The 128,437-nt window shown below is 48.7% G+C and overlaps 3 protein-coding genes across 9 annotated transcripts; 2 read left to right on the top strand and 1 right to left on the bottom strand.

Moving 5' to 3' along the window:
• The first annotated feature begins 113 nt into the window (after positions 1-113).
• Positions 114-4,333, top strand: ccn2b (cellular communication network factor 2b). Its single transcript, XM_066716314.1, has 5 exons — positions 114-168; positions 1,189-1,437; positions 2,071-2,322; positions 2,455-2,666; positions 2,997-4,333. Exons 1-5 carry the CDS (start codon positions 114-116, stop codon positions 3,294-3,296), a joined length of 1,068 nt encoding a protein of 355 aa, XP_066572411.1. The 3' UTR covers positions 3,297-4,333.
• A 4,958-nt stretch (positions 4,334-9,291) lies between these two features.
• epb41a (erythrocyte membrane protein band 4.1a) lies at positions 9,292-86,195 on the top strand. 7 transcript variants are annotated; one of them, XM_066717642.1, is made up of 33 exons: positions 9,292-9,396; positions 13,020-13,125; positions 38,463-38,893; positions 41,550-41,795; positions 42,186-42,290; positions 43,938-43,980; positions 44,618-44,693; positions 45,005-45,223; positions 46,020-46,107; positions 47,510-47,662; positions 47,861-47,958; positions 48,058-48,230; positions 48,786-48,896; positions 50,325-50,420; positions 51,060-51,152; positions 51,936-52,022; positions 53,546-53,638; positions 55,218-55,304; positions 57,204-57,296; positions 58,587-58,676; positions 59,201-59,272; positions 59,676-59,753; positions 60,214-60,461; positions 61,467-61,526; positions 61,661-61,702; positions 63,142-63,204; positions 66,721-66,900; positions 74,467-74,823; positions 76,748-76,876; positions 77,400-77,501; positions 77,701-77,781; positions 79,494-79,609; positions 81,084-86,195. In XM_066717642.1, exons 2-32 carry the CDS (start codon positions 13,023-13,025, stop codon positions 79,590-79,592), a joined length of 3,996 nt encoding a protein of 1,331 aa, XP_066573739.1. In that variant the 5' UTR covers positions 9,292-9,396; positions 13,020-13,022; the 3' UTR covers positions 79,593-79,609; positions 81,084-86,195. The 7 variants fall into 7 exon arrangements, with proteins under 7 accessions (XP_066573739.1, XP_066573740.1, XP_066573745.1 ...); XM_066717643.1 differs by lacking the exon at positions 63,142-63,204; XM_066717648.1 differs by lacking the exon at positions 74,467-74,823.
• A 27,943-nt stretch (positions 86,196-114,138) lies between these two features.
• Positions 114,139-116,691, bottom strand: tmem200b (transmembrane protein 200B). The gene has a single exon (XM_066717641.1). It carries the CDS (start codon positions 116,679-116,681, stop codon positions 115,365-115,367), a length of 1,317 nt encoding a protein of 438 aa, XP_066573738.1. The 5' UTR covers positions 116,682-116,691; the 3' UTR covers positions 114,139-115,364.
• Positions 116,692-128,437: the final 11,746 nt, after the last annotated feature.

Genomic DNA, 128,437 nt, shown 5'->3' with positions numbered 1-128,437 from the left:
CCTTCGCAGGCTATTTAAAGGGGGGACTTTCTCACTTCCCAAGCAAAACGTGAATCTTAAGACGAGAGACTGGAGTCCAGAGCAGCTCGACCTCCGGACACAGACGCCTCACCATGTTCGCGAAAGTCTCCGCCCGCTGCTGGCTGCTGCTGCTGGCCGGGACACATGGTGGGTCCGTCCGCGATCGTTCTGCTGCGCTGTATGGCATCGGGCTCTGTATATGATGTGATATTGTGCGTGTTTTTGTACTCGTTCACTGCTGTCTTAAAATGGTTTGCAATGCACAGAACAGGATTAAAGTAGGCTATAGGCTTCGCTGAAATAGAAATGGCAGTATGTCCGTCCTGTGTGGATGCCCTGTGCCATCACTGTCATCACTGAGGTTTTAACTGAAATGCGTCCGTGTGTCTTATTGTGCAAACGCGCATGTGAGCCGCGGTTTTACTGTCGGGTTGAACTGCGCTATGAAAACTGAAGTACATCCTCCAATGAATGCATATAAAACATGACCGTCTACGTGCAGGGCTGTTGAAATGTGTTGTGAATGCTTGTAGAAGGTGCTTTAATTAGGGGTGGGGTCAATTAAGACAAGGCGGTCAGATCCACAGCAGCGCTGAATTCAACTTCACCACCGTCTCATCTTTATAACCTCCTCAAAAAACAAGCAAACTAGAAAAGTTGATGTGTGTTCACTAGGTCGTCAGTGTAGTATGATGGTTTCTAGTGGAGTACTGTACAGTAATGACACTTAAAAATAGACAATCTAGCCTGGCAACATACAGACCACTTGTGATTGACTGAAGTGCACAGGGCAGCATGGCCTGGACAACAACAAACAAACGCACATTTGCTGCTGTGACGCTTTACTCCCGACCTGTGGCTATAAACGGCAAATACAAGTGTGTGCGCTTCTGTCTGTGTGAACAAGATATTTCATATCATGTGGCCACCAGGAATAGTTCGTGCTTTACATCCTGTGTTTCAGAAAGATTACACTTCCTCTAGATATATAGTGGCAAATATTTTCTGCATCTAGTTGGTGTTTCAGTTCACCCCACTGAGGCAGCCATGCTAATATTACAGGAGGAGCTACAATAACGGCACCTCTGATGGATCTGAGCATCAGTAAGATCACAGCCTGATTCTCATGACAATAACAACATGCATTGTGTACATAATAATCACGCTCTGTGTGGCGTGTGTCTCTTGTCTCTCTGCAGGTCCAAGCAGAGGACTGCTCCCAGTCCTGCAATTGCCCCAGCGACTCCCCTCCTTGCCCCATTGGCACTAGCCTGGTCCTGGACGGCTGCGGCTGCTGTAAGGTGTGTGCCAGGCAGGCGGGCGAGCCCTGCTCTCTCCTGCAGCCCTGCGATCACCACAAGGAGCTGTACTGCGACTACTCGGTGCTCAGTGACACGGAGGCTGGCATCTGCATGGGTGAGCGCTGGCACGGCACACTAGCAAACCCCACCTTACTCGACACTTCTTCATATGAATTCCGGGAGGGGCCAATCTGAACGCAAGGATGATTGCACGCTCTTTGGCACAAGCATTATTAACGGCTGTCTTTCGAGTCAGGCTATTTGAGAAGTGCTGACCGCAGTTTAAATTCATGCGTCCATTCCAGTTAAATTCATGCGACCTGAGACGTTGTGGGAGGAAATGATTGTGAAATGATCTCACAGCCCTTCTTGGCTGCTGCCCTTAAGAGCCCCTTCCACACCTCTCTTAGATCTGCTCACAACTGTTCAGACTGAGCAGCAACATCAGTAAATGTTTGGTGACATTGAGGGTGTCAGTACCCAATTAAAATCTGCTTTTAATGTCCTCGCAATATGCAGCTCTGGTTTGGCTTTGCTGGAGAATTAGTTTTGATGACTTTTAAAAATGTCTTGGTACAGAAACACCAGCACCAACGTGTCCTTCAAATAAAAAGACTGATGTTTACGAACCATTTATCAGGGCTGCAATATGAAATTAATCTCTTTAAAATAATAATAATGATAATAAAATTAAATCTGGGGTTTGATTGTAAAAGTCGCTAACCCTCTGCTCTGTCCTGCCCCGCAGCCCGAGAAGGCATGACCTGCGACCTGGGCGGTGTGATCTACCGCAGCGGGGAGACCTTCCAGCCCAGCTGTAAGCACCAGTGCCTGTGCATGAACGGCGAGATCGGCTGCGTGCCCATGTGCACCAACGACGTGCGGCTGCCCTCGCCCGACTGCCCCTACCCCCGCCGCATCCAGATCCCCGGCAAGTGCTGCGAGGACTGGGTGTGCGACCAGACGCCCCAGGACAACCTCTTCCAGGCAGCCATGGCCGGTACATCCACAAACACACACACACACACTCTGCTTTGTGGTCATTGGTTGGTTTGGGGGCGGGTGGCACTGGTGTGTCAGGAAATGTCTCGGCCTCGTTGTTGAACTCTCCCTTCTCTCTCCCGCCTCTCAGTGTACCGCGAGGTGCCGGCGTACCGCCCCGAGCCCGAGAGCCCGCGGGACAACTGCATCGTCCAGACGACCGAGTGGAGCGAGTGCTCGACCACCTGCGGCATGGGCATCTCCAACCGCGTCACAAACGACAACGAGCGCTGCCAGCTGGAGAAGCAGAGCCGCATCTGCATGGTGCGCCCCTGCCACGTCTCCCAGGAGAGAGGCATCAAGGTACGTGAAGCTTTTGCAGCCTGTATGACCTCAGCACAGGGGAGAAGGTGGCCAGGTTTTAGGGTTAGGCTTAGGAAGGGTTAATCTGGAACAAGAAAAGACTGCATGGGGAGAAATTTCATAGACTCATGTGCATCAGCTTTTCATTACAACAGATCTCAACTATTCTCACACGACAGGAAGGAGAATGCAGGAGATTTACCATTTTAGCATTTCATTCACTGTTCTACAACTTAGACAACGTGTCGGAGACCCACAGTCTGACTCTGCTCTGAGCCCAGGCTGCCCGCAGCTCTGACACGGTCTTTGTCGCTGTCTCTCGTCTCACAGAAGGGGAAGAAGTGCGTCCGCACGCCCAAGACCCAGAGGGCCATGCGCTTCGAGCTGTCCGGCTGCAGCAGCGCCCGGCTCTACAAGCCCAAGTTCTGCGGCGTGTGCACGGACGGCCGCTGCTGCAGCCCCCACGCCACCGCCACGGTGGAGGTGGAGTTCAAGTGCCCCGAGGGGGACAGCTTCCGCAAGAGGATGATGCTCATCAAGAGCTGCTCCTGCCACCACGACTGCCCGCGCGACAACGACATCTTCCTGTCCACGCACCACCGCAGGATGATCGGAGACTACGACATGTGAGGCGCCGGGACGAGTCGCCCCCCCCCGCCCAGTGCCTCCGCCACCCCTCCACACACACACACACACAGCCCCCCACCACCCCACTCTCTCTCTCGTTTTGTTAGAGGGTTGCACTGCACTGACATGTATTCACTGCCCCCCGCACACCGAGACAGACCCAGTACAGAACTGGAGCCGCAGATCATTCCCGCCCTGCTGTTGGCACCGGTGCTGAGGAGACTGGCCCGTGGAGGTCACCGTGTCGAGTGCTGTGTGGCAGACAGTGCCCGAGGGCAGGTGTCCGGACCCCCCGTGCCAGGGCTCTGCTCAGCACCGCGGTGGGCAGTCAGGGTCTCTGTCAGCAGCTGTACGTGAACCGGATCTGAACAGACAGACTGAACCGAGATAAACGTGTCCCAAACCCCTGCGATGGTTATAATCATGTCTGACCCAGAGTGAGACCTGGTGTCCCCGGATCCAGTCCTGCTCGGGCAGCGAAGACAGGCAGTGAAGCCAACTTAGTTTGATTTGCACAACTGCCCTCGTACCCCCCCATAGCACTTAACCTGAGGCACTGTGACGTAGAACCCCGCCGTTGTGAAATGCTGTATTTCTCAATAGACCGATGCCCTGAGAGCATCGCCCTGAGTCTCTTCTGCATCCTGTGATGTGGCAATGTGTCCCATGTGGCCTTCGAGAATGCCTGAGAGGAAAGTATATATATACATATATATATATATTATCCATCTTCAAGAAACGAAACAACGCATTGAAAATGTGGCTTTTTAGAGAATTACTGTTGATGACATTGCTTACTGTATATTTAAAGAAACGATGGAATCTGACTCTTGACAAATGTGCCTTGTGTAAATAATGTAAATAGGTCATGTACAGTTTTGTACTATAATTTATGTTATTGTTTTACTCCAGACTTAGTCGTATTGTACTGTATCCTTACTGTTTCACTGCAATTGCTTGTGTTCCGCTGAGATGCAAGCGAGTAAACATTTATTGCACTTTAGTTGGTTTCCAATAAAATGTTTTCTATTTTTTATATACACTGGCTTGTTTTCGTGTTCAATCTGACGTGTGTGTGTGTGTGTGTGTGTGTGTGTGTGTGTGTGTTTGTGTGTGTGTGTGTGTGAAGGTTTGAGATTAACGCAGAATGGAGGGGTGGCCAGAGACTAGTTAGGTCATGTTTAAGTTGTTGTTTAAATTCTTCCCCTCAAAACACACATTAGATTCACTCTGTTATTTGCTACTGTTGGGCGGCGATAGCCTGAAAATCGCATGCTCACTGCAATGAATTCCCCTGGGAAACTCCTGAGCTTCAAACAAAATCTCCAGTGATTAATCAGGGAAAACAAGGAACCTAAATTAGAATTAATAAATATTTAAACTGCAAACTTTGTGTACATAATCTCTGGTCCAGTGGCGTTTTAATTAATGTCAGAAAAATGCGGATACTGCCAGATCCGCTTTCTCTCTGCAGTCAGTAGGAGAGTCTGTTGTTGCAGTTCATTAATAGTCTCTCGTTAAAAGAAACACGTTAACAGCTTTGATGATTTTGGAGTAATAATATCAGGTCATCCAATGGACAACTTAATTGCAACATTAATAATGACTGACAGATTTTATTAAAACCGAAAATAACTTAATTGTAGAAAACCAGGCCTTAACACTCTGCCATCTGGCTGGAAGGGAGAGGTAATTCTGTGTATTCATAGACTTGTCCACTCATGGAGACGGCTGGACACTGTCCTCTGGATTCTTCTGAAGCGGTCCGTACATTTCTTTCTGGTCTTGCTTAATACACGAAATCTAAATGGTTCCCCATAGACTAGCAGCAGTGTGTGATATAGAAGGATATATGGAATAACGCAAGAGATCAGCGAAGTTGTAAACTGTCCACTGCCCAGCTGTGATGTCTTACAGGTAGAAGGTGTGTTTAGACTGACCTCTGCTGGCGGGGAGTGGAAGTGCACAGAGGCCACAGAAGCCGGAGAGAAAAGCCTCCACACTTTTGCGAAGGGGTGAATCACATGTTTGCGCGGAGGCAGACAGAGTGCTTGACATGCCCGACACGATTGAGACCTAAAGAATGGACTCAAAGGGGTGACACTTGTAGAAATCAACTACACAGGCATACTCTGTGGCAGACAACATGTCCCACATGCCTAGAGGAATGCACAGGCACAGAGAAAAGGTCAATATGCAAATGTGTATTTATATAGATCTATGTATCATACATGTACCAGTGGTGAACACATACATACTAGAGTTATAATTCAGAAATAGCCAGGCTGAATCATAACAGGCTGGGTGTCAATTGTTTCACCTCTTCTGTTGACATTTAAATCAAAGGCTTTTTCCCAGATATGCTCACCAATTGTCCCTTGCAGTCGCGAGAAACAGAAAACGATAAAAGCGCTTAATCAGGGACAGTGGCTTGCAGTTTTTTGGGCGAGGGGACAGGGTTCCTCTGTGCTGAAGGAACACACTGCGCTGCCCCTGTGTGTGTCTCGCGTGCCGACAGCGCACTCCTTTCCTTATCTGTGCGCTGTGGCTTTGTGCACCTCTGTGCCTCTGGGGAAGCTAATCTACACTGGGTGTATCTCTCTGGTTCAAGCACCCTCTCCACAGCCCGATAACCCTCCCTGTCAGGCCCGAGGAGTCCCTCTGAGTGCAGCGGCCCACACTGCGGCTCTGACTCACAGCCTCGATTAATAACTTACTATAATGTCAGTCCACTTGAATACAAAGTGTCACCAAGTCCAAGATGCAGCTGCCAACCTGGCCCTGCCCGTCTGTCAGCAGAGAGGACAAGCTGTCTCCCTTTGACTCAAAAACATTTTTTAATTATGCATTTAATAAATTCAAAAACATGCTGCGGCCAGAGACCAAAACCTCATTTGCAGTGGGGCTGCGCAACACAGTCAGGAAAAACTTAGGCAATACAACACATAATAGACATGTACACAAAACATAAAAACACATAGTCAAGCATAACAAGAACAACTTGTCCATCCGCCCCTGGTGCCGCTGTCTCTCCAGCCCCCACCCCAGACCCCCAGGCTCTGTCCAGCCCAGAAAAGCCCCCAGTGGGCCAGTGGAGGGCCACTCAGGAGACTCTGGCCAGTTCCAGGTGTGTGGAGTCGAATGGGGAGGATGAGGATGATGAACCAAACCCTGTCTACATGTCCCTTGAACTCTGTCTGAGAGCCCTGACATCGTGTCCAACCCCACATGGAGCCACAATACACATCCACACATATATTAATAAAATAAACACAAACCACATCCGTGTGTGTATATAGAGACATGGTCCAGGCTCTGAACATTTCCTCTACTGAAGTCACTGCTGGATACAGACGGTGGGTGACAAGGCTATGTCTGAGGGAGGTGTCTGACTCCCACGCAAAAGTGTAGTGTTCCCCTCTCTTTTTTTATTCTTGTGCTAAAAAATAGAAGCTTTAAAATGCTTGCTTGTTTCTTAATTCTGTGTTTGCTGTTGTTTCTTTTCTCACGTGATGCACAGACAACAGAAAGAGAGGTGGATTATGGACAGAATCGACATGGGCCGGGACTCTCATATATTTTCATAGTTTTGTTACTTGTTTGTTGTTATTTTAGGGTTCAGTTTTATTCTTTTATGGTAACAGTCTTGAAATTAGATTCGTGAAAGGGGACTTTGGTGCTGCAGATATGGTAGGTATCGTCCACGCTCGGATCGAAGCAGAGAGAGACAGGACTGTGTGAAGCACAGTAGCTGCTCAACCCTGCGCTGTGCTGATAAGTGGTGATGGCCGGGGGAATTGCTCAGCTATTGGCGCGTGCTGTGAAATGATGCACATGTGGCATCACAAGCATCTGCTCAGTGGGAATAGCAGTGCCTTCGTCTCTGGGATCTCGACGGGAGGATCTGGCAGCCCGGAGATCCCAGTGCCGATTCGGTGCTGAGCTCCAGAGAGTCCAGTGATATTCAGGAGTAGTGACCCCAAGTTATCGGCCATTTCACTCTCTGTAGAAACCCAGACATGGAGAGACGCAGGAGACACGGCTAAGTCTAAGGCCCGGATGCCTCGAAATATGACTTATCAAAGACCATCTCTGGCTTTTCAGCACCTCTGGGCTTGACGTGCAACAGTTTCTAAGTCAGTGTCACTTCACTCCAGTGTTTCAGGGAACCCTCCTAAAGACACGAGTGCTCTTTTCCTGCAGGAATGGACAGTGACTGTGTGGTTATTAATAGAGAGGAGAGAGGAGGGTTCTGCTTATCCTGCAGAATGTTTTTTTTTCCCCTCCAGCCATTTTACAGAAAATCCTATAATATACACACACACACACACATATATGAGTGGAGCTGAATATATGCCATTAATTATTTCAATGAATCAATTGTCTTGCTGCTTTTTTTCCCTTGACACTTTGGCACAGTATCTTAATATCGCCACTGCAGTGAAATGCAGACTCTCCTGGAATAACCGTTGTCCATTAACATACTGGGTCGAGCACAACACAGCAGAGCCAAAAAGCGGTGCCCTCACACTGCACTACAGCTTTCTGAATGCAAATGACCATTTCCTTCAGTGATGCTGTGTGGAATAAGCTGGCCAGCGGGCCAGGCCATCCATTAATGCATTGCTTCCCCCCCCCCCAGTCAGATCAAGTAAGCTGCCAGTTCACTATTGGCCTCTTGTCCATCTCACACAAGCACAGAGGAAAGAAAACCTTCATTTTTGTGGTGCAGGTTCCTATTAATACACGCTTCATCTGCTTCCGAAGGCAGCATGTAACATGTGTGGGTGTACAGGGGTTTAAAATAGATCTGCGGGGCGCCGATTCAATTCCAGGCACTACACAGACGCTGCTGAAACTCTCCTGAAGGGAGGGCAGGGAAATCTGCATTTTATTTTTGTTGATTGACAGGGAGGGGTCTTCTCCAGCACGGAGACCCTCGAAAGCGTGATGGGATGGGGGAACACAGCACTGACACAACAACCTGTATGGGAAACTGGCATCAATGGGGGGTCGATATCTCATAGGGGAATCAATGCAGCTGTCAGAGGCACATATTCCAGCCTCCCACCCCTTCTCTCAGTCGCACAGCTCCTATTGTGGGGGGGTTTCTTTCCAGTGGGACTGGGGAGGGGAGCTTCCCTGCACTGCATTTCCACAAAGCAAACATTACCATGCATTTCACCTTCTCATATCGAGATGCGGGCGGGCAGGCCATCACAGCTGTACTTGACACAGATACCGAGTCATGCGGCACTGATGGGCCAGATGCATGTACATGTACATCCCTGCGTTTCTGTGCACTGGGTAATGTGCTGCAGCGATTGTGCCGCTGCTGCTTCTGCTGCAGTCTTTTATTTCTGTCATCGCGTCATGGTTTGTTTTCCGGGGGCTGTTTATTCCGCTCAGTGGTGTTTAAATGTGTTGCCATCTTCCCGAGCAGCACATGCGTGCACACGTCTGCAAGTACATTATTTCTACAGAGCAACACAAGGCTACTTATTATGATTAGCACTAATAGTAGTAGTAGTTGTTGCATTCTTAATAGCAGTTGTAGTGGCAACACTGATTAGTATTAGTAATAATAACAGGACAAGAAACAATCTGAGTTACTACATATTTATGCTACCAGGCGAGCAATTCTCCCTGCAGATCCTGCGTGACTTTTCCACGAAACAGGCATGCAATCCGGCGAGGCTGGGCAAGTGGCGTTACATCACGCCGGAGCCAAGGTTTGCAAATAAGGTGCTGACTGATGACTCAGTGGTCAAAGCATCCCAAACAGCCGCACACCTGCACGGCCACGACCAACACGCGTCCAGCCTCCCGGAAGAAAGCCGCAGCCTCCTCAACCGAACTGACAAGCACTCTCACCAATCACGGCCCTGCGATCGAGATCTCTCATCCAATCACCTGCGCACAGGGGCGGGGCGGTGTGTCCTGCCGCCTGATAGGCCGGCGGAGACCACGCCCCCGCAGTGACGCGCTGCGAGACAGCGGGCAGAGTCGGCGGCGCTGCGGGACTGAGGCCCCGCTCTTAAAGGGACACGTACATTAAACTGCAGGCTGCGGGAGCTGGGCACGGCGCGGAGCGGGCGAGCAGGTAAACAAGTGTGCGTGGCAGGGACGGCTCGTCCTGGGGCATGCCGGGGCTGTGCATGCGTTATCGGTGTGGGGGCTGTCTGTCCTCCGCAATGCTTGAACGGTGTGTGAAGTGTCGTTTGCATAGGTCTCTGCATAGGGGGGACGGCTCGGGTAAGGAAGCGCACTTTTTTCCTGGATCCCCCTTTTTCCGGCATCCGCGCACTGTGCCGCCTCTCCGCTGGCCCGTGCCCAAGGCTGTCCTGGGGGTGGGGGGTTCAAGTTGACTTCTGCTTGTTATTCGTGGTCACTGTTGCCCCCCGGAGCGCTGCGATGACGAGGCTCTCCAGGTACAGCACTCGTGGCGGGTGACCTTCCTGCTCACCTGCCGGGTTTCGTACCGTGCGATGCGGGAGACGGCAGTGCGTGCTTTGGGCGGGTGGATCTGACTGCACGCTGCTGCCGGTGCCGGTGCGCGGTGTTATATAATTATATATATGATGATGCCCAGGAGCTGCTGCCGGTGCTGCTGCAGAGATACCGAGGCAGGGCTGCTGCTGTCAGCTGTGCCACACCGCGCCTCCCGGCTCCGGCTCTATCAGTCGGCACTGCCTGTGCGGGGGATTTCCACTAGAGAGCTCCTGTAGTGCTAATTGTCTGCTTCCCCGCCCCATACACCTCGGTCTCATCCCGCACCTCCTCTCCAAGCATCAGGCTCTCCGACCCTTTCCACCCCCTCTCTCTTCTCTCTCTCTCTGCACTTCAGAAGTACAGGGGGCATGGTGGGAGGGTGTTCTTGCTTGGCACAGCTTTACCAAAGTATTGCAGAGGCTGCGCCCTCCCCCCCGTAGGAGTAACAGATTGCTCGAGTCTGCACCGCTTTCTCCATCATTCCCACTTCACAGAAACCTTGTGAACCCCCCCACCCCCCCACTTCACTGCAGTGAAGGCTGACATCAGAGCTCTTTGCGACGCTGGGCAGAATTTCTGAAGCTTGTGCTTAAAAATGAAACCGGATCTGTATTCCCTCCCCTCGCCGGCGCCAGAATTCGGTCCCTTTGCTTTTCGTGTTTCTCGTGGCGGGGAGCTTGTTAACCTCTGACATCCGTCCCGTTGTGGTTCGTTGCACCAGGGTGTGTGGAGCAATGCCTCCTGATTATGTGGCTGGCTGTTGCAGGGTTTAAGGGAGCTTGCACAATGGGTGGCACGGTTTCCAGATTACCTGCCGAAGTATGAACAACAGGAAACTCCCAAGGAAGCTCCCGGCCTACACCCTGGCGTGTGGGTGACTCGGTGTAGGGTGAGCAGGACATGACAAAGCACAACCCAGCCTTTTTAAGTGCAGAGGCCTGGAGATTCAGGACCTTTCATGCCAAAGATAGCACTCAACGGATGAAAGCAGGACTCAGACCTTGGATACGGTGATATTTCCGTTGAATGCTCACCACACAGCTGCCTGGGTTCTTCCACAGAAGCTGTGTGGATGAGGCACTTTCCACTCTCCTGGGCAGCAGCTCACGTGCGAATGAGAGTGATGAAGCAGAAAATCAAATCTATATAATAATATGTGAATCCAGCACCTGGAATTTGTTTACTCCGCTAAGGCCAGCGGCTGGCAAAACCTGCAAGGGCTCAAAGCGCTCCGTCACTGGAGCCCGGCGTCCTTTTCCACGGAGCTCGGGAGGTGAATGGCTCTGTCTGCCACAGCTAATCCACTGTCCTGTATCAAAGCAGCACAGATCCCTATCCGTCGGACATCCGCTGTGTTTATTGGGATGAGCTGAAACCAGAGAAGCTGAACAAATCGACATTATTGGGATGGTGGGGAGGGGGGAGTGTTTGTCTTCTGAAGGTCAGAATTTTCTTAGGACAAAACAAATCTGCTTGTTTTCTTTCTTTTTTTTAATCTGGACTCCCAAATGCACGTCCCCACTGGGGTCCCTAGAGAGACACTTCTCTGTGTCCTCCTCTGATGTGTGTTGTCAGGATCTCCCCCGCGAGGATGGCACAGAAAGTAAGCTCGAGTGACGGCTGAGGGAGAGACTCGGCTGCTCCCCCGCGCACTGCAGGGTAGAGGCCGCGTCACGGGGCTCTGGCACGCCCTCCTCTGTGCCGCCCAGACTGAGCAGCCCCAGACCAGTTCTGTGGCAAGTCCCAGCCTGTCGGCGGCGGAGAGTGGATTAGGATCACCTCTTGACCGTGTTGTAAGACTCTGCCTCCTCTCCTTGCGGAAGCTTTCTCCACAGTAATGACTCTGGAGCCACAGCTGTGTCATTTAATTGCCATCCTAAATCTCTGTGCCTGATGTCAGAAGTACAGCTCCATTAGTTCTTGGAAAAGCGAGTTTTTTTGGATGAGGGGAAATGTGTACAAATAAAACATGACACCTAATGACTTTTGGTCAAACTGTGAAGTCTTTGCTGTGTTGTAAAGCACACCTGCACCACAGCCTGGTCACATGCTGCAAATCCGCACGGCTCTGGTGAAAGTTAGAACTGTATCGGTGTTGCCCACATAGCTCCTCCACTTAACGTCTCAGCATTTTAGTTTAGGGGTTTATGAGCAATGACAGAGTGACACAAAAGACACAGGAAAGTTATAGAGAGCAAGGCACCAAGTTTCATTAAAACACAAATGATACAAAATCTTTCTTCAGAGATCACAAGATATTTGGAGTACTGTGGCATGAGAATTTAGTATCCATCTTTCCCCATCTGTGGTAGATGAGGGTTGTTCTGAAATGGCACTAGTTTACATACAGCATATTTGCAAGGACACTTTACCGGTTCCCAATGAACACTTGTATGTTATAAGACATGTCCGTGTCCGTGAAGCTATGGCAAGATTCAGGCAAGAAGCGACACACAAACGAGAGCAACGGGAAAGTGAAAATCACCTCCTCCTGTGTCACTCAGATGCTCTCGGTGAGACGGGGTCCATTAGTGGAATTTGCTTAAGTCTGGCGAGGAGATCAAGGAAAAAAAAAAGCGAAACCAGGCAGTTTTCTGGCATTGTTTATGAGGAAATGGACTTGGCTGTGCACCAGAAGCTTCCTGTAGAGTCGCCTCCTGAATAAAATATCAATTAGAAGTTCAATCCATACTCGGAGGGGAAGCAAAGCACAGCAAAGCGCTACACCGAGCAAAACTGTGTCTGCCCAGCACTCGCCTTTATTCTCTGTATAATAGCATCGCGTTATTGACCAACAGCCTTAACTGTCCTTTGTGTTCCTCTCGCCGTGAAGCCAGAGGAGAGAAGAAAAGGTTTTCCAAGGGCTGCATAGAAACACTAGAGTCAAGTTTAGAAAGCAGGATGCAGTTACATCTGTATAACACCGTATTTATTAGCTCTAGAAATCCCTTTAGTGTGTTTTTTTTGTTTCTTTTTTTGCTTGCCTCAAACAAGACTTAATCAAACTTCATCACTCGCAGTGTAGATGCCCTGGCAGGTGGGTTGTGATCTGAAAATGGATGAGAAGAAGTGATTAAACCTCGACCGCAGTGTCAAAACAAATGTCTTCTGCTGCTGCAGTTGTAGAGGCTCTACAAACACTTTATATTTTTAGCTGTTCTATTTTGGGTACAGACATTAGTTTTGAAATCGCTGTTTTGTCCTCTTTGACGTCTTTTTCTTTTCACTCTGCAGTTGATGGTGAAGTTAAACACATCCTTGCGAATCTCACACTCTTCTTCCATCGCTGCAGAAGGGGAATATCTTTTGTCTTTGTATTTCAGGAGGCAAAGGATTAAAGGTGGGTGAATATGGCCTGAGTTCTCTGTCTTTATCCCCTTTGAACTGGACTTGTCTGAAAAGCCCTTACAGTGAGACACTCAAACATTCACCCTTTGAAATGTGAAAAAGTTAAAAAATAAACACAGTGTAAGATGCTTTGACACAGCCACCTGCAAATCAGACTGAAAATGACTTCCAATCTTCAGATTGATTTCAGACAGGCGTGTTTGGCGGAACTGCATGTTGAAATATAACCCCGATCGGATAGAAATCAAGGTGTTCAGCTCGAAACTCATCCGTCTGTGTTTTGCTGACTATGATGTCTCTCCTTCTCTCCCCCATGCCCGGCACTGTCCTGTCCGCTGCGCTCCTGTCCCCTGCGTTGGTGAGTACATGATCTTTTCAAGCAGGGGGGGGGGGGCATCTGGTGTTTTTGGAGCGAGCGCTCAGGCGAGTGGCTGGCGACGGGATTGGGAGCGATGCCTGGCACGAGAGGAGGAGAGGAGCGCTGCCTCCTAAATTCCACCTGTGTTTGTGTTTTTAATTGGCTGAGGAGCAGGGTTTCTGTGGGCCGGTCCAGGATGGGCTGAACTGGGGCATCACTCCAACATCTGGGTGGTGCAGGAGTGATGTTTGTCCTATACATCCCTGTCTAAACCCCGGTGTGAGAGAGTACTGCGACTGAACTCCCCCGGCCGGCTCCAGAGATGGTTTAGCGCTGCAGCACAGGCCTGAGTGCCTTAACGATAATTGAATGTTATTTACATCCTGGCAAGCGGTCAGAACAGTATTTTCTTGGGTTACAAAATGGAATTGAACGAATGCTTCCAGAATCCAAAGAGCAGCTCTGTCTCCGGGTGTCTCTCGGCCTGTCTGACGCGCTCAGATTGTGTTCGTTTCTGGGGCGGATGTCGTCCACGTTCTTAAATGCACAGAATTGAGTTGGCACATTGTGCTGGAGCTCGAAGGTAACTGTCATCGGATTTGTCAGAGACCGTGTTGACATCCTGGTAAATAAGTCATAGTTATAAGACTTGGTTTAGCTGGGTTTAAACCAAAATCAACACATCCAACACATGAAGTATCCAAATCCGAAGTTGTTAAATGAATACGGTATTAACCACAACTCTTTAAAGTGGTCATCCGCCTTAGAAGCAGTCGTGACGTCTCCCCCCACTGTCGTGACCAACACAGAAAGCACCCTTTGCACGCGTCTCCTCACCCCGCTGTGTGTACAGTCACCGTATTTCGCTGCTTCTTGCCTTTTTCTTCCACTTCAGCCGACTTCACCAAGCATGCGCACGCTTTCCAATGAACCTTTCAGACTCGGACTAAGCGGCACAGCATTTCGAAATCTGATAGTGTGGCATTTGCAGGGCTGGTGATGAATTATGGGTTGTGTGTTTTTAGGCTAAATGCTCAGCCTGGAACATATTTGTCTCCATTTTCCCCTCAGAGCCATAGAATGCTGTTCTTACTGGTAATTAAAGCCGGACTGTATAACGGACACATTTTTGCAGCCCTCAGCGCTTCCCGGTGTCTCGGGATACACGGCGGGAACAGACATTCGAGATCCGTCATCCTACACATCAGTCACGTGATTGGCTATTCGTTTACATTTTTTTTTTTTTTTTTTGTCTCATTAGTCTTAACCACGACAAGCTGCTGCCCCGATTGCTTACGCCCCAGATCTGAGGAAACGTAAAGTGCGGTCGAGTGCCAGTCGAGTGTTGGCAGCACTGAGTCAGCTAATGTTCTTTGTTGCCAACCAAAGTTTTTGTTTGGTTTGCGAGGAACTGCATCTCTCCGCCCCCACCGTTATCCGCAGAAAAACATCGAATCGTTCTGGTTCAGCGGCTGCCAACGACGGGGGAGTTGATGAGTCGACCTCTTTGTTGCCAGCCGTGACTCCTGCCACTGGATTTGCATATTTGGCTCATCCCGAAAGGTCGTGGGGAGGTCGTGACTGCATCCCCCAGTATTAAGGGAGAGGGTTGGGGGAGTCAGTTTAACACCAGCTCCTCTTTGGCCGGCCCTGCGAGTGGCCTGCTGGGTTACTGATGCACAGTCTCGTTCCATGTTTCGTTTTTTTTCTTGCTTTGGTTGTCTCTGATCACAGCGTGTATCCTAGTGTGATGCGTTTCATTCTCTGTTTTGTAGTCATTGTACTGGGCGGGGTGAGTCTCCCCCCTCGGCGTTAATTGGACTGTCGGCTTCACCTCTGTAGGAGGGTGTGATGGCTCATGGGCTGGAGAGAAGTGTGTGAGATGGCCGTGTGAACTGTGCTGAGCCGGTGTGTGTGAGTGAGCGGGGAATGGAAGAGTGTGGAGCCGAGGGACCGTCCAGTGACGTCCGCCCCGAGGGGGTCAGGTGACCGGTGACGCCGCGGCCTAATTGCGCTGACGGCCTGCCCCGAGGTGACTGTCGCTGCGTGTTACATGAACATGCTTACAGTGAGCGTGTTTACGACATGGGTGATTGGCATGTTTGGCCTCTGTGCCACTTGCTGCCGGGGCGAGTCGCTCTGCCAGTGACCCGGGAGTAAGTGCTAATGTCGGAATCACTTCTCCCAGACCTTTCAAACCGAATCGGGTGGCATGGGTTGGTACAGTTAGCGCTGCACTCTGCCAGCTGTGAGGGGAGATGGGTGGTGGTATGGGCAGAGTAAAGACAATTGTGCCCCCCCAGCACTGCTTTCTTACCCCGTCTCTAGTCTGTGATACACGAGGAATTGCTGCCGCTACCCGATGCTCTGGAAGCAGATGGCATGTTGGCTGTGGCGCTGGGCTGGTCTGTGGGTTAAGCTGGTGCCCCCAAGAGCCTGCGCGTTTCTTCCAGTCCAGATACAGTTGCACCAACCCCCCCCCCGGAACAGGTCAGCACATCCACACAAGTGAGCAGCGCTGCCAGTGTGGGCTGTGGAGGGAGAGCAGGATGGGCACACAAACTCTCTTTCTCTCTGGTTCCTCCCCCATGTGAGCGGTGAACCTGGAGATTTGTGAAAGTGGCCTTTTTGGTGGCTACAGCGAGGCCTAGCGCTCCAGGGAATGCCAGTGTTGTGGGTGGTTGCGTTTTCATTTTCTTTCAGCCTCTGGTTTTATTTTCCATTCCAGAGACCGCTTGACTCGCGGTTCTTGCCAACACGTATGTGATGTCGGGGGCAGTAATAGCCGGCTCACGAGGAATTATCGGAGATTAGAGAGACCGCTTTAAAACGGGCCACAGATGAGGGCTTTCGGGCCCGAAATCAGATCGGGAATTAATCTCCCGTCATTTCTCCATCTTAACTACCCTTCTGTAGCCAGGCCTGCTTTCTCTTCCTTGTTCACCCTCGGTGTTGGGGGGTAAAGGTGAGCGGGGCAGTCTGTGTGCCGCTGCTTATTCACAGATATACCCGTGTGTCTTCAACACGGTGAGCGCTCTTCAGATTTCTGTGTACTCTTTGTATACCATTAATAATGTTCGTACTCGTTCTACTTCTACCACTAATTATAATCACAATCATAAGAGTTATTATTAGCCTTTTGTTTTTGTAAATGTTTTTCACGTGCTCCTCCCACAATGGCACACACAGCTGCAGCTCATGAAGATGGCAAACACATTTCTCAGACCCTGAGCAGGAATAAACCGCCTCGGGAAAACAAAACAACAGCAATCATTATCATTATAATTCCATATCGAATATTGTTTATAATTATTTCATATTGTTTCATAACAGATATCCTGAAGTCTTTAAAAAAGCAAAAAAACAGTGAAAGATAATTTCAGAAAAACACGTTACTGATGCATCTGTAGTGCGCTCTGTCTCTGGAGGCCCGAGAGAGAGTTGTGAGTTCTCTGGCTGTGCTCCGGGGGGGCGGCTGCTGTACGGCACCGTGTTGGTCTTTATCTCGCCGCCGCATACGGGGCCCCTCGGCACATCACTGCCCCGCAGCAGGGCGGGTCTCCAAAGGAATCCCCCCCGCCCTCCCCAACGCACCGCACAGCTCCCCAGCTAACACCCCCCCCGCGCTGACGCTCACGGCAGAGAAACGGTTGTAACTTCAGAGGCCATGAACCCGTGTCAAGCTTCGGTGTTTCTGTGACGTATTTGGGGTCCCTGTGAGAGATAAGCCCTTTCTGCCTGCGTTGTGAATTGTGAATTCGATACATGTGCAGACGTGACCTCAGCATGAGAGGAAGTGCCCCCCCCACCCACAACCACCAAAAAATAAGACTTAAAGATTGATTCAGATTCAGTTCAGTATTCAGTATCTCTCTATACAGGACCGTTACACTGACCTTAATTACACTCCACTATTTCTCACAATATTAGATCACACTCTTAAAATAAATTATATTTGGCGACGTGTGAAAGCTGATATGCATGCGATCTGCGAGATGAGATGTGTTGGCCGCTGCATGAGCTGTGTTGTGTTGTGACAAGATTATCAGCAGAATCGCACATTTTCTTTGCTTCAAAAGTGTTTGGCTTCTCAGCAATATTCAGATCAGACCCCCCCCCAAAAAACACTCCTGGCTCTGTCTGGCTTTTGCATTTGGAATTTGGAAAACTGAGCTTTTTTTAACTAGACTGTAGAGTATAGAGCACTTTCACACCTTTATTTGGCTGTAGATGCAGGAAAATTGTAGTTCTGCAAACCTGGAGTCGCTCTTTTCCTGTTGCCCACCGGGTGGCAGCAAAGAGTTGTTAATCTGTGGCCGGCGAACAGGTGGCCGTGGCCGGGGGATTAACCGGGACGAGATACGCAAACAGTCGACAGTGCAGCCGCCTGATAAACACTGCAGTCTGATAGGACTGACAGGAAAGAGGTGGCTTACTGTCCTCACTACTGGACAGAGAGCAAGTCCATTGGATTCAGTGGTCTCTACTGTACAAACAAAGAAAAACATTCTTCCCCCCACATTGGTGACCATCTGCAGATCCAGACAACGAAGATGAGAGAACGCACCGGTCAGGGTGGAAGGTCATCAGGAAAGAACCCTGCCCTGTGACCTTTGCCCTGTGGTGACCTGTGCAGCACCTGACCCGAGTACCGCACTGTGATTGGCCCTCTGCTCTCCAGGGTACTCCAGACCGTGTGTGGTGAACAGTCGGTCTGCACGGTGCCTCTTCACATCGCCACACAGACTCAAATTCCCCTCGAGCCAAGAGAGTCCTGACTGTCCTTGAATAACCCCCGCCTTCATTCGAGAAGGAAACGCACTCTATAATACAGCTACTGATTCCGGGGCCAGTGAGATCCTCAAATGTGCCAAACGATAACGGGTCTTTGTTCTTCTTTTCTCTCTCTGAGGAGCAGTTTGACTATACTGTACATCAGCATACGGCTCCATAGCATTCATAGATTAGAGTCAAGGCTAATAGTCTTGCGTCGTTAATTTAGGTCCAGATTAAATCAAACCTTTGAACCACCTGCTCATAGAAAACTGTACACCTTTGCTCAGTGGCAGGGGGAGAGAGAGAGGAAGGGAGGGAGCGAGAGAGAGAGATCTGAAGAGGCTCCAATAGTAAAGATAGGGCTGTTCAAGTCATACTGTTAGTCATTTGCACTGACGGCGGGGAGATTCCCTCTCCAACGCAGAGCTGCGCGGCTGTGACTGCGATCCCCGCCGCTGCGGCTGCCCAGATTATGAAACGCGTTTCAGAGAGAGCGTCACGGCGCGGCACAGAAAGTAGAACACGGGAACCCAAAATAAACGCAGCATCATAAATTGTTTATTTCGTAATTGCGTCTATAAATATTTATTATATCCCTCAGGATGCTGTGGGGATTGGAGCAGGAGGACTTGTGCTAAGTGTGGAGCTGCAGCCTTCTGGATTACATTTATAAATCTGTGGATAAAAGAACAGTTACCCCTTCACCACGGCAGTGCTATAAACTAAACTCCCGGTGATTTCCAGTGTGTAAATGCCAGCTGATGATAAACTAGACTCCGTCCACTCTGTCCTGGGTGGTCTCTGTGACATGCGCTCCCTAAAGCCATCAGTTCTTGATCCGGTGTGCCGTTCGGCGTCCGTCAGACAGGCAGGCAAATACCCGTCTACATCTTCACTAGCTTGCCCTGGCTTCCCCGTGCTCTCCTCACCCTCCCTCGCTGCCGCAGTCGCACACACGGCTGAACCAGAGATCTCGAGGCCACGACAACGCCGTGATCTGGCCCCAGTGGGAGCCTCCTTCCAACTTCACAATCTCAGCCCTTATCCTAAACCGCCGGCGACTGGTCCTCCTCGGACATAGGATCGGCGTCCTTGAGGTCCTGGGCAGTGCCGTCACAGCCACGGCCAGTTCCCAGCATGCACTCGCTTCATCCCACGGAAGGAGCGTCTGACGTCCGCTGAAGGAGGCGGCCCTCGTTCCCCTCCTCTGCTCCACTCAACGCTTACACTTCACTCTAATTCTATTATGACTCTCACATTAATGTGGAGGCATCTGAGTCTAATCTGCTCAGCGCCCGCATGGCTGACCCATGTGGCAGCTTAGAGAGCCGCTCCTCTCCGAGCCGCTTCCCCCGGTCTCCTCCCGACGGGCCTCCCACACAGCCAGGCTACTGCCGGCCGAGGGCCACGAGTCCCCCTCCTGTTGAGAGGGTATCCTCCGGTCTTCATGATCGCCGCTTGCTGTTCTCCTGTAATGCCTCTTCCTTGGAACCAATTGATCAATCAGTCGGTTTAAAGCAAAGAAAGGCCGTCTTACCACGATAAAGGTTGTGTCAGACTCAAGCATGTACAATAAGTATTCATTATAGGTTTTCACATATTTGTAATCTATTTAGAATACAGTATAAATAAATAAACGTGTGAGTTTTAATACGGAGCAGCTGAGGAGTAGGCAGTAACCATTCACACGCATGCACATAAAATAAGGTTTCAAATGTAGCCAATAGCACGGTGTTCAGGGGTCTCCAGGTGGCGGCCTGTCATTGGTCGGTGGGAGGGGGCAGGGCGGGAGCTCGGGCACCTGCAGGGTCCAGGTGTTCGCCGATCGGTCTGCTGCCTGTCCTCCCGGCGGGGCGAAGGAGGGACTGGAGGCCGTCCGGGACAGCGAGCGTGTGGGGGGTCACGCCAATCCCTCCAAACTGAGGAGAAGGGGGGATGAATGGAGATAAATAAGGAATACAAATCTAAATAAATAAAACCCCAAAAGAAGATGTAGTTGGTACTTTCTGTATAGATGTTTTGAGCAGCATAACAAGGTGTTTATTCCGTCTGAAATAAAGGCAGGCTCTGATCTCTGCTCCTTTGTCTATTAAAACAGAACTAAGTTAAGTCCGATATATAAAGACCCAATTTGATTAATTTAAAAACTGTTATTTATTTGATGTTCTGCGTGAAGCATTTATCAAACTCTTTGGAGGTAACTGCATGTTCAGGATCATTTCAAAAAGGAGTTCACGTATAAGGGCCCTAATAAAACAAACGAGAGAGAAAAGAAAACCCTGCGTTCACAACAGCAGTGATTTATGTCAGCCTGCACAGGGAATTGGAGGCGAAAGATGGAAGACGCGAGAAACAGGAGCCCTGTGCTCAGCTGGCGCGCAGACCCGCAGGAAAACAGACCGACACCGAGAGCGAGGGAGAGGGGGAGGCGGCTCCGGTGTCTGTGCCCCTCTGTCACTCCCGGGACGCTGCGTCTGCGAGGTGCAGCCTATTAATTTCACTGGGGCTGCGGCTGAACACCTGCTCCCGGCGTTGGAGCGTGGCGCTGTCTCTCCGCACTCAGCTGCCTGGTTAACTGGCTGCCAGGACAGGGGCGCTCCAACTCCCCCGGCGCCGGGGCTCCCTCTGCCACACAGACACGCTCTCCCCCGCCGGCCCGCCTGTCTGCCAGGAGCTGCCGGCTTGTTTTTGTTCTCGTGTGTCTGTTTTCTCCCCTGAACGGCCGGCTCCGGTTAGGAAACCCCGTCTCGGATGCTGGGCTGATGGAAACGTCGGGGCTCTTTTGTTTTGCGTTTTGCTTCGTATTCCCCTGACCTTTCGTTTTCAGGTGTCTGTCTGGTTGCTTTTAAACATATATATTTGTATATCCTCCCCTCTCCTCCACCAGACAGAATATGATTCTGGCGTCCACTTCTTAGCTTCTGTATGTGCGAGGGTTTTGGTTTAGACTTATCTAGAGTAAATGACTCTTGATGTATTTAGTGTTAATGTGGTTTGAGTTGTACAGTCATTATTTATGTTTTTACACATCTATTAATTGAACACACATGCAAAATGAATTGGTAAAACATGCGTATATTCTTGAAGAATTGTGACAAAACTGCGTGTCTCTGTGGGTTTGCCCCGTGTTGTGAAGAGGCATGTTCTGTACCCAGGCTGTGTTAACTTGATCACAAGAGACGCGCTTTGCTTAATTAGCTGTACATCCATGATGGGAAAATGAAGATGGTATTACAAAAACCATAGTATGAAAGAAAAAACAGGGGACTCGCACGGGAGCGTTTTTCAAAATACAGATTTGTTTATAAAAGTATGAATGAAAACTGTGCATTAAAGAAAAAAACCTCCTGAGCAAGACGTGAAGCTCAAATGGGTCCGGACAGCTTCGCAAGGCACCACTGCGCCGTATTGACTGATGCGTGTTTAATATCCGCCCGCGTTGAGGGGAGAGACGGCTGGGATGATCCCAACTGAACCCAGAGCATTAGACTTTCAAATGGACGCTCTCCAGAGGAATGGCTGGCTTTAATGTGCCAATTACGGCCCCGCTGGCCCCTGGGGAGCCGCGTCTCGGGCTGTTCGGGCCTCCTAGCCCGGCTGGCTCTCTCTGGCCCTTCACTTTGTCTCATGTCACAAGCAGTCTCTCCTTAAATTATTGATGGATGCATCTCGCCGATCAGCACAGGAGGGGAGAGCATTGTTAACGAGAGACTGCTGCTTATTTTTTTAATTCATTCATTTAACTCCTTAGGCCCCCTAAGGAGTCCTGCATTTTCTGTTTTCTTAAATAAAAATGCCCTTAATTCAAGCTGGATTTGTTTTTGTTTCAAAATCAGTGATTTCAAAAATATATAAAAGCAGTCTAATGATCGATACTAATTCTCACGGCGAAATAAATAAAAAGGACTTCATCCGTCTCAAAAAGATGATGTCACACAATATATGAACTGGTTTGTGTTTCGTCCGAAGGAACGCAGGTGTCGAGTGATTATTCAATTCCCTGAACGCCAGCCCCCCTACGCCCACCTGCACCCCCCGCCCGAGGCTGCGGCTCCAGTCTGTTCCTTTTGCAGAGGATGTTATTTATTATTGATCAAAGTTTTCCTGATGGACGCTTGGGGGGTTGGGGGGCACACCGAGGGTTTTCCTGCCAGAATATGTTCAGAGATTGAATCCTAGACACACGATTAGTGTGTGAGAGAGAAAGAGCGTCTGCCTGTTGTCTGTGGAGACTGTCTTGCTTGTGTTTCCAGTCGAGATTTTGAACTCTAGTCACCATCTCTACTAATATCCTGGTTATTGGGGCGGGTAGTTAATCAACACCAATTCTATTCGCCAGGCATGTCTGTACGAGACACAAACTATATCCCCCTAGATGAAAATCAGCCTTTGTGCCAAAGACGCGCCATTTCTCTTCTCCCGTGTGTGTTATCTATGGCGGGAATCTGTGATGGAAAGAGAATAAACCGCGGTAGAACCCTGATCGCTGATATTGATCTACACGCCTGTCCTAGCCTGGACTTAGGGGCATTGTTTTCAGCATGTTGATCTTTGGTAATAAGATACTTACCAGACACCCAAACTATATTGGTCCACCACAGACCCAACTGCAGACTTGGCCTGTGTCCAGCTGCTGGCATTGGACCGGTGTCTTTTTACACCTAGGGCCGTAATTGGGCCAAATGCAGCCACCATCTTGCAGGCATATGAAGCATATTCGGTCCACGTATGGTCCATATTCTGGGACGCACGGGCTACAGCTGATCCTGTCACTGGTCCAAATGTGTCACAATGTGATCGGGTCCAAAGCTGAGTCCTTGTCAGTAGGTCGAATCACATCAGCTTCCATTAATGCTAAGCAAAACATGTTTCTTATTATATTAAAAGGACACATTATGTTGCATGCCTCTACAGCTGTACAGGACTCTCGCTGATACTATCCCAGATTTCCGCACTGCTGAACGCCTGTGCTTCCTATAGCTCTGCAATATAGATGATGTGGAGGAGGAACATGGCCAGGAGCGCGGATGGCGCACATGTAAAATTCATGAGTGGTGTGCAAAGTGCTCTGACTGCTCCTGTCTGTTGTATGCTTGGCTGCCATTCCATTACTGAAAGTGAAACTGGATTAAAAACCACAAGACCTGGGGGGGGATTCAGCAGATTGACATGTTTAAACACATCCTATTAATAACCTGTGACGCGTTAGTATTGGTATTGTTATGAATTAGTATGATAGGATAGCAGTGCCACTTTAAATATATACATGACATTTATCTCAGGGAAGGGTGCAGTTGAGCTCGATAGGGTTGGCTCAGACACTGCAACACAGTAGAAAAGACCTGTTCGTTTTGACAATTTAAACGCAACTCAATCCAGGTATACAAAGAGATATTTTGGCGGCAAAGTCCTGCAGGTATCGGGACACCTTTCGCGGGAAACAGCCCCGACTCGCAGCGGCTACCTTGGCGCGTTCCATTGTACACCCGCCCCCTCTCCTGTGATTGGCCGAGAGCCGAGTTCGGAGCCTCCCCATTGGCCCGTTCTAGAAACAAAGTTGCTTCTTTGCATAGGGAGCCCCGCCCCTTTACTAGAATCATGAAACGCCAGTAAAAAAAAAAAAGGAAAGGGCAGCGCCGCACACGTGTGTTGTGTGATCAGTGATCAGTGATCGCAGCCCTGGCGTGTGGATGGACTGCCGGCCTCTGACACGGCCCCCACTCAGGATTTATCTTCCCCACAGCCCGGCTGCAGATTCGCGACGGTGAGTGACAATGCCGCGCACCTCGTCCATCCCCCGGGCGCACCGTGCGAGCCGGGGCCGGGAGGAGGGGTTTTGTTGTTTTTGTTTGGTATCTTTTTTTCCCTACACAAGGCGCCATTTTCATGCATGCATCATTGACATACCTGCCTAGCATGAAGTGTAGCCTGGAAGAAAATATGCAAAATGCATAAATACATAAACTGCGTGAGATTGGGCGGTCTAAATATAGAGAGGGCTGTACGGGTTAATCTGGGGGAAGAGCTGCTTCCCCTGATAAACACGAACCGTGCAAACGAGCCACTCCTCGGACAAAACATGCGTATTGCACGGGTGGACATGTAGCACGCCGGTGCAGATAGTTCACATCGTGATAGTGTGTTGTTGTAGCCTTCCTGGAATAAGACCAGTGCGTTTTCTGTGTGTACCAGTGCAAAGGCGATGCGTGTCTCAATGCATCACCACTAATGGATCCCTCCATTTCCACACGCATTGTACACAGACGTGCACAACTCGCGCATTGCATCTTCATTTCGCTCTCACTACTTTGGCATTTGCAAACATGTGGGTGTCTCTTTTGCCGATATATCATAATGTTACAAAAATAAAATGATAATCCGGAAGACTCTTATTGGAAATGTATTGGGTTTATGGGTGTATTTGTCCAGTAAAAGGTGAGCGCATCGCCCTGGCGCTGGTGCGTTTGGCGCATTTCGACTCGCATCCTCTGGGTCTGTGCCTTTACTTCCCGACTGCAGGCGACTGCTTTCTGGTTGTGTTGCGGTATATATTGCAAGTGGGGGAAGTGTCTGTGTGATTAATGCATTTGAAAGCGCGATGTGAAACAAGTTGCGGCTCTTTTGTCCGGTGTGAAGCCCCGCTGTCGTCCGGGGCCGCCGGTGGCCGCAGGGAGGTGCGAGCGTCTTTGTCCCTCTTTATCGGCGTCCATCTGCGGGACGAGCTCCTCTGCCACAGCCCGGGGCCTCTCACCCGAGCCTTATTTATGATGCACTTTACATGTTGTATTGAATGACAATCTTGTTTCAATGTGTAAAGCTCTGTGTGGCGACTTTGCAAAGGACGCTTTAATAAATAAAACGCACAGACAGACATGAAACAGTGGGATGGCTGGCAAAGACGCAGAAACCTTGTCTAGGGCTGATGATGCAGATTGTGAATACAAGTTTCAGTGTCTTGAACTGAGCTGGACAGAGCCAGTGCTTTCCTCTCGATGCATTTACTGATTTTAACCATCATTGTGCGCGTTGTGCTTTCTATATAAGTTTGCATTATTTTCAGTCATAGTTTGGGTGCAATTTGTATGAAAAGTGACTGACGTGGCCTGCCTCGCAGTGTGCTCTGGTTGTTGTTTCCACACATTCCAGTGCTTTCTGTGCAGGGTGGACTGCTGCCGGACTGGGAAATGCAAAAAGCGTGAAGTTGTGGTGTTTGGAGAAGAGGGTGCTGACCTTGCTCTAACCCCAGCTGTGAACCTTTTTATTGCGCTTTGTTTTTTAAATACCCAGCCCCCCACATGAGCAATTCTCCCAAGTGGATTCCATGTTCAGAGTATTGTAATGAGATTGGGAGTGGGCAGGGCTCAGGAGGAGCAGGGGCCAGAGAATGAGGGGTTAACCCAGTAGTGTTGTGCCAGATGTGCCGGGGGGGGAGGCGGGGAGCGTGCCTTAAGGGACAGCCTGGGTCTGGTCCATCTGTCTGAGGGCAAGGCCAGGGGCCCGCAGCCTTGTGATGCTGTAAAAAAGGGGCGGATCCACGAAATTAGAAAGAGGGATGTCCCCCAATTGTTTACTCTGTCCTACCTAATGTACAGATCTATTGTCTGTGAGCCCCCCAGCCCTAACTGGCCCCAGGACGCCTTTGCAAATCGAAACTTGGCGGCTGCTTCGGCTTCTCCTTCGGGAATTGGTTTGTGCTCGAGTGCATCTCGGGTGTCAGCTGATATATTCTTCACGTCTTAATGTGGTGCTGAAAGCCTCTGACTGTACTCTGCTGGAGTAACGACAACTAGGCGGTGCACAATGCCCCCCCCCCCCCGCACAACTGGAGGTCCTGTCCTCTGCAGCCTAGTGAAGCCGGCTCTGAAGAAGAGAGCCAGGTGTGTCAGTCGGAGGAGGTGTGATGGCTGGAGCCGTGCCTTCGGACTTGTCACCATTAGGCGTGGGAAGGACCCCAGTGGGCGAATCGGTTCCTTTTGTGCGGGTGATCTGCACTGACGGTGTGTCGGCATGTTTGTTGGCCACACTGCTTTGTGTCAGTGCTGATGCCCGCTCCGTTGTGTGAGGGGCAGCGAAGAAGCGGACTTGGGAGGCCAGGTTTCACCGAGCTGCCTGGCAAACCCTGTGCGGCTGACAGCAGAGGTGGGGAGAGGCGGCGGTGATGGGAGCAGCTGTAGATGCTGCGCAGCCGGGGGGGTGCAGAGCTGCTGTTCGCTGCCAGGGCAGGTGCAGACGCGGGATTTTTAGTAGCTGGGGGTCAGGAGGTGCCCCAATGTGATCGGCTGGTTTTGCTTTCGCACCGGGGCTTCGGCAAGTTGGTAACACCTCCTGCACTTTGAGTTTTACGTACCTATGCTTCCAGAGAGTGAGTCTGCAGGCCGTTGGTCAGGAACGGATACAGGGCCACCAGCGAAGATTCTCCATCTGTTTGTTTATATTCTAGTCAGTTGTTGGTGAGGATTTGACTGCCTTTTTTAATATTGTTTATTTGTTTTTTAACGCCGCATCCCTCATTGCTGACACCTCTTTCCCGTGCCTGGTGCTGTAATAGACGCACACGTTTTGATTGAGCACGTCTGTTGAACGGAGATTGTCTGACGGCTTTTGCCAGCATAGCTTGTAAAGACCTAGCAGCTCTGCAACATCAACCTCTGAAGGTAAAATGCCCCCCACCCCAGAAATAAGAGCACTCTTTCTTTAACTGAAAGGGTATCCAGGCAACCCCCTGCAGCGAACACAAAGGGTGTCAAATTCGTGAAGAGTGTACGACGGTGAAACGGTTACTGGCTCTCCACAGCACTCGGGGTTAATAAGTCGATTGATCTCCACTAATTAGGTTAGAAAGAAAGCTGCTACCAAAACGTAAACAAAGCGCTGTTCAGAAAGCAGATTGTGCGCATGTATCATGTTGTGTACTGATTAGACAACTCCAGGTTTCCAGTGTGTTTGGGCCTCTGTGGACCGTGCGTTCAGTGGTGATTTGTAATAGTGTTTGAACTGGGTTGTATGTGATTTATCAATGTTGCACTTGGGCGCCCAGGGAAGTCCAGACATCTGTTCTTATAAACCACGTGTCCTCTGAGTTCTGACCGCAGGGATTGGAGTATCTAAAGTTCGTGTAGATGCTATGTAGGTGCCAGCTTTACAATATGCTCACACCGATACTATAGTGTTATGGACGTGGCATTCGGCTTCCCGGTGACCCAAATGCTTCCCAACCGAGCATCCATCCCTCGCAGACCTGTCTGAGTCCTGCTCTGTCTCCCTGTGTTGAGTCAGCCCCTTGAGCAGAGAGGAGCAGGCAGTGGAGGCAAACGTGGCACAAGGAAAATCGAATTAGCCTCTCTCCGGTGTATTTATAGAGACTTCGATCTGTGCAGAAGGATTCCTAAACATCTTTAATTTCCTTTTCAAAGAGACATGAAAGGGGGGTGCTTCCTGAAAAAGTGCTCCTGCCCAGCTGAATCTTGTTGCGGGGGCGAGGGGACGGGGTCTCTAGAGTTTCCGACTTCAGCAAGAACTGTGTTGGCGTTTCTGTGTTAACATTTGGTTCGGGCCAGTGTGTTGGAGAGAGACATTCATACAGAGCCTTTTCTAGCTTTGATTTATAAAGGTAAACTGCTTTTTTGGGGTGTAATCGTTAATACTATAATTAGGCTAGACTTTGTCCCTTTTGTTTGGGTCCTTGCCCTATAAATAATTTCTGAATGGGTGGCAGTACTACAACCACAAGACCCTGCTTCATTTTATTTGGCCGCTTTGCTGACCATTGCGTTTATCTTCGTGCTCGCCCGACCGCAGAGGGGAAACTTTCTCGCCCAGTGACGAACAATAAGCAAAGGCCAGGAAGTCAGTGTGTCTGTATTGCATTGCTTCGTAAACAAAGAGCTTAATTCACCCCCTGTGGCATTCAGCTGTACATTGTCCAGCCCTTCAATGGGCAGACGGCGCTGGAGTCGTTTAATAAACTTCCTTCAGATCAAAAATAAATACAAATAAATCTCCCTGCTGTGTAGGAGCCTGCCAGTGTTTATTTTACCTGGATCTGTGGAGCCTGCAAAGAAAAACAATGTGCTCACACGGGAAACGGCATCCCTGACGATAAACAGGCCAGGGCTCTCCACAGACGAACCCGAGAGGCTGTTTCTGGGCTCCCTGTGTTGTCTACGGGAGGCAGACTCGGAGCAGTCCATTTCCTTAGAGATGTTTGGCTGGCAGGGGTGAAGCGAGAGCCCTGTTTAACCCCACGCCAGTTCGCTGCCAGGAAGCAGCTGAAATGTGCATGTGGACGACAGCAGGGAGACGCACCCGGCGCCCATTAGACCGCTGCATGGTCCAGATCAGGTTTTACAAGCTATGGGCTTTTGTACTCTTTGTACCAGCGAAGCAGAGAAGCCAGACGTTACGAATGACTGTCTGTTTGGCGATTCTGTATCCTGCACCTGTGCCCTCGCTGCAGGTTGGCTGGTTTGCTCTGCCTACAGCGTGTGCAGCCTGAAACGAGTCACACTGATGCCGTGGGGGTCGTGTGCCGCGGTGACACTTAACGCACGTGGTCCGAGATCATGCCACGCCTGTGAGAGATGTGTGTCCAGCTTTTGCTTCGTTTCTTGACCGTTCTCCTTCTGCTTTTCCGTCTCTTCAGCTGGTAAATTTCCATCTGGAAGCCGAGGCTTTGTTTCCCCCCGGTTAATAAATAAATAATATGTCCATGTTTGCACAGAGTGACATCACGCTTCATATGAAGCACTTAGGGGACTGATCCTGTAAGTGTGAACCCTATTGATACCACTGGCTATATATAGACACTTAATCCCTTATGAAAGGCTGAAAACCTGATGTGGGAAGTATGACCAGAGTGGAGATGGGTGGGTGGGCATGTGTGTTTTGTCGGGGTGAATCAATTTTCCCGTCCTGGTAAACGCTCCTCCCTATTGCCTGTTGGTCGCCCATCTCTCTGGAGCCCAGGGTGTGAGGGGGTGGTTGAGGGTGCCAGGCCAGTGGGTCCTTGCATCCGTTTTTCCTCTAATCTTGCCAGTGAGACCATGGCTTTAATACGGAGGCAGAAACACAAAGCATCAGCAGCACAATCTAGCTCCGAGCAGGACCGGCTGGTGGGAGACATTTGGTCATGTGATCGAATCTGAGAAACATCTGTACGCGTCTTGGATCACTCTTTCCACATGACACTGGATCACAACCTCTCGGAGATGGTCTGCTAGGGCCCTGCTGTCAGAGACCGCCGGGGGCACGAGCAGCCATTTTTCAAATTGACTTGTTCACACAGCGTAGACAACAACATCAACAACCTGCTTTTACAGGCCTGGTCATGTGCTCTTCTGTGACATGACTAACCACACACCAGCCTGCGCACATCCCCCACCTTCTCTCATTAGCTAATGGAAACCCATATTCATTGGCAGGACATTTATTATCTGGTACTATTGTGGCGCATATAATAGACCAGGGATATAGGGTTTTATGTGTCCATCGTTCACATGAAGCCAGGCTGGTGCTTCTCTTGTGCGGTCTCTGTGGGTGCGGGTCACTCTGATTCAGGAGAGCCAGTCTTTTTAAATTGCCCCGGTAGCTTGTGTGTTGGGTGGGGGTCACTGGAGACTCCTTGTATGAAACCCTTTGTGGTTTAGTCCACTTCACGGTGAAAATTATGGCTGTCTGGCTGACTGTCTGGGCTTTGATTGACTTCACGATGTGTTGGAAGCCGTGTCATTAATATGTAATGAGACTAATCTCAGAGAGCGCATACTTAATTAGGGGATTTTCCCTGGTGATGTGTGCTGGAGAAGGAGATTCCCTCCTGTGTCCTAAATGAACATGCATGAGTTGTTTCTGTGTAAACACTCCTCTGCCCAAGTTTAAATTATGACTGATGATTTTTTGGTGAATTTGATCTGGTTGTAGTTGCAAACTACAATGTTCCCTCTTAAAATGTTGTGAATAAGCTAGCCGTGGTACGAGTCTGCGTCAGTGAGAGAGGATTGTGAAGGAGCATGTTTAAAACAAAAGTTAATGTTGCATGGCACTCTGGGAAAAACACTGGTGAGGCATTGTGACTTCAGCCTATGTGACGGTGGCAGTTGTTGTGTGGTGGCAAAAATGACCGTAGAGGTAGTGGTGGTAGGCCTGGGTCATAATTATGTTCTGGTTTAACTGTATTCATTTAACTACTCCTGCTTTGTTTTGTCTTGTTCAACATAAGACCATGAGACAGTGTCCAATCGAGAGGAGGTCATTCACCCCATCGTGCTCGTTTGGTGTCCATTAATAATTAAGTGATCAAGGATCCTATCCAGTCTGTTTTTGAATGTTCCCACATTGTCTCTTCAGCCACATCGCTGGGGAGTTTGTTCAGATTGTGACACCTCTCTGTGTGAAGAAGTGTCTCCCTGCATGACCCAGAACTATTCCCAACAGACACCAGACAGAACCATGTTAATATCCATCAAAGCCCACAGAGTTAAGGGAGAACATGCAAAAAGGGAAGGAAACAAATCCGTACGCCGAGTTACATAAACTGCCCTCTTAGGTCATGTTTGGGTAACTCTGCAAGGAGAAGTTAGCTGTAATTGCGAAAAACAGTTGTTTATCAGTGCAACCGGGTTTGCAAAGTCAACAGGGAGTCTGGGGGCTCAGTACTAGGTTGCAGGTGTTTGTGTGTCCATTGGGGTCTGTGGCTGCAGACAGAGCTCTCCTCTCCATTTTTCCTGTCTGTGCGGTGGCCGGGGAGGCGGTGATGTCATCCCTGATGAGTGTGTGTCCAGCTGCTGTCCTCCACGTCGGCACCGAGCGCTGTAATCCTGCGCTGATTAACTTTAAAGCCCTTCTAAATCCTTAAGCTCACTTTCAGTGCCCCCCCCGGCTACAAGAAAGCATTTGGTTTGCGTGTGTTTTTATGATTTGATTTGTTTATCTGTTTCTTCTGTTGTCGTTTTTGTTTTGTTTCCTTCTAACCTGTGGTTTTGTTGTGATCCGTGTGTGTTGGCTGTTCGGGTGCGGGGTTGGTGGTGGTGTGGCGGTGCGGGATGATGAGTGGGATAACAGAGCTGTGATGAAATGAGTGCAGTGTTCATTCTGGGGCTGGGCGGTCTGGGTGAGGGACTCTGCACTTTTCCGCGGCGCTCAGAGATGCGATCATGTTTTGTGCGCAGCAAGAACTGTGTGAAAGCCCCGCGTTGTGGTCATTGCGTTTTTGCATCTGAAAGAGTTTAAATGAAACCTGGAGTGAGTATTGTTTATACTGAGGTTTATGTATGAGTTTTTTAACCTTGTCATTTCCTTTAGTAAAGCCAATGGGAATGGTCCCTTAATGATTGTAAACTTTAAGGTGTCTTATTTACTTGTTTAAATACCCCTTTCCCCACCTCTATCACTCACATACTTACACATGCACACACATACACACTCCATCTCTCACACACAGGTTTCACAGAGTCTGACCCTGGCACTAAATAATGAAGAGCTTGTTTGCTCTGGATCTGTGCTAGAGAGCCACTGTTCAGACGGCGTCCCACAGGAGCGCTCCCTCGTTGGGACTCTATTATGGCTCTTCACATGAAACAAAGGGTCCTCTGTCAGCTGATGAGCAGCACTAATGAGAGAGGGAGCATCTCCAGCCTCAATCTGACCAGCACACAGCTTTTGAAAGTGAAGTGGAGAGAAGAGCGTATCGAGTTGTTTTTGTTCGTCTGCTTGTTTGTTTACTTTAAAAGAAAACATTGTAGAGACATTTTGCTTCCTGGAACGCCACAGCTGTGTTTTTGTGTTAAATAGTCAAGTGGATGTTAATAGTTTTCTTCAAGCAAGCAGTTTGTACAGATTGGTCGTTTTCAGAATTTAGCCGCGTTGAAAACCATGACTCGAGTGCCTGCCTCCTCTATGGTTTAATTCCACCTGGTCTTTTGACATTGCTCGGTACCTGACCCCTCTCCTCAGTCTTGGGTTGTTAGCTCGGCCCCTGCATGGCCCGTTAATGCACTCGTCCACCGGAGCCCTCGACACACATGCAGTCTGTTACGTGCCCCGTTTCCTGGCTGTAGCCCGGCGCTCTGTCTCAACATCAGAGGCCTGTCACTGTACCTGGGAAACCATATGTCAGAACATATGGCGAAAGTCACCTTGGGATTACTTGGCGCTTCAATTAGTCTCCTCCATAGGCATAACTTAAACCCAGGGTGCTATAATCTACAGAATAGCCTCCTGCGTGCGTCTCCAGGATGGTGGCAGCGTCCTGTGGGCTTTCCTGGGAAACCCATGTTGTCAATTATAGACCCATATCCTGTAGGTTGACAGTGAAGCAAAGCCTAAAGCCTTAGAATCCATTAAAAGGCATTTTTGGCAGAAAGATGCCCTGCTGTAAGCATGAGGTTAATGCCTTGCCCGTGCGTTTGCCCACAGAGATGCCAGCTGACAAAGGGAGTATTTTGGGAACCCTACGCAGCTGAGCCGGTGACAGCAGGACATTTAAATAAAGGAGGGATGCTTTGCTTCATCTTTCCCTCCGTGATCAGAATTATTGCAGCCATTAAAGCTATGCGGTGACGGTGACACTCGTCCCTGTGTCAAGATGCCACGAGTGGCCACTGCAGTTCACTTTGATTGAGTTTGCGGCGTTGTGCGGCACATTTTAACACACCCTAAATTATCCAATTTAACCTGGCCACCATTCCACTTGGCTTTAGCCTAAAACAACTTGACAGGATACAGCCCCGGTCTTTGGTTTGTCAGGTTGCTGTCTGAATGGTCTCCCCAGCCTTGAGCCTGTTCCCTGTGCCCTGCTCGGCTCGCACCGGAGAGATAAGTCTGGGTAGCATGAGGCTGCACTGATATTTTCGCATGGGGGGGGGCGAGAAAAAAGACCTCAGTCCCCAGCTACAGCAGGAGATAGGGGAGGTTAGCAGTGGATAAGGCTGGGTAGCTCAAGGTTTCTGGTCCCATCGGATATCTCACTGACTGAATTTAGGAGCTATTTGGGCAGTTGGTCCAGACAGCAGATTTATCCCTTGATGTGTTTAAGCATGGACACTGAAGAGAGACCTCCGTCACCTCTAGCACAGTGTGCAGGATTGTGGCGTCTTCTGGTTCTCGTTTAAAGACTAGTTTTGCCATTTCTACGGGGACAGGTACCTGGGTGAATTGTGATATAGGCCTGAGCCAGCAAACACGGCTGGGAATCACCCAGAACACACACAGGGTGGAAACACAGATGTTGTGGAGATAGGCCCTACTTTATTGGCTTGATCCACTTCCCACAACAGGATCCTACCAACTCTGGGGATTCCTGTGAATTTTTTTTGCCCAACGCCCAAAGCTCAACGACCACTCGGCTCATATTGTGTTGTCACAACTGGTCCTGCTGATCAGACGGAGACCTCTGAGCGATGGGAGACTTTATTCTCTTATCAAGATCCTTGAAAACTGTCCACAGGGTGACACGCCATGTTGGCCAAGGTGTCCCAGCTCCCTTTAATGCCGTGGATCTGAAAGGAGCGCTGCGTTGGCATCCGTTTCCCAGCATGCTGCGATAGCTGGAGGACTGAGACAGTGGGAGAGCCAGATCCGTACCCAGACAGTAACTGAGCCCTAGGACCTGGTGTCCAGCCTACAGTCCGCGCCACGACTAACCAGAGGCCATGTGCCAAGCTGGCAAGCTGAGCCCTGGTCTCGGGGGATGGTCTACTTGGTCACACCTGCTCGTGTCTTCATCGGAGAGCAGCCATCTGTGCAGCGTGGCCTGCTGGTTGACTTCTGGCAGCAGGGTTGGGGGCCGTGGTGGCTTTTCAGCCTGGTTAATTAGGAGAGACTACGCCCATGCAAGCGTGTGGGTCCCTGTGTGACGAATCCAGGGCTGTGTCGCCCCCGAGCAGCTGCACTCGCTCTTGCTTTGATCTGGGGCCGGTGTGTGTGTGTGTGTGGGGGGGTGTGTGTGTGTGGGAGGGTGTGTGTGGGGGCTGTCTGGCTGTGGTTGGTTTTGTATTGCAGGAAAATAAACCCCCACCCTGCCACCCCTCTCAGGATGTAAATGTTAGCCCTGCCCGAGCCTGCTAGCTGGGGAGACGACTAGTGTGCCTAAAGAGGGTTATTGATTATTGGGCAGCAACAATAAGGAGTCATAATGATGATTGATTTATGTGTGTATATGAGAGATAGAGAGAGAGCAAACGGAAAGCACTAAGTTCTCTGTGATGTCTGTGTGAGCGTGAGTGTGTGATGAGGACCGAGATTCCCACCCGAGATTCCCACCCGAGACCCCCCCGCCAGCCACACCAGCCCCTCAGTCTCAGCTCTGTAGCTGTAGCCGCTGGTGTGTGGGAGAGCTGTCGACTCGTATTACCTCCCCCTGCCGAAGCCCTGTCCCGACGCTCCTCTGAAGTCTCTGAGTGCCCCGTTGCTCCACACCGCAGACGTCTCTCTTGACTCATGTGAGCCGTTCTGAAGTGGAAACGGCGATCGGGCGCCAGTGTGATGGGTAACGTTAGGCACCGCTGTTCTTCAAAGTGACGAGCTTTCTCTGGGTAATGCACGTTAGAGGAGAGCAACTTGAAGAATGTGCTTCACTTCATTTTGTACTTCAAATGCTTGAACACACCGCACAATTTTTTGACATCCTCTACAAACCCCTCTCAGTTTGCATTACCTACCTGTCCCACAAAGTAAATAAAAAGATAAGACACGCTCAGGATTTTTAAATATGATGACAAACGTTGCATATGGCCTGTAACACCCCAAATCACATGATATATTTTCAGAAGCGTGTTGCCCGCTCCGACCCTGAGGGCAGTAGTGACACAGGCAGTGTACTTGCCTGTCCTGGGACCTCACCCCCTGGCTCAGGTTGTGCGTTTTCTCCTCTGGATTGGACCCAGCAATCCCCGGATTAGAGGAATCGCTGGGCCTGCCAGGAGAGTCTTTTCCTCGGCTAAACCAATGCATTAGCACATCAGGGAGGGACCCGAGGTTGTGCTGGCAGGGTGTGACTCTCGAAGACAGCGATACTGTAAACCCTGGGTTCCTGGCAATTACTCTGCAAGGAATTACACTGTCTAGAATGTAGAAGAAGCAGTAAAAATTGGGGGTTGTACGGTCAGAAAGCCCCCTTTATTGTCCACTGGGGATGCTCTTGACCGAAGTGCGGTGTGGCGGGAGGCGTTTCTGGAGGTCTTTGATAAAAAAATGTCAGTGTGCGTCCCTCTGTGGCGGTGGCCGCTGACCCACATTTTGGGCCGTGATTTGGTGGCGGAGATTAAGAGAGCGCGCCTCTCTCTCTCATTTGTTTTCCGTCTTGCTTGAGTGCACGAGCACAAGCGCGACCCACGCCTCGCCGAGTGGCCTAAATAGATGTGTGCCCACTGGAGGCAAATGGGAGAGAGAAACAAACAAACAAACAAATAAATAAATACAATTCCTGTAATGGCCAGTAAAAGCATGCGTCACTGAACTGACCTCTAGGGGGCTGTAAGGAGTGTGTGTATTCAGAGTGGATTATGCTGTAAAGCCTTCGACTGGCGGGGGGAGTGCGAGGTGAGGCTGACGGGTTCGCCTGCACTCGGCTGCACATGGCTGTGTGTCCTGATTGTGAGTGTCGGCCGTTCGGCAGGGTTGGGGAATAGCCGACCTCTGATCCTGATGCTGGTGTATTTTTGGTGCAAATGGCTTCCAGAGTGTGACTCCCTTGTCATCCGGGCCTGGTAGTCCTCTAGAAACCCCAGGAAACTGTGCAACAGGAGTGGGGCTGTTGGGGGGCTTCGTTGATGCCTCCCTCACCAATACATTTACAATCTGGACTATAGGGTATCTGTGAGTGCTGCTCGGGCAATTACTTTGCACATGAGATGCTACTTTGTGGTTTGTTGTGGTTCTCCATAGAGTGGCCAAGTCTGAGCGTCTTGAGGGTCTGTGCCGTGGAAATGCGATTTAAGCATGCCATGCACATGTTCAATGCTCTGTTGCTGGTCCCAGTCTAGAAGTGGTGGCTGTTTTAATTTTGTGTTTTTGAGGAGCGATTGCAAAGATCAGGTTTAACACAGAGCCCCCCTGTGTGTGTGTGTGTGTGTGTGTGTATATTCCTCTGTTCCTTCTTGTATGTGTACCCTGCTCAATTTCCCACAGAAGTTTTGCACTTTTATCATGGTTTTACTGTGGTTTAGCGTGCTTTTCACAATGAGTTTCACTGTGCTTTACTACACTTTACCACAAATAAACTGTGGTCTACCGTAGTAACCATGTCTTACACTAGACCACAAGATACCATGATCAATATTTGTATCAGAGCACGCTGAAGCCACAGGCAAGCACTGTAAAACTGTTGAAATTGCAAAGAGCGTCTGGTAACCAGTTACCTGTGAAAATCAACAAGGCCCTTCACACTCATACTAAAAAGCATAGATCCTCAAGGAGACGGTGCCAAACTGAGATAGGACAGCAAGCCCTGCGGACGTCTCCTAGTTCGGTGTGATTCTGTCCGGCGTGTCTGCTCTGAGGAAAATGCAGGGCTGTGCTTGTGGAAGGATATTGTAAAATGTTGACATTAGTGCCACTGACTCCTCATTATCTTGCGGCCTTAATGAGCTCGTGATCACACCGGCCAAGAGACAGGACACTCGGAGACCGACGAACAAGAGGGGCATTGTTTGGGAGAGCCCCTTTGTGTGTGTGTATACAGCTGTGGACGGAGTCCAGATAAGTTTCCTGCTAATGAGGCTGCCGTCGCATTGAGGGAGGGAGGGCAGGCAGGCCGGCCGATGGACACACAAGCACTGAGGACTGCTCACCCCCAGGTGCCTTTCATGGTGCTAAAGGGAAGACCCTAAACATGCCGATAATTTCTCATGCCACCGGAAATCTTAATTCACTGAACCCACAACCACGGCTGCCTCCCTTCATCTCGTATCAGGGCTTTGAGGGCTACATTCACACCTATACAGATGTGCAAACCGCTGTTCTGCAGATGTTCAAAATGGTTCCCGGGCTCACTCGCTCTTTTCTCCTTTCCTTTCCTTTTTTTTAATGGAAGAAAGCATAAGCGTGCTGCTATGAGGAAGGTGATCAATCTTAAACCACTTCCCACGTTCTCCAAAATCTGTCACCTGAGCTGGTAGGAAAATGCCCATTACCATGATAGACCCCACTGGGATAACGTTTTGTGCGTGTCTTTGCTGAGGTCAATCCGATCGCCTACCGTCTCTGTTGAAGAAGAAGATAGAGGAAATAAAATAAATCGATGCCATTAGCATAATGGGCTGCGTTCGCTCTCGGCCCAGCGGCGTTAATTGCGCAGTCGGGCTCGGCGCGTGACGCAGACTTTGAAAAGTATATTTTTAATTTCAGCGCCTAAGTGCCCGGGTTAGAAAATGAGTCGAGATTGTCCTAGAAAAACCATTCCCGGTGGAGTCTGAGGGCTGTAATACGTTTCCGTGTAATGATGTGGTGTGATGTGTCCGTAGGCGACATCCCATAATAAGAGATTTCAGCCGTGTGTAAATCTTTGTCTTTGAAAGTGCTGCGAGTTCTCCCTGCAGAGCCTTCACCACTGACGAAAGGTACTGCTTTGAGTTTTATCTATTATTATTTCATATTGTTTTCCCAGAAATTATAATTGACTGAAGTCGAGTCGGTTCTCTTTTTAGTTTAAAACGCAGAAGCTTTTTTCAAGCAAACCGGGGAATACCACAAGAATATCTCTGCTCTTTGTGTCGATGGGCAAACCTGGAAATTAGACGTGAAATAGTAACCTTCATACCCATCTCAGTGCCACGTCTATTAATTTGAACAATATTAAAATATTTGTGTTCGGCCTTCAACTTTGCTGCATCGGTGTCCTTTCTCTCTTGCTGTAGAGAAGGCTGGTAGAAGATTGCTTTCCCTTTTTGGAAGTTGTTCAAAGTGAAAGTCCTCACTCCCTCTGAACACGTTAGTTTAGAAGTGTAGAAAGTGTAATCTAGCTTCACCTGCTCTTCAGCACAATTTAGGTGAGGCCTGCGTGCGGCTGGAGCGATCGGTCCCAGTCCCCGGAAGAGAAGGACAAAAGAGATGTCTTAGAGTAGTTTTCAGTCCAGAACCTTCCAGTCTAGCGCAGGTGTGTCCTGATGTTCAGCTTCACTTCCAAATGCACCTTTTTGTGAAGGCATCTGACTGACGTTCTGGTTTCTTCTCCCCATCTCCAGTTAACACCATGACGACAGAAGCCAGTGCCGTGGGCGAAGCGGAGAGCCAGCAGAAGCCCCGGGACCCCGAGGCAGATAAGCGTCCCACCCCCGCGGAACAGGACCCCGGCCCTTCGGAGCCCCAGGACGGCCCCCGGGAGGAGCCCTCCACCCAGCCTCCCGGCTCGCCTCACGAGGAGCCCCTGAAGCCGCGCAGTCGGTCGTCGGCGGGCCGTGGACTCTCGCGCCTCTTCTCGTCCTTCCTGAAGCGCCGCTCGCAGTGCTCCGAGGGCGAAGGCGCCGAGGTGGAGAAGGGCGACAAAGAGAAGGAGAAGGAAAAGGAGGGCGGCCTGCTGGGGTTGGAAGACGAGGTCCTCCTCAAAGCCCCCATTGCCGACCCTGAGCCCGAGCTGAGGAACGAGGGCGACGCGGCGCTCGACCTGCACTCACTGAGCAGCGCGGAGACGCAGGTGAGGCCTCGGACGGATGCGCACACTCTCACACTCATGCTCGCACACTTCTTATGTGCTTCTTATGAAAATGAAGTGTTCAGGCGCTGGGATTAAACTTGGGATCTTGTAGGCAACGGGACAGGGCTGATGATTCCAATGATTACACGCCGACGTCCCACAGAGCGGTAAAGTGCATGGCAGCTTTAAACCGATTACGCTGAATCCATGGCAATAAATATGTACCACAGGATACGCATTTTGTCATTGTCACTCATGAGCGGTGTTCACGGGCGTGTTTCTGCCCCAGTGGGGTGTTTTTAAGAGCTGTATCACACAACACAATTGAGGCGGGTTCTATTGCTGAGCCCACAGGACAAAAATCGCAGGGACTCGTCTGTGTAGTATTACTGCTCAAATTCACATGTTCACTGAAAGCCCTACACTTGGGGTGCCTGGGAGTTGCCTATAAACAGCCTTTATTAAGGCAGGGACCTATTGTGCGCATAAAGGAGGCAATCAGCCTATTTTTATCGTCTGGAGGGAGTGTGCTTTGGTTGGGGAACAACAGTGAAGTAATCTGGCTGGTGCAACGAGTTTCCTGGATCTTATTTAATTGTATTTGAAGTTATTATAACGATCAGTGCGACTGTTTTTCCCCTTATCAAGTGGCGCGCATTGTGTTCGTTTTGAATAGTAAGGAGCGAGTAGGAAGTGAGAAACTCTGACGGAGCATTCAACTGCAGTTTGTTTACATCCCTTCGCCTCCCTGCTTTCTGCTGTGAGGAATAAATCAGTGGTGCCCTGCACAACTCAGAACAATGTCCTGTTCACTTTCTGTGTATGTCTGCACGGCATATTTCGGCCAATCTAGCACCGTTACTCCTATTTCTTTGTATTTATAATAATAATAATCCTAATACTAATAATATTGGTCGGTTATTACAGGGGGCTGCGCTCTGGGACACAAACGCAGTGCGCTGCAGATGAGTCATCAGCGTTCTGCTCCAATGAGAGTGTGGCGCTTGAAGCCCCCGTCAGGCCCCAGAGATGCACTTCTGCTCCTGGGATTTAATTTTTGATCTCCCGTTTCGCCATTACGATCACAGTGGCCTTGTCCCCGAGCCACAACTGTGAGCTGCTTCGTACGGGCCGCTGTCCTTGAACACGTGACTTTATTGAGTTCTCCTCCCAGCTGGTGGAAATTGATTGTAAGGGTAGTCTAGTTGCAATAACCATTTTGGGAAAACTCGGGGCATTTCCCAGTAGTCTGAGACACACCCTACTTATGGCCACAGACAGATGGATGAATACATATCTTTCTCTCTCTCTGTCCTTCTAGCTATGGTCTAGGAGTCATAGTATTTTATAGCAGTGGCCTGTGTCTCCGCAGCAAAGCACTGGAATATGTCTCTGCTTCTCTCGTGCGGTTTTGCACAGTCGGCAGATGTGTCCGGCCTGTGATTGTGGCTCCTGCCTGCCTTGACGTCAGAAAAGACGCTTTCCTCTGAGAAGCGGGTGATGCTGGATCCATCCAAAACCCTTTTCACCGTCCTTCGTATATAAGGCCCCTGCTTTCCGGTCAGACTGCTGATTTTTGAATATCTTCCTGGACTGTGGGCTTATCCCGGGGGTTCAGCCACACTATGGAGGACTTACTCATTCCTGTGTACGGGCTACAGAGCTTTAGGACATTCACCAACACTCAGAGCAGAGACGTGCCTGTCTTTCTCTTCCCTGCACTTTCACCAAACCCCTGCCCTGTTCAGTGGGTGCTGTGAGGTAATGGTACTGAGAGGGCAGACCGTGAAATGATGAGCCGGGCAAAATTAAGCGTCTTTCCACGTGACTTAACAGAACTACGCTGAACAGCTGCGCTTCAGAAATTAAGTGAGAAGAATCTCGATCCCGGCTTTGTTGAGTTAATCTCCAGGGACTCGCTGGGAACGGCAGAGCGATCCACCGCACACAGACCGACGCTTTGTTTCTGGGAGTTCTGTTCTTCTCCTTTACCGGTTTGTCAGTGAGTTTATTTTTAGAAAGCATCGCTCTGGGTCTGACACTTATTTGTGTTATTTATTGATCCATATATTATTTATTAATGTATTTTTACTTTGGCTGTTGCCAGGTATAAACCATTCATTTCCCACCAGTACTCTCCCAGTTTCTCCAGGAATACAGTTCTCCTGTTTTCAAAGCTGCTCTATGATATTGTCAAGTGTGAGCCGTACAGAAGCCCGATCGATCGATCAGTCGGCCAATCTGTGTTTACTGGGTACAGTGCCCCTTCACAAGTGTCACGTTTTGTGGTTTTGAAACAGACAGTCACAGTTACTTTGACCATAAAAGTCGAGGGAACCATTAGGACCAGAGGAGGGCAAAACGTATAACACGATGAGAGGGGTTTGGGGGAGTGGGGCCGGATGGGGCAAATGCCACATTAGATCCATGACTTCTATAATAGTCTCATTAAAGCACTTTATTAGAAACAGAAGTACAGTTTTGGATAACATTATGATGGTATGAGTTCAGTTGTTCCAGGTGTTTGTCTTATACACAGCATGCAAGAGTGCCGCTCCAAGGACCGATGCAGGAAACCCAATTCTGTGTTGAGTTCCCGACTGCTTTCTGGTCCTCATAGTTGTCCTATTGACCTGCTCTCATCCGTCTCCGACAGCCAGCGCAGGAGGACCACAAAGAGGACCCCGACACCGAGAAAGACTCCGAGGAGGAGGAAGGGAAAGGAGACCAGAAGGAGGGAGAGAGTGAGGGAGAGGAGCCCGCCAAAGAGGAGAAGGAGGAAGGAGAGGCGGAGAGCAAGGCGGCGGACGAGCCCAAAGCCCCCAAAGCCCCCCGGAAGCCCAGAACGATGCGCTGCAAAGTCACCCTGCTGGACGACACTCTGTATGAGTGCGAACTGGAGGTAAGAGGACCCCCAGTTGCAGTCATTTGTGCGGTGGTTTGCGTCTTGTTTCACTTCCCTCCCTTCCTCCCAGCCGTAAGGTTTCCTGACACCCAGAGCGTGAGAACCGTCCGGCAGGGGCCCTGTCTGTGCCCCTCTGTCAGGGAGATAATCCCATTGAGTGGTGGCACACGGCAACCGCATACAACCAGTTATAAGACGATAAGCACTTTTATCTGTATTTTACTGAGATTTCCTTCCGAGTAGACCACACCCTTCGACTCCGGAGACCCTGCTGTCAGATCTGAGGGCAAAAATCCCTTCCTGTCGTGTCTTGTTGCCAAATCAGTGTTTGATATTCCCGTGTGGGGGGGAGGTCTTGTGAGTCTGACAGGTCTGTCCCTCTTGCAGAAACATGCCAAGGGCCAGGATCTGTTTGCCAAGGTGTGTGACCACCTCAACCTGCTGGAGAAGGACTACTACGCCCTGGCCATATGGGAAACCCCCACACAGAAGGTAGGCAGGGCCATACTAAGGGAGGGGTGGAGAGTTACAGGTAGTGCTGATCACCAGACATAACCAATGGGGCCACTTTGATCTCTAAGTAAGGGCCCGGACTGTGATTGGCTGTAGTGTAGAGGTGAGGAGGACACAAGCCAAAGGATTGGGACAAAGTGTTTGTTCTTCAGTTGTGTTGCTCCCTCACCCTACAGTTGAGTGTGTGTTTTTCCAGAATATAAGGCTTTGAAACGCACTTCAGAGTGTCTTCTCTCCTGACCCGGCCGAGCGTTGGGTGTCGAGGGCAGTTGAGCAGCAAAGTCTATCAAATGATCTTGGAGAATAAATGAAATGTAAAACTCCTGTGTTCAGCCCCACACGCTGGGAATGGTTTTAAATAGTCTTGTTCTCTGAAGACTTCAAATAACTAATGAGTTTTTCTTTTTATAAGTGAATCTGCTAAAGTAGCTCTGAAATGAGGGAAAGTAATTTAGACACGTGAGTTTCCTTCGCAGCTCGGTTAAATATGGACTGTGAAACTTTTACAGAAACTAAGTTTGACAGTTTAATATAACAACGTGCGAGTCAAACTTCATGATTGTTAGAGCCGCTTCGAGAAGGTGTGTGTGAATGGTGGCAGAATGGCAGCGTGCCACAGTCCCAGTGGAGAGGAAACTGTCTCGCCTTGGGGAAAAAAAAGTGTCGCTATGATGCGAGTTGCCTTTTGATATGCGATTTTGTTGCCCGTTCTGTAATCCTCTTAGCGGAGGTGTGAGTGGGGGGACGGCCGGCCCCTCAGACAGTGCGCTCTGGCAGCTGGTTCTCACACGGGACCCGGGCAGGGTGAGGGTCTGTGTCAACAGGCCCCAGAGCGCCGGCTGTTCAGCTGTCCGCCCGCCCGACACTGGGACGGGGAGGTTTTATTCAAGGGCCTGATCCCGGTCTTTGTTGAAGGGATTGTGAACAGGAAGCCGCGGAGCACGGCCGGCTGCACCGCAGATCAGACTGGCGGATAATGCGTGACCTCTGACCTCTGCTCGCCACGGGGGATCTGTATGAGCCAGACTGCCCTGATGAGTGGGGGGGGCAGGCGAGATGAGATCACTCCCAGCATGCAGTGCGTCTGCCAGCACTGGTTGGCCCATGCGGATCCTGTTTTTAAGGGTCGCTGAACACGTTCATCGGGAGACTTGACAGATCTGGTGGGACGGGCTGAGTCAGTGGTGCTGAAACCAGATAGTGTGCCGGGCCGTATCTGGCTCTCCTGTGAGCTGCAGCTGCAGGCGGACTTGAATGATATCGATCTTTCTTTTTATTCGGCCATATCGAGGCACTGTCGGTTTCTTGATACAAGTAGATAACAAGTTATTTCACAGCCAGCCCCTTGGCCCCTGGCCTTCGTATCACACATCTCAGAGATGTGCAGGCCGTGAGGGGCCCGGCAGCCTGGCCATTTGGGCCCCGAGAGGCCCATAGGCACCACTTACAGGAACACAGATCTAAACCCATTGTAGTGCAAGCAAGGTGTGAGTGTGACTGAGATACGACACAGGGGTGTGAGTGTTGTATGAATACATAAGAAGGCGTTGTGGGATAGTCTGTGGCACATTGGGGGTTTGTGTGTGTCATGTCTGACTCTTGGTTTTCTTGCCCTTGTGCCCACAGACCTGGATGGACCTCGCCAAGGAGATCAGGAGGCAGGTGCCAGGTAAGTGCGACTCACTGGCAGCTGCCGTGACAGATACCCGCCCCACAGACCCCCGCCAGAGCTGCTGCGAAGAACATGGTGCTCTGTGTTGGCCCAGTCCAGAGCCAGGGGACTCATTCCATAGGAATAAACGGTTTTATTTTCATGACTTCACAGCAGCCCTTTTGAGCGAAGGACACAGTGTTCCTGCCCCTGTCGAACCTTCGGTGATCTTGAGAGAACGCTTGAAGTTAAATTAAGCTGTCAAGTATCGCATAGACAGGATGTACAGTTCTAAGCCTTTCATCTGTGGCTGGACCTTTGAGAAAGCAGTCCTATATCTTTCTTTGCTCGTTGCTGTTTCAGTGGGTTCATTTGCCAATCGTACAGAGTTTTATTAGTAAGGAAGGCGAACTGTTGAATTCTCTGTGTGCCATCTCTGTTCTCCATGTTTTGAAGTCCTCCAGTCACTCACTGCTTTCCTGTTTCTTAATTGTATGAATCCTGAACTGGAGATTCAAGCCCTTCGCAGAGGAATAGTTATTAAGAAGTTAGTGTGCTTCTGTAGACGGGTTTGGGTGTCCAGTGTGTGTCTCGATCTGGGTTGCTGAAGACCCTGCTCTCCACTTTCTGACTCCCAGTCTCCGTTCTGTTCCAGGTACCACCTATGACTTCACCTTCAATGTCAAGTTCTACCCTCCTGACCCGGCCCAGCTCACCGAGGACATCACCAGGTACAGACCACACCCCTCTGCTGACCCTAACCCCCCCCAGCCAGTGTTTCTTCCTTCTCCTCTCGCTCTCTCTCTCTCTCTCTCTCTCTCGCTCTCTCTCTCTCCCTCTCTCTCTCGCTCTCTGTATAAAGTGTCACTATGTTTATCTCCTATAAGCACAACTAACAAACAAAAAACCACAATAACTATACAGCCGTCCCTATCGGAGGCTGTTTGGTTCTGATCCAGGCAAATCGTCGGGCCTGAAAGGCACAGGCCGGCCCAGGCCCCGTGGAACAGGACACTGAAGTGCGTTCCCTCCCCCTCCCCAGGTACTACCTGTGCCTGCAGCTGCGCAAGGACATCATGAGCGGCTGCCTGCCCTGCTCCTTTGTGACGCTGGCCGTGCTCGGCTCCTACGCCCTGCAGTCCGAGCTGGGCGAGTACGACCCGGACCTGCACGGCACCGGCTATGCCAGCGAGGTGCGCCTGGCGCCCAACCAGACCAAGGAGCTGGAGGAGAAGGTGATGGAGCTGCACCGCACCTACAGGTGAGCAGGATGCCTTTCGAAAACATTCCCACCTGACATTTCCCCTCCCAGCATGCACTGCAGATAACAGGTTATATAGGATGTCCACTGTATCGAACTGGAGATTAAATGTAAATGTGTGTTTATCTGCCTCCCTCCTCCTTTTAGATGGAGTAATGGGATTACGGGGGAGCAGATTAGTGGAATCTGTGCCGGGCACCACTGGTAATTGATGTAAAGTGTATTAGAGGCATTGATAAACGCCGTTCGTCAAATAGCGAGCCGCACAGAGCAGGCTGGTTATCGAGAGCTCCTTACTGCGCTGCGGCTATTTATACCGATCTGGAGGAGCCCCTCTCTGCCTGGCACTGCGCCCTGCTCTCCCTCGACGCAGTTAGTGACAGAGAAGGAACGTGTGTGACGATTGTTTTACTGCAGCCAATCGGGCCATTCCTTTGAAGTGAAGTTTGCAGACGTATTTAACTTGCATTTATGCAACATTGCCTTGTTTTTGGGCCTCTGCGTTATGGATTTAGTTTATTGTGTAGTCTGTGCATCTTAAAGCTGAGGGTCAGGAACTTTAGGAGGGACTAGCGTCAAACCTTAATTATTTTTATTTTTTTCACATACACTGGGAAGTCATTCCGTCTCCTTTCTCTCGGATGCTGTTTGTGTTGGCATAGTAGTGCAGCGTGTCAGATAAGCTATGCAGTGACAGAAAGTCATGCCTGCAGAAAGGGAAATAAACAAAAGGAAACGTTCGGTTTGCCCGGTACCCCAGTTGACATTCCTGACTGTCCCGCTCATCTGGCCGCAGGTCCATGAGTCCGGCCCAGGCCGACATGATGTTCCTGGAGAATGCCAAGAAGCTGTCGATGTACGGAGTGGACCTGCACCAAGCCAAGGTCAGTGGAGGGTCAGAGGGTGCATTTCAGGTGGGGGTGAAGGCCATGTCTCTGTTAGGGGGCACTTGCACACAATGTCTGTTGTATCACAGTGAAAACAAGAAATATGATCAAAAAGGAAAAAGATTAACTTCTGTTTCTCATCACTGACGTTGTTGGAGGAAATGGAGTTTGCGTGGTCATGTGACTGGCCTCACAGGACACGGATTAAGACCAGGCCCTCTCTCGGCATGCTGGGAGATGGGACCCCAATAACTGCTAATAGGCAAACAAAGAAGTGGCACATTCCCTCGTTTTGCCCCCTGGCACTGCCACCGAGCTCAGCCTGTGAGAGCTGGGCTGCGTTTACGACCTTGGTCTTGAATTTGAGCTGCCGTATTGTGCTCCGAGATCAGCGGCGAGATTTTCCTTTGTGAAGGCTCTGGCAGGACACTGATGGGAGAAGAGGAGGGGAAGCTTCTAGCAAAGGACTGTTGATCTACTCTGAGGGTGGGGGGGGATAAAATTTACAACATGAAAGCGGTTCGATGTTTTGCATTGCAGGGTGAATGTCATCCATTTTGTAATTGGATTTCGTGACAGATTTTCCTTTGTGGCGGCAGCCAGTACAGGAGTGCCGTTAGACTATGCTGTTCTTGAAAAATGTACCCGTTGCGAGGGAGGGGAGGGGAGGGTTAATGTCTGGAGAAAGTCTGTATTTTTAACCCCCCCCTTTCACGTCAAAGCTTGGGCTCCTAGCGCAACAAATAAACAAACCAACAAATCCATCCCACTGGTGCTGTTGTGACTCCAGAAACTGCATTGCTGTCCTGGATGGGCAGTAACTGGAAAGCTTTTTTTTCCTCTCCTGAAGCAAAACAATGATGTTCTTGTAACAGCAGCAGCAAATGCCTTACCAGGACACAGATTTAATAAAAAAAAAATGAGGTCAATCTGTTTGTATCAGACCCGGGATTTGACAAATAATGCAATTTCTCTGCCACCGAAAGCAGACACTGCAGTGCTCCCTTGTGGTGGGCCATTGAAACTGCAGGCACAGCAGGCTGAACGTTTTATTCTGAACCTGATGCAGAAATATAAACATGATTATCAATAGAAATAGAGAAAAAGAAATGGAAAGACGAGGTGTCCCTCGTCTTGTGGAGCTTCAGCCCTGTCCTGGTGAAGCCAAATGGGGTACATTTGGTGTATTTACTACAGCCTGTAGTGTGATTTTCAAACAGAAACTTCACCAGTGAAGCAAGACACAGAGGAAGGGTAGGATACAGCCATGATCTCCGAAAACTCTCATGATAGAAGCAAACAACTTCATTATCAATTAAAAGTTCTCATGTTATTTAATGCCGGTGCTTGTCTGTCTCTGTCCATCTCTGTCCCTGTCCCTGTGTGTGTTGTCCTGCAGGATCTCGAGGGTGTGGACATCATGCTTGGCGTTTGCTCCAGTGGCCTGATGGTCTACAAGGATAAACTGCGGATCAACCGCTTCCCCTGGCCCAAGGTCCTCAAGATCTCCTACAAGCGCAGCAGCTTCTTCATCAAGATCCGGCCCTCAGAGGTACCGAGATGCTTTACATCTAATGAGCCAACGTTTCAGAATACATCTAACCTTGTTCTTATTCAGTCTCTTTAAGCGGACGTGGAGATGTGCATTTCCAGAGAGTTCCTTACGCAGGGCAATACGGTTTAAAGGACTATAATAGGCCGAGATGGTCCTGCTCATTGTCCTGGTCTCTGCTTTGTCTTTGTGTCGCAGCAAGAACAGTACGAGAGCACCATCGGCTTCAAGCTGCCAAACTACAGAGCTGCCAAGAAGCTGTGGAAGGTCTGTGTGGAGCATCACACCTTCTTCAGGTGAGAGCAGCGCCCTGTACCTCCTACACGGTTGTGTCCCAGGTCTCGTTAGGCTTCAGAGGACAGAACGCTGACCTGCCCTCTGTCTCTGCTCCTCAGGCTGTCCTCCACCGAAGCCACCACCCCGCGGAGGTTCCTGGCGCTGGGCTCCAAGTTCCGCTACAGCGGGCGGACCCAGGCGCAGACCCGCCAGGCCAGCTCCATGATCGACAGGCCCGCCCCCCTGTTCCAGCGCTCGGCCAGCAAGAGGGCGTCACGCAGTCTGGATGGAGGTGTGTGCCACGTTGTCACCGCCAGGGGCGGGGGAAGCCCCTCGGCACTGTGGGTGGGGCTTCTCCTTGTCTGGTCAGGAGGATACGTTGTCCCTAAGGCTGAAATATAGATGTCTCTAGAGTGAGACAATAAGCCCCGGCGCAGTGTCCAAATTTTGAGATTTAACGTGCTTGTGCTGATTTAAGGTGGATTGAGGATGGGGTGGACGGAGGACATAAAGGTACCAAGAGGCAAAAGTCAGGGTTGTTCTTGTCCTCTCCAGCAAAGCCCACATGCCTGCAGTTGTAACGCATTATTTCTCAGTATTTAGAAGTTGCTTATCGATTATCAAAGTGGGGTTTTGATGCACTTAGTAGCTATAAAGATTGTAAAGATGTCAAGGCGTTGTGTTCTCTGGGGCGGGGGAGAAGGCGTAGAGGCGTCCCTGCTCCTGGTCCCTGTGTGGTAGAGCTCCCCACGTCTCTAACAAGCTGCAGAGATCTCTTGGTTTCTGACACCAGTGCCCACACCGTTCCCAGTTGCCCGGCGGTTCTAACGTGTTCCCATCTCTCCAGCTGGAGGTAAGTCTCCCGTGGAGGCGCTGAAGCCAGTGGAAGAGCACAATGAGGACGGGGATTGGTTTTTTCTGATGGAGCGCACCCAGTCGCTCACCCCTGCGTCCCAAGGTACCCACCCAGGCTTCAATGAGCACAGTCTGCCCCCTGCACCACGCCCTTTCCCCGTGCTGCTGCCTCGCTCCAGTGCTGTGACACCAATGCTACGCACCACAGCTCCCCAAACCCCTCACCCACGGCAGCCCCTGCCCCTGTCCATGACTCCCTCTGACACGGCTGTCCTGCCCGGCGTTTTGGTTTCTGGCTGTATTTTTTTATTGCATTTGGCTTGTCAATTGTCGCCTGGAGGAATCCGAGCGGCTCTGATCTACTGGGCTTCAGATCTGCATCCCTGGCGCGACCGCAGCCTCTCCACGAAAACACCATAACGCCGAGTGGACGCTGGTCAGTGGGAATAGATAGCTAGTCTTGGTATAATGACTGAGGCCCGGCGGCAGTGTGGAATCCCCATCCCTCAGCCGAACGATGCGGTGTGGCAGAACTGTGCCATGACCTGAGCCGGCGTATATTGATGGGGATCTTGCACTATCACTACCCCGGCCCTCCCCACACCCACGCCTTTGCCCCGGTGCTGCTCTGCTGGCTTTGTGAACTGCGGTGCCACTGAGAGAACATCCCCACCTGCCTGTCTCTGTGTGGCCGATTTGTCCACGTCTCTTGCCTTGCTGAGTGCAGCCCAGCTGGTGTGTGTGCTGTACGCCCCTGTGCCTTTCCTCCTCTTGTTTTCCTCATGTGGCCGAGGGGCCTCTCTGCGGCCTGTTGTTCTCACACCCTGGATTCGCAGCTGCTGTCTCTTCTGCCACCCGCTTGCTTTTAATATAGTCGTGCCCCCGATATGAGGTGCAGATGTCTGAGCTGTGAGATCGCTCTGGGGACATGGTGTCGTTGTGTCACTGGATGCCGAAGAAGAATTGCAAATAAGGCTGTGAAGGCAGGAATGCAGGGAACTACAGGAGAGTGTAGTTTATATACAGGCCATTGTCTCTCACTCCCTGTCGTGGGAGTGTATTTATAGCCGTAGGGAGGCGAGGTGTTTACCGCAGATTATCACAGAAAGGAATTCAGAGTTTGTTCACTGTCTGCTGTTGGTTTGAAATTGATTCTCTTTGCTTCCTGTTCTCTGGGGCTCAGCTTTCATTGACTGCCAAGTGTTGCCACACCTTTATACTGACTGTGACTCTCGTGTATATATCTGCTGCTTTTGTGTTTGTTTATGAAAGTATTTTGTGAGGAAAAAAGTAGAAATAGGCATAAGAATGGAGGAGCCAAAGACGGAGCCCGCTGAGGTCTTTCAGACTCGACCCACCTTCTGTCCTTGGATGAAAGCTGACGTGGGGGGTGTGGTTGGGCTGTGACTGCGCCTCAGTCCGCACAGCCCTCCTCTGTCACCATCCAGGAGAAATGGGAGAGAGTGCTGTTCTGTGTCTGGGGCCCCGTGGCTCTACAGTCCCATGTTCTAATGTTTTCCCTTCTCCCCAGCTGGAGGGGCCTCTGCCCGGGCCCAGCTGGCACCAGCAGAAGAGGATGATTGGTCTATTCTGTTCGATCGCAACCAATCTTGGCGCAAGGCCCCAGGTACCCAGGCTTTGCAGAGCACCCCCCCCAAAACTCACAGCTCCCAGTAACAAGCCGTCTGTGACAGGCCGGTACTGCCACAAAAACACAACAGCTTCTGCGTGTGAATCCAAACTCTATTTTTAAGTTGATTTAAGCATTAAGTAGATTTGTTGTCTGAGACAGATTTCAAGGTTTGACTGAGTGACTGACTGGCCTTTTAACCCAAATCTGGCAAAAACTGGAATGGCTTTTTTCTATCAAAATCTATTATTAAAGACAAACCTGTGAACAGTTTGAGATGATTTTGCTCATTTTGCTTATTCATTTCATCTGGCATTTTAAAGTAGTCCAGCAGGTTGTTCTAGGTTGTGGTGAAGGTTCGCTCTTCATTCCCATCCCGCCTCCTCTCTCTGTCCGCTCGGCCCGTGGAGGCGTCGCAGTGAGAGCTGGTGACTAGTCTGGCCAACGCACATCTAACACGTTACAGCTTCAGCGTTGGTTCAGGAGTTGATGGGCGACTCCATGTCTGTGTGAATGAGAGCCGTGTGGTGAGGGACCGGGCCGTCCCTGGAGCCGAGACGGGAGTGAATGCAGTGCTGTGTGTCACGAGCCACAGTCCCCGCTGCTGTAATGTGTTCCTGTCTCTCCCCGGACCAGAACTGGCACCAGACGTTGAGGAGAAGGTGGAGAAGGACGATTGGTTTATTTTGTTGAGTCGTCCTGAACCACCGCCCACTGTTGAGGCCCCAGGTACCTGCAGGCTTTGCAGAGCCCCCCCCAACTCACAGCTCCCAGTAACAAGCGTCTGTGTGCGACTCGCACAGGCCGGTACTGCCACTAAAACACAACCGCTTCTGCGTGTGAAACTAAACTGATTTTTTCCCATTTTTAAAGTTGTGCATTAAGTGCATTTGTGTTTTGAGAGATTGCAAGACTGAGTGACTGACCAAAGCCTTTTAACCCACATCTGAAAAAATATCAAATAGCTTTTTTCTAACAATCTTTTGTTAAATTAAAGATAAACCTGTGAACAGCTTGACATTATTTATTCTGCTTATTTGTGATATCTGGCATTTTAAAGAGCGCAGTTATATTGTTCGCAAAGATGCCCTGTTCTTCAGTCAGAAGGATGCAGGTAATGTGGTCTGTCTTTGAGCTCTGCTTTTTTATTGGAAATATCTTCACGTGTCGCCTGACATGCGGGGAACAAATGACATCGACTTCATCAGACTGTCAGTTTCCTTTTGAATCTCATCTGAAGACTCGTTTGGCCGATGCCAGATGTCTTCCTCTCCAGCAAAACTCTCCGCTAAACTGCAGCTCTTGTGTCTTTGCGCTCTTGTTGACCTCGTCCCTGAGAGAGTGCGCTCGGCTTCACGTCGCAGCGACGGTCCGCCCGTGTCTGTGTGAATGAGAGCCGTGTGGTGAGGGACCGGGCCGTCCCTGGAGCCGAGACGGGAGTGAATGCAGTGCTGTGTGTCACGAGCCACAGTCCCCGCTGCTGTAATGTGTTTCTGTCTCTCCCCGGACCAGAACTGATCCCTGCCATAAAGAAGAAGAAGGACGATTGGTTTATTTTGTTGAGTCGTCCTGAACCACCGCCCACTGTTGAGGCCCCAGGTACCCGCAGGCTTTGCAGAGCCCCCCCCCCCCCCCAACTCACAGCTCCCAGTAACGAGCGTCTGTGTGCGACTCGCACAGGCCGGTACTGCCACTAAAACACAACCGCTTCTGCGTGTGAAACTAAACTGATTTTTTCCCATTTTTAAAGTTAAGTGCATGTGTTTTGAGAGATTGCAAGATTTGACTGATTTGATTTGAATTTATTTTATTTAGATGACACGCTGTAAGTGTGTTAGAGCTGAAATAAGCATCCGTGTATAGTCCTAAAATTGAAAGTAATGGAGTATGTTTATTATCTTTATTTCACTTGTTAAACTAGACCAATTGTGAGAGTATCAGGCGGTCTGAATAACTGTTCAGAGAAGCACAAGTTTCTGTTGAACATGGTTTCTTAAGTTCTTAACCTGTATCTGACACCACTATGACTTGTCACTTTCAGATACAGATGATAAAATTACAATCATGAAATGTGTTTAAACACGAGTAGCACCTACAGGCTATATGGCCGTGTGGACATACCATTCGTTATTCAGTATGTTTCAAATAAAACAGAATCTAATGATGTAAATCATACCACAAAACGGAATACATATAAGTGCCAAATGGATTTTTGCCAAATCAACCCCCCCGAAACGACTTTGGACCGAACTGACCCGTTCCCAAGTCACACCCGTGGCACGTGCTGATCATACCATTTGCATCGTGCTGACTGGTGTCATGCTTGTGATGTTACAGTGGGTAGACAAATATCGTGCTACTGATTTGAATCAGTCAGAAAAAAAAAAATCTGATATTCGTATTTGCTAAAAATGTGTGAAGTTCAACGTCTGCGAATTCGAACTTCGTCACAACGGTAGTTTTAAAGTTTTATAAATTACCAATGTTATATTTTTCACAAAGATTCACAGTTTTTCAGTCTGCAGGATGCTGGCAATGCTGTAATTTTTTACTGGAAATGTTTTCACGTGTCGCTTCTGACACGCGGGGAACAAAAGACATCGACTTCATCTGATTTTCAGAGGGGTGAAAATCAATAATTGCCAGTTGCCCTCAGTTCAGGTTTTGTCAGCATTATTGCTGCGCCAGTAAAGAAATAAACACACAGAGATGTCTGCGTCGTGACCCGAGAGAGGAACAGCTTGGAATGGTTATTGGAGCTTTGTTTGGCTTTTTTACGTGTTTAATCGTCCAGCTGCAGCCTTGCATTAGATTAATGTGCTGCATGAAGACAGGTGAAACTCACACACACAAGCTCTTGTGTCTTTGTGCTCTTGTTGATCTCGTCCCTGAGAGAGTGCGCTTGGCTTCACGTCACAGCGGTGGGCCGCCCCCATCTCTCGCACGTTACAGCTTCAGCGTTGGTTCAGGAGTTGATGGGCGACTCCATGTCTGTGTGAATGAGAGCCGTGTGGTGAGGGACCGGGCCGTCCCTGGAGCCGAGACGGGAGTGAATGCAGTGCTGTGTGTCACGAGCCACAGTCCCCGCTGCTGTAATGTGTTCCTGTCTCTCCCCGGACCAGAACTGGCACCAGACGTTGAGGAGAAGGTGGAGAAGGACGATTGGTTTATTTTGTTGAGTCGTCCTGAACCACCGCCCACTGTTGAGGCCCCAGGTACCTGCAGGCTTTGCAGAGCCCCCCCCAACTCACAGCTCCCAGTAACAAGCGTCTGTGTGCGACTCGCACAGGCCGGTACTGCCACTAAAACACAACCGCTTCTGCGTGTGAAACTAAACTGATTTTTTCAGTTTAAGTTGTGCATTTGTATTTTGAGAGATGGCAATGTTTGACTGAGTGACTGACCAAAGCCTTTTAACCCACATCTGGGAAAAACTAAAATGTCTTGTTTTTAACAACATTTTTAGTTAATTACATCTGACAAACCTGTGAACAGCTTGACATTATTTGCTCGGCCTATTCAGGTCATGTGGTATTTAAATAGTCGTGTGACGGAGCTGACAGAAATCCACATCCGTCGAATGCGGATTTTTAAGCATTACATCCATATAGTGTTGTAGGTTGTGGATTGTTTTTTAATTGGCAGTAGTACTGTGAAATCATTTTGCTACAGTTTTTATAACGAATTGAAATATTCAACAATTTATTTTATTTAGATGACACGCTGTAAGTGTGTTAGAGCTGAAATAAGCATCCGTGTATAGTCCTAAAATTGAAAGTAATGGAGTATGTTTATTATCTTTATTTCACTTGTTAAACTAGACCAATTGTGAGAGTATCAGGCGGTCTGAATAACTGTTCAGAGAAGCACAAGTTTCTGTTGAACATGGTTTCTTAAGTTCTTAACCTGTATCTGGCACCACTATGACTTGTCACTTTCAGATACAAATGATAAAATTACAATCATGAAATGTGTTTAAACACGAGTAGCACCTACAGGCTATATGGCCGTGTGGACATACCATTCGTTATTCAGTATGTTTCAAATAAAACGGAATCTAATGATGTAAATCATACCACAAAACGGAATACATATAAGTGCCAAATGGATTTTTGCCAAATCAACCCCCCCGAAACGACTTTGGACCGAACTGACCCGTTCCCAAGTCACACCCGTGGCACGTGCTGATCATACCATTTGCATCGTGCTGACTGGTGTCATGCTTGTGATGTTACAGTGGGTAGACAAATATCGTGCTACTGATTTGAATCAGTCAGAAAAAAATTTAGTATTCGCCAGAAATCGGATTAGCTAAAAATGTGCGACGTATGACATCCGCGAATGTGAATCCGAACTTTTTTTTTAAATGACCAGTGTTATATTCTTCACAAAGATTCTCTGATTTGTAGTCTGAAGGATGCTGGTAATGCTGTCTTTTTATAAGCTCTGCTTTTTTTTTTATGGGAAATGTTTTCATGTGTCCCTTCTGACACAAGAGACATCCACTGTGAGGAACAGCTGAAATGGTTATTGGAGCTTTGTTTGGTTTTTTTGCATGCTGGTGAAACCCACACACACAAGCTCTTGTGTCTTTGCGCTCTTGTTGACCTCGTCCCTGAGAGAGTGCGCTCGGCTTCACGTCGCAGCGACGGTCCGCCCGTGTCTGTGTGAATGAGAGCCGTGTGGTGAGGGACCGGGCCGTCCCTGGAACCGAGACGGGAGTGAATGCAGTGCTGTGTGTCGCGAGCCACAGTCCCCGCTGCTGTAATGTGTTCCTGTCTCTCCCCGGACCAGAACTGATCCCTGCCATAAAGAAGAAGAAGGACGATTGGTTTATTTTGTTGAGTCGTCCTGAACCACCGCCCACTGTTGAGGCCCCAGGTACCCGCAGGCTTTGCAGAGTCCCCCCCCCCCCCCAACTCACAGCTCCCAGTAACGAGCGTCTGTGTGCGACTCGCACAGGCCGGTACTGCCACTAAAACACAACCGCTTCTGCGTCTGAAACTAAACTGATTTTTTCCCATTTTTAAAGTTAAGTGCATGTGTTTTGAGAGATTGCAAGATTTGACTGAGTGACCAAAGCCTTTTAACCCACATCTGGAAGAAACTGAAATAGCTTTTTTCTACAAAATCTATTGTAAATTAAAAGACAAACCTGTGAACAGCTTGACATTATTTGCTCGGCCTATTCATGTCATATGGCATTTTAAATTAGTTTAAATGAGCGCTTTTATATTCACCAAGATTCAGTTTTTCAGTCTGCAGGATGCTGGTAATACGGTCTGTCTTTTGAGCTCTGCTTTTTTTATTGGAAATGTTTTCACATGTCGCTTCTGACACGCGGGGAACAAAAGACATCGACTTCATCTGATTTTCAGAAAGTTCTGCTTTGAATCTCATCTGAGAGGCGGAAATCTATAATTGCCAGTTGTCCTCAGTTCAGTCCCAGGACACTCAATATTCCAGAAATAAAACGCTCTGGAAATGCATGACTTGTGCATGATGTCACAAGTTGAAGACGACGGAAGGCGTCTGACCACAAAGGCGACTGTTCCGGAGTTTACATTGTACGCAGTCTGTACAACAGTTTTTTATTTATTTTATTTGAACCGCCAGCAAGAAAAAATGGCCAGGCCAGTGCAGGGATTGCAACGGACATAACAGGTTCGGAGTAAATTATATACTCTGTTCAGAGTATCGCTATCGCTTCTAAATATAATTTAAATTGAAATATGAGCGATCTGTGTCCTGAATGTTGTCGAAGATGTTCTCATCACATCCAGACCCTAATCGCATGTCTGCAGGCAGTGATGCGGTGCGGTGTGTTGACTCCTTAACACAAACATCACTGTGACACCATCTAATGTAATTCTGTCAGATGCATGAGGATGCACATGTATCTGGCAGGTTCTGGTCCAGCGTCCGTTCCGGTTCAGTTCCAGCACTCAACTGATCCAAGTCACTCACGTGTCATCATCTGCTCAATGCGCTGTTGTGTCCTCGTGGTTCTGCAAGAACTATAAATTGAACATTTGAGATTGTTAAACGATTGGTATGTATTATTATTACTGTTACAATGTATCCAAGGTGATGTACAGAATTAATAATATAATCTTTATTTTATATAGCGCCTTTCAAATACATCCCTAATCGCTGCACGTCTTTAATTTAGATTTAAAAGTAAATTGATTTAAATAGTTATGCTAAATTAATGAATACTAATATATATACACACCACATCCGTTTATAGTTATAAATACAATTTAAAAATAACATACTTTAGTGATTTCCTGTTTATGAGCTGCTTTGTGCGGCTTCTTCTCGCAGCTCGTGGTAAAAAAGACGATCAGCTGTTGACCGGAGAAAATCCTCTCTGTTTGAACAAATTTAACCCAAAGTCGCCATATTATGGGATAGCGTGGGAAGTGTTTTATTCACACTGGAGTTCCCACAAAATGTCACTGTTTAACCATATCTAAATACTACAGTTGATGATAATACTGTACATCAAATTCTGTGCATTTTGTTGATGGGGATATTAGTAGATCTTCAACTTGTGACATCACGGACGAAAATGCTTTGACTGCAGTGTCCTGGAAGCAAAGAAAAGAAATGGTTTTCAAATAGTTTTCTTATTTATAGTGCAAAACAATACATGGATATGTGTGTGTGTGTGTGTGTGTGTGTATTATATATATATATATATATATATATATATATATTAGAATTGTATTATGATGTAATTTGTGAAAATATAGTTCCTCTCTCTCCCCGGCCCAGAACTGATACCAGAAGTTGAGAAGAAGGTGCAGAAGGATGATTGGTTTATTCTGTTCAAGCGTATCCAATTAAAGCCCACTGAAGTGGCCCCAGGTACCCGCAGGCTTTGCAGAGCCCCCCCCCCCAACTCACAGCTCCCAGTAACAAGCCGTCTGTGTGCGACTCGCACAGGCCGGTACTGCCACTAAAACACAACAGCTTCCGCATTTGAAACCAGATCTTTTCAATTTTTAAAGTTGTGCATTTGTGTTTTGAGAGATTGCAAAATTTGACTGAGTGACCAAACCTTTTAACCCACATCTGGCAAAAACTCTGGCTTTTTTCTAACACAATCTAGTGTCAATTAAGACAAACCTGTGAACAGCTCGACATTATTTGCTCGGCCTATTCATGTCATCTGGCCTTTTAAAATGTTTAAATTGGCGCTTTTATATTCACAAAGATTCAGTTTTTCAGTCTGCAGGATGCTGATAATGCGGTCTGTCTTTGAGCTCTGCTTTTTTTATTGGAAATATCTTCACATGTCGCTTCTGACACGCGGGGAACAAAAGACATCGACTTCATCTGATTTTCAGAGAGTTCTGCTTTGAATCTCATCTGAGGGGTGAAAATCAATAATTGCCAGTTGTCTTCAGTTCAGGTTTTGTCAGCATTATTGCAGCTGCGCCAGTAAAGAAATAAACACACAGAGATGTCTGCGTCGTGACCTGAGAGAGGAACAGCTGGAATGGTTATTGGAGCTTTGTTTGGCTTTTTTATGTGTTTAATTGTCCAGCCGCAGCCTTGCATTAGATTAAAGTCCATGTCCCACATAGAGAACACGTTTGACTATGGGCTCTTACTTAGTATACTTTCATAATGGGCAATAATGTTCATAAGTGTATTAGCGTAATGCGCTGCATGAAGACAGTGCTGGTGAAACCCACACACAGTGCGTTTTATTATCTTTCCTGACATCTGTGGCTGATTTCTATCGCTTTCTGCTTTACTGAAGTGTGCGCACTTGTGTTTGTGTATGAAAGAGTGCGTGTGTGTAGACGAGGACGAGCACAGACCGTAGCAATGACCGTGTCCTCCACACTGCCTGCCTGGCAAATGAGGCTCCAGCAGGTTGTTCTAGGTTGTGGTGAAGGTTCGCTCTTCATTCCCATCCCGCCTCCTCTCTCTGTCCGCTCGGCCCGTGGAGGCGTCGCAGTGAGAGCTGGTGACTAGTCTGGCCGACGCACATCTAACACGTTACAGCTTCAGCGTTGGTTCAGGAGTTGATGGGCGACTCCATGTCTGTGTGAATGAGAGCCGTGTGGTGAGGGACCGGGCCGTCCCTGGAGCCGAGACGGGAGTGAATGCAGTGCTGTAATGTGTTCCTGTCTCTCCCCGGACCAGAACTGGCATCTGCCCTTTTGAAGGAACTGGAGAAGGACGATTGGTTTATTCTGTTTAAGCGCGACCAACAGCCCACCACTGTGGCCCCAGGTACCCTCAGGCTCTCCAGAGCACCCCCCCTCACTGCTTAGTTACACTGGCTGTGTGTGACTGCCATTAAAACAAACCAATACAGCTTCTGCATTTGGGGAAAAAAATCCTTTTTTGTGCATAAAGCATCTGGCTTTTTTTTTTTGGGTGCTTTTCTAGACAGATGGCAAAAATAAGTGTGTGCGTCTCACAACATGCCTTTAACCCACGTGTGGAACCATAACCTCCATAGAGTTACTGTTTTGCTTTTTGAGAAAGATGGCAAATATTCGAATGTGTGAAGGAAATCCTCCAAACATGTGCTCTGCTTTTAAATGCAATAGTTTTTCTCATTCAGGCTTCAGGCCCCTGTGGCCTCCAGGGCCCACAGTCCATGCTATGTGGCCGTCTGCTGGATACGGTGACACACTGTCCTGACACGGCTGGCTTTTAAGAGTGTGCTGCCTCAAAGCGCACTGTCTTTGCCCTCTGTCGCTCCCAGGCTACAGGCCCCAGTTTTTCTAACGTTCTTCCCGTTTCCTCAGGGGAGTCTCCCCGTGCCTGGTCGGAAAAGGATGACTGGTTTGTTCTCCTGGATCTCCCCGGGCAAGCCGCAGGTACCTGCCCCCTCCCCCCAAGCTTTGCAGAGTGTGTCAGCCCCCCACTACCTCCACCTGTGCGTGACATGGAAAGTTTGCGGCATTTTAAACTGTTTTATCCATGTGAGAGAGCCCTGCATCATCGGTTTTGATTGTTTGGTTGTTGGTTTGTTTGCAGTGCGACTGGAGAAACCGTAAAGCGAATTGTACAGGCTTGCCTCTCTCTCTGCGTCCCAGTTTTCAGTGCCGAAGGCCCGTGTGACGCCGAGGCCTGCTGAGTGTGTGCGTTGCGTTGTGTTGTGTTGGACCTGAGGCTTGGTTTGTGTGGCCACTTGGTGGGAGGCGGTGAATGAGGTGGGGAGCGCTGGGAGCCCGTCTGTGCAGCACCGGCCCCGTGCTAACATGTTCCCGCTCTCTCCAGTGCGCAAGTCCGCAGCTGAGGCCCGGCAGAAGCGCAGAAGAGTCTCGTATATGATGGACCGCACCGCTAAGCCCCCAGGTACCTCCCCTCACGTAATGTCGTCCCTCTGCTGGGGGTGTTGGACTCTGGTAATGTGCGCCACACTGAGCCACTGTTCTGTCCGATGGCACAAGTATAGTGTCCAGTGGCTGGTGGTGCTTTGTTCAAATCCTGGTTGTAGAACAGCAGTTTCCCGTGGTTGTGATGTTTCAGGAGTAGACCACGGTTGTCCTGGAAAGTGTGTTTCTTGTTTTATTCTCTCTGTTCTACCCTTTCTTGTACCTGTGGAAGGGCATTAAAAAGGCAGGTCTGTATACCAGGAGAGGGGAAGAGGGGAAACTGAAACATACCACTGTTGAGAGGCGTTGTGTGTTCAAACTTTCTCTCTCACTCTCATAGTCCTTTCTCTCTGTCCCTCCCTTGTTCAGGATCAGTGCATGGTTGTGTCCAGTTAGTGTTAACCCCACTCTCTCTCTCTCTCTCTCTCTCTCTCTCTCAGCTGTGGTGGTGACCCCCGACAAGAGCACTCGCCCAGTCAGTGCCCCAGTCATCTCTCCAGTCCCCGTGGCCGAACCCAGCCCACTGCCCCCCGCTGCGGCCGCTACCTCAGGGGACCGCCGAGAGTCCCCTGCAGCAGCCGCCGCTGTTGCCGCAACGCTCCCTGCCCAGGAGGAGAGGAAAGCGGAGGCGAAGACGGAGAGCAAGACGGCCGAGCCCTCCAGACCCGAACCCCCGCAAGACGTCAAGGTACAGACCACCCCGGGCCCCCATCCCAGAACCGAACGTAGGAATGCCACCAGAGCAGGTGTATATAGAATCTGATAGCGTAATACAGTGCATTGTGGACTAGATGATTAGGCAAGGCAGTCGAGTTCGTCAGTGTGATCAGTGATAGTTTGTTTTCAGACCAGTCGATCGATTACATGTATGTGGGTGGCAGGGATTGCATCGGATGCTTTGTATACATTTGGAGGGGGGTATTTGAGCGCTCGGGGTCAGTCTGCCATCCAGTTACCGGCGCCTGTCCGGTGTCTGGGTCCGAAACCTCTCCAGCTCAGAGCGCAGAGTCACCGCGACCCCAAAGTCTCGTTTGGTCGTGTCTGAATGAGACACTGTTGCACCGGACTGGGTTCTGATGTTGCGTTTTTCCAGGACCAGACAAACTGATCACCTGACAACTAGAATGCTGGTTATTTTTAGATGTTCTGCTTTTAGCTACTGCCATGTCATTTTTTTAAATTGTTTGCTCTCGGGAAGTATAGAATCTGTACAGAGGCGGACTTCACGCAGCAGAACACCTTGAGAGACGTGCCACACTCTCTCCAAACTGCTGCTCTCTACTTCAATTAAATTAATATCAGCGAGTATTCCTGGATTATACTGACTTGGTTACAGTTCAGTTTGTGTTGGATAAAGGAAGACGTAAGCATCCTTTATTTGCAGGCTGTTGTCTTTAGTGGGTTGCCTCCATTCCAGACCATGCGAGACATTTAATGTCCAGCTGCATGCAAAGCAAATCAGGTGTCACACCGATCTTGACTTCTGGCTTGTTGTACCTACATTTCAGAGTTGTTTTTTTTCCAGATCTGAGTCGGTGAATTGTCATCCTTTGGTGTATCGGTTGTGTTAATGTTTGCACTGTGATACTGGTTTGCCGTGTTCCCCCTGTGCGGCCCAGTCACTGCCCACAGCCGGCCCCCAGGTGAGTTTAATTTCCGAGGCTGTGTCTGACCTGTCTCTGTGCCGCTGTAGATTGGGAGGGAGCGGAGGGAGACCCCGGCCGTCACGGCAGCTAATGGGGAGAAAACTCAGGTTTGTGTTGTAAAATCCTCCAGTCAAAGACAAGTCAAGCATGTGAGCAAATCAACAGAATCAATACACTTCTCTCCCCCGAGAGCAGAGCGAAACTAACTGTCCTGCCTTTCTCTCCCTCCGTGGGGAAACAGCGCCCCCCTGTGGCGGACGAGGAGCTGGTGCGAATGCGGAAGGTTAGACTTCAGCCGTGCCTGTGCCGTGTGTGTATTAGAAACTCACCCCTCCATCCCCGCATCACGCTAGCGCCCGTCACCAGCGACTATCTCCATCATGCTTAAAAGAGACAGTACGCTGTTTTTGCTCAGGTCGCCTTGGCCTCCCACTCGCTGAGAAAATGAAATGAGAAACCTGCTTCTGGTCACTGGGTGTCTGGCCGCGGGCGACGCTTGTCCAGAGAGGCGGGTAGCGCCGTCTAGTGCCGCCCGCTCGGTCAGATGCCGTGTCCGGTCACCTGTGGAAAAGAGGCTGGCTGATCCATCTGCTCATTTTGATTTCTATTTTATAGTTGTTTTTTTTTTAGTTTGTTTTCGTTACGTTTTGGTTACTTAGCGTTTGCCTGCTGTGTGGTTCTCGAGTGTCTGGGAGCTCAGTAGCCGAGTGAGCGTCATCACAGTAACGGAATACAGACGATCTACACAACGATTACAACAACTCAGACACAGCCTCCCCATCCACTCGGATATGATCCTAATCCCTGTGAAACCACGCGGTCCTGTCCCTCCGAACGTGGCCGACGCTGGGCGGACGAGGCCCCCTGTATCCGTTCCTCTCCCACTTCCCTGCTTTCCTGGGCCACACCCCTCGCTGCGGAGAATCTAGCTAGGGATGAAATATGTGGTGCACCTAGCAAGTACTTCAATTCCTCACTTTGATCAATGATCATTATAGGGTTTTTACATCCTGATTCATCCTTTCTTCCGATGTTACGACGTCTCCACATTTCTAAGCAGGCACTTAACCGTCGCCCGAGAAGCCCACGGACTTCACCATTAAAGCGCCACGGCATAAAGCCAAATAACTTAAAAGCATTGGAGCGTCATCAAATGGAAATTAATTCTTAATATCCCCGATCGGCAGGGCCTTGCGGTCGGTACTTTATACTTTTTTCATTATTTTAGTGTTATGAATTATTGTGTGTTTTTGAAGTAAGAGCACTTTGTTGTTTTAGAGTTGGAGAATGCTTTTTCCCTGCCTGGCTGCATGTCCCTCACACAACAAAGCAGATCACAGAAAGCACGCCGTTAGTATGTGGGGAATTAAAAAAAAAAAAAACTGAGTACTGTCTCTCTTAATTCGTCCCATCCCCTCCACCCCCTGCTTGAGACCTGCCTTGTCACACTGTCCTCTGTCAACCCCCGACCCCTCACCCCCGTGACCGCGTCTCTCCGTGTCCCCGTGGACTCGCGGTCGCGCTGCACGTCTCTCACGCTTTGCTGAACTCCCATCTGACTTTTGATTTGTCGCCATCGCTCTGAGTAGAGCGGTTTCGATCGCATCACCTGCAAGTTCAGTTCTTTTCAGTTCCGACGAGAACGACATTAAAAACCAATTGTGCTTTTTTCTTTTCTTTTTTTCCCCTTTGTTTTTTTTTTGTTTTGTTTGTTTTTCACAGAAAAGACCTAAGAAAATTGAGGGTGAAACTATTTATATCAGGCATAGCAATTTAATGTTGGAGGTTTGTATGGACTCTGAAGCTGCCTCTCACTCGCAGTTTCCTTTTTTCCTTGGTTTGTTTTTGCTGAGTTGTGCTGCTGCATGTCCTGCATGAGTTGATGTTAATTCTTTAGATTTCTATTGCAAGCCTTGCTTTTCAACTTTATTTTTCTCTTTTTCCACCAACACATTTTGACTCTGCTTGCCCTTAAGCTTTGATTTTCCTTTTCTTTTTTTAAAAGTCTCTGTTTTTAACTCATGTTTAATTCTAGCTTCGGAGTTGTTTCATTTGATTTCTCCATTTGTAGATTCTTGTTGCAAAATATATGATTGGGATCTCAGTGCCCTTTAACCAGCCCTCACCATAAATATAATTGGAGAGACAAACACAGACAGTGTTTACAACTATAACATGACTTCACAGTAGCCTTTTCACTTTTTAAATACATTTAAATATAGATATATAATTGTTTTTATAGACCTAGAAACTGAGCGCATTCATTCTGTGCGGAGTTACAGAAACTCGCATACAGTTCAGCACTTAACGAGTATTAAAGAAACCAAAGCAGTTGAATTCAGAGTTAAATCGGATCCTTGCGCATAACTGCCCCCCGCCTCCCACTGCTGCCCCCACCCCCAGGCCTCCTTTTCCCATCTATCCCAGATCCCACACACACTACGCCCCCGTTCTCTGCCCTGTGCGTCGCATCTCCGATGATGAGTGCTCCATTTCCGTCACACACTACCTGTGCTGTACGAAGGGCTTCCCGGTGAAGGAGAACCCCTTGTTTCTGTGTTGAATCAGCTGATGCTCATTGTTATTTTGACTGGCCTCTGGTTCTGTGTTGGAGACGAGGGGCCGAAGAGCACCAGTGGGTCCCATTAAAACAGAATCCAGAAACCCGCTGGTCCACGGTGGCCAATGAACGATGGTCCTCCTTCCCTCTCCCTCCCTCTCACCGCCGCCGCCGATGGGCTTCCTCAGAAGGACAGAGCTGTGATTTTTCCCAGTCATATATTTCTGCCACAGGGTCTAGTGCTGCCGCTTCGCCGCCATTGTCGCCTCTCGTCTCATTGTCATCATGTGACCACATTCCAGCAACGCCGTGGAACCAACCCTAGAGCTTAGGGCGTTCGTAGCATCGCATCTGTCATGTCCACCTCTGAGAACTGACGGCGGGCTTTCGAAAACCTCTCTTAAGCGTTTGTCCTGTCCTTGTTTATCATTTATTTTGTCGTCGTCTTTGCCTCTCTTGTGTGAAGTAGCTGAGATACTGAGTTTGCCAGACCCGCGCCGGGACTCCTGCTGTACAGAGGTCTGAGGTCTCCGGTGACGCCCCAGGCACGGCCACACGCCCCAAGCTCGGCGCCCACGGAGAACGTGGCGCTCCGACTCTTGAGTGTCGCCCTGAGCTTATGGGGAAGATCGGGGCTCCTCAGACCAGGTGTACTCGAGGAATCCTGCGCTGCTTCTCTTCTTGAGTGCAGTAACACTGGTAAAATGGTCTCTGGGGATGTTGGTGGGGTTTTTTAAGCCAAGAAAGTAAAACAGGGTAACTGATAAGGTAGGCAGGATATTGAGTATCCAGGTAGAATCAGTCACCCAGAGATCAGATCTTTCTGGTGACAGAGACGGATGCTCAGGCACTTTTCCCATCATGCACTGCAGAGTCCAGTTCATGGGGTGGCTGTTGACACCTCATTGGAAGTCACCCGTCAAGCGCTGCTGTGAAGGTGGGCTTCATCCCATCCCAGGCAGGTCAGAGATCAGCACGTAATGGACAGCCACTCAAATGCACCCACACAATGGCTGCTGTTGCGTTGCTTCTGAAGTAGGGCTGGGCGGTAAACCGTAAAAAACTATATACTGGTATTTATTTACGGACTGGTTTGGACTTTTACTATGCCTTCATATCAGTGTTTTAAAGTTTTTTTTATGCTAAATTGAATCATTTACTAATGACCGTGTCATTTTAATCATGGCATTCAGCTGCCAATAAACTTGATCGTGTTTGCGTATCCCACAACTTGCTGCGCAGCTGTGTGAGACTGCGCTGTCTGACACGAGACATTGTCTAATGAAAGTTGACATTCGCCTCCGCTAACAAGGGTGCAGCAGTAGTTTTCATTCAGCTTAACACGTCCCTCTTGATTTCTGCATAATCTTGTGTCTCACAGACGCAGCTCGCCTCCCGCAGCAGCGTCTCAGTGCTGTGCTGGGCTGTGCGATTCTGCGCAGATTTCTGTGGGTGGGGCTTAGTGGCGTCATGCAGAAACACTCAAGAACACGCATCTCTGAGTCTCTGCGCAGAACTGCGTACCCTTGTTTTGGAATGAATGTTGCGTCAGCCAAATATCGAAAATAACCTCCATGTGCATTGCGTGTTGACATAAACAAATGGACGTCATAAACGCACAATGAATGAAGACGAGATGCAGGAGAGTAGTGTGGGTGAAACTTCACAGCACAATGACCCAGTGAAGCTGTCCTGAAGAAAGGTGCGTCATTGATAGTGTGGACGTGACTTGATTTCAAGACAACTGACGCATACCAGGGAAACGTAATTCAAAGTCAGTTGCGTCATACTGTCAAAAATGTGAAAAATACCATGATACTGTACTATGGCTGTATCACCTGGCCCTATTCTGAAGGGCGTGTTTGCTGTTGTGTGTCAGGACAATGTGTGCACACAACACAGTGTACAGAGCCCAGGATGGACCCACGCATTCCTCCAGCAGCACCACACAGCTTGACCCAGAATACAGCAGCCTGATTTCTACAGTTTCATTTAAGTAAGGATCTTCAACAGGGAAGTGTAACACTAAGGTCCAGGGGTTTCTTGTCCTGCAGTGGGGGGTTGGACAGGTGAGAGACACTTTTGCGATCAACACAGGAGCTGTGATTGGACCATTTTACTGCTGTTAGTGTGCAAAGGAAAACTTGCTTTAACCGCAGGAGCCACGTTTGCTAAAGTTTCCCTTTTTATATCAAAACGTTTCCCCAGTCCCAGTGGGCATCACCAAGACGAGGTCCCACAAGTATGATACAGGCCTGGCTATAACCTACTCCTGGCAGAGACTCCATAGAGGGAGAACTATTCCCTGAATTGTAGTCAAATCTTTAAACCAGTCTGAGAGCAAGAGGTTAATGAAACTCTCGGCCGACGGTAAAGTCCAAAGTAAAATGCTGAGTATGAGAAGTGATTCATGTGCATCGTCAGTGAAATCATTGACCTTTTGGATCAGTGTCGGTGTCCTCCGAGCACCGGGCTGGCCGATCTGTAGAAAGGTCAGGCTCAGTCTTATCTCTGCCTCTGCGTTTTGAATGAAAAGGGAATCCAAGGCCGCTACTGTGCTGTCCTGTGTGATGTAGCATCTTCAGGCTTGTAGCATTTGATAGAAATCGTGTGTGTGTGTTTTTTTTTGTTCATTCTTGTGTTTTGTTTTGATTCCCGCTGCCCCCCCGCCACGTCTTCTGTCCCCTCCCCACCTCCGTCCCCATTCCCGTCCTCTGACCTGGGCCCACCTCCCCCTCCAGGACCTGGATAAGACGCAGGACGAGATCATGCGCCACCACGCCAGCATCAGCGAGCTGAAGAGGAACTTCATGGAGTCGGTGCCCGAGCCGCGGCCCAGCGAGTGGGACAAGCGTCTGTCCACGCACTCGCCCTTCCGCGCGGTCAGCATCAACGGCCAGGTGCAGCCCGGCGCCGACGGGGTGAGTCCTGTTCCCGACGCCAGGGAGGGAGGGATTGGGGCGAGTAGGAAGACTGAATGTCACTTCCCAGGACACGGTGCCAGGCTATGATTTGTTATAATTCACTTTTGCCATGTTCCCCCGTGCTGGTATTGAAAAGTCATGCGGTGCTGTGTGCTGACATTTTAAATACCCCATGAAACTCTGTGGTGACAAATGTGTAACGTCTTGTAATGTAACTCATAGAAAAAGATTGTAGTGCGAGAGTGTTATAGCACCTTTCCAAGTCCACCCTCACCTTGGGAATATACAGAGTCAGTCTCTGCTCTGGCTTGAAGCATGGTGACCCCCACCCCCCCGACTCCCCGCGGTCCCGGTCTGTGTGTCACCAGCCTGCCCTGCTCTTCTGGCATGTGAAGACAACATGCTGTACATGTATGGGGTCCCTGCCGTGCACCGTGCTCCCCTCCCATTGCAGCTGGTTCCGACAAACAACCACAGCGAGCGCGGGACCTTAGAGAGAAACCGCAGGCTGAGACCCCTCTCTGGGGCGGAGGGGCCGGCGTGCAGTGAAGCTGTATGGCCACCATGTGTCGCTGCCCACCCCCAAAACGGTTGGCGAGTGGAAGAGACAGAATTGGTAGAAATGTGGTCCAGATAACTAGTTTCAGCTCTTGACCGTCTGTGTGTTTAGAAGGTGGTGGACTGTCCCACTGAACGGTTTAGTCAGATCATGGAAACACAGGCACTCTTTAGACCCCTTGTCCTTGGAGTTTGACTCGGCACCTATCCAGATCTCTTTGTTTAGTGACAGACTAGGAGATCCACAGCAGAGACAGATATTCGGCCACAATAGCAGTTCCTCCGCAGGGTTGGGCTTTGTCCCAGACCGGAGGTCACGGTGACCCTGCCGCGAAGTGGCCCTGTATTAAATTAGTCTCCTGTGAAACGCTATTTGGGTATTCCAGAGTAAGGATTCGATGAGATTACAATCCCCCCCCGCCCTCCTCCTGTCTGCCCAGAGAGGCGCCCGGTTACAGTGCCGGGCCCCTGCTGAAGAAGAGGCCGTGGGTGTTTGCCGAAATCAGTCTGTGTGTCTTTGAGAGGGGAGAGACGGGCTCAGACTGAAGGAGATCTGGGCCGATTCGAGTCCGATCACCCAGGCTGCCATCCTCTCTGCCCGGGCCGAGCACAGAGAGGGCTGAACCCTCGACCACGAGTCTTTTTAAACGCAGCTCGTATCTATGTGCAGCTTTTCGTATCCCCTCCTCAGTTTTGAGCCTCGATCGTCCCCCTGCTCGTCACACTGTCCTCAGACTCCTCTCTGCTCTAATCGTGACACAGCCTCCTGAGTCTGTCCCCTGTGGTTTTCTGTTCTGTTCAATATGCTTTCTCACTGTCTATATGCATATAGATATATGTATATATATACGTGTGTGTGTGCGTGTGTATGCGCAGGTGAAGACACCCACTCACCCCCACACTGAGAGCGCGGTTGGTGGCGACTCTGAGGTAAAGTTACTCTAACTTGGCGCTGTTACTGCAGGACTGCAAAAAAAAAAAAAAAAAAAAAAAACTCGTTGGGGGGAAAAAAAGATGAGAAAAGGTTCGCTCTGGCTGTGGCCCGGCAGCAGCTCCCATCGCCGCCGAGTTGCACTTTGCTGGCGCCATCGCTGTCCCGATGTCACATCACCCCCCCGCCCTCTCCCTGCTCCCGCTTCCTGGCTCGTCTGCGGCTTTTAGACACCTGCTTGCAGCGGCGCATGGCTGATTGGCAGCTGCATGACTCTGACTGCGCTGAAGAACGCCAGGAAAAAAAAAAAAACAGCCCAGGAATAATGACCCCTCTTCTTCTCCATGTTGTTGTCTTTTCCTCCCCCTCTTCCCTCTTCATTGGCGGTTGTATGTTCTCTCTCTCTCTCTCTCTCCCCCCACTCTCCCCTCTTTTACCCCTGTTCTTTTTGAAGTTCAACTCTGGTGCTCAGTGTCCTGACTCTCCTCCTCCCTGCCCCTCCACCCCCCCCGCCAACTCGGGGGTGTGCAAAGACGCCCCGCACCCCCACAGCGACCCCAATCGCTTCATCCGGCTCAACCGGCTGCGCGCTCAGTTCTTCCTGTCGTAGCTGGGGAGGCGACTCGAGGGGCAGTGTCGCAGGGGGTGGGTGGGCAGAGGTGTTCACGTGGGGTTCTGACTCTGACTCTGCCTCAGTCGCTTGGCTCTGGACAGGGAGATGGTAGCCCACCCCGTCTGAGCGATTATCCCCTCGTGTCTGCTACGTCTGGACACAGAGACCCAAACAACAGATTGGACTGATGGATGAAAATACCTAAATGTGCCCAAACCTGCATTCAGTTCCCTAAGACCCTGTCAAACACTCCACTGCCCTTAGACACTCAAGTTTGACCGGTATAGGACACCCAGCCACGGTGCTGAGGAGGGTATCATTGCTTCACAAGCATTCCTGAATATATGAGACACACCCCCAGGCAACACAGGGGCGCACCCCACATTGGGGGGGATCCAGACGCGCACTGCTTCGGCCAACTCCAAACTGGCAAGTTTTTTCGGGTCTCACAGGTGCTAATGATGACTTACCCCTGTAGGGACTATCCACATCTCTCCCAGGTGTAGTTCTCTCTGGCATTGCTAGTCGGCAACACAAAAAACAGTCGATACAATCTACAATCTAAACACACAAAAACATGCCTTTTGATTCAGTCGCAGTGAACCCCTTAAAACTTCCCCTGACAAGCCTCTGTTCCTGCAGTTTGGCTTTGCCGAGCCGCCGTGCGTGTGTTGTGAGGTTGGGATTGCCGTCCGCAAAGCAGGACTGAGCCAGAACACCATCCCCCCAACGCTGCCACTGCCTACTGCCATGCAATCTAGTGTCTCGGCACAGATCGCTATAGATGTGATCAGATTTAAACAATTATTCATGTAGAGCAAAACCACTGCAAATCCAAGGAGTTCAGTGGGGTAGAAGAAAACGGATTTGCTGCCCTCTATTGATTTATTTGGCCGAAAGGTACGGTGCAGCTCTTTTAGCCGGAGGAGCTGACTGCAGTATAACAATATTATCTAAACCAAGTGAACATATCCAGTCGAGCACAGCACCCCGTCAGAGACGAGCTGAACAGGAAGTCGAAGACATAAACTGCTCCTTTTAAACTGTAATTGAGGTGGCGAATGTGAAATTGTGCCGCGAGGAGCCGGTCAGCGCTGGAGTAGCCGCAAACTCCAGCTGTCAGTGGTTTTGTTTAAAGGAGACTTCCTGTTAGCTCCAGAAATCCCCAAAAAGACCATTTAAAAGTCATCGAGACCAGTCGTTGTTTGGTTTTATTCCCAGGACGGAGGAAAGAAAGCAAACATTTTCAAACAAACTCCCCCACTAAAAAAAACACGAATCGCTGTCCCAAATCCATTCCTTTGCACACCCCCTCCCCCCCACCTCTGTGTCACTCGGCATCCTACCTCTCCCACTCGTTCATCACTGTCTGTCTCTCTTGGTCTTCTGTCACGAAACGCAGCCAAAGGGACGTCCTCTGTTAGTACAGGAAGAAGAGCAGTTAGGGGCGCCCGGGAGCCCTGCGCCCTCGCTGGGGCAGCCTCACGCGGGGGAGCCGTCCCAAAAGATTTCGATCGCCATGCCCGAGGACGGCAAGCGCCCCCCGCCCTGCCAGCTGTACCCGGCCGTGGCGCTGCAGAACCCGCGCCTGCCCTTCTTTGTGTCCTGCCTGGTGGTCCTAGCCCTGACTCTGTGGTGGCTGGTCTTCATATGAGGGGCGGCGGCAAAGCGATACCTAACCCCCCCACCAACCCCGAGGAACGTAAAATAAACCACCCCGCCCCCTCAAGCCTGCGATCCACCCTGTGCCGACCCGGTAGCGCCTGCCTCGGAGAAACGAACTCCGCCAAGTGAGCGAGAGAGAGAGTGTGCGTCTGTCCGGCTGCTTCTGTGTTTCTGCTACTTCCTGTTCTTCTCTTCCTTCTCCTCCTTTTACTCATCCACGTCCTCCGGCATGGGAGTGGACCTATCTCCTTTTCCTGTCTCCCCACTGCCACCCCCACCCACCTGTAACCAAGACTGATTATGACATGGGGGGGAAACCAATACAGAAAATAGAAACTGAAACAAACTTAAAATACTTAAAACGATTGGACTTCGAGCTGGGACCTTGCCAGACTGCCTGAAACTGCAGACTGTGGTGTTACTGACAGGAGGGTTCCGACCCGTTAAGGACTTTAAAGTGTTTTTTGTGTGTGTTGTCTTGTTTCATTTCATGTGAAGGTGAATGGGTTCCTACAGTGGTTCACATGTGTAGCCTTCCCCTGAGGCCTACAGCTCAGCCCCACTTACTACTACTGTTAAGTGAGTGATTTGTGCTTTTCATTAATTGCAACATGTGTGGAAGACCCTTGGGGGCCACACTTCTAAAGCATTTTCCACAATGCTAAGTTTACAACTTTTTAATTACAAAAACATGAAAAAAACAGAAGGATATGTGTGACAATTAAGGGCATTGTTTTCTAGGACGATAAAAGACAGGGATGTAAGTCTGCCTTAAGTAAGGTATGGTGTATGTATCTGAAGTTAAAGGCCCGACTCCTGATGTCCTGATGTACTGACTGCAGTTGTGTTGAATGTCATGTCAGGGCGTGGGTATCGGTGGGAAGGACAGGGCTGTCAGTGGCCACCTTGCCATAGCCAGAGAGATCGAGATCGGGAGTTCGAGTCCATCCACATTTGAGTTGGGGGCCCTCGGGGGAAGCGGTTACATGTCACTTTGTATCTTTGCAACTCTAATTGGCCTTAAAATTTGCAGTCAAGCTGGGAGCTTCGCACGCAAAAGAACTGTTTACACACCGGCGCTGCGTGAAGCGGCGTTTCTGTCCGGCTCTCCTGGGCGTTTTTCCCCTCATTTGTACAGAATATCTGTTTGTCGAGACGGTAGCCTAGTGCCGTCCGAATCGATGCATTATTTATGTCATGAACAGTTATGAACTGCCAAGAAATGTAGTGCAAAATAAATACAAAAGGTAATAAAAACATACACCAGTTGATTGACAGAAAAAATGATAAGACCCCCCTCTTCACCCTGTAGGCTGTAGGAGCTAGGGTTCATACAGAGGGGCACTCTGCACTTTCTACATTCGTCAGTGTGAATCAGTTTATTAGGTGTTGAGGATGCGTAACTCTAAGGGACAGTGGAAGGGTCAGTGGCTGGGGGCGGACGGTGTCAGACAGGGTCTTCTAGCGTCTCTCCGTAGCGACAGCAGGCTGGCACAGGATGCGTTGTTGTGGAGGCTGTGGCATCCACTGCGGCCCGATCGAGGGGTGCCGAAATAACCTGTGAGATTAGTTTTGGAGAGGAAAGCCAGACAGTCCTGCTAGGGAAGAGTTGTACCAGATTGGATTTCAGCTGAAAAGATCTATATCATCACGTAGTGTTTTCCAGCCATTCATTTTAAGTGCAGTAGAAAACACTTTGTTCCCTGAAGAAGTTTAAATTACATTTTTTTTCCTGTATTTCCTGTTATCGCTCATAGTTTTATTTTGCAGCCTACGTGTTCTGGATACGGCCAGCTGTTAGAAGTTTCCCAAGGAAGCGTATTGAAATGCCCAGGTCTGCTACAGTGGTGTCTCTTCTCTGTGAGCTGGAGTTTAATACCGGCTCACAGCCCGATGCGGTGAAGTTCTTCGGTCGCTGCTGCCAAGAGGAGAGCGCAGACATAGTGCGAGTCTGGCAGCTTGTTGTTCTGCAGCCATGTGGGTGTTTCCAAAGAACACATCGAGTCATTGCGGTCCCCCGGTGTGGGGCAGGGGAGACCCCGAGAGACCGTCTCGGGCAGCATTGCGGAGTCGTGGTTATGGCACTGGTGCACAGTGGGGCGCAGGCGAGGAGATGTTTAACTTCCCAGAATGCCTCGTTTACAGCCATTATTGTCCGGTTCCCTCTTGCACGCCTGGGTGTCTCTTAAAGTGGACGTGTTCAGCGGTCTGTAAGTCATTTGAACAACAGGGACAAACGTCTTCAAACAGACCTTTGTTCTGAAGTAGATCTCGATTTTCTTTCTTGTCGCCGCAGCTGAAGAGAAGAATGTTTCGCTTAATTAATTCAAATAGGATTTCACAAACACAGACGCCATCCCTCAGCGATGCTCTGGTTTCTTTTAATATATATATTTATACACAGGTATCAAACTCAATTGTGTTCAGTTATAATTTGATATGATTTAATTTGTTTTAATGCACTACTTTATGCTGTGGGCTTTAAGAATAAATGAGTGAATGAGTAAGACCAAACTTTCAAACTGTACAAGAGCAGCTTTGTGTGCCCTGACTGCTGCTCAATAAACTCTGCCTTTCCCTGTGTCGTGCATCTTCTCTACCTGGTTGCTGTATAAATGGCCCTTGGAGGGGGGCGGGGATGTTACACTGGCCCCAGTGCACTTGGCTTCACATGGTCTTCAGCGTGGACAGCATGACGGAACTTCACAAACGCATAAATAAAGCCACAAATCTGAAATCGGAGATCTGAATCATTTATTGCTGCATTAGTTTGCATAATTTCCCTCTCCGGGTCCTGCGGTGCCTAATGGTTGGCATCTTTTCGAGAGCCTCCAGCCCCGTTGAGTCACATGCCCCCTGTGGTCTCGGGGCCCGGGGGCCGGAGCGAGCGCTCTGGGATCCCTCAGCGTCAGACTGCAGGGACCGTACCCCGTCCCTTGTGCACAACAAAACAAAACCAACCCTCCGGTGAGCGCGGCGCTCCTGAATGCTTGGTGCTAATTGGAACCTCTGAAGTCTTTTATTTTATTTTCCTCGCGTTGAGCAAGAGATGAAACTGCCTTCTGACACAGTTCTCCCCCCGATGTGTTTGAAATTCGATTTGCTGTGAAAACTTTTTAAAAAGGCTTCTGTATCCGTCCTGGTCCTTCCGGTCTCTGGAGTATAACGTGCTGTGGACTGGCAGCCTCTGGTCTCCAGGAAGTTGGCCTTCTGTAAATCCTGTTTATTGAGCGTTTCCTGGCCTCGATTTCAGATCTCTCCTCTGGGTCTGCAGGGCAGCGAAACCGCAAGAGCTTCCCTGACTGGCATGGCTGTTCTCACTGGGATTGCGAGGGGCAATGCTCTGTTGGGCAGGGGCTTCGCTGTGGGGCATCGCAGTGTGCTGAGGGTTCTGGTCGATAGTGGTAGACTTAATGGAGAACTTGGCCGAGTCCATCCTCAGCTGCTCAAGTGCTGAAGGATGTCAGCTGGACTAGCGGTGCTGTAACATTAGTTTTGTCTGTTTGTATTGAGGACAGGGACAAGACCCTGCTCTGGGAAGTTTTGTTTTGTCAGTTGTGGCCCTTAGCTACACGATGCCAGCAGGGTAGTTGCTTGAAACAACAGTCCACATCTGGAAACCAAACAGCTGCCCTCTGTGCCACCTCCCTCTCCATTGACCTGGCTGGAGTCAGGTGGATAGAGTTGGCCCTTGACATTCATTGCTCTTTGAAGTCAGATTGAGCTCTCCTTGTTCCTAAACCGCCTTTGCTAAGCGTGTCCTTGCGGGGCGTGTCCTGTGTTTTTGTCTCTGTAGAGCATGTGCGCTCCTCCTGAGAGCGAGTCTTTAGACTCGGGGCCTCTGACCCAGGCTGAGGGCTTTGACACCAGCCAGGGGTGCAGGGCCCGGCCAAACTCCTCGGCCAATGGGGGAGTAGAGTCGGGGTGTGAGGGGGAGGAGCTGCCTGGGCAGGTGGGGCCTGACGTCAGCCCAGAGGAGCCGGCCGTGCGGACCGGCCAGACGACTGAGCCTCAGAGTTCAGGAGCGTGTGGGGTCCCCTGCAGTGAGGAGGACCTTGTGTCGGGAAGGGAGCGCCCCCCTGAGCTGACGGGAGCTCCGCCTGCCTCCCAGTCCCTGTGCAAGGACAGCCCTGACCTCATTCGTTGTTTCCAGGTACTATCCGCCCTGCCGAGGCCGGGCTCTCCCTGCCTCCACTCTCCCCTGTGTCCTGGGTTGCGGGAGCTGTACTCGACTCACTGTAGTGGGGCCCCTGACTGGCAGCACTGTGACCCATTTCTAACACGACCCCTTCGCCTGCAGGCAAGGACTGACAGTCTGAGCATACAAACCCGTAGAAGTGTAGGAAGGCAGAAAATTACAGCGCAACAAAACTCCCCTTGAATTTGTGTTGAGCGCAGCAAAGCTTGAACTAGAAAAATAAAGGCGTTTCGACTCTTCTGAGGAGCTCTGGGTAACATTAGAGGTGGCATGAGTAAACCTGCATTCATACACTTTCTCATGCCTTTCTGTGCAATTGCTGCTGCTCGTGTGTTGTCACATCACTGTGGGCCAGATTAGGCTGAGCTTCCCCACAACGTCAACCAGATTAGTCAGTGACTCGAAGGTTGGGTGGCAGAGACGAAAACAAGAGTAGCGAAGAGAGATGATCTTCAAAGCAAGAGAAGGATACACCGAGATCCAGTCTCTCGTCTCCGCAGCAGTGATTTGTACGAATGCGGTTTGGAACAGGCTGGGCGTATAATGTACAGATGCCTGACACTATATTCCTGTGTTAATACTTAATTATCAAAGAAAGCTACCATTTGCAGTCGGGAGAATGTCTAATATCACTAACACCCAGCTCCGAGCCTCGAATTACACATTTTGTTACCTCCTTGTTACAGAGTACGAGTAAATCTGTCCTTGTTAAGCGCTGAACAAGAGCACAGCCACATAGCACCGCATTCATGGGCTGCAGGTTAAAAGTCATCATCCATTACAGATCTATGGATCTTTTAAGGGAAAGGCTCCAGGTGGGACAGAAAAATCCTGTCACCTGCGCCAGAAACTCTGTTGTCACTCATGTCGGGGAGATCTCAAAAACCTGGTGATCCAAACCTTTATTTATATCGATACATCTTTCTTTATTATGGATTGCTGCCACTGGGATAGTGGTGCCAAGGGGTTAGTGACTTATCCAGGTGTGGAGACGGATCGTTTTTGTCGTGGGTCACAGTGCGGTCGTGTCATCCTGCTGCAGCACTTTCGGGGCTCTGGCCAATAGGAACAGTTGTCTTCTCCTGATTTTGACTTCCTGGTGGCGGCAACGCTACTGGTGGTGATGTAATCGGAGACTGGAGTATGCTGGGAGTTGTCATCCCTCTTTACTGGGCTCAGGTGACGGGATCTCTCCTCTCCCCCTCTCTCTTTGAGGATCACCTCTCTCTCCTCCCCTCTCTTGTATTTATTCATTTTTCCCTTCCCACCCCACATGTGATTTGTTGACTAATCTGGTTTGGTGGTGTGCGGGACTTGGGCTTCTCCTGTCATCAGTGGATATGACCGACATGAACCTTCGTATGCATGTGTGGGCATCTGTAGGCCAGCCTTAAAGGTGTGCAGAGCTCTATTCCAGGTGGGTTTCACTGGGGAGTATAAAATGGCAGACAACCATTTCAAGGTCAAGACTTGGGAACCATTTGTCCACCACAGTCAGCAGTGTCCTTTAGAAGTGTCTCGCTCTCCTTGACTGAATTGCTCAACAAAAGTCTCCACTGGTGTGCTTTTTGATCTGATGTTGATTTGATAGACCTAAAGTGACAGAGCTTCTAGATATTCGGCCATGGAGGGTTTGAAGGTCCTACAGCAGTGTGTAGAAGTGCAGCCCCTCCAGTACTGAATATCGCTGCTCTGAGCTGGACTGGGGGGGGTGGGGGAGCAGGTCAAGAGCAGAGAGAGAGAGGCGAGCTGTGGGGCTGCCCTAGTAGAGGGGAGGAGCAGCGTGTCGGGGAGGGAGCAGCGGGGGGTTGTGGGAGTGGCAGTGCCTGTACTCAGTCTATGTGCCCCACCCCCTCCTCCCTACCCCCACCCCCCACAGCCGCCTCTGGTGAAGACCCAGACCGTCACCATCTCGGACGCCTCCAACTCCCTCAAGAGCGACATCTCCACCATGGAGGTCCCCATCGTCCACACGGAGACCAAGACCATCACCTACGAGGCGGCACAGGTGAGACCCCTCCCCTCGCCCCGCTTCCCCAGCTCCCACAGCTGCTCTCTGGTTCTCTGTGGTGACCAGAGGGAGTTGCTCGGTCAGGTTTATTGAACCGCCACATGCCATTCGGTTGCTTTTTTCTGCTTCATCTCTGTGGGATCATTGGCGCCTCCTTGTTCCTCATCACCATTTATAGTGGAGGATGAGGAATGATGCACGGGGTGGGGGGGGATCCTGTCCAAACAAACACGACCTCAAGAGGTAATGCCAAACGGAGCCTTCGGAGCCGAGTCTTTTGAAGGTTCTCATTCCGAGGTCACAATTCCATTCCGTCTTCGTCCGAGACTCTCAGCTCTGGCGCACAGAAACGTGGGAGGCGGGGAGGGCGGTTCTGTGCCCGTCGGAGGGGAGTTTGGGTGTGTCTGCTGTGCTGGCTGAGCCGTCTGGCTGGACGGTGTGGTGTGCGGGGTGCAGTGTCGTGGGGAGGGGGAGGGGGCAGGAGGTGGAGACTGATACTGATGGGCTGTGTTGTTTGCAGGCGGAGGACAGCACAGCCGACAGAGACCCCGGGGTGTTGCTGAGCGCCCAGACCATCACCTCAGAAACGGTCAGCACCACGACCACCACTCAGATCACCAAGGTGAGGGCCTGGGAGCCGCGCGGCATTCGGCACACAGTTTAATCCTTCATCTTCACTTACTCTGATCTAGGGAGCCCTGCGGGGAAGAACTTAAAAATAAGTGGTACCAAAAGAAAGTGGACTTATTTTTACTCTTTCACTTGGGTGTTGTTTCCCTCCAGCAGGGCCTGCTCTGATCCTTTGTCCGTTTCTTTTCCAGACGGTGAAGGGGGGGATATCGGAGACGCGTATCGAGAAGAGGATCGTAATCACTGGAGACACAGACATCGACCACGACCAGGTTGGCATCACCAGGGCATCGTCGTATGTGACATGCAAATCCTGGTTCCGTGTCCGAAAGGGCGATACATTCTTCCAGTTGCCGGCTGTGTGGAACTGGGACTATGTCCTCCTTGTTGTGTTCCTGCCTTGGTCCTTTTCGCTGTGGAGTGGGATATCGGCTGCGGAGCTCGGTTCATCTCAAACCACTTAAGGAGAGAGGAGATGCTCCGTCATGCGCCGTCAAACCCAACCATCAACCAACAGCTCCGTGTCTGTTCAAAACTCCTCAGCAACCAGAGCAAAACCTCTCTTGCATGATTGATTGTTAGAACGGTTACATGTGCTCCACTGAGGTGAGGCACTGTGTTGGAGATGATACTAAAATTGGTGGCTCAGCAGATACAATCTCGGCAGCACAGGCTATTCAAAGTGACTCAGATAATATTCAGTTGTGGGCGACACCTGGCAGATGAAATTCAATGTGGACAAGTGCAAGGTAATACATGCAGGTAACAAAAATGTCCACTATAATTACACTATAGGGGGAACAGAACTAGATGAAGTAACGCATGAGAAAGACCTAGGAGTCTATGTGGACTCCTCACTTTCTCCATCCAAACAATGTGGGGAAGCAATAAAAAAGACAAACACAATGTTAGGGTATATTGTCAAAAGTGTAGAATTGAGAACAAGGGCAGTGATGTTCAGACTGTACAATGCACTAGTTAGAGCTCATCTGGATACTGTGGACAGTTCTGGGCTCCACACTTCAAGAAAGATATCGCTGCTCTAGAGGCAGTTCAGAGGAGAGCAACCAGACTTATTCCAGGTCTGAAGGGAAAGTCCTACTGAGAGACTGAGGAACTGAACCTTTTCACCCTGGAACTGGATAGGATCCTTGAATCACTTAGTTATTAATGGACACCAAACGAGCACGATGGGGTGAATGGGCTCCTCTCGATTGGACACTTGGACACTTGCAATGCTAACAAACACTGGCAGAACCGATTTAAAATAATAAAGAGACTAAAACAAACCCGAAGAGCATGAAGCACTTGCCCAGACTGCTCCATCCTGACGGGCCGCTCTGCTAGGTTTAGAGGCCGGTGCTTTTCTTCTGCCACCAGATGGATTCTCGGCCACTGACGGGCCGATGGGTCGAGTCCGCGGTTCTGTGCCGGTATCATCTGGTGTAATCTGGGTAATGAGAACCATATGGTGGACGTAAACCTCAGCTGCATGTTCCTGGCAGGTCTGCTCCTGTCTGGAGTTGTTGTGCGTCTCGGGCTCAGAGTCGGCAAGGACTGTGACAATTGCAAATTGGTTGCAAATATATATCTTAGAGTGGGAGGTGGGATATCTATTATTCTACACAAATGTGATTCAAATAAAGGTAAATAAGTGTTTAGGTCTTTATTAAATATTTGGGCCTCAACTCACCTGTATCCATCAGCAGTATTAAGACATCAACTTTCACCATTAACACAAACGAGGTCTCTTAGTAGGATGGGCTGGTTGGCTCTCAGTACAACGATGTCTTTGTTATGAATAAATGCTAAAGACAACGGAGTGGTCTGTGAGTCTCTGAGTCTTGAGGTGATTTTTTGCTGAAACTTGCCTCTGGTGACCACAGCCTCAGAGCAAGGGGTTATTCGGGGATCAGACAGGGGGAGCCGCAGTCGGTGCAGCAGAGAGACCTTCTCTGAGGGTGTGTGTGTCCCTCCCCCACAGGCGCTGGCCCAGGCCATAAAGGAGGCGAAGGAACAGCACCCTGACATGTCCGTCACCAAGGTGGTGGTGCACCAGGAGACAGAGATCACCCCGGAGTGAGGCGCTGCGGCCCGCAGGTGAGTGACAGCCCCCCCCCACACACACAGACACTCGCACACTGACCGTTATGGCTGTGATTGTGACAGAGCGAATAATTCAGGCTGTGCGCTCATATATGGTTATTTAAGTGGAGATGAGTAATGTATGTGTATATGTATGTATGTATGTGTGTGTGTGTGTCTTGGTGTGATTTTAAATAAGACGTCTCTCTGCATACAGACCCATAAGACTTGTATATCTTTCTAAATGTAGGCCTAATCAAAACTTTCACCCGCCCACAAATCTCATCACAGACCCGTGCCTCACCTCCTTTTACTTTATAAGTAGTAGAAAGCGAAAAGATTTAATTTGGCCCGGGCCCGAGTTTTCTTTCAATAAAGCTACATAAAGTTTTATACAAACACGTACAATATCTAATTTCCCCAGTGTTTTTCTTCCCATGTTCAACTTTTTTAAAGAAAGTGAAAAATGTCATTTCATTTTGGTAAAATCAAATATTAATTGGACTGGGTAATGGAATGTGGGGCAGGGGCAGTAAAACTTCAGATATAGCAAAATCTGTGCTGATCGGTAGAAGCAGCCCTGAGGTGCCAAGAGATTATGGACTCTGACAGCCAGCCTCCCCTCCTGGCTTCCTTGCTGCTCTTGGAGGCCAGAGAGCTTTGGGACAAAAGAGTATTCATCTCCACCGACAATGTGCTCAGATGCTCGAGCAGCCGCTCTGGGGTCTGCATGTTGCCACTTATCATGAAAGCCAACATCTTGACATGCGCCTGTTTACAAGCAGGCCTGTGTTTATGCGAGGCTACAGGCCGTGGCGAGATGTCTTTTATCTGCAAGACGACGGCGAAATAAACCCGCCGTGGGACGCCGGCCAAAGGCAACAGACGAGGACTGGCAGCAATTACAGCGCCGTTCTCACGAGGGCCGTGAGGCGGGAACGCGCTCCAGACCTGGCAGCCTGCCACGGACGAGCTGGCGCAGTCACCCCCCCACCGGCCAGCGCGCTCGGGTTTCCCTCGCCTCTGGATGAGGGTCGGTGTGTCCGGACCAATGGGTGTCTGAAGCTGGGGAGCCGGTGTTGATGCTCCAGGTTGACACAGCTGCGTGGATGTGCGGTTAATGTTCTTGGGAGAAAGTTGGGTACAAATGATGAGTCTTTAGAGTAGACACACCGACTCTGTCCGTCTCTCTCTCTCAGACTTGCCAGACTTATTTGACAAATTAGCCATCCTGTCCACGTGTATGTTTACGTATTGTATGTATGTTATGCATTCTTTACAGATTCACAGATATGTGGAGCACATCATGCGAGACTTGTTCACAGAATGATCAATGTACGCACTGTTAGCGTGTGCACAGAGGTCCTCACCACGTGTCCGTGCATTATCTCAGCGTTGTGAATGTTGACTGTATATTGCTATGAGTGTCTTACACATGCGAGTGAAATTCGGAACGAGTGACCAAGCCTTTGCTCTTGTCTTTTCGCAGGGGAGCGACAGGGGATCACCAGGAAAGCGAGCAAATGGCCCCCAAACAGCGACCAACACCCCCCCTCCCCCCAGCATCTTCACACACGAGCAACACTCTGATCGACCAGCCTACAGCAGCACTGCCCTCAACACGGCCAGCGAGTCGACGCACCCCACCAGCACCGTGGCCCTCGCCCCCTCCACCGCGCCGTCTGCCCTGCGGACCCCCGGACTGCCTCACCCCCGCCACGCCCCACCACACCCACCCCAGCTCTCTCGCACGCACCCGTCACCGAGAGGTCTATTTGTACCAGATTTCTGTATCGTTTATTTTCCTTTGCCTCTGTTGTTGTCATTGTCTGTGTTGTAGCTCACTTTTGATAGCAGGACTTTTTCGTGGATCGTAGCGTTTTTTGCTGATAGACGAAGCAAATGTTAGTCATGTGACCAGATCGGCTCCCTTCTCGTTGGTCCAGCCTGCGAAGAGGAGGCGGGGTTTGTTTGAAGGACACCTGCAGCACCATTCCTATTGGCTGCTGTGGAGTCAAGCGAAATGTCCTTAAAGAATGTATTGTCTGCCATGTTTTATACAGAGACCTCCAGACCCCTTTAGCTTACAATTATACACCCACACATGATGTTTATCTGTGTTTGAATTGCCCCTAAATATCGCTTATCCTGCCGAGAAGGAAGTCGACTTCACATCCTGTTCCCAGATAATCCAGTTCCTGCTCTGCTTTCACTCCTCTGTTCCTCTCGCCGCCGATGCGAAAGGCGCCAAACATTTATGATTATTGTATTTTTCGATTGCATTCCTTTTAGTTGGAGGTAGAATCAAAGTTTTCCTTTTCCTTCTACTAACACAAGTATGATTTTATTGTCTTATTGATTTGGCGTTATTATTTTGTCATTTGTCAATTTTGGAGGGGGGACGGGACGTGGGGTTTAGATTTTTTTTTAGATTTTTAGCCGTTTCGTGTGTGTGTTTGTGCAGAATTTTAGGCTTTTAAGATAGTCTGATTTTTATTAGATGAAATGGCGATTCCAGTGATGTTTCAGTAACTGCGAATGAGCTTCAGGGATTGTTTTATACTGTGAATCAGGGAGGCAATCCTATGTCTCGCTATATTGTTGTGTATTTCTACTTTTTCTACCAGAGGGGCAGTAAATGCGTCACGAGAGCAGAAGTGCGGCTCGGCACAAAGCAGGCCGGCCTAGGTATCCCGACATTTGGCACGACTGATCGAATGTGTCATTGTACACTGGCCTTGACTCAAAATCCTAATTGTAAATTTTATAGCGCCTTCAGGAAGCTCTTCTGTTCGGGGCTGTTAAAATCACTGAAATTAAAACGTCCAGAAACTGCCAATTTCCAGAGGGCTGCCGTACTAGATGGACCCAGGTCGAATACACAGTTTCCGATGCCAATCGCTGAACATATCCTTACCTGTGTCGTGTGCATGATGTCTAGTACGCAGGCGTGCAATTCCTTACGACACCGAAGTGTATTTATATTTATTTTATTTGGGAAACCGGCCAAGCCTCTGCTCTCCGACGTATATACTGTCCCTTTCAAATGAGTCATTCTCAAACGAGGGGTATAGTACATCTATTTTTAAATGTTCAATCTATTTTAAACATTCCGCTTTTATAGTATTCTGTACAAAAAGAAGAAAAAAAGAAACCAAGTGTTCGTTAGCTCTCTGTGTGTTGTCTTTTGAACTGTGGCGTTTCCTTGGCCATGGGAGGTACTGGAAGAGGGAGGGCGGCGAGCCGACGTGATCCCCGTCTCTGTCGGACTGTCGGCGGGAGCGTCCTTCCTTCTGCGTTCAGGGAAAGATGATGTCTTTTGTGTGCAGTAAAGCCAAGCAAACTGAAACCCCATCGTGCACCAAATAAACTGCAGAAACAAACGTCTTGATCTACAGTTTTTTTATTACCAGGTGTGCTTTGTTTTATTTGTTTGTTTTTTGTAGAACTGGTCAGTCTTTTTTTCCTGGTGTCCCCTCATCTACCCACATCCTCTTTGCTACCCTACAGTGGTCAGGGCAGAGTGGCATTATTATAATCATTATTATACAGTGTGTATATTTTGTACAAATCTGGGATGTAACTTCACATAGGGATGGGATTTGATTTTATATTTTAAGGGCAGACTGCAAAATTGTGTTCATCAAGGTGATGGAATACTTTGAAACCAGCAATTCCATTATAAAAACACAATTAAACTGCCTTTGGCCCTTTTATTTATGAAAGACTGTCAGTAGATGACCTGACCCTTCAAGATCATGTTCAAAGACCAGAAAGCAGCGCCATGAAGAAAGAAAAACTTGCTTTCTCTGAGAGCTCACAACTCTCCATCCCCAGGCGAGATTGCCCCCCCCATGTTGTGTAGTAACTGCCCTGACGGCTCGTTGTGAGTGAGGGGGTTTAATAAAAGCAGCCTGTGTGAAAGTGTGGTCTCCTGAAATAACCGAGGGCAGGGATCTGATGTTGGAAAAGGCTTTCTGGGGTTTGTGCTCCATTCAAGTCAGATAGTTGTGGTCACGTAAACATTCATGGTTAACCCTGCGATAGTACTGTTCAACGTTTTGGAAAGATGTCCGCCGCAGTTTCACAGTCCCAGCACTGAAACCAGCGTGGAGGAACGTAAGCGGTCTTATCCGTTTGCTTGCCGTGCCATCTGCAGAACGATGATAGTGCCGTAAACACGGGCTGGAAATCCTCTTTTTGGGAAAACAAATGATCTGCTATTTATGGACATGCTTGGCTGGTGTGGGACAGTTTATTTATACATTTCATTAATAAGAACAGCGTGCTGTGAGCCAGCGTATCGTAGATAAGGAGACATTTTTGCGAGAGTGGGAGTCTCTGAGATAGCTGAGGCTCGGTTAACTGACACACGATGTTCAGAACAGGGAAGTGATTATGACGGCTGAAGAGAAGGTGAGCGGTGTGGACGAGTCCTTATTAGACTGCCCTAGTGAGTAGCTGTGAAGCACGTGTGATTTGTAATCAGTGCTATTGTGTCGTCCATCTCCAGCTCACGTTGTCCCTGTGTAACTCGGGGACGGGCAAGACCTGGGTAGGTTTGAGCAGCCATTGATCTTCCTGCCAGTGCCGTGGCTTTATCTGTGAAGGGTTTGCTGTAGGATCCTCTTGCAATTATGGCAGCTGGAATTGATTCCCCTCACCTGTTTTTACACACGAGAGCTTGCGTCTCCGATGTTGTCTTTCTCCGTCGATGGGCTCCAGCAGGGGAGTTCGGGCTGGGGGTGTGTAGAAGAGCGAAGCCACCAGTGGAAAGTGTGAGTCAGGGCTGGCTGTGCATAGGCGCCCACTGGAGTGACAGCCTGGCGTCCAAAACCTCGCCGCATGTGTGGAGCCAGTATCTTGGCCGAGAGCGGTCCCCAGACGCTCGCTGTAATTGCCCCTGGTGTCAGACACAGAACTGAAGAAACGCAGACCATCACGTCTTGATTTATAGATTCCAAACATCTTATCCCCCCTTACACCACTGCAGGGAGATTAATCCATTGCTTTCTTTGTGACCATGGCTGAGGCTGCAACACAAACCCTTGGCTCTGGATCCCGTTTTGCATTCATACGCAGCTCCTGGTGTGGGAACTCGCTCTGAGCTGATTGTTTGTCTTGTCTCTTCTCTTGAAGGTTAATCCGGCCACGGGGGAGGACAGACCTGTATTTTTCACTATGGAGATAAAACTCCAGAGTCTTCAAAATACCCCTCTGTTTTCAGAGCTAGTTTACGGCTCCCTCAGCTTTTAGGATGGTGTAGAAAAATGATTACAAACCATTCTGACAAACCACACCTGTTTCTGAAAGCCAGTGGTTTGTGGGTACATATATGATGGTCATCTGGTCAACAATGCATACATAATAATACTATATTATTCTAGTGTGACTTAAAGCACCAAGAGTGAGGAATCTGTAACATAGCACTCTCTCCGTTTGCGTTGCAATTTGTCTTTGGGTGCAGCTGCAAATGAGAATTTATCAACAGGCCGCACTGCTCAGCCAGCGAGCCACAAAAGCCCTCGTTAATCAGTTTCTGCCAAAAAGCAATCCCTCTCTAGCATGGATCCAGCGACCCAAACACCTGCGCAGTCCTCAATACGTGTCAGAGAAAATGTAACATTAATTCAATAGGTGTATCCCCTCCAGGGAGTTGAGTGGATTTTCCTTATGTTGTTGTAGTGGCCCCTCCTAGTGAGGAGAGAGAAACTAAACTTACGTATTTATTTTCACAAGATGTTTGTATTGCACTTTGAAATACTTTGTGGTATTCCTTGGCTGAATAAAAAATCGAAAACCCTGCTTTGCTTCTGTCTTACAAGGGGGTTGTTGAATCCCGTGATTGGCCGTTGATTCACTCAAGGCTCTGCGCTGGATTGCAGATGGAGTCGGCTGTTGAAAAGCACAGTTCTGTCAGCGGATAGAAACAGCTGCTTGGGCTTGTCAGCCAAATTGTATTTGTTTCGCCATTTATTTACTTTTTCTGTGCTAATTTATTTCTCTACGTTTTCTAAATGAGGTCTGTGGTTCTGTTTTGTTTGGTTGGGTGCTGGGGAAGATGTGTGATCAAAGCAGCGTCCCAGTTTGTTATTTTAAATATTATTTTTGTCTCGCAGTCTATAGCGTCTCCTACGCTTTTTCACTTTCCAGCCGCTGCGGTTTCCCTAAAGATCGGCCTCATCCGTTGGGTTTTTTTTCCCCACCATGAGATCGATCTCTCAGCGATGGACCATTTTTATAAACTTTTAGAATATTTAGACTGTTATGTTTTTTCTCACACTTGCTGTCATTTTTTTTTTTTTTTTGCTCTGATCATCCTTCAAAAATTTTAAACCACAAACCGAGAAATGAACAAACGTGTCGGAAAAAATCTCAAAAGCCAGCATTTGATGCCAGAAGCGATTTCTTTGTATGTCTGTTTGAAGAGTGGCTCGGGAGCCCAGAGACGTCCCCAGGGGGTGAGATTTTAGGATCTTGGTACACTGCAACGAGACACTAATAGTGAGGAATAGACCCTAGTTTGTGTTGAGGTTTTGAACAATGTATTTGCTTTCATTCTTTCTCTTTCAGAAATTACAAAAATAAAACTTTAATGATGTCTTGTGGAGTTGTTTCCTTTCTTGTTCCAGAGGCGGCGGGTTGCGCAGTCCTGTGCAGCTCATTACTGTGGTGTTGTGTATAAATGACTGTTCCTCAGGACCTCGGAGGACGATGGAGAGAAACGTGGATCTCGTCTCCAGTCTCTGTGGACCCCACTGGGCCCATGTTTCTAGATGCACACCAGCAGCTCCAGAGGGAAAGTAATACTGCATTTTTTGTTGAGAGAGAGAGAGAGAGAGAGAGGGTTAATGACCTTGTATCCTCACACTTTTTATGTGGTGCACCACAATCATATCTTAAGGAGGAAGCAAAACCTGGTATGGCCACTGGGGGGCACCACCACACTTGAGGAGAAGCTTCTCTCTGCCCGTGGCCGTCCACAGGGGACGGAGGTGCTTTGGCATCGGCCTGGTGGTTGTGCTGGCTGTTTGGAAGCGTTAGGGGCATCAGAACGTCACATAGCTTTGATGTAATTTAAAGGGCATCCAGAGGCCTTCTCACTGCAATACTCTGACCTAATTACTGCTGTCATCCTGCCCGGCCCGCACCCCCGGGCCCGGCTCATTGGCGATGCATTACCAGGAAGCTTCGTGGCAAGGTCCTGCTCAACCAGCGCTGGCCCTCCGCTGATTGGCCGTGATTCCGTTTGAACTTTTTTAACGTGATCGGCAGATGCACCAATCGCAGCGCCCGTTTCAGCTGCACCGCACTCTGATCGGCAGGCTCTGTCGGATCCTGCGTGGGCTCAGTTCAGTAATCGACAAAGCCGACCTGACTGAGAGCGCCGAGTGAATGGACCCCCGGAGATCACCGTAGGATGCCCGCGCTCTCGGTTAGACCCCCACACTCATCCCAGTGCTACCGCCGTCCGGCTACACTGTCCCTCCATTGTGACCGGTGAAGGGGACAGGTTTCATTCTGTTTATACGTCACGGTCATTGAAGAGATCCGAAGGGGCGAGGAGACGTTTGTCCTTCATTCACTGCTCTTCCGCTTGTTGACTTCCCTGCAGTCTGAGCTATACTGGAGGACTTTAGAAAGGCTGTTCACCAGACCAAAGGTCTCCCCTCTCCTGCTTCCCCTCCTCCGGCCCCTCGCCAGCCTGGTTGTGACGGGTGACGGGAGGCTGCTGTCCTTCCTCTGTCCAAGGTTGGTCGTGTTTCCAGCTCTTCAGTTTCACTCACAAAGTTTATTTTTCTTTTCTTTCTTGCTTAGCAGATGCTCTGAGACTCGGAGCCTTACGCTTGTCACAGAAAATCCACTTTGCACACAACAATTGCATAATACAGTCAGTGCGACATAAATCTACTGCACAACATAAGTCCTAATTAAGTTAAGTCAAGGACAAAATATGGTACAAAACATCCTCACATGCGTGGGCAGAGCAGGCAGGTTTATCAGTAGGACAGAAGCAGTGCCGATGTTTAAGACGATTAAAAGTGTAAGAATAACAACAGGGGCAACAGGTGGGGTATCACGGTGGGGAGCAGATCAGTGCTAATGATAAGTGTATTAAAGAATGAGTGCTGGGGGAGGGGGGGTGTAATATGAGAGACTCAGGTTTGTTTGCGCAGTGTGGCCGTGAAAAACACTCGGATTCAGAGCCAGGAGAGAGAGCCTTATGCCCCTTTTCCACGGGCACATCCGACCCGACCTGGGACCAGGCTGGCATGTGAAATTCACTCCTGCAGCACCACACTGCGCTTTGCCTCCCTTTCACAGCTCCCTTTTCATTTCAATCTGCAGCTCTGTGCCGGATCGTTGCTGCAGTGGCACATTGAGAGCACTGCAGCGCTGGCACCGCTGGCATGAGAAACGCACGTCCGCCTCCCCTTGTGCTCCTGCCTGCCGAGGGAGACTCTGTCTTGAAGGCATGGGCCGTGCCTTCGATGGGGCCGCCCCCTACGGAGAGGGCAGGACTCGGTTCTTTAATGATCACAGCTGTGATCTGGGTCCCACAAGGCTGAGCCTACTGAGATGAGTGAGTGAGGTAGTGTGGCACAGAGGACCTCGGCTCTTTTACAGGGAGGCCATTTGTTCCTAGACATGGTCGCTGCAGCTGTAGGTAGAGAAATGTGAAGCCCCATAAAAAGAATAAAAAAAAATAAGGTGCTGAAGTTATTGAAACACGATGAAAAGGCCTTGAATCAGCTTTAGCATTGCCATGACCTCCACCCCACCGTCTCACTGCGGCCCCAGCTCGACGGTAGGCAGCTGGGCATCTGTGCGGAGATGGCAGCAGGCCTTTTGAATACTTCAGGTGGGCTGCACGCTTTCTGTCTTCGTTGTAGCTCTATTTAAAGCTCAGTCCTTGAGGGTCTTCTGGGTCTTTGGTTTTCAAAGTGTGGTGTTTGTAAAGCAGGGGAGGCCATCCAGAGAAAGGCAATGCTAATTGACATGATTAAAGTAAGGCAATAGGGTGAACATGATTGCTCAACAGGTGGCTTAACGAGGAGGCTCTTCCAGCTGAAGGACTGAAATACAGAGTAAGGTCCCACCCATAGCGCAGACAGGACAGCGGCTCTCTAGTACTAGGGCTGCTGACACCTCTAGTGAGACATTCAGCCAAGCACCTGGAAGAAGGCGTCCCTCTGTCCAACCTTGTCCATCTTTCCCTCTGTCCCCATGTGTGCAGCCTCCCCACCTGGGCTCCTCTTCAGCATCGCAAGGGTTAATCCTGCAGCACTTGTCTGGGTTTTGGAAAGAGGTGCTCGGTGAGTGTGCTGAAGGAGCGCGGGAGCAGCTGGGGTTGGGCGGGAAATCCTGTTGACTGCCATAGCTGTGCCCCCCACAGGGAGCGGCCGCAGGGATTCACACAAGCGTTTTGCATTAAGAGGCTGATTCACGCTCTTGAATAAGATATGAAGACTTGTGTAACGTCCCAGTTCTGTGTGCAGCTGTGCTGGGCTGTGGTGGGCTGTCTTTTATGTCCTCTACTTTGCTGGGTTGTTCTGGACTATCATTGTTAGGCTGGGCTGGGCTATTTTATAATAGGAGTATGTAATTAAGCTACAGAGGCTCAGTACCCTGTGGCAGTCAAGTGGGCCGCGAGGAATTGCTTAATAAGTCTGGGTGTGCTAACAGAGTGAGGGTGTCGGGAATGTGAAGTCACACTTCCTTGCATAACGCATGTTATCATCTCACATGCACTCTTAATTATAATACATCTGAACACAAAAAAAAAAAAGAAACCGTGATTTTCAAACACATCTTTTTCTGATATGGACTTCTGTTCCTCAGTCCACTAGGAGTGGAATGCATTGATGTGGAAGTCAGCTGCTGATTGGCTAGCTCGGTCAGCCTGGATTCTTGATTGCGTTAAAGTTTGATGTTTAGCAACCAGACTTATTCCAGGTCTGAAGGGAACGTCCTACTGAGAGACTGAGGAACTGAACCTTTTCACCCTGGAACAGAGGAGACTACGTGGGGACTTGATCCAAGTCTTCAACATCATGAAAAACATCGACCACATCAAACCAGAGGAGCTTTTCCAGATCAGCAGGGACACACGCACCCGGGGACACAAATGGAAAATGGGCTTCAAGGCATTCAAGACAGAAAACAGGAGACACTTCTTCACACAGAGAGGCGTCACAATCTGAACAAACTCCCCAGCGATGTGGCTGAAGAGACCATTTGGGAACATTCAGAAACAGACTGGATAGGATCCTTGATCACTTAGTTATTAATGGACACCAAACGAGCACGATGGAGTGAATGGCCTCCTCTTGATTGGACACTTTCTTATGTTCTTATGTTCTTGACCCCCTTGAAAGTCTTCAACCCCCATCTTGCTTTTAATACGTTGTTTGCATTCCAATGCTCAGCTATCACATCCACCATGTCTAAAGCTAAATTTTACCCATTGCATCTTCATCCCTGCAGTTGTGACTGTACTAATTGGGAATCGTATTGCACAAGATGTGGCTGCAAAATCTGCTCATTGAGGTTACCATTGATTCTGGACTTTAGTTCAGTGTCTCCCCTGGGTCCCAGCCAGCGAGTGTTTAAGTGGCGGCCATAAAACCACGACTGCAGCATGGCACTGAGTTCACTGGATCTGTGTGCAGCCATTGGGGAGAGCAGGAAGCATTTCTCCTGCATGGAACGAATTAACGTAATGAGGGGAAGAGCTGGCATCTGCAGCAAGACAGCCAGGCGGACCGCTTAACCCCTGAGCTGCTGGGGTAGGTGGGGGGGGAGTTGAACAGCTTTAATCAGGGGAACAAAGTGAAATAATGGAAAAACAACATCACTTGCTTTGAATTAAGCGATGATTCAGGGGAAGGGCGAACGCCAGAGGGGTTGGACACTTGTCTGTTGTTTTGCTACCCGATTTCAAAAGAGACAGCGGCTACATTTACCTGCTATATCACTACCAGCCTGGTTATTGCATCAGGTAACTTTGCTACAATTCTCGTATTGCGCTGCTTTGAAGCCCCACGGACACACCACGCGTCCCCACATCGAAAGCTAAGATCACCAGTTCCTTTGCCCTCTTTTCTAGGGATCGTTGGACTGCTTCTCTTCCCCTACTACCCACAAGGAGCAGCTAGCCGGGTTCTGCCACCCACTGACGTGTGGCAGGCCGTGCTCTTTCTGTACAGAAAGCAGGAATTGATCTGCAGAGGTTGATGGGAAATCCCTTTCTCTGCCCAGGGATGTGAAGAGGGGCACTGCCAGGGGCTGGGCGGACTTCCGGTGCTTTCTGGACTGAAATGGGCTCTTCAGTGTGGGCAGAGCCTTTTGAATCCCAGGTCCGAGGACAAGAGGTCGGTAAAGCTCCACCTCCCTGTGTCCCTCCAACACCAACACTCAAGATCTGAGACTTGCACAGCTGGCACCAGATGGGATGCTGCCGCATTGTTGTTGTTCCCGTTTTTTTAAGGGGCGACTGCTGTCTCCCTGTTTCGGTGTGATTCAGTGGCTCAGAGAACTAAAGTGAACCCTGCCCTCATCCTGGAAATAGCTGGTGGTGAGAAAAAGAAAAGCCCAACGCCCAGAAGTAAGATTGGTACCACTTCATCCCTCTGAGAGTTGATTGCCCTCCCTCTTTATCCCGGTCTCGACTCCACACACAGATGCCCTGCTTCCTCTCCGCAGTGTCGAGGCCACAGCAGGCGTACGGGCGTGCTGGGCCGCTGTATCTATTTGCATAACAGCTCTACTCTTGCGCAGGTCCCCGAGACAGAGTATGGGATGTTCTCTCTCGCCCCGCGCTCATGCAACGAACCCCCCCCCGTTTCCGCACCCCCTCGTCTCTCCTCAATGCTCCTTTTCTGCCTCTTTCTTATCCTGTTTCTGTGACTCATTTACTTTTTCTATATCCCCCCTCCCTGCTCCTCTTCAGCTCAGGCAACATTTTCTCTCCTTCTGCCTCTTAACTCTCTCCATCTTTCTCCCTCTCTATCTTCCAGTCTTTCTCTCTCTCTCTCTCTCCTACCTCCCCCACCCTCCCTCTGTGCCTCTGGCCCTGACTTTCATTCCTTATGTTTTCAGGCCTCTCCAGTTCTCTCTGTACAGCAGGGTGTCTTTTCCACCGGATATATTTAACTCTGCGCTGTTCACCTTGAAAAGGAGAAGGAAAAAAATATAAAAAACACTCCTCTCAATACCCTGCAGCGGCTCACGACTGGGACACCCTCACAAACTGCGCTTCCCAAGAAACAGCAGCCAAACGGAGATAACCACCGGCTGTGGTACAAATCCAGGTCATCTGTGTTGGCGAGCTTGCAGACATAGACCATGACTGTGTTTCTGCCTGTCTGGAAGGTCAATGCTTCAGGCTTCGCTGACCACTACCCCTCACCCACTGACATTTTCGCAGACGGACCGTATTCCTGGTCCCAGAACATACCAAGGATACCACCTATCCGGTAGGACGCCATTACCAAAACAGATACACTTACTGTTTGAAATGAGAAGCATTAAGAATTGCATTGGTTGCACCAGCTATTAGAAAAGGTGTTCATGGTTGTTTAAATCAATCAATCAATTTGTATTTGTATAGCGCCCTTTGTAGGGTAACCACAGAGCGCTTTACAGACAGATTGATAAACAGACAACAAAATAATAAGTAGATAAACCATAAAGAATGTATGAAATAAACTAAAATAAACCATTAGGCACGGAGGAGAGAAAAACACAAACTCCTTTGGATGGCAGATTGCTATAGGAGAAAATACATCTCTGGGGGTCCACTGCTTAAGGCCTAGACCTAATAGTTGCCTCCCCTGCAGGCAATATAACTGTTACAGTCACAAGAAGATCAGTAAGTTCACTTCAAATTGCAATTGTTTCTGTTTTGGGGATTGAAGTAAGTTTAAGCCTTTTGTTATCTACAGACATATACTTTCAATATAGAAAATATAAATTAATATGTTTCATAACTGAAGAAGTACTAGACAAGCCTCTTGCCTTTCCCATCTGATGTGTCTTTGAAGGCCACGGTGCTCAAATCTATCGTTTATACACTTGACTCGTTATTTAAGCTTCTGCTTCAACTGCATATTGAGAGGATATCTGGCAGAAAGCAGTTTAATAACCCCCCGACACCCCCTGTGAAACGCAGGGGTAAAGTGACATTTACTAAACTACTGCCGGGCTTTGGATCTGGACTGTACACACGGGTGCCTCCAGCTCCAGCCATCACTGACACTGTGAACTGTCACTGTCATCTTACCTCCAAATGCATGCAGTCTCTCTCTCTCTCTCTCCCTCTCCCTCTCTCTCTCTCTCCCTCTCTCTCTCTCTCTCCCTCTCTCTCTCCCTCTCTCTCTCTCTCTCTCTCTCTCTCTCCTCTCTCTCTCTCTCTCTCTCTCTCTCTCTCTTGTAGGTGTGCAAACCCAACCACAACAGCGCAGGTGGGCGGCTTGCCAATCATTCTACAATGATTTCCCTCAAAACATCAAAGCCTCCTCCTCCCATTGTGCTGCACGCATAATCTATGGTCACTAGCTCTGCTGCTCTTATCTTTCATATTAACAATTACACACAATGCATCATTTATATTTCCACTTCAAAGTCATCTACCAAGTCGCCCTGAATCGTAAGAAACCCGAGTATCACTTCAACACTGAACCGACAGCATCGCACTGCCGACGCGCTCAGCTGGTTACAGTTAAAGGCTTTTAAAATAATACACTTATAAACTGGCTTGCAAATGCATCGACTGAAGCCTATTTCAAATAAATATTATCGCCAGGGAGACGTGCTTCACTTTAGTGGAAATCTAAGAACCTAAGAAACTAGACATAAACTGAAGAGGAAAGTAGAAAAATAAACGTATCGCATTTTATTGGCGTCACTATCGCCTGTCCGGGTCACCAGGCCACTGCGCCGGCGCGCTGGGATCGCATGTTTCTGTCAGGTGTGTTGGCTTTAATTTATTACCGCATTGACCCGCACGCCTCTCCTTTCGCTCCTTAACGTAACATGATATATTATTGTTATAAAGCATTACTATTACCTTTTGGTAGAGCCATATAGCAGCATTTCAGACAGATTTGTGACCATAATTACATTGTATCTTCTCTGCAACTCTCCGTGTGCCAATAGCTACAAACAAACAAAACTCTCCACGGTTTGTGACACTGCGTATATATCGCGTAGTTGTGATGTAATTGTTCTGGTCCCACTATCCACCCTGTGAAGTAAGTGATGCAATTGTTACTGTACTACAACGCAGTACTGTAGTGTTCGTTTAATCTAATGGCTGCTATACAGAGGGGTGGTTCTTATGCCTGCATGTTTTGACTGCCCCTACCATCAGCTGATTAACAGGGTTTTCATGTGATAACAGGTCGTTGGTCGCTGCCCCGGGCCTTGTCCTGCTGCCCTCGTGCAGCTGAGTAAATGGCTTCTCAATCCAGAGCCAAGTGCAGTCAGTCTAGGAATCTGAAAAATACTTCCTGTGACATAGCTACATGCCTGTACATTCATATAAACCATATCGTCTGGTTTCACAGACCTCGATTAGCACTAGTCTAAGACACACCTAAAACAGCATTGACTGGTGTTAATCTGGGTCTTTGAAACCTGATCTATATGCACTGCTCTTTTGCGTTTAACACACACCAGAGATGGGAGGGGAAGAATTAAAATAAAACGAAACGTCTGGGCATCCTCTGGCCCTTCAGCAGGGCAGTTCCCAGAGGTCGATTCCCACTGCCTGTCTGTGAAATGCCCTCTGATGTTAGAAAATGCTGGGGTTGTTCAGTTTGTTTTGTCTTTAACTCCTGAAATAACAAGCGCTGGCTGGGACCGCTGGGAACTTTCCCTGACTCTCTTCAAACCCAGCAGACCTCCACTATAAATAGAGAGGTGTAGTCAAGGAGGGCGCGTAGAGGAGGAGGAAGGGGGGGATTCAGTCTTGATGCAGCTCAGCCCCAGCAGCAGTGAAGTAAGGAGGGGACTGGAGGCAGTGCTTGGAAGGGGGCTTAGCTCAGCCCACACTACACAGGCAGTTTATAATTTCGGAGTGGGAGATTAGACAATCTACAGAGACTGGGGTCAGGGCTGCGCTCAGTCTCCTGGAGTCTCATGTCCTGTTGCTGCAACAAAAGCACATCTCACAGCTGCGACACCAGGGCAGCATTGCTCTTAAATCTGTCCGCACTGTGCGACAGCTCTTTGTTGTCTAAAAGCTAAAAGAGAGAGTGTTATCTATCCCGAACATGTGGTACCCTTCCAGGCCGCAGCACTCACCGAACGGCCAGTGTCTGTGCCAGATAGCATTCTCTGGGAGCGTGCGCTGCGGAGGATACTGCCAGAATGTATTATTTTCTTTGCAAGTATCCTTTGGGTGTTTCCCGCACTCGGCTCGGTGGACACATTCCAGCATCGACCTTTATCGCCGCTGAACTGGAAAATCAGGCCAAGCTTCGGGAATTGGAGTTTTTCACGGGCAGGACTCCAGTGCGGCATTAAAAACAAACTGGGTCTCTGATAGAAGTGCCGTACAGGGTGAGCTTGGGCTGAGACTGAGAGTCAGTGTAGTTGCTAAATTGCATCGAAACCTGTGGCCCGTCCCTATGTTTGAGACTAGTGTTGTGAGCTGTTTGTGTGGGGGGTTGTGTAAAATCATATGTGGTCTGCCAGTCTGTTGTCTGTGTCGCTCCCAGTCGTCCACGGGGTCACTGCAACGGACTCCAAAGTAATCAGCAGGGCAGTTCCACATATTGCACAACTGACCACTATCATACAACGGCTCTTTTTGCTGGTTGACCATGATTGGAAAAGGCAGGCCAATGTAACTGTGGGGCTGGAAGAAATCAACTGGAGGAAAGTCACGGGACAGGAGCGCATATTGAGCTTATAATCAGTATTCGGTATTGGGTGATAGTGGGCCTGAATAAGGGTCTGGCGTGTGATCAGGCACGGGGCATCTAACGAGCTCTGACTGGCGCTGGAATTGGGCAGCACTGCGGGTCGCCTGTTGAAGGTGAAACATGGAGATTGCACATCAGCGTCAGCCTCAGCAGTTTCACTGGATCTCTGCTGGGGACTGCAGTCCCAGAGGCACGGTCTGTCACAGAGACATGCATTCATCATGGCTGGTGCGCAGATGACTTGAATCTGTGCGTCTCATCACAGGCACCGGAGAGAGAGTGGGTTACTGTCTCTGTCAGATGTGTGGATGGTGTAAAGCTTTCGTTATCGATCCAGCGGGTGTTCTGTGCTTCAGTGGGGGTAGGCGTGAGACAGTTTGTCTTAATGAGCCATGGTGCCGAGATATGGTGAGGCGGCATGTTGCAAGGATGAACCCTTTGTTGTCTTTGTTGTCATTGTTTTGATGCCTTCTGTTTCCTCGCCCCTGCGATCATCTCCTTTGTGTTGGCTTTGTTTTCCTCGTTCTCCAGAAACGGCAGTGATGAGATTTTATCTCAGACTCCATGACTCGTGTCATCACCCTACAATGGAAAAAGTACGCCCTTGGTATGTGCTAACCCTGCGATCTTATGCAATTTGTTACGGCCCAGAAATAGAAGTCTGCTGATCACTTTTTATACAGTCTGGCAGCCTTTCCTTTCCAATTTGAATCAAGTCTCACTCCCATCTTCCCCCTGACCTCCTTTCTGTCTTGAAAATGACCAGCCGTCTCTCGCTCTGTTCTCTGTCTTTTCCCCCCCTCCTGCTCTGTTCTTCCGTAGCTCTGCAGTGCTAGTTCGGTTTTTCGGCAAAACTCTTGTAGTTCACAACCGATTAAACACTCACAGCACATGACCTGCGAGACGAGCCGTCTATATGATGTTATTAAGCTTGATAAAATTTGGAGTGTATTATAGCTGCACACATACATGTTTGCTCCTGCTGTTCAAAGTGGTCTGTTAGTTTTGCCTAATTTGCTGCATCCAACCCTGTTATTCTGTCTGCCTGTCTGTCTGTATATTAGTCACAGATTAATTTACAAGAGTTCATTCCAAATTAACAGCTTTTTTATTTATATTTATTTTAAGAAAGCCAAGAAAATTGCATTGAAGGAGATTTTAATACCAATGTTTAGTCTGCTTATAGGTCAGCAACTGAAGACAATCAGCCTGTGTCTTTGGTGATACAACTGTAGTTTATAGGTGCATGTTTCTATATGTGCAGCAGAAATGTAAGGCTTGAATCACGTTCTGTCGTCTCTACTGGGATATGAATGTGCAGTTACGAATACATGTCAAGTTAGGTTGTATTCCAGACCGCTGTTTGAGAATACTGCTAAGTACACGTTTGCCAGATGTTACACATGGAGTCCGTGAACTGAAAACTTGCTTTTATTTATGTCTTATGAATAAGAGCTCTCCCTCATGAACACATGAAGAAAGAGATTGCTCTGGCCCATCTGCCCCATCTACTCTCGCTAGGATAACCGTGAGGTGGTTGATCTTTATTCTCTCGCATGAAAATGACACGCAAAACACAAACTGAGACCTGTCCACTATGCAGCTGTTCGGTGTTTAACTTTAGCTGCATCTTACAGATCATAAAGATCAGGCGCCTTGGTGGCCTGTGAGAGGGTCAGAGCCGTCTCTTTACGTGGGCAGCTGAGGAAGACCTGCAGGAATGCGTTTCATAGGTAGCAAGTAGAGACGCAATCTCCAAAAACAACGATCTGCATCTTCAAATTCCCGTCTCATCTGGGATGCGCTCCACATCAAGATCCACAGCTCTCCGTGACAGCGGGTGGAATTGCAGCCCAGCGGCCTCATAAACATTTCAGTTCGATCTCCCGCTCCAGACTGCCAAAACAATGCGCCCCATCCAAGCGAACATCCTAATAAGGAGTGCAGGCAGTGTAGCAGCAGTAAAATCAAGAAAATAGAGATCTATGTAAAACATATAAATGAGGAATAACACACCCTCGGCCGTTCTGTTCTGTACGGTGCTGCCAACGTCGAAGCATTGTGTACAGGGCGAGAGAACAGCTGGAATCTTGACACTGTGAACCCAATCCAGCTGTGCTCTCCCGAACACATGCAATAGCTGGGACACATCTGGGCACGGCTCCAGCTGCAGAATACAAAACAATGTGTGTTTCATTTCCCAACCATTTCACCTGGGATGCTTTCACAGATTAAACATATTCACAAGGAGGCTGTAACTGCTGTTACTGCTGTCAAGGCAGAGATTTTTTTATTCTCTTTTATTTATTTTTATATAAAAGATATTCCTGTGCCGTCTGAGCTCCAGTCTTCCTGGGGATTTTTGGATGCAGGTGAATTGCAGCTTTAATCTCTCTTCAATTGCCTCTGAGAAACCCAACTGAGCTTCAGTATGAGCTCATCAATCTGCCTTTCATTTCTGCAGAAAGTAGTCACTCAAAGGAAATGGGGTGGCGGGGGGAAGATGCAGTCCCCAGCACTGGACCCCCCCATGGACTGCTTCGCTGCTCTGTCTGCAGGTAACGGCTTCACTACAATGTGGAACGCCTGCGCTGTGCTGCGGTGTCTTTCAAGGGTAACTTTAATAATCACACAATCAGCGGCTCACTTACGAATGTCAAAGCTGGTGTCTGGTGCGCATTTGAACCCCCTTTATAGTTAGACAAGAAACTAAAAATATGAATTCTAATGTAGCCACTGGGGGAAAAAGTGGAATTGAGTCACTGAGTTTAATTTATTAAAGAGTGAATTATGCCTACAGAAATATACCTGCATTTATGATGACTCAATTGGGTGCCTGATGCCGAACAGAATCGATGTATTTTTTTCTCGGTCAGCTTCAGTTTAATTTGATTTCAAACCAGGCAAGCGTGGAAATCAGCCAGAGAATCTTGAGAATCAGTCATCAGCCATGTTTTTGCTCAACGTTTTTCATCAACACTGGTTGTAAACTATGAAGTGAGTTTGGAAATTTGATGTCATGTTTCTCCAGTTAACCTTTTCTTGTGTAACACTATTTCTTGCTGCTGGGAATTGTGAAACAAGAACGAAAGAAGGCATAAACACTCCGTTTTAGGTTTGTGAAGTACGGTTACACACAACCATGAGAGAAGTCTGCTGTTGTTTCCTGGGGAAGGCAACATGGTGACTAATTTAAGCGATGCGTCCTCTGTTTAAAGTTTAATGAATAGCAGTACTCCGGCCCCCGAGGTGTCTGTGGCGCACAGTCGGCGGTTAATAAAGACGGAAACTTTGTGAACCTCTTTCCCTCTCTGACAAAACTGGAGGAATTTGTGGTCCCTTTGATCTCTTGTTTTGTTTGTTTATTGCTAAATAAAGTAAGGGGTCTTTGATAAAACCTGTTGCGCATTAAAAAATAGTCTGCATTCCTTCATGCTACCTTAGAACACCCGTCCCCTCACTCCACACACGCACACGCATGTCCCTTCTTCAGTTCTGCCACACTCACTCTCTCTCTGCACCCCTCTACCTCTCCCACCATCCTCCTCTGCTTTCTTCTCATTCCTTCCCCTTTCCTGACCTCTTTCCATCCCTATCCCACCCTCTCCACCTCCCCATCTCTCTCTGCTCTCATCCCTCCCCCTCCTGTCTTCCCCTCACTGTTCCCCCTTTCTTTCAATCCCTCTCTTGCTTTCCCAGTTCCATTCTTCTCCCTCTCCTTCAGTCCTTCCCCCCTCCTTTCTTCTCTGTCCCTCACCCCTGTCTGTTCTGAAGTGCCCTCTCTCCCGGGTCGTCGCCCCTCCGCCACGCGGCCGGAGAATCACGCTGCTGTTGGCTGAGGACGCACCTGGGACTCGTTGTCTTTGTCTCTCTCGCAGCCCTCCCTTCTCCACAGCTCTTGTTTCTTAATTAGAGAGGCCTTCTTAAGGAGCACTTAAGCAGAATGAATACGTTCTTTATTAGCAATTAAATAGCTGAGTACATGTGACACGCGTGGCTTTTGTTCCTTGCTCCCTCTGCGTGTGTTCAGCAGCGCGGATATTAGAAATGCACTCTCGAATATAATCTTAATGCTTTGAAGTATCCGGTTAACCACCTCAACGTGTTTGAATGCATTTGCTTAATGTGAGTCGGGTTTCTTGAAACTCACGAAGAGCGAGCAGTCTCGGGCTCACCTCAGGCTGTGGATCTGAAGTAGTCAACGTCTTACTTTAGTTTACTAAACTTTTTCTAGAGTTTTACTACAGTTGTTCCATAAATTCTGGGTGTCGGCAGAAGCCAGGTGGGGAAGTGAAGGTTTGTAAACGCACAAGAGACTTCTGTGGCTGGCCAGGTACCTGTCAGTTCAGAGTGTGAGCTTTGCCATCTGGATCAAATCCTCCCATTGGTGAGAGATGTAGACCAGGGCTCTCAGTACGGAAAATAGCAAGTGGCTTTGATCTGGAGTGCACAGGAGATTGCTGGCACTGTCTCCACCCTCATGAGGTTTGGAAACTGGTGACTCCAAATATGGGCGAAAAAGGGATGACGGTAATTGGAGATCGTAAATCTCTCTCTCTCTCTATACATACATATATACAGTGTTTGCACAAGACTGGGGATTGGTGGATCTACTGTCCTATGTATCGGTCTTCTAGCTCATACAGACTGTTCAATCCAAGAGTTTTTTGTAAAAAATCCACGAAACGTGATAACCTACATCCGCAAAACCCGCAAACATGTTTCCTATGATATGTTTTTTTTACATGAGAAACCCTAGAGGGCATTTTCCTATAGAAAGCTTTCAGAGACAATCAGCACGGCAGAAGGAAAAGAGCATCTTATGTAAATCCAGAGTTATTATGGCCACGATGACTGTACTCCCTAAAACATGAGTAAGAGAACTATTTTTAAATCTGCATGATGATTATTGTGGATTTGCATGAGCTCTTCAGTAGGATGGAATGTGTTGTGTGTGTTAGAGAGAGACACCGCCAGTCAGCAATCACCTCCAAACGGTACACGGAGTGCTGTGTCTGTGTGTGTGGGTGCGTGTGACCGCGTGTGGGAGCAGGGCGAGAGGGGTTTGCTTGTCACGCCCTACAGGCAGCGAAACCTCTCGTGTTGTCAGACTCAGTTACTGTATGTCTTCAGACAACCGTCTTCACGTCACTAACTGTACAAACCGGGCACTGCCAGCTCTCTCTGGGAGGGCATATGCGCTGTGTGGTAACTGCTGCCTCAACACGTCCGGGGCGAAGAGGCCGCTGATGAAAGCTGACAATGCAACGTTTGCATATATATGGGCAGTGCGGAAATCAACCGCAAAGACAGCTCTTATCGACGGCCAACAACCATCAAGTTCTGCCCTTTGATAAGCGAGTCCTGGGTTTGCGTTCGCCAGTTTAGAGTTAGCACAGTTAGCACAGTTTAGAGTTAAGACTGTATATGTTTCATAATCACGTCACCCCCAGATTTCAGCTCCAAATGGGAGATAAAAGACACATCAATGTTAACTACTTTTCACGGAAACGAACACAATCTGGTAACATCAGCACAGCATGCACACGCAACAAACTGTTTTCGCTCCGTTTATTATTGCTTTTCTGTTATGGATCCAATACCCCATTAAAACCACACTGGCCCCAGTTCTGGCCAGCCTTACCAGGGCTCTCTGTCCACGTGGGGTCTTACTGTCGTACCCTTGAGCAAGGACTGTAGCCAGAATGCTCCATTAAAAACCCAGCTGTATAAATTGATAAGGACGTCTGCTAAGATAATAATAATGATAACATGGCACTGTAGCATTAATTAACTTTGTCATTTTCTCTGAGCTCCTCTCCCATCTCTGTTGCTCCGTATTGTTATTTATGCTCCATTTGTTTTTACACCTACTGTAACTGCTTCTGTGCCGTCTGTGAATAAGCCTCCTCTGACCTCCCTGCACACAGTGCTGAGGTATTGTTCTCAATTTGTACTTGATTTGACTTTACTTTGGGGCTCTCAACTCAATATTGAATGTATTTGTGCACTAACTGTGCTATGTGATGTGTTTGGTGAAAAATAAATATTTTGTGACCTTTGGTAAAGGTATCTGCTGAGAAATGATGTACACTAACGTATACAGGTAGTTTACATAACAGAGCTCAAGCTTTGCCAGTGAACTTCCCCCCCCCCGTTATTGACAGTTACAGATTTGGCCACATTGGTTCTGCTGCAGCCCGTCCAATCAAATCCTCACTTCAGAGTTCCTGAATGCAAGAAACTCTTCAGCACCAGTTCAAGCGGTGTGGGAGAGGAATACAAATGGATGCCAGGTCTATTAAGGTCACAGTCTGTTCTGCAGGCCTGGCCTCCTGAAGACACACGCATCAGTCTAGGGAAACATTAGCCACACTTAAATGTTTATTCCTGCTTTTGTCAAATTGAAAACCTGTTAACTGATGAAATCTGCAGCTCAAACCTTTTCTTTAACTATTCAATACTGCAGGATGCAAAAGAGCTTTGTTAGGTTTTCTTTTCATTTTTAATCCGGGCCCTTGTCTCTCTGACTGTTCATCAGGTTTTCACGGGCTGTGCTCAGCTCCCCTCCAAAATAGATCTCCTTGTTCTTACGACGGCTTCAGTCCTCCAGAGGGAGGAAGTAAAAATGGCCTACTGATGTCACTAACCTTTTCCATCGCTCTGATCCCCCCATGCGCCCCGGTGGGATGAGAGCTGGGGCTTCCGTTTATAATCGGTTTGGCCTTTACAGACACCAAGGGTAGCTCGGGCTCTGAGACCCCTCTCTGAGGTTTCCGCCCGTCACCCCCACATCTCTCTCCCTGCACAGCCAACGCGAGCCCTGATATAAATACACAGGCAGCTTAGGACCTGGATGTGAACCTGTGATTATGTGAAGGAAGCACCCTGAGCGACAGGTTGGAGAGCAGGAGGACTGGCTTGTCAGCGCGAGGGGTGGGAGTAACAAAAGCATCACCAATATCTGGTCAATATGGGCTGAGGGGAGGGTGTTCAAGTGTTTGAAGGAGGGAGACAATTGTCCAAAAGAGAGGAAGAGACACAGCAAGGCCTCAGCCATAGCTTTGGCGATTGGTGTTTCCCAAGAGCAGCTCAAAGACATACAGGACAGCCTGAGCCATTTACAAGCAGGGCTTTGTATACACGCATGCACCCACGCACACACACACACACACACACAGCTGCTGGTGGAGCATATACGCTGGAGGAAAACACAAAGTATAATTTCTTATGATTTTTGGAATAGTATTTAGCCATCTGTTAGTCGTCACGTGGCAAGGCCTGACGCAGTGCTGTCTTTATTAATCCTGCAGTTTTAATGACCTGATTCGATTTGTCTTGTCGCGGATCTTGTTTTTCTCTCGTTCTCGACTAAATCCTCGGCAGCGTTCGTGGGGCGTGCTCTTTGTGGCACCAGAAACGGTTTGCTCACTTAAAAATAAAAAGGTTGTGAGGTGATACACATATTAGAATCTGGCATGTTGTGCTTTCTTCTGCATAAATTGATGATAGGTGACTAACATTTACTCTCCTCTCCAAAACCCACCTTTCAGCTGCTGCAGATGGGCAGTTTGTAAACACTTGTTTTTTAATCTCTCAGGCTGCTTCTTGAAAGCTGCATAAATCAGCCATGTTTCTTTTCCCGGTCCTTATCAGAGCATTCCTGGATTAGTGAAAGTGTAGTGTGCCGGTGGGACAGCAGTGCGCAACATGACAGCTGTTTGCTTTGATGCACACATGGAGTATTTAACTGCTGTTCCTCGTGGCTGAGCTGTGTGTCAGACGTCAAGGACTGAAATCGTGCTCCTTCACTACACTGGAGGCAATTTCTCAGCCTAGGAAGATATTGCTGCACTTGTCAAAATCTCCCGTGGAAAATCTTAGTGCGGTTTGATAAAGTACGGGGCAAGATTGGGCCTGGTGAATCATGGGTGAAAAGATAGTGGCATAGAGTCTCAGACACGGCACGGTGCAGAGCCATCATTTGACATCATCTGCTGCTAATGCGGAGAGGGCTCAGCCGGCGGGGGCTGGATCTACTTGATCTGGACTCTTAATAGGTGCTTTAATGAGTTCTTTGATATGGCGAGGAGGAACTGAGTTTCGTTTGAAAAAGGCGGAGGGATTTTACCTCCTGAGTGCTGTGTGAATTGAACTTGTCTACTTGATGTAGGGAGGCATCATTAATGGCATCTTATTGTGTTATGTGGTTTGCTGTACACTTGTAGATATAGTACATTCATTTGCTCTCTAGCGATCACACTTGGCCATCCCTACATTTGATGAAACTGACTGAAATGTGTGTAAGTGTGTGTTTGTGTTTGTGTGTGGGGGTGGTGAGGGTTGGCAGGTCAGGGAAGGGAAGATGTGGCCATCAAGACCATATTAGGACTTACTGGGGTATTTATAGAGATGATGACAGCACAATTACTGGTGACTCACTTTGGAGAATTTTGAGTTTTTTCAATCCCCGCCGCGGCTCCGGCTCAGGCCTGGATTGACGACAGTCCCGGGGAAACGGAGAGTTTGGCAGGGGCTGTACAGCACAGTGACGCAGGACGCCTGCAGAATAGACCCGGTTCCTACTGAGACCCGTCTGATCGTTCCTCATCAGGACACGTGGCAGGACGGATTAAGGCTGAAGGGTCTGTAATTTACTATTTGTGGATTACTTGTTCCCTGCGTGAGAGGGGATTATATCTCAGAGACTCCTGTCAGCTGCTCCGACTCTGATTTTCATTTGTATTTTTTAACTTTATTTTTAGAAATACGTGCCAGTGGATTGTAAATAACCCCCCTTCAGTTTGTGCTCCTCCGCCCTCTCTGATTTAAGCACCTCAGTTCCCCCCCGTGTCTCTGATCTGTCTCTGTTCAGTGTCTCAGTGTCTCCGTAGCTGAGCTGTGATGAGAGACCTTCCCAATAACAAGGATATTCTCTGCTGGTATTTGCCATTGGCTTCTTTTAACCTCCCATCCATTTCACAATTTATATAAGGCTAAAGTCCATTACATCTCAGATAAGACACGTTTATAAGCAGCTTCCCAGTTAAACAACATTTCAAAGAGAGGTTTGATCAAATACTAAAGCTCTCTAATACCTCAGCCCTTCGTCGAGATGCAAATTTATAAGTGTGCTGGTTTAACAGACTTCTATACAGTATTTTGTAATATCTGTTCTTTTATAACAATAATTTATAATCATAATATCTGTTCTTCGTTTTTTTGGATAGATTTTTATGAAAGACTATATTTTTTATATATATGCGCATAAACCTCTGCATTTGAGTGCTGTGCTGAGATAAACAGTCTTTTATGATAAAGTCTGTAGCTGAGATGTTGTATTGCTGTTCCCAAGGATAACAAAACAACTTTCATCCAATGATTTTGCATGTGAGTTTGACCAGACTGGCATGAAATCTGTGGGTGAAACTGTGCGTTCACATCGACCTCAGTCTGGCACTCGCCTGAAACATCTTCCTCTCCTCCTCTCTCGCGGCTCTGACGGTGAACTCTGTGTTTTTGCAGCGGTGACGGCGAGCGAGAGTGGAAATGCTCTTCTGTAGCTCCATCAGCTGTGTGGGTGTAGTGTTGAGCCGTATGCATTATTCACTGGCATTACCAGATCAGAGACCTGTCGCAGGTGTCTGACACGCTCTCCCGCCACAGTGAAGCCCTCCCAGCAGGGCTACGTTAATGCCCCCCAGGATCGTGACTCTCGGGCCGCCGTCGAGCTGAGGAGAGTGAAGGCCGTCCGTGTGTCGCTGTGATGAGACCCAGGTGACTGAGAAGACATGAGCAGATTCCACAGCAGAGATGTTTGTGTGTGTGTTTGTGCATGTGTGTATTTGTGTGGGGGCGTGTGGTTTTGTGTGTGTGTGTTTGTGCTAAAAGGCAGAGCGAGCTGCCAAACCTCCAGTTGTCTTGTGATCTCATTGATATCTAGATATATATTTGAGTTTGTTTTCTCTGCTGCAGGCTCCCTGTTTCTCACATCATGAGTTCTTCGTTTGTTTTCATTAGAAACACGGCCCAGAGATATTGAGTGTCCGCCGAGAGCAGGGAGCTGCTGCAAACCGTCACATACAGTCCTGCTGCCAGACCTCCACAGAGGTTTCTACCAGCATGGTCCTGTCAGACACACACTGACTCCGCCAGCACCTCGTATATCTGGACGTCCGGGACAGGAGCACGGTGCCGCAGAAACCTGTCCTCTCTGAAATGCTCGAGGGGGACCACGTGTGTTTCAGCTCAAGTGGTGCACAGTTGCGGCTGTAAATGTTTCATAGTAGTGACATTTTACCAAAGATGGCGTGGATGTAAACCTCCAAACATCATTAGCACCAATTAGTTAGTTATTTCCTGGCAGCAAGAAAATAAAAAAGACAAGGCTACAGCTACACGATTTCAGATTTTTTTTAAATTGGCTGTTCTTAATAACTTTGAATATGTTAATTTATAGTATACAGTAATACCGTAGAATAAACAACTGTACTACAAAATATCAGTTTGTAATAATATGCCAACATCACAAAATGTACTGAAGTACGTTTCCTGTCTGCGTTGCACGAGGCTGAAAAACTGTGTTATGTATTTATGTGCTATAGGGTATTATACCTCTCCTTCGGAAATTACTTTTTTTTTGGCAGATATGAAGGCAGCATTTCAGCAATAATGTTCACTGTCACTTGTGTAAGGGAACACACAGTACGTTCCCTGGCTTCTCCCTGTGGCTAACGGTGAGAAATTCTCCGTGTTGAGTTTAAACGATGGATCCTGTTTGATCCATAAAGTCTTACTGTTCAAAGTGGCGCTGAGGCGTGAGAAAAACTCTGCTTTAAAAAAAAAAAAGCAAAACGGAGGTGTAACTATGCCTGTAAAATGAAATAGACATAAAAAAAGCACATGAGGAAAAGCCATCCGTATTTCACTGTTGGAAAATCTGTTTCTAATTAGATCGGAATGCAGAGTATTTTTTAGTGTCATCATCTTCCAGATTTATAGAGAAATTCAAAGCACATTGAAGTCATACCTTTATTTATTTTTTGCCGTTCTGTTTTATAATCCTGTTCAACACAGGTTTTGTTAACATGATGGTATGTGTAACAACAGATGTTTTATCAGTATGTTTAGTGCCTGACAAATGGGTCCAGATTTTACATTCGGATCATGTTTGTGATCACTGTATACGGTTAGTAGGCCTAACTCGCCGCTGGCACGGTACCATAAAAACCGATCTAACGCAAACCTCATGGAAACGGCCATGGTGAGATTTTTCCCACAATGCTGCACTTTATGGCGGGCTTTCCGACACCGTGTTGCTTATGGTCGGTCAATAAAACAAAGGCGTACTTTCATAACCAAACATACAGCGTCCGGGATCGGTTGTATAGTCATGGGGTGTGTCCGAAAATTCTCCTTGCTTTTTAGCAAGAGTGATAAAACTAGTGTTGCTGTCTCGGTAGAAACTCAACACAAATCTTAGCTAAGCGTAAGCTGTTTCTGCAGTGCAGCTAAATTGGCAGGGATTTTTATTTTTTTCTTCTTTTCAGCAGTTTCTGTTCTTTATGACGGGTGCCTGCTGAGAGGCAGAGTAAATCCACACCAGCAGACCGAACCTTATCAGCCGGAGAAGAGACGGCAGTGGGGTGGGGGGGGTGGATGAGTCTCAGCTGGCATTTCATAAGCGGCACGTTTAAAGTGTCGACGGAGAGGAAGCTAGTTAAGAGAAGCCAGGTTATCTCGAAGTGAGGCGCGGAGAACGGAAAGCAGGCTGGGGAAATGCACAGGCTGGGTTACACACTGTTTCACGGTACCCCTTCATCTGACCACAACCCACCTCCTGGTTAATCACAACCTCAGAGGCGTGGAGGTTTAACCAACGTCTGCCTGTGAACCCCCACCCCCCATAAACATTTCCAAACCCGGGGGCCGGTGTGTGCCAGACGTAGCATGGATCACTGCCACGAGTCTCCTGCTTTCTGTTTTATGGTTTTATTGCCCAGGATGTGCAGGGGAGCACGGCGGATGGGGGCTATCCTGGAGACGAGAGAATTTCCTATAAATAATCCAGGCGGCGCGGCGAGCGAGAGCATCACTCAGAGCCATGAATCACCGCCTCTCTCGCCACCACCCGGGCTTGTGATCGCCTCTCGGGGGTGCGGTCCAGCTGCTCACACGGCTCCTCTCGCAGACGGCGTAACCTCATTCTGCACGACTGCATGACCACTGCAATACTCTCGCCTGTGGGGGGGGAAATAAGGGTCATTATGACCTTCAACACCCTGAGGATTTCACTTCGACTGTGAGTTGGCACTGTGAGATGAATTGAGTGCGGTGTAGCACTGGGTCAGGTAGCAACCATAAGCACCAATGCTTTTTACAGAACCAACAAGATCTCTTTAATACACCTACATCGAACTCCATTCAAAAGACAGCGGTTACGTAGCTATAAACGTTGCTGATGTAAAATACTTTTTTTCATTTTAAAAACACTGCACTGGAACACTGTAGGTGGGAGGATTATGTTCAATCTGACCCCTGCATTTCAACCGTTTTTATAACTGAGTGAGAGCAGCGGATGAGAAAGCAACTCCTGTAGCCCTCGGGGGTTGTGGTTCTTGTCTTTGTTTGCAGCTGGAGGACTATCTGCACGGCGAGAGGTCAGATGTGATGAGGAGGACCGGCGCGGTCTGCGTCCGAGCTGCGGGGACAGCTGCGTTGTTGAAACGGAAGCGCAAGAAAGCTGTACTTACCCAGCTGCCTGGCTCGGTGCTTAAGAGGATTGTGGTCACTTACACAAGCATCTCTCCACAAACCTGACACGTATTTAATCCAAAGTCCACATACCAGAACTGTGGAAAGTGCTGATGCTGCTGTATTAATGCTAATGAGGCCTGGGAACCACACAGAACAGAGAACAACAAACGCGTCGCTTGTCATTGTGGATGAGAATTAATTATGTGTCAGAAGTGGGCATACGGTGAGACAGACGAAGGACTTGTCAGCGTGATACTTCATCAATGAACCCCTCCGGCGCCGCGGATTTGGTGCCCCGAGGCGGCAGGCGCTGGTGGCGTGTGCCGTCCGTGTAGCGGTATCTGCGCCGGGGTGGAAAGGCATTGTTTTATATATGCTGCTCACAGCATTAACCTCCTGAACTGCATTGTCTGCAAATACTTAATACTAATGAAATGCTGTTTGCTTTCATCAAGGGACAACTATTTATCATTTCACGCCTGTGTGCCAGGTTGAAGGCCGCGGCGCTTTGCTGAATTAGTTTGATAACGGACTGGCTGAGCAGCTGCCCTCACGCACTGCGAACAGCCCCTCTCCCGCCCGAAAAACTAGCTGAGAAAATTATTAGTTCAAACCTAATGACAAGGTGCTTCAGAGGAATGAAAAGCAGGAGAAGCCGGCGTTACTCCGAGGACCACAGGCAGGCAGGATGGCAGGAGGCCCACCGTGGCGGCTGTTGTTATCCCCACGCTGTGATAATACTGTGTAATGATAAATCACTCCACTTAATTTATGCGATGTGTCTTCATTTCCGCGATGGCTCACATTCTCTAGAGGTGTGTGGCGTGGCGTACGGCCAGGAGTGTACAGAAGCAGAAGGAGTGAGACGCGGCGTAGTTTCTTCCTCGTTTAAAAACACTACATTTTCAAGATCCTGTCATCCAGGATTTATCTCCGCTCATAACTCTTAATAAGTATCCCCCTGTGGCCGATACTGCGCTGTGCTGTGTCGGTCACATTGCGCTGTTATAGTGCAGTACTTAACATGTCGTGATGTCTCACCCCAGGTCTCGGACCAATTAGACTCACTACAGAATATTAAGACAATCCTCACTCGGCAAACGGGACGCACAAGAGTCTAACTCGGTCAAACGTCTTTCTTTTTTTTTTTTATCTTACACTCCCGTGGAGCGATTTCATTCAACATTAACTAATTAACTTTCAAGCAATTCCCAGGAGTCTCTCTTTTATCTATACCTGATTGGTAATTGATGCCTTCCAGTTTGATTTAAAGCACAAATCACTACATTTTAAAGACACAGATGCACACAAAGCTACCATTACCAGCACAGGCCCTAGAGCTAAATTTACCCTACTCATCTGGCTTTTAAATCAGCTTCAGTGTGTGTCTGATGTTAAATACATGTGCATAATTTGCCCGAAAAGATGGAGAGAGAGAGAAAAAAAAATCTCTTAAGCTCTCATGCCATCACATTCCCATACAACATTTATATTATTATATAAGCTACACACTGCAGAGAACTCAATTAGTGTAGGGAGAGAGAGAGGCAGGCGGAGTTGAAAAGCTGAGTTCGAAGATTAGTTTAAGGGGAGGAAAATGGCGCTGGTTGCAGGGTTTAATTATGCCCTAAACAAACACAGCCGTGACTGACTGATCCAAACCCCTGTCCCAGCGCGAGGAGATGCCCAGATCCCTCTCCGCGGCCACATCTCCACCGCCTCCACTCGCCTCGTTCACAGCCCAGAGTACAGCGTCCGATTGAGATTTCCACTGGATCAAACCGCAGACACAATTTGTGCCCGAGTCGTCCCAAAGGGCTTCCATGTCACAGGACTTTTTAGCGCACGTCAGCATCTACTTCTCATCACAAATAATGAATAGAATTAAGTGACCGCCCTGTGAGAAGCCCTCAGGCGAACACAGACAGCCACAGTGACACTGATGGCAAGATACTGATGTTACAACCTATTTGTGAATATTTCTGCACATGCAGCTAACTTAACATAAGCGCCAACCTGGAGGGGGGGTGAGCGCTGACCTCCATTACAGGGAGACGCACATTACTGCTTTCATGTGGAAAAGCGATTTGAATCTGACGTGACAAATGGTGCGTCAGTCTCTGAGCGAGAGATCTGGGTGGACTGGCGCTTGACGCTCATTCCTGATTGGCTGGGAAGAGTGTATTTGGCGATCCCGTCTCTTAGCCCCCGCGCTCACTCCGACACACAGGGGCTCCCTTTGGCAATGCCTCCCTCCCTCAACAGAAGCTGGAGAAACAGCTGTAGCTACAGGCCTCTTGTGTAGGTTGTACTGCCCCCCCGCCGCCATCATTTACGTGACTCACCATGTAAAAAAGAACTAAACTTTACCCAAGTACCACAGTACTCCAGGGCTCATCAATAAGACAACAGTGTGCCAGACTCTCTCCAGCCTCCCTCAGACACTTTTACTGTATAAGGCAGAAGCATTTCAGCCACACGACGTCCGAGATTACCCAACAGGAGGCGCCGATTTATCTCAAAGAAATCTTAAGCATCCGACGTGCCCCACAGATACCTGAGCTGAGAGCAAATAAAGATTCAATTAACACACACAGCACAGTCTTAGTCACGCAGTTGCAAAAAGGTTGTTTGGTTAATTATCACTCATGACTGTCAAACAACCCTCCGAAAGACACTCGGAGGAAGCGGGGCGCTCCTGAAACACTTGAGGGAAAAACAACTTGACTCCGACGGCGAGGAGTTAGTCATTTGAACAAGATGGATGGGGAGACCAGTGGATGAAGTGTGTTGATCCTCACTGGTGCTAAAGCTCTGACTATCTTCTGAAGGACCGTTGGGTCTGAACACTGCCAATCCTCGACTGATAGACACTGTGTATCAAAGATAGTCTAGTTGGAACAGGCAGAATGCTAGGGTGAGCCATGTAAAGGAGTAGTTCGGATACGTTTTCATCCGTTCTGTAGACCTCCATAATTTATTACCTTGTTTTGTAAGGACACTGTCACTAAACGTGAAGAACACTTCCCCCCACCTTTAGAATCCTGTCAAATCATTTATATCAGGCATTATTCAGAAGACTTCCTGATTCAAGTCTTTGGAAGCGATGTTCTTCGATGCTGAACTGACAGGACGTTTTCTCCCTTTAGAAAAACGCCAAAAATGATTGCTAATGCTCCCAAATGTAAGGCCTATTCAAGAAGCAGGCGAGGGAGCAACTCGCTGACGGAATGAGCATCTGTCAATCGGCTCCCATCACACATCTCCTGCTACCCTCTCCTCAGCCCACACCTGCATCCCATTGACTCACACAAACACGGCAGTAAAGCAGTGGCTCTAAAAATAAATTGCTTTAAACAGCTCGAAAACAATTACAACCAGCTTTCACCAATTTGTGAGCCGTTTCTCTTTCACTGCGAAGAATGTTCTCTCCCTGCCTCGCTAACCTAATAAAGACCCTTGAAGTGGGATGAGGGAAGGAGATAGAGGGGTGGGGGGGGCAGAGGTTGTTGCTTGCTTTCAAAGACGATCTGTGCTGTTCCTCCTCTATAAAAACTATTCCGAGCTTCTTTACTGCAGGCTGCTAAGAAATTTGATTCCTCCGATATAGCTCAGACACTTAAAAACAACACCAAACGCATTAAGTGCTTAAAAACTGTACCAATCTGTTTAATCCAAATTGGAAGTCTAGTTGCCCTTCAGGAGGTTACCATCGAACAAAGCTACTGTGGGGCCAGGCCAGCTAGACCACAAAATTTATAGCGCCCCACTTTGTGCCACTGCACAACACATGCCACTTTCTTTGGCTGCCATCGAATGTGTCAGGGAGACGTGCTCCGACCCTTGCAGACCCCCATGCTCTCACCCAGGTCCACGCCCTGTACCCCACCAACACTGGACCGCAGGGCCCCGGGCTGCCTTTGCCTTTATAGGCTGTTAGGATTGCAGAAGCATCTTGTAAAAACCCAAATGAAATGAGAGGAGATCACGAGAGATGGTGTACAATAAAAGTTAATAGGGGGAAAAAACTTGGCAGCTAACAAGCCCTGCGGAGGATAATTAGTGTTTGGGAATTTTTGTATAATTTTCTCTCTTCCTTTATGGATTAAATGGGTGGAAAGGTACTGACATTCAAGCACACCAGCTGATTGTTGAGCGAGGTGGTGGAAAAAAAAATAAACTGGCCAGTTTCTCTTAGCCGGATTGGTGAGCAGCGCCATTGTTTCTGTACCCCCTCGGGTGGGTGGTGGGGTGACACTGTCGTCACACAAAGGATTGCATGGACAGCCAAGATAATAATGCAAGTGGCGAAAATACTATATAACTGTGCCGCACTTCCCCTATAGCCTATATGGTGTGTCGAGTTAAAGTACGTACGCAATGCAGTGGTTTTATTCGTGAAATGAAAGAGGCTGAAAACCTGTGGAAATGAAATCAAAGGCAATCAAGAATTTAAAAATGTTTAAATATTAAAATGAAACTGAAATATTCACAACATAATTATATTTAATGGTATTATCCTTTCAATGATCCCCCACACCATACAGGACTGTGCAATTAGCTCACTGTCAGTCAACCAATGCCAGAGGATTTCCTCCACACAGTCACTCTTTTGGGTCTCCTTGATTATAGTACTCCTCGTATTATGTGATGAATATATATCTTTCAGAAGAAATGGAAACTCTGATGAAGAGAGTGTTACACGTTAACGACCAGCGTGAGGTTGTGCCGTGTCGGGAAGCGTCTGAACTCAGAAACTCAGTTGTGCGTGCAAGGAACGGTTTGTGCAACGTGAGGATCAGGAAGCTGAAGGGGAAAGAATATATTCCAATGCCAGGCAAACATCAGTTTCAAAAGTAGAGCGGATTATACTGTAGAAGCATTGTGAAAGGAAGGGTAATCTGCTTATCCAGATAACTGAAACTAAATTTAAATGAAAACTAAATGAAATAAATAATAACAGTAAAGGTTAAAGTGAAATACAATGAAATGCTGGAACTGAAACACGTAATAGATTAAATTAAAACAGCCATGCTGAGACTGAAGGGGTTAATATTACCTCACTGAGAGGAAAGTGTTTGTAGGGAGACGGTTGGATTGGATATCAAGTTTGAATCAAACTTTCAGTAGCAGAGATTTGAAGTGAGGTTGAAGGCCATCCTCACACAACACTAACAACGGGGAGAGATTTGTGTGTAGGCAAACATGCACCGCTCATTGTGATCGTTATGTCAAGCAGTACGGTTGGTGGGCTTAATAAAAATTTGATACCAAAATACTACAGCTTCAGGAACTGTGTAGCACGGCAGACTGGGCTTCTACAGGGGCGGAAAACTACAGTCCACAGGGGAGCCGTCTCTGTTTTCATCCCAGGCTCTCAGCTCTTGGCTCTCTATGGGCTTCAGTAAATGTTCAGCTGGGCATGTTTCGACATGGTACATTAAGGACAGCGCCAAGTAGCATGTTTCGATGTTTGTGTCTTCCTGGTTTCTGGTCTCTGCCGAGAGAATCTGGAGAAATAAGATCCTTTAGGGATCAGAGGTTTATCTGCAGACTGGGGCAGGAGTAAGGGTGCATTACAGGCTTTGTAGGTGTCTTTGAAAGGCTAACATCTTACCCCAAGACTTTGGAAGTTAAACACTACGGTTTCCCAGCTGTTCTGTCTCATGATCATCCCATTTATTTTAATGGTATCAACTGATTACATCATTCGCAGAGCTGGATGCTCTAAGTGTGTGTGTGTATATATGTGGGACTCGACTATATCAGGACCAGTGCACTTGAGATGTTGTTTTTCGTGTGATGGAGTTGTTGTTGATTTTTATTTTTGTTTAAAGAAAGGACAGGACACGAGGCGAAACTCATTTCTAACACTGTCATCCCAGAGGTTTAATTCTTGGGCTGGCATGGTCACACACAGAAGGCAATCTCCCACTGCAGGCGTTAATCAGCTTGAGATATTGCTTTGAATACAACTATAACGCATCGCACACATTTAGTTTACAAACCGACGTAAACAAACCAGAACAAAAACATCTCATATCGTCAACAAAAAGGGTCTTGTTTCTCTCCCACAGCCAAGAGATCATTAAAGGATAGACCAGTCCTCCAGGACATCAAATGCCCGCCATGCCCACAGTAGTGTCCGTGTCATTCATTCCTCTGGGGGGTTTCACTCGCATCCTGCTTATTTACACTTCAATTCCATCCCCCCCCCCCCCCACAAAAAAGGAAAAGGACGACCCCAGAGTCGAAACACTCACACGGGACCAACAGATGATGGGTTACGAATACCCATTAGATCCTGAAAGGCAATCAGAGAGGGTGGTTATTAACCCACCCCTCAGCTCTCCATGTCCACGACGCTGGCACAGACAGAAAGGATAAGCACATTAGAAAACGGCAGTAACATTTTTCCTCAGAGTAGAAATTGCTTTTTTTTTTTTCTTCTAGTCTTTAAATCAAATTGCAATATAGCCCTTGTAAGAGGTATGACCGGCACCTCTGTTGTACACTGTCCTTTCCCTGAATTAACGACTCTGCACTAGACACCTAGTTTGGGATGCAGAAGGTGACTCACAGTGCCGTGACTCCGCTGCTCCTCCACTCCCACTGAAACACACTGTGGTGACCTGTACACTTTCTGTACCGCCCGTGAACACAGGAGCAGCACACCGCATCACACTGAAGACGGTCCTGACAATCGGCAACAACTCTTCAGCTACTTCCCAGTAAGAAAAACAGCAAAGCGATCCCCTTACGCCGCTGGGTTCTAACAGTGTAGAAACTATGATTTTGTTCTTGAATCCTATCCATTAAACATGAACGACTCCCAATTACCCACTGTATTTAATATTTATCTTCTTGTCCTGGGACATCCGGCTGCTTTGTCAGAAATGGTTTTACTTCCTTCACAAACCTTCCGTATGGCAGAATAATGTTCTCAGACCTGTACACCCAAAGAAAAGGGGCCGAATGAGACCTGAAGGATTGAGTTGGGGCAGGGGATGTGGTTTTCATTTTCCTGGAAACGTCAAAGAAAGATGTCTACAGCTCCTCGTGCTGACCACTGATATTCCCCTTCATTGAAAGGGCCCTGAGCAGCTCCTCTCCCACTGAGAGTATTGCTGCTCCAGCTGGTCCAGCAGCTTGTCCACAGAGTCCTCTTTGTTCTCCAGTTTCATGTACTTCTTGAGGCTGCTGAGGTCCAGGCGCGGCCAGCTGCGGTTCTTCCGCTCCTCCATGGGTGCCCCACACTGCTCCCCTCCCCTGCCCAAGTCCAAGGAGCGGGAGTGGCCTGACAGCTGGAGGCAGACGTCCGAGCTGAATTCCTTCCTGCCGGGCTCGGGGAGAAAGGTATTTCTGTGTGTCCTGTCTGGATGACCCTCCTCTGTGGGGGACGAATCCAGGTGCAGTGCCGTCCGAGCGGCGGTTACGTCCCCCCGGGGGACAGTCCTGCAGCTGAGGCTGTAGGAGCGCCTGGGAGGAGCGTCCCTGACACAGTCCCTGCCGGTGGAGAGGGAGGGCCCGGCTTCAATGAGGCAGTTGTTGAGCTTGATCAAGGGCAGGGAGAGCGCGTTGGTGCTGCAGGCCACCCTGGGATCCGGCGCCTGGCAGGAGAGCACGTTGAAGTTGCCCTCACTGGAGTTGCAGGAGTCCGAGTGGACGCTGTGCAGGGACAGGGAAGGGGAGGACTCTTTGTGGTGGAGGGCTTTGGTCTGGAGGGTGTTTGGCGCATAGCAGTCAGCCCACTTGTGCCCCTCCCCGGACTTCATCTGCAGGAGCAGGGATTCGGAGCCCGTCAGCTCCTCCAGGCAGCGGATGTTGAGGTCGGCGTGGCTAAGATTGGTCATCCACTGGTAGTGCCTGGGCAGCACGCAGCCCCGCTCCTCCAGATGGGCGGACATGGAGCAGATCATCTTCTGGGTCTGGGCCAGAAGCACCTGGGTCTCACGGTCTCTGTTCTCGTACAGCATGGTGTTCGCGCAGATGAAGATGAAGAGCCCCACGCCCATGATGATGGGGCCGAGCAGCTTCATCCGGTCATTGTGGATGAGGTTCTGGGTGGACAGGATGCTCCTAACCCCCATGGACCTCCCAGCCACCCTCGAGTCATTCAGGCCCGTCCTGGACTGGCTCAGCATCGCGGCCCGGTGCGCCCTGTAAGGCCAGTATCCCGCCACAGCCACAGCCGTGCCGACCAACACCACGAACACCCCCAGGATCAGGAAGGCGCCGGAGGGGGACTTGATCCGCAGCTTGCCCTGGATGACGCCCTCCTTCTTGGAGCGGAAGCTGAACCGGGGCAGGCGCTGGCGGGACGGGGAGGGCTGGGCCAGGCTCCAGGGTTCCTGGTTCCTCATGTCTCGTGCTGCTCCAGTGGCACCGGCAGCCGTCATCCCTTAGGAGGAAGCTGTGAAGAGAATGGGAGGCACATTTCAGTGTCAGGTACACATGCTTGTCGTCTTGATAGTATATACATTCTTTGGAAAGAATGGTCCCTGCACAAACATTGATATATATATTTATATGTATGTATGTGTGTGTGTGTGTGTGTGTGTGTGTATTTGAACAACTTACAAACTGCTGAAGACATCATCATAATTCCAAAAACACCTAAAGACCTTCAAATTCAAGAACTCTCAGATACAAGAAAACTAGACTTAAAATGAACCTGAGTAAAACCAAAGTCATGTTTAACATCTTTGTTAAATCTAAGACAATTTTAATAAATCAAAAGTTACTTTGAAGGAGTCAAACGTTATGTCTACCTTTAACAACAAATCAGTGCAGATGTAGATAATATGGAAGATATCAAAAGAAGAGTGACAATGGGATGGAGTGCATTTGGAAGAAACAACACGCTGTTCAAAGGAAATTTACCTGAAGAAAAAACAGAACAATGTTACAGAAACTGCAGACGACACAAAGAAGCATGCAGATAGAAAAAGCAATGCATGGATCCAAGAACAAAAATATGAAAAAGTAAAAATGCTAACATGGCAATGGGCTGGACACACGGCAAGAAAAACAGATCAAAGATGGACTAAGGAAGCTGTCAAAAATATCCCAAGAGATTAAAAATACCTAGAAGAAAACAATAAACTTTGCAGGTGTGACGTGGAAAAAAGCTATAGTTGGAAGCAAGTGGATAAACATGTTGGAGATGCCTTCATCAAAGCAATGGATTGATATAGGCTGATGATGTATAAAAATATACGTCTTTGACTATACTGCGTTGAAGATTATGAAATAGATGTCACTTAGACTCATCACATAACAGCATGTTCCTATTTTCAAACCACAACCATGGACTCCACGTTCTCCGTATTAAATCTGAACAGCATCGGTGCCCATAGCTTGCTCAGATCTCTCTCCAGGTCAGTTTCACAGAGGAGCAGTTTCACACAAAATGCACGTTCTTACTGCAGTTTATAAGAGGCACATTTTCTCCCTTTTAAATGAAGGGAAAACTGCAACAACTGCTCACAGATGTGCTGTGTTCCTAAAGACCTGGATATGTTTAAACAAGGTGTAATGAAATGGAAAAATTGCACCGAATATCTGCATGCATTCCGGTACTCGTACATGTAAAAGCAGGGCTCTTGTTTCTCTCTTTATGGGCAATACAATTGTACTCGTATCCCGTCTGAAAAAGGCTGAGCTACCTAAACTGCATCCAATTTCCCCTTCAAGACGATCTTTACTGTCTAGACGTTGTCTTGTAATAACAAACCGTCTCCACTTCCAGAGTCTGTACAATTCAGTTCCTTTAGTTTAAAACCAAGTAGAGAAGCCTGAATTTAATACATGCAAAGCCACGAGCACCAAAACACAGTAGATATCTGCTACGCTGTTCAGAGTCTTAGTTAAAGGATTATGCATATGATCCTTATCTTGTATTTCCTTTATTTTCTATTGTGTGGCTTGCATGTGGTTCTTTGCTGTTAATTCTGGAGAGATTACCTAACTATCGAACCAAACATTGTATTATTTCCTTCTCTATCTATTTGTTGATTTATTTATTTTACTGGTAGAAAATCCAGTGCATTGTTTATCATCTAACATTTGTGCTTTGATGCAGCATAAAGTCAATTTAAATCAGGTCTGCATACAGTGAAGGACATAAAAACAATCACAGAAAAAGACCAGATTCTGTGTTCACTGCAGTTGCTTAGGAAAACGAGACAACAGCTCTGAGTTATGGGCTCTTCTGTGTTTGTTTTGAGGGTATGATTGAGTGGTTAATGTTATGGATTGTGTCCCTCCTTATCTTTTGTGTATTTAAGTGCTGGGTGGCTGGCACTGTGCCGTTTGTGCTAATAGATAGAAAGATGGGTTGTTACTAAAAATAAGCAGGTTTAATATCCCGATAACCTATTTAGCCAAAACGCCAAGGACAAAGGGGGAAAACATCCTGAAGACAGTGACAGTTTTATGTCATCACTGATTCATAGTCTGTCTGCTTCTGAATTATAGGCCGTACTGTCTTGTTTCTATTTTGTTTTTGTTGGTATTTGTTTGCTTGTTCATTTGTTTTGCAGACGGAGAACAGGATTGAGAGAATGAGTCGAGCGTTTTTGTGAAGGGACACATCAGTCCCACAGCAAATGAGTTGAGTCAGGGAGCTGCAATGTGACAGACTATGAGATGTTTAATCAGGCCTAACCCCCTGTCATATCTATCTTAATGTGCTATGCTTGGCAAGATGTAATATTGCTTGAATGGACTGGGCTACTAGTCTATGTATCATTTTTCACGGGGTCTGATGAGTGATTATTGTTTTTTTTTGTGTTTTTTGATTCCGTATTTCACAGTTTTAAAGCCAACAGCCTCAGATACATGCAATGCAATGATATGCCCCCGTGTTTCTATCTTGATCAAACGCTATCATCCCAAAACATGATCAGTTATACTGTAATTTGAATAGTGTGTGTGTTCATGTCATCTTAAAATGTCCATTTGCTTATATAATCATTATCACCCTAAATGTGCAATGCATGGCGATATGTCAGCCTAAGAGGTCCTGTGGAAAGGCCCGTGTGTTTGTGCCAGGTTGTCTAGTGAAATCAGATCAAATCATTTTGCATTCGTGTTTTCTCTGGCCAATACATACTTTAGGTGGAACATTTAATCACTAGACAGCCTGGTTTATGTGCATGACGCTTTTTGGACCCTAGTAACGTTTTATGTATTTCACGCTGGAAATACCTTATGTCAATATGATTTGTCAGCATGATTTGGACCCTGTTATGATGAAGGTAACGGATGGTCATTATTGCTGGCCAGCTTTTGCTAAACGAGCATCACTCTCGGGTATTAATGGCAGGCTGACAGCAGAGCACTTTGTCTTGAGATGCAACAGCTCATGTGGGTCTTCGGCCTGGTCGGGACTGCTCATGCGTAACAGTAACCTGTGCCAAGCCGGCGCCCCTGAGCACGACTGCGCAAGCACAGCAATCGTGTCTTCTGCTGGGGGCCGGCTGGACAGCAGGACATTTTAAACCACAAAAGCCACCAGTGACACCGAGGATTATAACTTCGGCCATCACCGATTTCATGTGGCTGACATTTAGACTGACGCACCAGCTCGAAGTTGTGTCCTCAATAGAAGATGTCCAGCAGGCAAGCCGTCGAAACCTTTAGCAACGCCACCAAAAACATGCATGTGTAACGGGGTGCAAACGTCATCAGAGCATTGGAGAAACATCATTCTGGTTTGAACAACATTGACGTTTCTGACATTTCTGACGTTTCCACAGCGGTGTCGCAGCGTTGCATTGGCCCCAAACAAGCCACAGCCTTACTGCAGCGGCTGGGTTAAAGACGGACCCGAGTATTTATTCGGGCTTTTCAATGCACCGTTTGTGTTTTAATGATGTATTAGTTGTACATAAAATGCATACATTTCCATAAGTTAGACGTCTTTCGGACTGCCTTCAAAAACACAGTTATAAGAAACTACGCGGATCCTGTGCAAAGTTGCCAAATCGTGTCAAACTGTTTCTCACTCCTTCAGTCGCAGGTCAGGGCGGCTCTCTCGTTTGCTGCTCTGTTTTTAAATCTGAAAACTGGCCTCGTCTTCTCTTTCTTTATGGATACTGTCGTTTTAGTGCTCCGGACCTGAAATCGGGTTACTTGCCTTGTTTGCGGTGCTGGTCTGTACTCCTCATCCCTTCCTGCTGTGAAGACGCATCCCCAGCGGCTTCCAGGCACCAAACTGCTGGTCAGGACGTCCCTCCGGTGGTAATAATGAAATGATACTGTATCCACAGCAGCGAGGCAGAGCCGGGGATGGATGCGCTGCCGATCCCGGCCAACTTGCGCTCTTAACTTCCTTCCGAGGAGAGAGGCGATCCCTTCTCCAAAAGTGACAGACGGGGGGGAGGGCTGGATATGCAGATCTCTTTAAAGAGAGCCGATCGCTTTGCCTTTGTTTCACGGAGCGCCCCGTCCCTCACTCCAGACTCCACTCCTGCGTTTTGATGAAATGCCACCCCGGGAACCTCCTCCGCGCCCCAGCAGTGCATGTCGCCGTCAGACTGCAGCAGTGGTGCCCGGCGATGACAGCAACGTGATTTGAGTATTTGGTGCCAGTTTTCAGTCCTGTGAATCACACACACACACACACACACACACACACACACACACACACACACACACACACACACACACACACACACACACACACACACACACACACACACACTGACATTTATCCACTGGGAGTGCAGAAATAAGAAACCCGTGGATGCATGCCAACATCATCGGTTAGCTGTGATCTCACGAAAATATGAATGCATCGTCTCTGTGAACTTTGCGCACGTCGGTTAGCTGTCCCTCTGCTTGTGGGGGCCATGCATCAGTAATTAACTAAATGCAGATGTTTTAGGAAAAATGCATTCCGTCTGAATACAATTGTTTGCTGGATATGCAATCTTTAAGCACAATCTAGGTTGCCCAGTGGTACACACACACACCACTGGGGAACTGAGATTGTAAAATAAGACTTGGTACAGACTTGGTACAGACTTGCTTTAACCTATAGCTGACCCCGATTACAGGCTATCTATTTTCTTGTGTACAGTACTGAGCAGAACAGTATATTACTATATTTCCCAGGGTCTAAAAGTAAGAGGGGTACGACCTTGGCATTTTGTGGGAAATGTAAACAGGCGTAATTGCTTTTCGGGAATATCTGTCCCCATGGAGTTAGTAGAGAAAGCAGCGACAGAAACCACAACGACGCCAACAACAACAGCTGGCTAAAAACAGGACAGCTGCGGTCCAGGTGACGCCTTATCCTGAACACGGTGCGAGGATCCTTTTTTCTTCTTCTGGTGGGGATGTTGGAGGGGATTCCCTGTGCCCAGTGGAGCAGACACCGTGTTCAGGCGAGGTCTGTGGCGGCGCAGACGGGCTGCTGGGGGGTCGTGGGAATCACAGGCCTGCTGGGGCTGAACACGGCCCCCCAAGAGACTGAGCTGAGCAACCCAAATATTGCGTAATTGGAGTAGCGGGTACTGCACTGGTGACTTGACTCTGGACAGTGTCCCACAGGAATACACGAAACAAACACTGGAGGAGCAACCTGATTGACTTCCAAGCCTATAGGAGGTGAATTATGTCGGCAGGGTTTAAGACACTTTTGAATACTCGTGTAATATGCTGACGGCTGTATCTGGTGTTTATCCTGTGATTATGCGATTTCGGAGAGATGCTGGCGTGCTGCCCACAAGACTCTCACTGGAGCCACCCGAGCTGCAAAACAAACAGATACAGCAGGAGACACACACCACCACATCACAGTTTGATGGAAAATGTGTGTTGTATTTCAAAGGACATGCATAAAATAGTATCATGGGATATTGCATGTCCCTTGCACATTATCAATCCTAAAGAAACCCTTTAAACCCTTTTTATTTACTGTGGTTGCATTTAGAGCTCCTTATATCTGCACTGGCACACTGTACCTACTCTACAGCACTGCAGCCCTGTTTACACAGATGTATAGCTGTTGCAGATTGAATCAAACCTTCAGTACATCCGCCCATTGCAATTTTATGGGATCTGAACCGCATGGGACTTGGGTTTGCCGCAAAAGTGTTGTGTCTATGCGGTGGAAAGTGCTGTTTTAGGAATCTGATATATATATGGAAAAAATCAAGAGACAACTTTACATTGATTTCTGAACTTGGAGTGGTTTCTTAATTATTTCCAGAGCTGTATATATATGTGTGTGTGTGTGTGTGTGGCAGTTTGCTCAGTGAATTCGTTTCAAATATTATGTGAACGAGAAAGAAAGACAGAAAAGCAAAGGAAAGAAAGAAAATGGACTGGAGAACAGGGCTATTGATGTGGCCGATCTGATCCTGCTTTATAAATCTCTGTCCTCCCCAGGAGCGAGCAGGAGGAGAGATACAGTCCCACTCCGGTATGAAACACTCCAGCCCCCTCCCTCATCAGTGTCCCTCACTGGGGTCGTCTCCTCTGGTCTCTGGGTGCTGCTTGCTGTCAGTCCAGATCCACATTAATTAATTAATTAAACGCGCGCGCCTGTTCCAATCACTGACAACCGGATTCTGGCACAGGACAGGACAGGACAGGACAGGACAGGACAGCACAGGACAGCACAGCACAGGACAGGACAGGACAGGACAGGACAGGACAGATCGACTGGTCGTTGGTTTTCTTCCTCTCCGACATGTGTGTTTCAGTCTGTGTGGGTGTCTCTTGTGTCTCACTGCCAGCTGTGCTCGGTGGCCCAGTCTTCAGCCAGGCAGGGGGGCTGGGAACGGGACCAAGCAGAAAGCTGTGCTGTGTACTTTAGTCTGTCCTTTCCGAAAGTTACAGCCCATCTCCGCCCGGTGAGTTTGATGTAAATAGAGATGGTTCCCAAGCCAACCGATTTCTCTTGATAGTGGAGATAAACATCTTGACAACTGCCCCCACAGCCGCCAACACGCAACCTTTCCTGCTGTTGCAGATGCTTTTGTTTTTTAAAAAACTGGACTGTTCCAAGTTTGCTCACTAATTATTATTACTAAAAAAAGCTGCTGCACCACACCGTCTCCGATCAGCAGACTGGCACACGGGTCTCCAGTGCAGAGGCCACAGCGCCGCCTACTGGTTCAGCGGGACCTGCAGCAGTTCTCTGATCACATGCTTGTGAAACTCTTATATTTTTTAGTAGAATTTGTTGATTAAAATGAGCTCAATCCTATTCGTAAGTCAAAATACCTCTTCATTATCATCGGTTTTCAAAGACCTCGATTAGGACTGGTCTTGCACACTAACCTACTTTTAAATCGCATTAAATATACCAATCTGGGTCCCTGAAACCTCCCCCACATAGTGCCCCGCACACAGATGAAGTCATTGACAGTATTGATCTGCTGTTACTACAGTAGCGCCCCCTCCATCTTACACTCGTCCTGGAAACCAAAATGTAGAAGAACAACACTAGCGTGTAGTCTGGATAATGCTTCAAACAGGACAGTTCAACTCTTCTCTTCTCTAGCTATAGCTGGTACTGTTGCAAATTCATCTCAGTCATTATAATTTTTCCAGGACATGTTATATTGTATAAATACAATCACGCGAGATTTGAACCCGGGTCTCCTGTGCTATAGTGCAGCTACACCAGCGCATCACCGCCCCTGAACCACTGCAATACAGACCACATCTGATCAGGGAGGAGAGTCACACGCGTCGCCCCCGGGATAAAAGGCGCCGGTTTTTACAATTCTTGTTCAGATTTGAAACCCAGTTTTTGCGGAACCGCCCGAAAACGGCGATCCCCCAAAATTGCCCCATCAGAAGCCAGACCCGCTCATTAGCCGCTAATTGGCAAATTGGCCTCTAAGTGGCGCAATGACCTCTTACCGTGAAGAAGGCAGACGGCTATGACGTCACGGGGAGTGAGGACTCGCACTGATGACGTCAGCCCAGCGCTTCGGCGCCAGTTCCTCCACAGATACTCCGTCACTACACAGCAGCGTGTCTGAGCCGTGGAGCTGCGTGTGAAGCCAGTGTGAGGAGCGGCTCATTGTATCGGCTGCATGGACACCAGCGCGTCTCGGGCCAGTGGCTCAGTGTGTTGTCATTTAATTTGCTTTATAAATATAACATTTAAACGTAGCTTTTCCGACTTGTTATTCGTTTTTAATGCGCTTTCTGTTTGATCTTGCATTGTAGTCGTGTTTGCGGGTCTCGGAGTAAATGAGCTCCATCCCTCACAATGACGCGCATCTGATCAGTTCGGGGCCCAAAGCAGAGCTGCTCGGGTCTCTGGGCTCCGTGACTTGTACCAGCTGTTCAGGGGGTCGGGATCATTATTCAGCTCTGAATCGAGTCTGTGCTGCAGGGCGCTATAAAGTACAACCATTATATGACCTTTAGAATATGTCAACTCTATTGTAGTATTAATGTGTAAATATAAACCATGATATTGAGAATATATTTCTGAAGACGTCTAGTTTCCACGGGTAAAGATCTGTGTCTGTTGTATGTGCCCATCACAGTGTAATACAGACTCCAGGAGTGGCCGTGTCTGACGTGTCCTTCCAGCCCCAGGACGAGTGCAGCTCTGCAGGGTTCAGAGAGACACAACACAACACACTGACAACAGCTCTTTAATCAAGGACAACACCGCAACAGACACACAGGCACGGCTCCTGAACGCTTCTCCACAGAAAGGCCTGAGCGCGGCCTGCAGTGTCCTCAGGACACCCGAGAGAAGAGGACAGAGGGACGAGCTGCTGCCGTCCTCACTGCGGTCCTCTTAACACACCAGTGAACCGCAGCCCTGTGCGTCACATCTGGAGCAGGTGTTGAGCGGCTCGCTGTGCAGAGCGGTGTGTATCGCAGAGAGAGCAGCCCAAGAGCCACTGCCGTGCCAGTGTCAGGGGAGCAGAGACTGCGTCTCACGGCAGCAGACTGTGTTCAGTGTCCTGCTCCCTGCTCGCAGCGTCCAGGGCATCTGTCCGTCTGCTGCTGGTGGACCTGCGGAAATGAGTTCCTGATGGGGCTGGACATACAGTGGGATAGAAATACATGCCAAGCTGTACATATTATTATTATTAGGGTAGAACCAAACTGACTTATAACTGACGAACATTCATATAGTTTGTTTTTCAGATATACAATATATCACATGTGCCAGACAACTACAGGTAATCAGGTGCAGGGTCAGGCGAACACCAGTTATGTATGTGCACACGCATACTTGCATAGACATGTACAGCTCTGGAAAAAACAGAGAGACCACTCCAAGTTCAGAAATCAATGTTAAGTGGTCTCATTTCTTCCCACAGCTGTGTATGTGAAGCTGCTGAGCGGATTCCAGTCGCAGAGCACACCGGGGACTGATCAGGTCTGGAGCTGCAGTCCGACTCTAGACACCCACCCGTGACTCAAGCCCCTTTAACCAGCCTGGCCTTTATAGCGCCCTGCAGCACAGACTCGATTCAGAGCTGAATAATGATCCCGACCCCCTGAACAGCTGGGACAAGTCACGGAGCCCAGAGACCCGAGCAGCTCTGCTTTGGGCCCCGAACTGATCAGATGCGCTGCGGCCACCTAACAGAAAATGTGTCTACAGAGTAGAGGACTGAGGAAAAGACAACTGTGCTGCTGTAATAAAACACATTTGTGCTAAAACACGCTGATGTTGTTGGAGCCGCCAGACCCGCAGCGCCACCGGGAGAGTCAGACCAGAGCCCGGGGATAAAGGCATTATAAAGCCTCACATTAGTGTTATTTTTAGCAGGACAATGCGATGCAGTAAATAATAATAATAATTAAATAAAAATCAACACCAACAGGCCTTTTAAAAAATCTTCTGCTGGTCGTTTCTCGGGGTCCAGGCTCCCATGCGAAGTGCACACGGAGCATCTGAATCTATTGCTAACATTATAGCAGATGCCATAAGTTGTGTTTTTATTGTGGGCTGCTTGTGTGTTTTAATGTATAAATAAATCGGACTGTGCAGATGAAAATAGAAACAAAGTATCTGACCTAACAATTACAATCTAACAATGTTGACACCTATATCAATTAAATAATTTAAAATAAATAGACAAAGTATAACCTTTTCATTTACGGACGTTTTTTTCAGCTCAAGAAGGGGTTAACTGTTGTATGTACGGGTCGGAGTTCATAGCTCAGCCAATCAGCACACACACAAATCCACAATGTACTAGGCCATAGCGGTTGCAAGGAATGGCAATTGTACAACATTTGTAATTCAACAAAATAATCATTCAAGAATTCAGTCCCAGCAAAACAAATTTAAAAAGGTGTAATTGTAATTATAGTTCACCCCATATCTCACTCTAAGGGCCCATTTGTTTTATGAAATGTTCTTGTGAACAAAACCAGCAGTTTTTCAGTTTACATTATGCATTTCCCCCCAAGTGAATAATTGATGGGGGCTTTTTGCAACTGTTTTGAATGAGAAGATAAGCTGTGTGTTAAACAACCTCCAATCCTTTATTATTATTATTTCTTAGGAGACGCCCTTGTCCAGGGCAACTTACAAAATATAAGAGCAATACAAAGTGCAATAATACATGGAGAAAAAGGCATTTCAGCCTTCAGGGATAATATCTCAGCCCCCCCAGTCTAGACTCTAGTCTAAACTGCCTTTCTCCTCTGTCTGCCCTTCGGCTGGCACAGGAAGTCGAAACCGGCTCTAATTTCTGGTTCCCACTCCGCTGAAAGAAGCTGAGTGCAATGCACAGATGGAGGGAATGATAAAGACTCCTTTTAATTAAATCTCAAACAGGAACCAGAAAGAAAGATAACGCTGTGCAGCCGGCCGTGAACAAATTCCTCCTCTCTTCCGGCTCCTTCCACACAAGAAACAAAAACCTGTGCATTGTTTGTTTAGTTATTTCACCATTACCATCGTGTTTTCGTCGATGACTTTGAATGCCTCAGTGAGATTACATTCTTCTCTTTTATTTTAGTGTCTGGCAAATGAGACCAGGACAGCTGGAGACTGGAGGTGATGGACGCGGCTTGCGGAAGCAATCAACCTGGCAACAGATCGAGAAAAGCGAGCGATAGAGAACAACCTTGCGTTTCATTTCGGGAACTGCTCTTTGATGGCGTTCTTGATGATCATGGTGATCCGCGGAACAGTGATGTGCAGGGATTGGGACAACTGGATGCAAGTCACATTACATTACCTGAAACAAAATGAAGAGGTTTTCATACCGCTTTCTCAAGCCACTGAATACACTGTTGAACAACTCTGGAACTGTCTTTGAACATCTGTCAATCTTAATTTTCTAAATAGTTTCATATACGTATGTATGTATCTATATATCGGTCTCTCTAATATTTGTCTGATGTCTGTATCCCATGCAACTCAAACTAGAAATGGAAGTGTAAAAAGTGAGAGCTCAGAAGCTACTTCGCATGGAGTGGTTAGACAAAAACTGGAACATTTTCAACAATTAAAAAGCGAGGCAAGATGCAACAAACGGCAAATGAGAAGGATTATGGTAAAGAATGACTAATAATTACATTTAAAGCTGCCACAGAGGTTATATTCGGTAGTCGGTTGTGCAGTTGGTGCTGGTGTAATGGTTAATGAGATTGCAAGGGGTGCCAGAGTCAGTTTAGCAGTTGCTCACACTGTGCATTGGATCAGGTCGACCCTGAGCATGAAAAAGGTTTATGGAGTAGTAAGTGGTAAGAAAACCTCCACTCCTTTTGTCATCAATATCATTAGGACAGTCAGACAGCTTTAGAGGCAGATAAACTGGCAAGAATCAGACAATATTTACGTGGCACGTTAACCAAAGCACACTGGACACACACAACCCGCTTACCCAGAGGAGACAACGGGCACTGCTGCGCCGCACCGACCCCCAGTGTGTAATCGCAGCGGAGTCCGCCGGAGCCTGGATCTTGGGTGGCTCGGCTCCTGTCGTGTGGCAGTCTGTGCAGTGTCAACCGTCAGTGGGGGAAGAGGCCTGTGCTTTGTCAGTGACATCGCCCCTGGATGTGGAGCTGCAACACAAACACTGGCACTCGGCTATCAGAGCAAACCGAGAGATAGGACCCTGGCAACTCGTGCAGCGCAACCATAGAGCGTTCAGATCCTCTGTGATCCAGGAGCCCGTTACTCATTCCATTAAAACAG

The sequence above is a fragment of the Amia ocellicauda genome, chromosome 11 (assembly GCF_036373705.1).
Source record: "Amia ocellicauda isolate fAmiCal2 chromosome 11, fAmiCal2.hap1, whole genome shotgun sequence".
NCBI lineage: Eukaryota > Metazoa > Chordata > Actinopteri > Amiiformes > Amiidae > Amia > Amia ocellicauda.
Note: the sequence above shows the minus strand (reverse complement) of the source record. Positions and strands in the feature narration are given on the sequence as shown.

Coding starts and splice junctions, on each gene's coding strand:
- ccn2b (XM_066716314.1), top strand. CDS start 114: ATGTTCGCGAAAGTCTCCGCCCGCTGCTGGCTGCTGCTGCTGGCCGGG. Junction 169..1,188: donor GCTGCTGGCCGGGACACATG/GTGGGTCCGTCC, acceptor AATAATCACGCT/CTGTGTGGCGTGTGTCTCTT. Junction 2,667..2,996: donor CCCAGGAGAGAGGCATCAAG/GTACGTGAAGCT, acceptor CTCGTCTCACAG/AAGGGGAAGAAGTGCGTCCG.
- epb41a (XM_066717642.1), top strand. CDS start 13,023: ATGGTGAAGTTAAACACATCCTTGCGAATCTCACACTCTTCTTCCATC. Junction 47,959..48,057: donor GAGCATCACACCTTCTTCAG/GTGAGAGCAGCG, acceptor TCTGCTCCTCAG/GCTGTCCTCCACCGAAGCCA. Junction 61,703..63,141: donor AGCTGGTGCGAATGCGGAAG/GTTAGACTTCAG, acceptor TGTTTTTCACAG/AAAAGACCTAAGAAAATTGA.
- tmem200b (XM_066717641.1), bottom strand. CDS start 116,681: ATGACGGCTGCCGGTGCCACTGGAGCAGCACGAGACATGAGGAACCAG.